Genomic DNA, 105489 nt, shown 5'->3' with positions numbered 1-105489 from the left:
ACTACAAAAGTCATCATTTCAAGTTCCGTGTAAGTTTGTAACGTTGCGCAATGAATGTTCATATTTCATGTTCATACAAAATCGCTTTATCAAATCCCTTTTATTTTTTGATAAGTAACCAAATCCCCAAGGTTATTGTTTAATTTGTAGTGGCTCTTTTTACCTTTGAAAAGTGAATTTGTTGCCCTACCACTTCTAGCTATGCCTCGTGTGAATTTAATTATTTTCTTCGTTTTATGTGTTTTGTTTATTTTTTCTGAATTTTTGTTATCGATTTGAGTTTTTTTTTTTGAATTAATCGTCCGTCTCGAAGAGAATAGTCTACAAAGTACGTACAAAATTATGACCGAAAGCAAAAAAAAAAAATCGCTAAACACGAAAAAAATAATCAAACAGTTGTTTTATTTGTCTAAAGTGCCGTATGTCTTATTTGAATTTTTTCAACACAGGTCCATATTTTTATACTTTTTTGATTTGTCTCGTTGAGACAAACGATTGATCCCAAAAAAATTATGACTAAAAGCTAAACAAAAAGTTATGAAAAGTAAAAAATATCGAAACAAGTTTGACTTATAAGTTTACAAGAACACAGAACACATAACAGGCAATATGGGATGGAGGAAATATATAATTCTAGTGTGATGCATGTCTCCTTAAAAAATTTAGCTAGATTTCTAAGGTTACTCTTTATTCTCTTCATTAAAAACTAATTCTAAAATAATTTAGGAAGGGTAGTTTGTGAAAATTTACACACCTTTTAATTTTAATTTTTTTAAAAGGACAAACCTTTTAGAACTTCCCAAGATGAAATACAGAATATAAGCAATATGAGACGAAGAAAGTACATATTTGCTATTTATTGTCCTTCTCTTAAACACTTCTTGTATTCACGAATATAGACTTGATGTTCCATGTGGTAAGTCCTAGCTTGTATCCTTTGGTAAGCTATGTTTCACACATATAACATTCTTGCATTTCTTTCCTAGCTTGTAATCACACTACAAGCTGTAAGGCGGGGGTGTCTTACAGAATCTCCAAATTCCCTACAAACAAGGGTGGTGCAAAGAATATTTCAATTTGAAAGGTGTAAAATCCTGTAAAAAAAACTTTTTATTTTCTACTCATAATAAATTGTAAAATTCAAAAATTTTAGTAATTAATCATCCAAATTAATCAAAACGGATTTTGTGTATTTGAATCCCTATGTGAGAGATAGTACAAATCAAATGACAGCACAAATAAGACTTTTCTTTCTTATACCATACTATAAATACATATACATATGTGCATAGTGGTAGGGCCAGGGCCCGCCGTTCTATGACAGCACAAACAAGCCTTACAAAAATTCTACGCTGCACGTTGTGTGTGGGGCCCCCGAATTAATGCGATGGTTTGCATATTTTGTTTGTGCAAGCGTTTGTGGTCATAAAGAGTTATAATAAGGTTCATGTACATTTATAGGGGGATTTTTGTGTAAGATTAAATTGTACACGGAGGATCCGTGTAGAATGGAATCTCCGCCGTTCTATGACAACACAAACAAGCCTTACAAAAATTCTACGCTGCACCTTGTGTGTGGGGCCCCCGATTTAATGCGATGGTTTGCATATTTTGTTTGTGCAAGCGTTTGTGGTCATAGAGAGTTCTAGTAAGGTTCATGTACATTTATAGGGGGATTTTTGTGTAAGATTAAATTGTACACGGAGGATCCGTGTAGAATGGAATCTCCGCCAAACTATTGAAACCAATGAAAACATGATAACTCTGCCTTCTCTCCACACCCCACACCTGCCGTTCATTGCAAAAGATTATTTATGACCCTATGGAGCAAAAACTTGATTATGAGAGCTTTAGAGGCAAAATTTAATTATGACCATTTAGAATAAAATGATCAAAAAATAAGATTTTCAGACCGATTCAAACAGATTGAAAATTGGAGCACTTAATTTTTTTTAGATGATTTATATATTAAAAAATATGGTTAAAAAAATAAGTGTTCAAATTTTCAATCAAACATTAAAAAATATGGTTAAAAAATAAGTGCTCTAATTTTTAATCCGTTTGAACCGATACGAAAATCTTATTTTTGATCATTTTGTCTAAAGATCTTTGTATACATACATGTGCATCTAGGGTGAAATAAAGACTTGTGTGGCATTTTGATATTTCCAATTTGACATCAAATTCTCCCTCTCCAACCCTCTTGTGTCAAAAAAATAGAGCTCAAACTTAAAAGGGAAAAAAGAAAAAGAAATCCTCAAACAGCTGATTTTTTTTTTGAACTTCCAAATGTAGTTTTTGAAATTTGGCATGGAGAGGTAGATGTCAAAATTGACATGAGAGTGAGAGATGTCAAAACCATGTCAGCTTTGGCATGAGTGAAGGTAGATGGGTTGGATTGAAAGTTAATGTAAAAAATGATCGTTAACTTGTCCACCTCAGTTTTGACATCTCCCATTAGAGATGCTCACTGTTCCTCTCATAATTTCTTTACTTCCCCACCTACCAATCCCAAAGGAGATAGAAAAGGAAGAAACCAAAAATCACAAAAATTATCCAAATTTAAAAGACATATCAGCTAGTTTGATATAATATTGGGATGATTTGGTTTGCTCAAAAAGACGTATCAGCAAAAGACTAGAAACAGAAGAGAGCTACACTATTTCAATCTTGTTTTCTCTCTCGTTGATTTTGCTCTTCATCCAGTAGTGAAAAATTTATAGACTTTTTATTTGTGGTTGAGAAGTTGTTATGTGTTTTCGGTAGTGAATAAGTTATTGAGAAATGTCAAATTGTTTCCGGTAGTGAATAAGTTATTGATAGGTTTGTAAGTAGAGTTACTATAATAAAATACAGTTTTTGTTGACAATTTTTTTGTTAGTGAAAACGAAATGATAAAATACTGATACTTTTTTGTTGATGGAAACGAGATGATAAAATGCTTTAAGTTTTTAGTGTTTTTTATTAGTGGAAATGGAGCTTTAATAACTCTTCCATATTCAATGTAAGACATTTCATATTGGACAAGTACAACAATAATAACAGAACTCATCTCGTCTCTAACTATTGGGGGTATGGACGGGGGAGGGGAGGATTGGAAAATAAAGAAAATAATCTTTTAGAGTGCACTTGTTCTGAACTTCTAATGGCTCTTCAACTTGAGCAAACTCTCTAGGTTGATATCAGTAAATTTTACATCCTAAGGGAAAGCTCTAATAACACCATCTTCTTAACTAACCGCAGAAGGATAGATTTTTGCTATGTTTGGATTTGGATTTGAAATTTTTTTTGAAAAATAGTAGATGTAATAAGTGGCGAGAAATAGAGAGAGAAATGTTGAAAGTATGGAGAATTTAGAGAGAATTTTTTGAAAAATGCTTTTTGAGAAATAAAGAGAACAAGGCTAAATTATTATCATTTTTTTTTTTTTTTGGGTGGATGCCTTGTGCTCAAGGCGTCGTTGATAATCTTTTAGCTTACGCGTCATTCTTCTTAACTTTTTGGTCTCATACTTCCTTCGACATTTTTTACTTTTCATAATTTTTGGTTTAGCTATTCTTTGTAATTTTTATGATTATTCATCTTGACAAGAGGAATCAGAAAAGTATAAAAGCGTAGAAAGCTAAAAAAAAGTTCATATAAAACGACACTACAGACAATTAAACCTTTTATCTTCGGTAAACTTTTTTTTTTTTTTTGCTTTTGGTCATATTACTTTTTATACTCCTCTCGTTGAGACAGACAATTAATCTAAAAAAATATAACAAGAATCTAATGACAATTCAGAAAAAACAAACGAATATTAGTACTTGACATTTGAAGCTCCAAAATGATTGTAGATAATTTAAATTCTGTTTTGCAGGATTGGTCCAAGGTATATCATGTTACCAGAAACATTTTGTACAAGAACAGGAGAGCATTTGGCACGTAGTTTTGAAATACACGAGGGGGTACAGTTACTATTGCTGGAAATGACACTCATAATTTCTTTTTACACAGCACAAATATGCAGATAGGCTACTCTACATATTCGTCAAGGAACAATATTCATAGATTCGTCAAGGAACGATATTCACAGTATCAAATATCATTGCACCTACGTCACCATATGTTCTGAATCTTGAAGTGTAAGCCCAACCTCACAGGGAGAGTTTAACCAAAGCAAGCAAGGAAATCCAAGTAATTAGCTATTGACCAATTCTAACATACCATTATTGACTCTCCCTTGTTTTGCCTGGCCAGCAATAGGCCTCTCCTCCTCCTGTTTTTCTTCTTCTTCTTCTTCTTTGCAAAACTGCAGCATGGTTTAAAGATCAAACTTGATTTATAAGGACAGTAGTGTGACCCCAAAGTCAAAAATTGGGATCTTAGAAAGGCTCTTGATCCGAAGATATATTAGTATGGTAAGATTGTGGAACAGGCTTATTACTCCAGCGACAAAAGAATCAAGCTACTACTAACAAACAATAAAACTATCACCCACTTCACCCGCTGGGAAAACATTTTCTCGTGTGACTGATATTAAGAAAAATTCATCCATCATGCTCTCTCCCTCTCTTCTTCTCCTTCTCAAGTATTAAATTACGTAGGGTGGATCAATGAAGACCCATTCAAACACTTGTTCGTATTTAACGGCAGCCTTGTCCCACGTGCAATCCCTCTCCATTCCTCTCTTCATTAACCCCTCCCAAGATGACTTGTGTTCTCTGTAAGTTTGGATTGCTATCTTTAGTGCCTGTCAAAAAAATCAGCAAGAGAGGGTCAAGGAATTTTGTAAGAACAAACTACAAAGTGACCGGAAAACAAAATATCAACTTATTCTGATCCAATCACTAAGTTCACTTTCTGGTCTATTGTAACACCCCGTCCCACATCGGAAGTCTACATGAATGTGTTGGGTATATAACAAACCATGTGGGCTACTACTAGTACCTTGAGCTTAAGCATTTTGGGTATGGTGTGGCTTGTGGATATATAATCAAGGTATTGGGCCAGTGGTCTGCTTGGGGTGTTACATGTGGTATCAGAGTAATCCGCGTACACAATGATGTGGGCCCTGGACTTTGGACTTGGTTTGGTTTGGTGATTCTAGTGCTTAACCCCTCAAGAGGGTGCGGGGCAATAAAGGTGGGGAGATTGTAATTTGTAACACCTCATCCCACATCGAAAGTCTACATGAATGATCTTGGGTATATAACAAACCATGTGAGCTACTACTACTAGTATCTTAGGCATGAGCATTTTGGGCCATGTGGTGTGGCTTGTGATCAACATCAAGGTACTAGACCAGTAGTCTAGTAGTCTGTTTGGGGCGTTACATCTATTAACCATACATTTACATCTATTAACCATACATTAACATGATAGTAATGATACTCATATTCAAAGAGAGGAAAACGATGCACGAATGCATTTATTTCGAAAACTCTCAGTCAACCAAATGTATCTATCAGACCAAAGGGGAGTTGACGTTGCTGCAATATACTATGAATTAAGGTAGATACGTAGATACTGTCACAAGAATTTAACGTACCGCCAACAGATTCTCTCGTGATAAAGGAGAAAAAGTCCACCTGTCGAAAACGTTCCACAAACAATGTTAACTCAAATGGATGAAGTATAGGTCTTTTGGTACGTGTGAAAGGCAAATGACAATGCCAAAGACTAATTTGTTGCTTCCATACCATACTAAAAGAAAATTGCACAAGTATTGTGTGGCTTTGGCATTATCATCTCCCCATGCAAGAATAGGACAGAAAAAAGATGAATCTTCGACAATTGTTTGGATTTCACTATTTGGATGAACAACTCTAAAGTAATTAAGTGGCTTCGGCATTATCTGCTCTCAGTGTGAATTATATGGACCAAGAAGGTGACTCTTCAATATTTCATTTGAAAGGCCAGATTTTAATCATGTTGTCACTGTTGAGAGTCTTGAGACTTGTAATAGGGAAGAAAAGCAGAATAGAGAGGGAAACACATGCAAAAAGACATCTTGTGCATGGTAGATTTGAATTATCCATGTCCATAAACTTATGTGAGCAGTAACATTAGTCTTCTCATCTGGTGCAAAAAGTCACTGAGATAATTTGGGAGAACTGCTTACGGACAAAACACATTCTATTCACACAACACTACTTCCCACAAGCAGCCTCAGACATGAAGCACACTAGATAGCTGCTACACGTTTGGTGGTCTGCCATCTGTGATTTGAACACCAGCTAATGGTTGAAGTTACATATAGAAGTTCCATATGCTATTTTTCTATATTTCTCTACCATTAAACAAGTACTACATATTCATTGATCTATTAGGCGTGAATATTTTCTATTTGACACGGCCATGTCAGACATAACTGAAGAATTCCCACACATCAGTGCAAAAGATGAATACGTACCCAGTGCCTTCACCAAGGCCTTCTCGAGCGTATGGATTGAAATTCTCTACTGTATCCTACGACATGGATTGAAAGGGAAGCTTTAATAGGTGGGAAGTATTGTGAACCAAAACACAGCTTTCAATAGTGTGGAAGTAAACTCACTTGAAGTCCTCCGGTGCCATGAACCAAAGGTACGGTTCCGTATCTCATCGCGTACAACTGGTTTAGACCACAAGGTTCAAATCTTGAAGGCATCAATAGTATGTCACAGCTGCACATGTTCAAACATAAAAAATCAACTTCAAAGAAGTATTCATTTGATTATTCAAAACAACAAATCTGGAGACTTGGATTACCCTGCTGTTATTCTATGAGAAATGGGAACATCAAATCCAACCCAACCCCTGTATTTGTCTCTATAATGTGCCTCTGTTACTCTCATCCAATCTTCATATTGTCTTTCCCCAGATCCAAGCATCACCTGAAACAAATTCGATCCAATGAATCAGACTTGTGGAAGATTTACCATTTTAACTAAGATTCCTGCGTTGTAATTGACCATAGACCACCAATGGACAGTGGCACAGTGCGCTTAATCCTCATTGAGGACTGGAGATCATCTTGATTCTTGAATCTTGACACAAAACTAATAAACTTATATAAACATCATAGGCCACTTAACACTACATTTCAAGCCCACCAACTTAAGTTCCAACACTTTAGCCAATGTGGATGCTTAATAGCTCGTACAACAGAAAGCTAATCCAGTTCGGGCCTTTCCCTTGGAAGAGAAATGCTAAGTACAACGAAAATGGACAAAGAATTGACACTTAAAGTGTACATGAACGGCTCAGATGCACTGCACACTGAATCTGAGCCGTTCATGTATACTTTAAGGGTCAATTCTTTGCTTATTCTCTTTGTCCCTAGCACTCCTCCCCTTGGAAATGATCAGGTTTCCAATGTTGATGGCATTAAGTACATGTGTAACATATCTCTAACAGCTTCAGTTTCTTGAGCAATCAGTTGCTAATATTCAAGAACTTACACAAGGCCAGACACAACATGCCCCATGTATAGATAATGCCTCATTGTAGGGATGAAATTGGAGTTAAAATCGTACTTCCGAAGAGGGAAAAACTTTTAACTGAAAAATCATTTGTTGACCCAACAGTGATATAGATGATAGTATTAGTTTAGATGTTGGCCTTTGTTCGTACTAAGACAAGATAGATATTATGTTAGACAGAAAACTTACAAACTGGACATCCTCTTCCATGAGTTCTGGAGTTGCTGATAGAATTATATCAATTCCTTTTTGATAATCCAATCTCCCAATAAATCCAATCTATACAAAGTCATTCCCAAATCAGGAACACGACAAAGGTGTAAATAGCAATTATATTAGTACGACTTTCTCTCACCAACGGGCAATCAGGCCTAATGGGAAGGCCTAATTCCTTTTGCAAAGCAATCTTGCATTCGACCTGCAATTATAAGTTATCAGGGTAAGAAGGCAGTAATTCCCCTAAAAAACAGTATAGAAATAGGCGGCCACCTTTCCAGAGAGGTCATGAATTGTGTAATTTGAAGGAATATGCTCATCCAGAGATGGGTTCCATTCAGCGGCATCAACGCCATTTGTGATCCCTGTTTACAACGCCAGTATTAGTTTGAAAAACTGATATTGGTCCATCTAACATGTAGCACTAAGAGATACTGGGATTATATGCTGTAGTACCTGGAAAAAAAGTCCCCAAAAAATCAGACACACATGAACCAATATATCTATGACAGTCTGACAGATAGACCATTAAAGTTCCAAAGCACTTGAAAGGTTCGTGTTGAGTATTTTTTTGGCCGATTAGAAATTAGAAAATATCAGGACCTCCCTACAACTGAACTCGTTGCCAAGACCATGTCCATTAACGCACTTGAAATGTGAACAAAATTTTAAAACCTTGTCTAGTTAGTTAAAGACCTGGTATGGACACGGAAACCATCAAAAAGTCGGCACTAACATGATTCTCTCTCAACTATTCATCTTCCTAATAGAGAAAATGCTCAATAGAAGTAGCACCCAATGTAAGGAACAAAACACATACCGTTCAGAACACTCTTTCGACTACTTAAGAGTTCATCTAGACCATTGCCACCTTCAGCAGTTGTAATTTCCCAAGCATAACCCTGCCACCAGATTACAAAGTTTGGAAGTTAAGGAAACAATCCAATGAGGCAGGAAAATTATCCAAATAGTGACACACAGCATCGCATGAGACGTTTTCAAGAAGAAATGGGATGCGCAGTATCTATAACCTGGCTAACTGTCAGAATGCGATCAGCTGTCACAATCGCACCTTTCAAGACATTTACAGCCTTCCCAGTGTCAAGGGCATGGGTTCTTGCCCATGTTGGAAATACCCATTCAACTGCTCCATACCACTCAAGAGGCAGACCCAAATTATTGTAGGTTACTGCAGGCTCCACCCCCTTGCATATAACAAGGAACTTATGTTAAAAATCGCAGTGGCAATATACTTGTTAAATCTCAATATCTAGTTCTAATTATTACAACTTCTAACCAAAGGCATTTTAAAATTGTTAATGCCAAAGCTATAGCCCTCTTCACTAGGATAATTGCAACAAAATTAACGCCTGTCAAAAGCAAGTCTGTTAAAGGCCACCATGGCCTTCAGAAGTCTTGCTTATGCTTCCCACATGCAATGTTGATGCATAATCGGAATTTAACTCTCCACACCTTTCACTTACTTTTAGACGTAACATAGTTAAGCCGAGAATATCTACACGCCTGGCATTGTTACTTTTTCCTATTTGCAACTAAATGACTTAAATACATCATGAAAGTATCTGTGTATGATATAATTCTCAAGGCATTTTTCTTTAACCTGATGTGCAAGGTTGTGGATTACAAGAATACTTCGAGAATCCTTATAGACTCCATAGGGACGATACTTGGCTGCCAAAAGCCTGAAAAAAAATTGCATGTGATATCAATTCTCAAACTTGTTACTTCAGATAATAAATAAATTAAAAATTCCCAGACACCCCCACCAGAGAAACAAAACAAGAATGCCCATTCTCCCAGATTTCCGAAATGATCCTCATTCTCACTGCAAAATGTTACATATATCCAACTGAATACATACTAAAGGGTCATTTACAGAGAAGCTAACATAAAATTCATTTAAACATAAGGGACCAGACAAACATCTCAATGAAGTAGCAATTACTTCATGTCAAACCAACGGGGAACTACCTAGTATGACATTGACAATGGACTACCTAGCATTTGCCTATCTTGGTGAGACATTTGGGAAGCAGGAAAGGAGGAAGCATAAGTCTTGATCCTGATTTCAAGCATAGACCCCTCGGAGTTTCTTGAATCCATGAGTAATAAAGAAGATAAATGCTCAAATATTTTATCAATCCAAAATCAACCTCCTTTGCAATAGGCTATTACTGCACTTTTTGAAATTAGAATGAACACCAGATAAAGACAAGGAAAGACTATGCCATGTAGCAAATCTAGGCTTTATCCATTCCTTGAGTATTTTTCATGAGATAAACCTCTGCTCTGTAATGTCAAAGGGTATAAATAAGCTAGATAGGAGAAGACTGGGACCACTCAAAAAGGACAAGATGTAGAATCAAGAAAATAACCTTAAGAATCCACATCTAGGGAAGAATTTGTATACAAACTGCCATTCATTCTTCCAATCACCATTCCTTAAGAGTCCTTTAAATAGGCTCATACAAACAATACTATCAACATAGTGATAAGATAACCAACCACTACCCTGAGAATTGGAAACAAGATAAATCTAAAAATAACAACTTAACCTAATTGATAGATCATAACCTAATTGATCCCAAAATAACCAGCCACCATTGCTTTCAAAAATTAGCTCATAATAGTATCCTTGAAACATCTAAGTTTGACTATTGGGACCTAACATACATTTTACTCTTACAGAGGTCATACAGATAAGAGACAACTAACCGACAAATGACTGGCTATCACATCCACAACGATTCCAGTTTTCTTTAGAACCACGAGTCTCCCGAAAAACCAAAGAATAGCAAGTATTCCAGGTGAAAATAAGAGTAAAGGGTGGATCAAAATTCAGCAGAGAAAAATATGATGGAGCATGCGATAAATTTATAAACAAGAGAATTTTAGACCATGTGCAAGGCTCAATCCAGCAACACTCATATGCATGAGGGGAAGAAATACACAGAAAATATACTATGGAGAAACAACTGAACATACGATCAACAGAAATGAAACAAATAGACAAACGGTGGAGAATTAGAATAACTGGCAAGCAAATCACATACACTGGTACAAGGCCTGCATGCCAATCGTTGACAATGAACAAACATTTCTCTCCATAAGTGAACCCTCCCAGTGGAAGCACCAAGGGAGCTTCGCATGCTGCGTGACAAAGTAAAGTGAACCGAAACTGCTTAACCAAAAAAAGGAAGGAATGAAAAAGGTGAGAAGAAGAAAACAATGTCCTGTCAATAAATAGAATAACTTCACTAATAACTCATTCAGTTCATACAATACTGAAATAATTAAACATCATACCTGATTATCACCAAAAGCACCAAATTTATCTCCATATGGATTTCCCGGACGGTGGTATGAAGGGTGGTCCACGAATACCTAAAAGCAAGAAAAGGGAGACGTTATGACAATCTATATGTATAAATATCCAAATAATTGAATATACATGTATATTGAGCTCTGGACAGAAAATACTAGGAAGCAATGGGAATCTTAAAATTTTAACCCGTGCGATTATCCGATACAGCATGAAAAAGTTCCCTTACCCAATCAACACCTGCCCTGAACTCATGGAAGAACCCAACCTCCTGCTCCCCTCCAAAGCAATAGATCTTGGTGGGGGAACCAACTTCAGAAGCACCAGCAAATTTCTTATCTGATGGCCCACCATGCAAATATCTAGGAGAGACAACCATTACACGATGTCCACGAGCAGCAAGTGCTATAGGTAAAGAACCACAAACATCTCCTAAGCCTCCTGTCTTTGAATAAGGTGCTGCTTCAGCAGTAACAAAAACAATACTATGGGTTACTCTAGTCAGGACTTTCCCTTCTCCTCCAATGACCTCAGCCACTTCTTCTCTATCTGTAGCTAGCTTGTCCTTCGAGTCAATGACTTTGCTGTCACCTGCATTTTGAAACTTTTACATCAAGGCAACAAAACTACAGTAATCACAAATCTAAGTAGGCGAGTCTCAAAACCAGTGTTTGATTTGAATTGGTAAAAAAATCGGAGGAACATTCAGAAATTGGGCTGAGAATGCTCGAGTTAACAAGATTCAGCATATAAGTTCGCATTATAGAAGTGGAAAATAGCAATAGGGATGAAAGATTAGTAGCAATAACAAAAATGTAGATAGTAGCCCCGCGGCCCACCATGAATCATATTTAGCTCCACAATCCGTATAACCATCATAAGGTCAAGCTGACATCAACACCGAGTACTTTTTCATTCACAGACAACAACTAAGACATAATGGTCCATAGTCTTGAGATCCATAGAACACAATAACGAAACTTGCAGCTATTATGGAAATATAGCTGAGATAACTAAGTCAGAAAAACCATAAGACAACTACTACGATGCAGTTGTGCAACCCAATGCTGATGGAATATGGCAGCACCCGATAAAAGGCTATAAAAAAACGTGGATTGGATGGTTCTAAGGCCCAAGCCTTAATTTGGCATATGTTGGATGATGTGGGCCCTTTCTGGGATATTAATTAGGCAAAACAACATGTCAGTGGTTGAATATATGCAGAAATTCAAGTGACAGAAGATTCAAGTCAAACTCTTGCCCGGTTCAAGGCTGGTTTGAGGCCAGACATAAGGAGGGAGCTGCTTCGCCAACCCCTTGTACGGTCTCGAACATGCCTTCCAGGTTGCTTTGGATATGGAGGAGTATTTGAAATACCCAATTCCTAAAAGTTTGGGTCTCAAGTTGGGGAAACTGCAGCTAAAGGGTACAATGATGCAAGTCGTTTCCGGCCTAGTGTTTCTAAGCAAACTTCAGCCAATACGGCTGATCCAAAAGGCAAGAATCACGCGGCCAACAAAGGGGGAGGAAAGGACAACAGGTGCTTTAAATATGGTGAAACTGGTCATATGGCCTATTGTTAGATGATGGATCTATTTGTATCTAGTGTAATTATATGTCTTATCATGTAATTAGTTTAAGTATCTAGGACCGTAGTGCAATTATTTTACAGCTTGTATATATATTTTCTACGTTGAATGAAATTAACCCTAATGGGTTTTCTCCCTATTATGATTACCCTAAAACTGAACATGGTATCAAAGCGATAGAACCTGGCGACCTACGACGTTCTTCTCGTCGCCGCGTGAACAGTACTTTCGGGTGAACAGTGATCGTGAACAGTGCCGCGTGAACAGTGGCGTGAATAGTGATCGTGAACAGTTATCGCGTGAACAGTGGTCGCGTGAACAGTGGTCGTGAACAGTGATTGCATGAACAGTTATCGCGTGAACAGTGCTTTGTGAACAGTACTTCGATCAGTCGGGGTTTGCCGTCACCGTCGATCAGATCTGTTCTCGCCGATCAAATCTATTTTTTTTTCTTTTTCAACACTGTTTCAGTCAAATCCGAAGGTATTCAGTTGATTTTTTTTGAGGTTCTAGGGTTTTTGGAACCTTTATTTATTATTTTTTGAAGTTCTAAAGTTGCTGGGAACATTGTTTATTGTTTATTTGGCATTATTGTTCTGCTTTCAAGATGTCAGAAGAGAAAAAACAGGCTTCCGCTAGTGGCAAGGATGAGTTGAGTCGTGTAGGGACTCTGGATAACTCTCCACTAGATATTTGTCCCATCAAACTCGATGGCACAAATTATTTACTTTGGTCTCGTACTTTTACATTAGCCATTGAAGCTAAAGGGATGTCTGAGTTCATTGAAGGCCCTGTTACTGAGCCTACTACTGATGTTGAACTCAAGACGTTTAAGTCTCGTCGATCTTTAGCCATGACTTGGTTGTTTAATTCTATGAAGGCTGATATTCGTAGTCCTTTCTTGCTTCTTAACACTCCATATCAGATTTGGACTATTGCCACACAGACTTATTCTCAGCAGGGCAATGATGCTCAGTGTTTTGAGTTGCGAAAGCGACTTCGTACTATGGATCAACACAATCGATCTGTTGCTGTTTACTTTGCTGATCTTAGTGGGGCCTGGCAAGAATTTGATTATTATCAGGGGTTTCAAGCAGTCTGTTCCGTTGATGCTGGTGCTTGGTTAAAAAGAATAGAGAAAGAGCGTGTGTATGACTTTCTTGCTGGTCTTGATGTGGAGTATGATCCAATTAGAGTGCAGGTGTTGGGTCGTGTTCCGTTTTCATCTTTAGGCAAGGCCTATGCCATTGTTCAACAGAAGGAGAGCAGAAGGGGTGCTATGTTACAAGCTCCTACTTCTGATCGTTCTGCATTGGTTGCTATTCCGCAGGGACAGTTTGGTCTGGCAGTGGAAAGTCTCAGTCTGGTACTACCAGTGGGATCATAGACCGTATGTCACTCCAGTGTGATTATTGCCACAACACTGGACATACCAAGGATTTCTGTTGGAAGTTACATGGTCGTCCTTCTCGTGGGCGAGGCAGTGGACGTGGAGGTCGAGGTCGTGGTCCCAGGCGTTCTCAGGCTCAGGCACATGTTTCAGAGTTTGCTACCTTGTCTGATTCTGGGTTCAATACAGGAGTTCAGTCACCTTCTGATTCTGTTGGCGGTTTCTCTCAGAGGGAGATGCAAGCTCTCAGGCGTCTTATGGCTCAGGCTGATTCTTCCTCTACTATAGCTCCTACTTCCACAGCAGCTCCTACTGCATCCTATTTTGCTCATTCAGGTATTCCAGCTAGTGCATTTACTGCCTCCTCTGGTATTCCTTGGATTATCGATTCTGGTGCTTCAGATCATATGACAGGTTGTTCCTCTGTTTTTTATTTTTATTCCACTTGTTCTGGTAAGGATAAGGTTCGAATTGCCGATGGATCGTTCTCTGCTATTTCAGGGAAAGGTTCCGTTCGCTATTCTCCCTCTATCTCTCTCTCTTCAGTCCTCCATATTTCAAACTTTGCCACTAACCTTCTTTCAGTTAGTAGTTTTACACATTCTGCAAACTGTTCTGTGACATTTTTTCCTACTCACTGTATCTTTCAGGAATTGGAAACGGGGAAGGTGATTGGCAGTGGTAAAGCACATGGTGGTATCTATTATCTGGAGCATGCACCTCATCCATCTCAGCCATCTTTATCATGTGGACAAGCTCTACGGGCAGATATGAGTTCCACTCTTTCTTTGTTACATCGGTGGCACCGTAGATTGGGTCATCCCTCTTTTGGGATATTAGAGAAACTTTTTCCTACTTTAGTTAAACATTGTCCTAGGGATCAGTTTTTTTGTGAAGCCTGTGAGTTTGGAAAACATAAACGCTCTTTTTATGCACCTATTAATAAACGAAGTGATTCTCCATTTATGGTTATCCATTCTGATGTTTGGGGTCCTTCTCCTGTTACTTCTTTAAAGGGCTATCGATGGTTTGTTACTTTTATTGATTGTTATTCTCGTGCCACATGGGTGTACTTACTCCAGTCAAAAAATGAAGTATTTTTCTGCTTCAAATCTTTTCATAAGATGGTGAGCACTCAATTTGATACACATATTAAAATTCTTCGGAGTGATAATGGGACTGAGTATATTGATAAGATTTTTCGGACATATCTAGATGATAATGGTATTATTTTTCAGACGACTTGCGTTGACACTCCGCAACAAAATGGAGTCGCTGAGCGTAAAAATCGTCATCTTGCTGAGGTCGCTCGATCTCTTTTGTTCACTATGAATGTTCCCAAATATTTATGGGGAGAAGCTATTTTAACTGCTACATATCTTATCAACCGTATGCCATCAAGTGTCCTTAATTTTAAAACACCTATTGAGTGCCTGCCAAGCAGTTGTCGAGTTACGACTCTTCCACCTAGGGTGTTTGGTTGTGTGTGTTTTGTTCATGCCCCAAAACCTTCTGGGGGCAAGCTAGGACATAAAGCCCATAAGTGTATTTTTGTTGGGTACTCTCCTACCCAAAAAGGCTATAAGTGTTACGATCCTTATTCAAGGAAGATGTTTGTCTCTATGGATGTTACCTTTTGGGAAACAGAGGTTTTTTATTCCCCTAAACCATCTCTTCAGGGGGAGCATCAACAGGAGGAAGAGATGTTTACCTTTTATAATCATAGTGAGGGGGAGAAATTTTTCTATGATCATAGTGAAGGGGAGAAGGAAAACACTGGAGAGGAACCAGTATTTGTTGAAAGGGAAACACATGATATTGGTGGTGACATTGAGGAACAACTACCTGCACGACAACGACTGCAGGGAGCTGGCTTACAGAGGTATGCTAGACGGAAAAATGAAAAGTCTTCATGTACGTTACCACTTTGTCAATCACAATCACCCAATCCAGTTCCAAATTCCTCAGCTGACTCTTCTGGTAATGATTCTTCTCTTATTGAACCTCCTCCTATGGATCCTGACAATCTTCCTATTGCTATTTGAAAAGGTGTTAGATCTTGTACTCAACATCCTATTTCACAGTTTGTTTCTTATGACCGTTTGTCTCCTTCGTACCATGCATTTGTCTCTTCTCTTTCTTCTATATCTATTCCACAAAATTGGCAGGATGCATTCAAGATACCTAAGTGGAAAGGAGCTATGGTAGAAGAGATGACGGCTTTGAAAAAGAATGGCACCTGGGATCTAGTGTCACTTCCAGGAGGGAAGAAACCAGTGGGCTGCAAGTGGGTGTTCACTATTAAGCAAAAGGCTGATGGTACAGTTGAGAGATACAAGGCAAGGCTTGTTGCCAGAGGTTTTACTCAAACTTATGGTATTGACTATGAGGAGACGTTTGCTCCGGTAGCGAAGATAAATTCTGTGCGAGCTCTTCTCTCGTGTGCTGCCCACTTGAATTGGCCTCTTCAACAGTTTGATGTGAAAAATGCATTTCTCCATGGTGATTTAGAGGAGGAAGTTTATATGGATATTCCACCAAGTTTCTCTTCTCTTGCAAGTGAAGGAAAGGTGTGTAGATTAAAGAAGGCACTTTATGGGCTGAAGCAGTCACCTAGAGCCTGGTTTGGCAGGTTTTCTAAGGCTATGCTGAGTTTTGGTTACAAGCAGAGCCATGCAGATCATACAATGTTTATCCGGCGAAGTAATGGTAAGATTGCTGTCATTGTTTATGTTGATGACATAATAATGACAGGCAACGATGTGAGTGAGATTCATAACCTTAAGTCTCGTCTAGCTCAAGAGTTCGAGATTAAGGACTTGAGATCATTGAGATACTTCCTTGGAATGGAAGTAGCGAGGTCTGATAGAGGTATCTTTATTTCCCAACGCAAGTATATACTTGATTTTTTGGAAGAGACAGGCATGTTGGGCTGTAGACCTGCAGATTCTCCTATTGAGGCGAATCATCATCTTAGTGGAGATGTGGGGGAGCGTACTGATAAAGAGAGGTATCAGCGACTTGTGGGTCGACTAATATACTTGGCCCACACTCGACCAGATATTACTTATGCAGTAGGTGTTGTTAGTCAGTTTATGCATGATCCTCGTATTTCACATCTAGATGCAGTTTATCGTATTTTGAGGTATCTAAAATCAGCTCCAGGAAAAGGAATTTTGTTCTCTAATCATGGCCATTTGCGATTGGAGGCATTCACTGATGCTGACTGGGCTGGTTCTGTGGATGATAGGCGCTCTACTTTTAGCTATTGCACTTTCCTTGGGGGTAATCTGATTACCTGGCGAAGTAAGAAGCAATCGGTAGTCGCTAGGTCTAGCGCAGAAGCTGAATATAGAGCTATGGCTAATGGTGTTTGTGAGCTCTTGTGGCTCCAAACTTTGTTACTTGATTTGGGGTTTGCTGATAGTGTTCCAATGAAACTTTACTGCGACAATAAAGCTGCCATTAACATTGCTCATAATCTCGTTCAGCATGACAGAACGAAGCACATAGAGATTGATCGACACTTCATCAAGGAAAAATTGAACGATGGTTTGATATGTATGCCGTTTATGAGATCTGAAGATCAGTTAGCTGATATATTCACAAAAGGGCTGGGTAGCAAGAGTTTTCATCCTATTGTGTTCAAGTTGGGCTTGATTGATATCTTTGCACCAACTTGAGGGGGAGTGTTAGATGATGGATCTATTTGTATCTAGTGTAATTATATGTCTTATCATGTAATTAGTTTAAGTATCTAGGACCGTAGTGCAATTATTTTACAGCTTGTATATATATTTTCTACGTTGAATGAAATTAACCCTAATGGGTTTTCTCCCTATTATGATTACCCTAAAACTGAACACCTATCAATGCCTGAAGAGTAACTTACACATGGGAATGGAACAAGAAGCTGAATTTGACCAACAACATAATGATGACAATGATGATTCTTTTGACGTTGGGGTTCTAAATACAGATGACTTAGAAGAAGAGGAGGTGGACAATTCATTGATCTCTGTTGTTAGACGTATCCTTACAGCCCCTAAAGTTGAAGAGGACTAGAGGCATACTACTATATTTCAGATGCTGGTCCGCTGTGGAAACCAAGCCCGAAAGCTTATTATTGATGGTGGGAGTTGCATGAATGTTGTATCTGCTGCCACAGTGGAGCATCTTAAGCTTCCTGTTCAACCACATCCTCATCCGTATAAGGTAGCTTGGATCGACAACACTTCCATTCCGGTAACTCAGCACTGCCTAGTTTCTTTCTCGTATGGTAATGATTCCATTTGGTGTGACGTAATTCCCATGAATGTCACACATATCCTTCTTGGGAGACTAGGGCTTTATGATAGAGATGTGCAACATTGTGGGAAAGAGAACACATATGCTTTCTCATTCAAGAACAAGGAGATCATTTTGAAGCCAATGAATACAGCTGAAATTTAAAGACACAAGGCTCATGAAAAGTCACAGGCTTTAGTGTTCCAGCCAATGCCTGATTAATATCCCAGGTAGGGCCCACATCATCCAACATATGCCAAATTAAGGCTTGGGCCTTAGAACCATCCAATCCACATTTTTTATAGCCCCTTATCTTTGTGTTTGATTATACTTAGCCCTATTTCAATCTGTTCACATCCGTGATATCCACGACGATGTGCGGCGAAAGATTGCCATCAGCAATGAGAGCTACAAACAACATGCTGATTTGATGCGGAGGTTTGCTGAATTTGATGAAGGTGACATGGTTATGGTTTGAGTCAAACTAGAATGGTATCCTAAAGGGGTTTATAAGAAACTTCATTCAAAGAGTGCTGGTCCATTTAAAGTTCTCAAGAAAATCAGCTCTAATGCCTATGTGCTTGAATTACCTGATGATATGCGCATAAGTAACGTGTTCAATATTGAGGATTTGAATCGATATTCTGGGCATATTGAGGATAGTAACCGGGCAGACCCTGTGGCATCTCTCTAAGCATCCAAACGTTTCGAGGATGAAATCGAAGATGTGGTCGATCATCAAATTATTTCGACTCGACATGGAAGTTATCAAAAGTATCTCATTAAGTGGAAGGGGCATTCACTTTCAGATTGTACTTGGATTACTGAAGAGGAATTTCACTGCCTCAACCCAGACCTTCATGAACAGTTCCATGCTTTTAACTCGTCGGGGTCGAGTTCTCTCAAGCCGGGGAGAGTTGATGGAAAATGGCAGCACCCGATAAAAGGCTATAAAAAACGTGGATTGGATGGTTCCAAGGCCCAAGACTTAATTTGGCATATGTTGGATGGTGTGGGCCCTATCTGGGATATTAATTAGGCATTGGCTGGAACATTAAAGGCTGTGACTTTTCATGAGCCTTGTGTCTTTTCATTTAGGGAAGTTTGACCACATATTTAATGCATTCAACCTTTATGTATACATTCATCACATCCAGCCATCTAGGGAATATGAATAATTATTTGCATTCACACATTCATTCTACCTAGACCTATTGGGAATAGGAGTAGTTATTTGCATTCAAGTATTATGGAGTCTATATAAGTCATGTAATCTCAAGAGCTTGAATTATGATTGAATGAATGAAAAATTGAGTAGCTTTCAAGCTATTAGATTGTGTGATGCAATCTTTTCTTTGGTGTGATGCTAAAAAGCCCCTAGGGGTGATGCCTTGGGTTTTCTAGGTGTGATGCCTAGACCTATCCTTCTCTAACCCTTCATCTCGTTTTTCTTACAAATTACTATTCATGTCCACTGTTCACAGCCCCAAAAAACAGCCCCTTATCTTTGTGTTTGATTATACTTGGCCCTATTTCAATCTGTCCTACATCACATGCCAACTCAGTTACTAATAATAGAGCTTCAATTTGGCCCAAATAAGCTCCATAATATTTAATTGAATGGCCAAAATAAGCTCCATCATATTTACAGTTGCTCTACGGTGGGCAGTAGACGCAAGACACCAATTAGAGAACTCCTGTTTGAACAAAAAACTACAAAACCATAAAAGAAGACAATCCCAAAAAGCATAGAATACACTACCCTTATATATTGGTCACGTATAACAGACAGCATTTAGACTTATTTGATAAGTCAAAAGGCAATGATACTTAAAAAAGTATAAAAACTTGCCTCATGCTGTCCAAAAAGCATAGAATGCAATGTACTTATATATTGGTCATAAGAGGAATCGAGAAAACAAAAGGACAACTACTCGAAGCCCTAGCATTGGTCTTCCACTGATAGCTTCATATGCAGCACATATATCTCTCTCTTAAAGACATACAAAAACAACGAGTGTAGAAGATCACAATTCGACATCGATCCCAATTACTCGAATACGAAACAATTACTACAATTTACAAACAAGGAGGAATACAGTGGTATAGATATACCAGGGGGAGGAATTAAGTGGAACCCAACAACGGAGCCAGAGACTGCATCCCTCTCCGCGCCCAAGAGAAAACCCTCAGCCTTCTTCCCGCCTTCTATGATCGAAGACCCGTCTTGCGAGCTTCGAACCCCGCCCTTGTTCTTATTCCCATCGGTAAGTGATCTACGAAGCGCCAGGTAGCCGATTTTGGTCTTCCTCTGTCTCAGAAACGAAGCAGCGCACGACTTGGGAGTGGTTTCGGGGGAGTTGAGGAAGGATGTGCAGGGGTGGAGGGGAGGAGGGGCGCGCAGAGTCCCCATGGCCATGAGAGAGAGAGAGAGAGAGAGAGAGAGAGAGAGAGAGAGAGCTGGAGAGAGGAGATAGAGAGAGCCGGATGGGGACGTAAGGGATCGTGAGTGGAGACAAAAAGATCAAAGGAAATCTGTGAGAAAAAAAGAAAAGTAGATTGAGAGAGAAAGGGGATAGAGTTCTTGAGAGATTTTATAGGAGAGAGAAAGGGAGATAGTGCTCGATAGCAAGGGTGGCGTATCCACAGGAAGTTATGGTTATGGAAGCGCGAAACTCGAAAAGAGATCTAAAAACGATGATGATGTTTTCTTGTTACGGTCAATTGGGTGTGTGTCGGTCAATCGATGAGATACACACATTCATGCGGAGGTTTTTTTCTTTTCTTTTTTTCCTAAGCTTTTAATTTTAAAATATTTATTTTTTCTTTGTACGAAAATAGGTCATATTTTCATAATATCTAAAAATTAAATACTTATTTTAATTAGTAAAACGCATTTTTAGTATCAAGCTCCACATAAATGTCTATCACAATAAAAGTTTGAAACACCACGTGACAATGACCCAGGGATATTAAATAACGAATACTAGAAAATCGACATGGCGGTGATATGTACGACTTCATTTTAAGCTTACCAAACTATCATATACAAAAATGATACTCACACAATAATTCAAACACAACTTCTCACATACATGTGGGCTCCACACACACTACTATGTGTGGGCCCTACACGTATGTGAGAAGTTGTGTAAGTTGTTGTGTTTGAATCGTTGTGTGAGTAGCATTGTTGTATCGTATATGGGTTCAGCTCAATGCAAGATTGTACTTGTGGACATCCAACTCAGCACGTGACTAGCTCTAGGATTCCAGCTAGCGCTCGACGGTGCTTGTGGATATCCACACACGCTACACATCGAGTATGTGTGGGTCCTGCTAAAAGATATGAATATATATTTGTAAAGGGTTTGTGGTTATAATAATTGGTACTCTTGCAGCTTGTGGACTTTCAGCTCAGCACGTCACTGGATTTAGGCTTCCAGCTCAGTGTTTGACTGTCTTACGAGGATATCCAGCTCATAGCCCTTCTGTGCCCTTCTGTCTCAGTATAACGGTTTTTGTGCCTCCAGAGCGATACAAGGGGGCAATCACCGCCGAAATGCTACTGGTACATACAATTTGTGCATAGATTGTGCACAGATTTTATGGTGGAACTCATCATGAGTTTCACATAAATGATCCAAGTCGTTCATTAAATGTAAAACATTTTTTCAAAGGTTTCTGTAAAAAATTAGCTCAATTCAATACCTATAAGTGCTTGATCTAATCATCTAACTTTTCATTACCCGAAAATCTGAATGAAAATTTAGATGATTGGATCGAGCACTTATAGATATTACATTGAGTTGATTTTTTATTGGGACTTTTGAAAAAATATTTTACATTTAATGAACGGCTCGGATCATTTGTGTGGGGACCCGTGGTAAGCTCCACTACAAAATCTGTGCAGAATCTGTGCACAGATTATATGTCACTGCCGCACACTATACAATGCTTCCCTAATTCAATGTTCACACTTAACGGCTCTCTCTCTCTCTCTCTCTCTCCCTCAGAGGAAAACGAAACCTATAAATACTTGATCTAATCATCTAATTTTTTATTATTCGAAAATCTAAATGAAAATTTAAATGATTGAATCGAGCACTTATAGATATTACGTTGAGCTGATTTTTTACAAGGACTTTCGAAAAAATATTTTACATTTAATGAACGGCTCGAATCATTTGTGTGGGACCCGTGGTGGGCCCCACTACAAAATCTGTGCAGAATCTGTGCACAGATTGTATGTCACTGCCGCAATGCTTCCCTAATTCAAAGTTCACACACAGAACTGTGCTACACACAGTAATCTGTGCACAGATTGTGCACAGATTTTTTTGTGGGGCCCACCACGGGTCCCACACAAATCATCCGAGCCATTCATTAAATGTAAAACATTTTTTCAAGGGTTTCCGTAAAAAATAAACTCAATCCAATACCTATAGATACTTCATCCAATCATCTAACTTTTCATTCAGATTTCAAGATAATGAAAAGCTATATGATTGGATCGAGCATCTATAGGTATCGGATTAAGATTATTTTTTACAGAGATCTTTAAAAAAATGTTTTACATTTAATGAACGATTCGCATGATTTGTTTGGGACCAGTGATGGCCCCACAACAAAATCTGTGCACAGATTGTATGTGTGTGTAGACTTTCTGTCACACTTAACGGCTCTCTCTCTCTCTCTCTCTCTCAGAGGAAGACGAAACCCTAGGTCGACTATGTCAAGGGCGAGAATCAGCAGGCGATGCGGCAAAGTAAAGATTTGCATTGTGCGGACGCTTTTAATAACGTGATGAAGAGAAGCATCACATTCTAGGACTTGACCCATGAAGAGAAGCATCCTATTCTAGAGGGCTTTACCCTTCACCGTTTGACGTGAGCCTCGGGAGTTTGTGGTTTGCCGTAATGACTTGGGAAAGGAATTAGGAATTTGGAATCGATGGCTGGCTTACCAATGAAACGATAAATCACCAAAACTGTTTGTTGACTGAGGATTCTATTCGTCATGCACATAGTGTTAGGTTTTAGTTAACTCAATGTTAGAATGATCATTCCAAGGACGGACCATACGATTTCAGATTCATTCTAGCGAACAAAACCCTGCCTTAATGCTTTGGTTTACATGGGTTTGGCTTGTTTACGAGCTTAGTCGTGTACCTTGGTCCATATAATGTATTGTTGAGTAGGGCATTAAACACAGTTATTTGATTGATTACATGCACCATTCCCTTTTTTTTGCTGTTATGCGTTTGTAGAATATGTCGGATCCAACTCCAGAAACTGACTTGCAGGTGAACATGCCAGAAGAATGCGCCTTTGAGACTGCTCTTGCGGGGACCGCATTGTAATTTTGGGTTAGGTATATGGTTTTAATTTGGTTGTGTTGTTGGCATTACCTTTTCTGTTAATAACTTCTTTTTTATTTTTTCACCTGTATAATTCGTTGAAGCAGTGTAGACCAATGGTGTAAAGGAGAGGAGATTAGTTAGGTGAGTGCGTTGATCTTACTGAATTTTAATACGCCTGTGCTTCTATCCTGGTACACCATGGACTAGGCAAATAGGTGGGGTCAATCCGGTTACGTGTGAGAAACAGATGATACTGTAAACCTGCTTCATGGTAAATCTAAACCGTTTTTCCGAAGTACCAAAAAGAAGGTAATTCTAAACCACCTCCAAAGGGGAACAAAAAAGTGGGGGTTCTCTGAGACTACTTCACTTTATGTTTGGACGGGAGTTGAAGCTGAACTTACATAGCTGCTCTAGTCTTGACAATTTATTCTCTAAATTCGGAAGATAGGATTTATTTTTTTGATCCGCGGAAGATAGGAGTTTATTGTTATGAATTATGACTGAAACAATTTGAATTAGAAATAAAACTCTATATGTTTCTTATGTCTTCCATGGGTACCAGGGTAGATCTGATGGCACCTTAGCATCTTTTTAGCAGCTAATTTTTCATTGTCATATCTTTAAATGGAACGGGTTTATCTTGTACCAAATTTGCAATATGTTTGTTTTTAGCTCACGAATCACCAGATGTGTTTGTGTGCTCTTCTGCGTACTGTCCCGGTGATGCTCTTAGTAGGTTTGATTATTCAGCTCAGTTGGTTGTGTTTTAGATGCTACCATTCAGTATTGTTTCCCTTGTTGGATATGAGGTAAACAATTTATTCTTTGCAGTGTCGAAGTTGACAAGGACAGAATCACTATTTTGAGCTTGAAACGGATGGTAGTGCAGAGAACTCCATAGGAAAGTGGTATGATGCAACATGTTTTTCTTATTCATTATTGTGGTCTCAAGTTATGAATTGGATGATGCTTTTCTATTGACCAAAATTTGTAATCCGAATGGGGATCTCTAACTTCTGTTCAAATTTGTTCGATGACACTGACCTGTTTCCTTAGGCACAAAACTCAGTGCATCCTTTTTCAAAAACTTAGAATCCACTTCAAACTCTAGCTCAGAATTATTCGTCAGTAGGAAACAAGTGTGCCCCACCAAACAATATAGAAGAGGGAAGTTAATCACAATTGTCATTTCTGGTGTAAGTCTAGTTAAACATAAGTTACTTTTTCTCAAAATCAATCTCACAGTACCTATTGCATAAGGTTTCTATTCACTAAACTTATGTTATCTTGGAAAATTGGCCAAGTGCAACTGAGCTGACACACAGAAATTGAAGGCGAAGTCGTACTACTGAAATCTTAGTTTGCCATGGTCAAAGGGTTTTGCTGGAAAATACTGGTTTGCTTGCCATGTAATAGCTGTTTCTTGTGAGTGTTTTGTTTCAGTTGCCAGAAAATGGGTGTAGTCAAACGATATGTTTGTGTATAAGTTTTATCTTGGCACTGTTTTGAATTCTTTTGTTATTACTACAAGTGGCCTGTGCTACGATTGTTTGTGTTGGTGCAGAAAATCTATTCATGAAGGTATCTCACATAGGGAGGGTTTTCTGAGAATATAGATTTATTATGGTACTCATTCAACATTCATTGAAATGTTTGTTATGTCTTGTAATTTTAGGGGAAAGATGGGGGCCTCTCTGGACAGGTCGTCTAGAGGGCATGGATTAAGGGGCAAACCTCCATATTTAATGGTAAAATAGGTTTAAAAAGCTTCCGCAAATGTGTGCATTTTTTTAGCGTGTCTTACCGTTAGAATTCATGTTCAGATCCAATAACTCTTCAATTTGTGACTCACAGCTTGAAAAGTTGAAACAATTGGCATTTATCTGGTAAAGCCTTTTGTTTTCACATGTTTTTGAGAACTTAGTGTGGTATAGGAAACCTAATGTGAACTATGAAGGGAGCTTGAATTCGATTACGGGATTCTCTCAATGTCTGAAATCTAACATAGTTGAATGGTAATATTACTCATCATAACCATTAGGTACTATGTGTCAAGTCTATATATCTTGCGCGCTTATTTTTTTGCATTTGATGCTTTAAGCATGGCTGATTTTTGTGTGCTCTGTGATTCTTTATTTGTAGCCCATGGCCATGTAATGGCTATATGAAAAGATTTCGCTCCTATGCATTTTATATAAGACCATCTCATATCAGCTTTTTAAAAAATTTTGAAGCTAAAGTTACCTAAACGCAAGAGGAAATACAAGGAGGAGTGAAAGGGAAAAAAAAGAAAAGAAAAAAGAAGCAGTTGAAAGCAATGAATTTGGAAGCTTTCCAGAGGGCAAGGATTGGTGTGGTGTAGCTGGCTCTTGTACGAGTTAGGTACTTATGGTGGAACTGCATGTGGAAGATGAGTGGTATGGACTCTATAGAGGGGTTCTCAGTTCATGGCTATGTTGATTATCCTCCTACCTACAGGCATATCGAAAGTCATGGACCCAAAATGCAAGTTGGTTCAGTTTTACGTTTTGGAATCTGGACAAACTGCTTACAACTTTACATGTTATATTAACAATCTGCAAGAGCAAAGAAGGGGCCTACACGTGTACTTGAACTCTTGCCTATGTAAAATTTGATCAATTCCTGGAATTAGCCCTAGAAAGTGTACAACATTCAAAGCATCTCCGTTCAATGGGATTGGAAGGCGGTGTGACACTCACACTCACAGTTACAGCTTTAGCTCCGTTTCACTTGTCTGTTTCTTCTTGCTTTTAATTTGGCGGGATGCTTGTCCCCCTTATCATGTTTTTTGTTCCTCTCATACTGTTGTCTGTTGCCAACCAAAAAAAAAACCCATCTCCTATTCAATGGCATAGGGTCGAGGTATGAGTCTTGGAGAAGTGTCCATGCTAAAACAGTTAAGGCTCCTCGCCAAGTATTCAAGCGAGCATGCCACACAGGATGCCTTTGTATGTTACTAAAAATTGATAAGCTCCATGCCATGGTTCTAAAAAAAAGTGTTTCTGTTGATGATAATTCATGATTCAACTTGTTTTACCAATATTTTAATTGCAGCTGCAAAATGCCTAATCATGTATTGTAGCCTTAGGTCCTAAATACATGTTCGTAATTCCGCTCTCTATATTGTGGTCTCTAGAAATCAGATGTAATTTTTTAAACAATCTTAGGCAATGGCAGCAGTTAAGCTAGAAGTATGTTTTGTTTGGGTTTGTAATAAACTTTTTTTCCATCTTTTATTTCATATTTGATTGGTCGAGATTTTTTAGCCTAAAATGAAGGACTTGGACATAGTGCAACTCCAGTGCAAGTTGAAGGACATCTATTTTCCATATATTCAGGTTTGTTTCCATATTTGCACTTGTATTGTCAAGGTACATATGTGATTCCTATATGTGTACATTAGAATATTACAGGTAATGTTACCCACAATCTCGAACTGTATGTTGTGCTTGTTGAATAGACATGGACGGTAGAACTTGTACTGGTTTGGATTGTGTTAAGTCTGTGTCCCTTTAGTATCAAGGGCTATTGGTTTTTAGGGTTGGTATTTTTACTACTAATCATCTAGTCATGTTTTCTCTTCATGCATAGAAAAACTTTTTGCAAAGTTGGGACCTGCGATCTATGCGGTGCCTTTTCTCATACACGCATATATAAACACTACTTAGCCTGACACACTAACTGCTACTAGTAGTTGATTGGCACTATTAGAAGTTTCGAATCATTGGGTCATCTGAAACGACGTACTTTTGAAGATGCAATTCTTGAACCTCGAAACAATAGGGTATTCTCTAATTTTATCCAAATAAAGAGGTCATGGATTTGGATTACCTACGGCATTTTGGGGGGTGGGGGATAATGTATATGAATCATCCTTACATCCTGGCCTTCCAAGAAGGGGAGTTTAGAGGAGGTTGCGGATTTCCTTGAACGTTGACAATGCCCATACGTGTGTATATATATGATGTATCCGCTTATGCAAGGATAAGTGTGGGTTAGAAAGAAAAGTCAGGGAGATGTATACAGTTACCCAATCACAAGGATCACATCCATGAGACTTAAGACTAAGCACTAACCCAAGAAGTGATGTCCAAAACCAGCACTGTGTTCAGTGTGTTTATTTGTTACATGTGAAGTTTGGTTCAAGGGGTCAAATTCAAGAGATAGTTCATTCTTGCTATTCAAGTGGAAACTGCTAACACTAAGTGTGGTTCCATGTCCCGAAGTCACCTTCTCCTATTGGCAATACTCCTTTTGCGTTTATATGTACTTATTATTGTGTTCTTTTCCCAATCAAAATTTTTCTTAAAAAGCAAAAAACTATGTATTTGCATAACTACTTTGACCACGTTAGGAGTTTGAAGTATTATTGCTTACTTGCAGAAAAGCTTTTTTTATGGACTAGGAAAAATGGGTAGAAATAAGGCTCAATATTTGATGAGATGTTGCTCAAGAGTAAAATGCTTTACAGTTAAAGGTGATTTTATTAGATAAAACATACTCCATCTTTTCGAGCTTATATGTTGGACAGTAAAAAAAGTAAGGGGGCCCTAATTTTTACACCTTTTTCAGGAGCCCAAGGAGTCACCTCTTGGGCCCTTAGTCTAGGGCTAGCTCTGATGCTTCAGCAAGCTCTTTTCTGCATGCAGACAATGTAACCCTACTTCATTGAAGTTGGAGAAGACAAGCATGCCTTTATGAAGTGGCCCATCCAGTTAAAATACAAACACATGCCCGCACATTTACACAGTCCGTTATGTACCAGCTTATACAAGGATGCTCATATCCCAAAGAATTATGACAGGATCCTTAGCAAGATGAAATCTTTATGATCAAGTACTGCCTTGATTCCTTTCTTATTCCTTGGATTTATTTATGAATCCTTTTTCTTCTTCTTTTTTTGAGTTTACTTTCTTTGAGGTGGGATAGCTATATCTTCATCCTATTCTTTCCTTATTTGCTGCAGTACTTACTTTGGTATTCATGGTCGTTACGCTCTTTTTTTTTTTGGGTAATTACCCATTTCACTCTACTTTCCTTTTATTAAAGGCCTTTTTATTGTCTCGTTGCTAATACGTTATGTACAAAGACCAGGACACCTTCAGTTGAGTTGCACATTTAAATGTTGTTTTGAGTAGAAGAGCTGTAGCACATCAATGTGGTTTTTCTGCCTCATTAATTTAGTGGCGATGACTTGTTTTGTTATGTTTTAAACCGATTTAGCTCATCTCCATCCTTATACTTACGGTTTTGAGGAACTTCGATGACAGGCCTCCAGAGAAAGACAAAGTTGAAATATTCTAATTTATTTCAATCTTAATGAATGGTTAACCATGTGATTGTGAGGTCTGTAGTTGAATCTTGGAAAACAAACAATTTTGATATATACTTGTAGGTAAAACTCAAAATATCTCAAGATGGGATACAAGTGAAAAGTGAAGAATGGATCTTTCAGATGCATAACCGATATGTTGAGGTCATTGAGCGTGGTAAGCATCAACCTCTTCTTGTAGTCAGCCCCTTAAATAAGAAGAAGCTTGGCATTTCTTCTGATAGTAAGTTTTTTTTTGTTTATCAACAATCTTCTGACGGTAAGGTTGCGAAGAGAACAACATATTTTCGATTACTCATTAACTCCGATGGCCTTATCTTTTCTAAGATGAAGTTTTTTGGTTTTTGGTCCTGTGGAGCTTGTCACTTGTCGAGTTGTGCTATGAGTAACTATTTTGTTTATTGCTTTCATTACATTCCTCTAGTTCTGACTTCTGAGGGTTCACAAAGAGATCCAATGGAAAGGAGCATCTTGGAAAATCAGGGGAGAAAATTGAAGTGTTGAACTGAGCATGTGCAGGTTGCCACAGTAACAATACGTATGCTACATTAGAATTGCATTCTGCTTGAAGGATTTCAATGGGATTCAGGTGGTAACCTATTCATCTTGTGTAACTATTTGCCTCATATGTGATTTGCATTCAACTCCATCCAGATTGGTGAACTTAACCTAGGTGATTATACCATTATTTGTTGAGTGTCATGGAAGACCTTCATTGTTTGAAACTGGAGTTGTTAAGGTGATTATACTATTATTTGTTGAGTGTCATGAAAGACCTTGACTGTTTGAAACTGGAGTTGAAATACGACAAACAAACCATTTTCTTGGTCATTTTTTAAGTTTATTTCATGAGATGTTGGCCTTTTGCATAGTGACTGTTTGGCAATTCTTCTGTTTACAACACAAGTTTGTCTTCTTAGCACCTGTTTTTTCTTTCCTTCTTTATAGGGGAAGCTCAGGTCATTTGGTGGTACACTTATCTGCAAATTTGTGTTTTAGAAGAGATTTCGCACCCCCTTCACTCAATATTACTAGTTGTTATCGCTCTTTGTATTGGTAGACCAATTGGTCTCCCAAATGTATTGGTAGACCAATTGGTCTCCCAAATGAGAATGGCCGCTTACTCTCAATGCCAGATGATGGGAATACCGGTATTGACATCTGTGGGTCTGTCTCCTTATCCATTAGTGTGATTGATTCGAAAAGCTCAGGTCATGACTCAAAATTTGGATTTTGCTCTGTTATATTAAATCCTGGGCTGTACATTCTTGCTTATGGCCATTGAAACTGCTGAGTGGGAATAGGTTCAGAAGCATCGTCAGAAAATGATCCACAATTGATCTATTGAGGGACATTGTCGAGAGTTGGACGTCAATGGGGTTAGTTAATCCAACCCAGTCTTGCTTTCTAAATCGTAACAGAATAGCTCTCTCTGATGATTGAAAAAGAAGGATTCAAAAATTCCGGTAAATCTGATGATTCCATGCTTTCAACGATCTGTAAATAAGTAAGACCCCTGGGCAAGCATTTTAAACTAACTACCAATCATCTGCATAACAATGCTTTCTGTTTCAGGCTTTACCAACTGAGTCTACAGTTTATGTAGGACATGTTCCTCCCAAGGAAATTGTAGTCGTCGTTCATCCTGCCTCTTTAAGCTCATCAAGTGCCACTAAGAACTTGAATCAAAAGCACATTTCAGAGGGATGATTCAGATATGGGCATGCAAATGAAATTCATTACCGATTCTGGAGAACTCGATCCTGATTTTCTGATATTTTACCATCATCTCTCGATCTCAGGACCAACTCCATTTCACATCTCAAGTGGAAAACTCTGCTTCCTGTATTTTCCAAATCTGCAATTACCAAACTGATGGAAATGGAGACTAGTACTGGTCTCAAAATCCTCCCACTGCTCGTTATTTTCCACTTTCAACCCTCCCCTTTCACTCCCACTCTTCTCCCTCATGAGTCACGGCCACTTTCCAATCTCTGCAATTCCAGCCATTCTTCCCACTCGTAACAAATCGAAACCCTAACTGCCAAACTCAAAGACTTTGCAACTTTCCTCCCTCTTGAAGACCTCAGATTTTCCCAAACTCCCATGGATGGAAACACTTGGCTCATGAGCTCCTTAACCGACACATTCGAAGAAATTAGAACCAGAATATCTCTATTTTCTTTCCTAAAAATTCATCGCAACGGCGGATCCTCTGCATCAAGGGGCGGCGCACAAGTGACGGAACAACCAAGTCCTTTGCCTTGGTAAGAGTGTCAAAGACATTCGTCACATTATTCTGGATATTCAAAACCATCATCCCCAAAAAGGTTTCTGGGTTTACGTATACTATTTCCTAGGGGATCAAACTTCCCTGGTTTGCTTAAGAAAGCTGGTGAAATTTCTGTAGAAAATTGTTTCGGAGATTATTGTACGAAAACTCAGGCCAGTGGCAGCGGCTCCAAAAATTTGTGATAAGGTGTTCAAAAATTGCCTTAACTCTACTAGCTGATATATCAATCAATAACATATGTGCAAAACCTCATGTAAACATGACTTTTATTTTAAGAAAATTAACTACGAGGCAAACTAAGAACTTAAAATATGTACCATATTTTTTATAAAAAAAATCAATTTTTTTTAAAGTTGTATTTCGTAGTCAATAGTGTTTCAAGAATGGAGGGACAGAGAGTTATTCTAGATGAGTTATCATATTTTTTGCCAACATTTAATCAATATATTAATCTACTAATTCATTTTGAATGAAATTGTAGAGAGTATGTTGAGGCCGATCTTTTTCAAAAATATATTGTCCATTAGGATGCCATGATGAGATTTTCTATCTTAATCTTAAATTCAAAAGAATATTATTCAAGCTAACGGGAAATGTATGTTATTAAATTTTTTAAAGCTTTGTCTTTAATTCTATAAGCTAACTAAATAAATAATAATAATAAAGTAGTTATTGTTACGAATGCAAAATTAACACATTAAGACCATTGACAATAGGGAGGGAGAGAGAACACATGCATAATACTTAATCCACTAGATTCTTCTTTTTCTCTTTCTTTTTTTCAATTAGGATTGTGAGTTTTATTTGAGATAATGTGTTAGGTGTTCAACTATGGTTTTTTTGGATTGATGGAATGTAATTGGGTTGTGATTGAGTGTTCAATTGCTTGAGTTAGGTGTTCAAGACTATGATTATTAATATTGGGTGTTCATTGATATTTGAATTGGGTGTTTAAAGAGAGGTTAGCCCATAATTTTTACATATATTATGAGAAAAAAAAATTGTTTGGATGTTCATGTGACCATAGGATGGTGAATGTAAAGCCGCCTCTGACTCAAGCGTGTTTGAGAGCCTATTTTTTGGCTTTTCATTTTCAGTTTTTTGGCTTTTTGAATTATAGCCAGAATGTATTTTGAATATGGTAGAGTGTTTGGGAGATTTGTGCAGAATGTATTTTGAAATTATAATAGTGTTTGGTAGATGATTGTTGAAAATGAATTATGGGTTGCATTTTTACCATATTGTCCTTTGTCCAATAGGTGTAAACATGCCACTGCCACTTGTGTTTTTTTTTTTTTATTATTTTAATTTTATTATTCAATAGTTTAGAATACGTTTTTTTATTAAATTTTTATTTTGATACTTTTTTTTTTGCCTCTGGCCATTATTTTGAACAGATAAGGAATAAGAGGAGGGAGGGGCAAAATAAGTAAAATGAAGGGAGGAATGTCGGTATTTTGGTAATTGACCACAAAATGGGAAAAGCCAATAATCCGAAAAACTCCTCCAGGCCTGATTTTGGTTTTTTTGCTTCTAAACCCAAAGACCCAAAATTCATTCTCCCACAATCCATTCTCAAAATGGGATGCCAAACACCCAAAATGGGAAAATGAGAATCCGAAAATGCAAAAATCAAGTTGCCAAACACCCCCTATAAGTCCTTCTCTCTCTCCCTCTCTTTCTAATACACGTGTTTCCATTATGGAATTATCTTTGTTTAGAGATTTTTCAGTGCCGAGTTGGTATATCCTACATGGTATCTGTTCAGAGCATTCAAACCGTCCGATACACTTTTAAACGGCTCGGATTAATACTCTCTCTCTCCTTTTATCCCAACACTTTTTCTCTCCTTTTCTCTCTTCAAATTTGAGCCGTTCAAAAAAACAAAATGAACTGCTCGAATGCGCGAACAGACACCACGTGATACTCGCTCGACACTAAAATATTTTTCATCTTTGTCAGATAGAGTTGAGTGAGTATTGGGAATTGTGACATAAGAGTTCACCTCGAGGCTTTATATGAAGCATGGAGTTGGAGACAACCATGTGATGGACACTGATAAAAATAAAAAAATAAAAATTCATATGATAGACATAACTCCACCCGATAAAGGCTAGGTAAAGCACCTCATACTTGAGCCAACAGGGATGTAAATCCAAATAATTTGAGTTCGAAACTTGTCAATCTCTTGAGGTCAGACCGTGAGAAATCTCTTTTAAAACTCTAATCTCGGCGTGAATAATCTGCTTTTAACCGAATCAAAAAGAAAATAACTGAGGTGCACATAAACTGCCCGGATACTCTGACAGTCGGAAAAAAAAAGAGTAACTCGTTGATTGTACATGCACCAAAATCTGCTCTGCTCTGCTCTGCTCAGGTACTCATGTTTGATAATGCTTTTCTCGGAGCAGGCTTTTGATTTATGGTTGCTATTTGAAGTGTTTGTGGAATTGGTATTCAACTGCCTAAAATTTATTGAGTTGACAGAGCAGTCCTAATTTGTTGGAGAAGAAAATTAACAAAAATATAATAATATTTTCCTTTCCGTTAAGATTTTTATTTTTTTCAAATAATTATTTTTCATTTTTCGAGATGGCACATGTAATATCCAAAAAAATTTAATAAATAAAATTTTTGTGATATTATTTCAGAAAAATTATTTTCGTTATTATCCGATTTTTGATTAATTAATTTAATTAAATAGTTGATATACTTTTAAATTCGATTTGGGTAGGGTTGTCCACAAAAAACCGAGAACTGTAAAATCGGTCTGGACCGAACAGATCCGTGCCTTTTGAATTTTGTCCATAGATTAATAGTCCGGATACGGATTCGAAAATTAAAAAACTGTGAGATACAGATTAAGATTGAATTTTCATTTCAAAACCGTAGATTAACCTAACCGGACTGTGAGATATTTAAAATATATATATATATATATATATATATATAATATACATGTGTGTGTAATATTTATAAATAATTTTAACTTTACTAATTGTTATGAATTTTTTTAACAATTTTACATTAATGTGACGTTATATAAAACTTAAGGGGTGATAAGTGTAATGTCATAACTAATAAGTGTTTGCACTTTGCATTTGTAGTTGGCAGTAGCATCATTTTATTTTTATGGAAGGAAATTCGTGAATAAAACCGGGACCGAACCATGAGACTTTTAAATTAGGATTGGATTGCATTTTCTAAAAATCGTGAGATACGAATTATGATTGGATTCATAAAAATCCAATCCAATCCGGACCGTAAACAGCCCTAAATTTGGATGTATTATTATTCGTGTAAATATTTCTTTCAATCAACAAGGATTTTTCTCCGTAAACTAGCCCGCAATTAGTTCCGGAACATTTCGTTAGCATTGGTAATATTTTTAAACTTTTTCGAAACCGAAAACCGGACTTCCGATCACCACAGGGAACATTTTTACGTACGCGCATTATTTTGTTTTTTCCCTCTGTTTTCTTCCACGTCGCCGGTCGCCAGGCCCTCTCCCTTTCCTCTTTTTTTTTCTTCCTCTTTTTACTTTCCCTTGTCCCCTCCTCCTTTCCCTTTCTTTTTCTTTCTTTTCCTTCTTTTTTTCCCCGCTCCCTCCCTTTTCTTTTTTTCTCTCTTTCTTTCTTTACTCTCTCTTTTCCTCCCTTATCTCCTACTATCTTTCTCTTCCTCTACCGAATATCTCTCTCTCCTCTCTCCTCTCTATCATCACACTCACTCTCTCCCACACTTGTCCTCCCTCCCTCTCTCACGGGACCACCACCCAACTCCACCACTGTCTGCCTCCTCCTCTCACCACGCCATAACCACCACCAAAAGCTCCTCATCCAGCCGCCGCCAGCTCACCTCCAGCCGTGACCACCTCGTCCACCTCCATAACTGCTGCCACCGAGCTCCGCCGTTTTCCGAAAAGAAAAAAAAACCACTCCATACACAAAACCGAAGGTAAATAACTCTTCTCTCATTCTCCCTAAGTATAATAGAGTAGTTTTGAGTAGTTATTAGGGCTTGAAATGAGCCCGAACAAAAAACATATTTCCTCTGTCCTGATTTGTTTATCCCCTTTTTGACTTTGCATTATCTCAATTTATTTGTTCATTTAACTTTTAAATAGATAAAATTCATTTTTTGCCCTTACTTTTTTGAAATAAAGCAACTTTTCAAAAAAAATTGAATTGTAAATATTGAAAAGTAAACTACTTTTAGGTATAATCATTATGCTCCTTATATAAGTTGGATTCCTAATATTAGACAAACAAATTAGGACGGGGAGTAGCTTACTGTGCGTTTCTGGCAGATTAGCCATTTTGATATTATACTTGAGTCCAACACCCTATTGGATATATTTAGGTAGAAGATGATCCTTCTATTATTATGTTTACAATCTGTCGGATATTATTGTTCCAAAAAATGTCTGACTTGATATTATTTTGCTGACTGTATAATATATCGATTTAGCATGAAATACAACAGTTATATCAGTTAATTTATCTGGTAAATTAAGTTGATAATTGGTGATATTTTTGTAAAAAGTTTAGATTATATGTGTGCTCAAATTGCTCTTATTACTTGATAATTACATATAATATCTTAAGATCGAGAAATGGAAAAAAAGTTTTTAAATTAATAATACTTTTTATTTAGTATTTTTAGAAAGGAAATTAGTGGATAAAAGGTATTAATAATATTAACTTAATATTACAAGTGGTAATAAAATATTCTCCTAAAATTTCATAAATGGTAAAAACAATAGATTTGATGGTATATAAACTTTGTTAACTAATAAATAGAATTTTTAAGTAAAAATTATAAGTAAATAGAGGATAGCAAAAAGGATAATAATAATATAGTATTAATAATAAGATTTCCAATTTTCTATAAAAACATATTAATTTTTTATTAGATTTAAATCCTGGTATTTTTAGTTTAGTTAAATTCTGTTCCATTTGATAATTATATTTGTTTCAGTTACAAGTTAGTGTAATTGATTATTATGGGTTAAATTCGAGGATTTAATTGTTTAGTATTGTGATGTGGTGATATGGAGATGTGTTGATATTGTGGTTTGGAGACAAGAAAAGAAGAGAGATAAACTAGTAGTTGAGGTAATAATTCTATAAAAAAAACCCCATGATTTTCTTAAGCAATGCATAGTTATAATATTAATAATATTAGTTCTAATAGAAAATGTATTTATTACAAATAAAGAAGAAGAAGGATTTCTTAAAAAAAAAAAAAATCTCTATCTATGGAAATTGTTGTAAAGAAACGTATTTTGATAAAGTAAAAAATCGTTAGTAATAAGAGATTTTCCAATTGTAGTATTACTAATTTATCACCATTCGTTAATAGGCTAGTAGTATATTTATATAATAAAAAAAGTAGTTTCTTAAGTAACAATTTTTATTATTTTAAAATAGTAAAGTTAATATATTATCGCTGTATTTATTATAATCAGTTATTTGGCTAGAAAGCGGTTATTAATAGCATTCACGAGATTGTGATAAATGGATTGTAATTTTTGATTCATTATTATTTGGTGTGCTACGTGAAAGTAGAAATGTGGACTTAGGTATCTTGGGCGGTGTTCGTATTTTGGAATAATCAATTAGACATTTAAACTCTAGATTAAGTGAAATGATGATAGTCACTATTGTTACGGTTACAGTCAGGAGATAGCCAAAGTGGCTGAGAACCGTTGATTACTGAAAGAATGGATAACAGCATTGACACTTGTGGTTTAAGACCAGTGGATTTGGATATTTACGAACCCTAAATATGACACTACTGGATTTATCTTCCGGAATTTCTGGAGGTGGATTTATTGGATGGAACCGGAGTATGGGTATCATTTCTCACGGTTGGTTGGTTTATCATTCTCCCCTTGTGATGGTACAGCTGAGATTCAACCTGACATGTAGTTTGGTCTTATTTGTCTGGTACCCCAGGCTGGGCAAGCAAGGAAAGAGTAAATCGATAGAGTTGCCATAGTTCAGAGATTATTTGGGAGGAAAATTTCTCGTGGTAGAGAAATCTAGAAATCACCTAAAAAATAAGAAAAATTCATAAAATGCTACGTGTTGCTGCAAACTTTATTAAATGCATCTTTTTGTTCCTTTAACAAGCTATTGCTTGTATATTATGGGTTAATGAGTTAGGGATATCTACTGGGTGATATTATCACTCAAGGATACGTTTGTATCTTGGTAAATTGGTTGTTTCGGCAATCAATTTGCCAAAGGGTGCATGAATAGGATCCCGTAACTGATCCGTATTTCACAGAAGTGAGACCCCAGGGCAGAGACTGGGCCAGCGTTACTTGGAATTCATGTCAGAACTAGAGCCACTCTGAAGTTGTTTTCAATAAATGTTAGACTTTTGTATTTTCTTGAAAATGTAAATTTTGTATAAGGACAAATAGGGGTCTAGAAGTTTGTAAAATTTAGTGTATTTTTAGAATAATGCTTTCGAAATTCCTTGAAAAATCGAGGCGTTACAACACATTCTTTTTACAATACATTCCCTTTAATTCAAAGTATAAATACTTATTTGAAAAATAAGTTCTTATTCTATTTGAGTTGGTGGAACATTACAAAGAATGGCAAAAACCAAGCAATGCCAGGATTGGTCGAGTCCTGGATATCTCTCTTTAAGGAGATATATTATAAGCCATTTGAGGTGGGCAAGGTCTAATTGATCGTTGTGTGGCTTCCACATGTAAGAAATATTTTTAAAGCCCACTTAGTCACATGGGTGATTAAGGGATTGCCCACTTACAGTATGTTTGTAGTTGTGGTTTCAAAGCTCTTGGCTTTCCACTATCCCTATTATTTGTAAGTTTAAGTTTCCATGATGGAGGGAAACTATAAGGTTTCTTGAGGAAGATTAAGGGTCCCTAACCTAGCATCTATATAAGCCTATGATCTCCATCAAATCTAGGTGCTCAAGTCATGCATAGGTTAGAAAGACACCTAAATCTAGAGTGTGTTACACTTGAACAACAATGGTTAGAGGTTAGTACGATCATATTTCCGCTGCGTATACTGGTATGTGTATTATTTGTCTTACATGTGGTATCAGAGCAACCCTCTAATTCATGTTGTTCAGTACGGAGACATTAGAATTCATGCATAAAGATTATAGATCATGATCGAGTGAAAACATGTTTCGCATCTTTGATCGGTAAAACGTCTCATGAGCCCGTGATCATTTGATCGGGTGAAAACAAGTTTCGCATCTTTGATCGGTAAAACGTCTCACGAGCCCGTGATCATTTTGGTTGGGAGTATTATTTTTGCTTTATACATAAAATGCTTGGATCATCATCTGTGTTGATCACATGTAGTATTGCACATAAAGAATCTGATGAGTACGCACGTGGTATAGTTCGGGCATAGTGGACAACCAGAAGTTTGATCTTATGCATACATGTCATAGATCAAAGATTTTAGTGCATTTTATTCACCATAGTATGAAGAGTTTGATCATTTATTACTTCTCTGGTATATATGTGCTATATACACAGTTGATTGCATGAATTTACTAATGATCGACTTCATTGAGACACAATAGTGCTCTTGTTCTTGGTGAATATATTAGTATATGCACTGATTTAGGTGTTAGAACGAGAAAAAAGAATATGAACATAAGGTTAAGTATGACTGCAGTGTTTGCCATGTTTCTGTAAATTATGTGAAGGCTAATTTAGAAATGATTCTGGGCTATTGGAATTATTGTGAGTAATGTTAAGCCTTTTTCTGTACGCAACGTGCATGACTATTTGCAGAAACACTGGATAATATTATGGAATATGTGAGTTTATCCCATTAAAGTTTGGTTGATGCTTTTTGAGATGACTTGGATGTCATAATATTTTGAGATTAGCCACAGCATCTTAAATTATTATGGTGTTCATATTAAGAGTGACCGAATAGGCACCATTAGACTTTTTATGTTGGTGTTATATGGCATCTACCATTAAGCTTGAATTGGTAAGATTAATTATTTTTACCCACAGGAGAATAATTAATTTTATTAATTTGTTTGGGACAAATGGAAAATTCCATATAAAAGCAGAAATTTCTCCTGTTATTATGCATTTTGTGTTGAAGTTCGAAGTTTGCTATCATGTTGTTGCAGGGAAGTAGATTCAGTGCGTGTTGCAGCCTTTGCCCACAGGGAGGTTTGAATTTACTTTATTTAAGATAAAGATTAGCATAAAAGTTGAAGTTAATTAATTCATGAAAATAACTCTTGCGAGGAGGTTGTTATTTTTGTGATTTAAGTTGAGTAAGATAATCATTTGAAAGTCGAGAATAAGCTTTTCCTATGCCCATAGGTATGGAGAATTCGTTCTCATTATTTTGATTATTTATCTTATTCATAAAGTGATGTAAATTTATGTGTGATGCACCTTTACCCACAGGAAGGTTAGAATTTACGTATAAGTTGAAAATCATTATTTCTTGGTTGTTGTAGCCATTCATACTGCTTATAAAGTTGCTTCTCGTATTCTGCTATAAAATTGCGGGAATTATATTGACTATCTAGAAATTCACTTTTCTTCGATGCAGGGTTATGATTTTGCGCTATGTGAATGAAGCGTCTATAGTCACATAATCAAATGCGCAAAATAAAATTAGAACATTAATAGTGGGAGAAGTTTTAACCCTTTAGGATTAATGTTCAAAGTAATATCCATTTGGAGTTCTTTCTCTATACTAGTGGTTTAAGGACCATTTGAAGATCCAATATAGTTTTGGCTTGGATAGCATCGTGAAAAGAGTTCAGCCCAAAAAGAAAAAAGAAAAAAGTAGTAATAGTAGTAGTAGTCATTTTGCTTATAAATAGAGAAAACGTATACTCCATAAGGTTAAGTGGGAGCATGCATATACATTTTTCTGGGCTATATGGATATTGGTCAAGGGTTTACTAGATCGATATCCAAGTGAGCATGATATGAAGTACTAGAAGGCTACAAATAAAAGTTATGAGGTACTTATAAAGAATCGAGAATTTTTTAAGTTGATTTACATGCATCTCGATCGTGTCTTATACAAGTTGCTATTTTCTATAAATTTAGAAATTAGTGGGAGCTATGCATGAAATTAGATAGCATGTAATTAAGGGTCTCAGGTTATCGATATTATATTGAGACCATTACTAAGTTTTTTCGGCTATAGTTTCTTCTCTAAGATAAAGATAAAGGCCGAATAAAGAATATCGATGCAAAGTGCCTCGTAAGGAGAGAGACAGTTCTTACACACAATCTGTGTCCATTGAGCATAAAGTCTAGAGCTAATTCTTGCCGGCAAAACAGTATATGTCATGTTGTGAATATATGACATGTTAGCTCATTTTATAATGTTTTCTCTCATTTGTTGCTCAATTATGATTTGGACACACTATGAGTGTTCTTAGAGAATAGAGACGTATATGTGCACATAAGGTAAGAAGTACGTATAAAGTTTATCCGTTGGGATAAATAAAGAGGACCCTAAATGACTACTAGTTAGTCATTTATCAAGTTTATCTTATTCGGTCTTAACCGGTACTCGTTGGAAAGTGTCACACATTGTAATACATGGAAGGGAATGTCTGTAGTTACGGCACTACCGCTATGATTCATGTTTGATATTTTGCAATGAGTAGGAGGTTTTCTAAACTTTAAAGTAATGGGCAGTTTCAGTTGTATGGCCATATAAAGTATTTATCACCTTAAAATGTAAACATGTGTCTCGTGGGCCAGTGGGAGAATGTAAGAAATATTTTTAAAGCCCACTTAGTCACATGGGTGATTAAGGGATTGCCCACTTACAGTATGTTTGTAGTTGTGGTTTCAAAGCTCTTGGCTTTCCACTATCCCTATTATTTGTAAGTTTAAGTTTCCATGATGGAGGGAAACTATAAGGTTTCTTGAGGAAGATTAAGGGTCCCTAACCTAGCATCTATATAAGCCTATGATCTCCATCAAATCTAGGTGCTCAAGTCATGCATAGATTAGAAGACACCTAAATCTAGAGTGTGTTACACTTGAACAACAATGGTTAGAGGTTAGTACGATCCTATTTCCGCTGCATATACTGGTATGTGTATTATTTGTCTTACACCACAAACTATGCACAAGTTGTAGAGTCCGAAGATTCACTAATAAAAACAAGTGTAGTGAAGGGAATTATACTTTCCGTTTAACCAAAAAGAAAAAAGAAAAAGAAAATAGAGAATGGAATTATGGCTCTGTTTGTTTTGATGTAAAATGTTTTTTAGTAAAATATTTTCCTTATTTTCTCTTTTTTGGTTAGACAAAAGAAAGTAAAACATTTTCCATCATATATATGAGCACAAATAATTTTATTCCAAATTATCGGCAAGTCATTTTACCTGATGAGCCGGACTGCCGGAGTGCATGTCTTCCCTGTTATCAAATCCCAACATGAGAGGAGAGAGGGGTTCAATTACCAATTGCATGTTGGACTTTTCTAAATACTCCAAATCACTCTCTCTCGGGGTTCAATTACCAATCGGTCTTGCTATTGTCAGTCCATGGGCTGACGATAAACACACTAAAATACAAAAAAAATATGTATTTCTGTGCACTTTTTACATCTTTTAATACACATTCACACACCTACTATCGTCAGCCCATTGGGCTGATTTAAGAATTTTCCATTACCAATTGCATGTTGGACTTTTCTAAATACTCCAAATCTCTCACACTCTCTCTCTCTCTCTCTCTCACACACACACACTCTCTCTTATATACATATGCATACAGCCTACTGTAATGTATTGGGTATGTATATTTTGAAACATTGTACTCCTCGCTAAGTCAACTCAAATTGTGTCGGGGAAAATACCTTTCCAACTGCTACCAAACACAGGAAAATTAAAACAGAAAGATTATTTGTTGCAAAAGTATTTTACATGAAAAATATTTTACGATGTAGAATATTTTACTTCGAAACAAACGGAGCCTATGTGTTGAATTGCGTTGAGTTGGGTTATAGTTTCGGAGAAAGGACGATGGATCAATAAGTGTTTATTTGTTTGCACCGTATGAGTATCCACAATAATGTACAAATAATTGTATTTAGGGAAAAAAACCAATATGGTCCCTATAGTTAAGTGTTTGTGTCAACTTGGTTCCTGTAGTTGTAATTGGCTCGATTTACACTCTGTACTTTCTATTTTGTTCCAATTTGGTCCAATTGCTAACTGCCGTTAGTCCTTTTAACAGCAAAATCAAATAGCCTCCTTTTTTTGGAGTTAAAATAGTAATTCTCCCATTCTCCTATTACCCTAATTTGTTTCCCGTTGGATTTGGACTTCTCATTTTGAAGCAGACGATTTTGGAGGCAGAAGAACATCCAACACCTTGGCTAACTTCAAGAGATAGAAGAACCAGATATGGCTTGCTACAGATTCGATGGAAACATGCCAGAATATGGTGAGTTTTTTCGACAAATAGACAATGGAAAAATGTTCTGCTCAAATACTTTGTTTTTCAATGGAAACATGGCAGAATATGGTGAGTTTTTGGACTAATAAACAATGGAAAAATGTTCTGATCAAAAACTTTGTTTTGCTTTTGTGGCACAAAATTTCAGTGGTTCTATTTTATTATGTCCACGTCTTTAGTAACTATCAATATTATATGCATAGAATATGTATATTAATGGTCAATATCATGTCGTGACTTTTGGGTTAATATCATTTTGTGACTTTTGAATCTATATCATGTTGTGACTTTTAGACATGATTCTATTTGCATTTTTAGTACTATGCAGAAAAATTAAGCACCTCAGTATTTGTCCACAAGTTGAACAGGTAGACAATACCAGTGGTTATGTTGCCTCATGGTTGATAATAAAAATGCTGAATTGGTGGGCAACTTTTTTCAGAAAACTATAACCAAATTCCTTCTTAAGTGTCTCATTATCAATGGAGAATAGAAGAATGAGCTGTGTTTTAGTTCAAAGGTATATTAGGGCAAGAGGGGAATGAGAGAATTACTGTTTTAACACTAAAAAGGAGGCCATTTGATTTTTCTGTTAAAAAGACTAACGGCAGTTAGTAATTGGACCAAGTTGGAACAAAATGGAAAGTACAGAGTGTAAATCGAGCCAATTACAACTACAGAGACCAATTTGACACAAACACTTAACTACAGGGACCATTTGAGTTTTTTTCCCTTGTATTTATCTAATTATGAAGATTGTGGAAGATTGGATTCTGCCTTCTTCTTTTTTAAATCTTTTTCGAACTTTTGTTAATTTTGCGTCAAATATTTTTATCTATTCAGACTATTCCCTACGGGAATAACCTAGAAAATGAAAAAAGTTATGGATCCTTGAAAAGGTTTAGACTTTTTCTCTCTAGTTGTATGCATAAAAAATAAAAGTTGTGTTTAAGGAAGAAAAATAATTTTGGATAATTAAAACTATATAACGAACAATAAAATTTAGATTATTATTTTATTTAGTGAACTCTTTTGAATTTCTTGTCATGATTTTTTTTGCTTTTAAATTCTTCTTGTCAAGATGAATAATTTTTTTTTGAATTGACTTAAAATTTGAAAAAAAAAAAAAAAACAAAGGAAAGCCCACAGGAGGGATCTAACTTGTTCATTTTGGCTTTTTAAGTCTTTTTTGATACTTTTTAAATTTTGCATTGTACTCTTTTAAATTTTTTACTTAGCTTGATGAGAGGAAGTAAAAAATAAAATCTAAGAAAAACTAAAAAAGACTTATTAGTATAAATACTTAATAAATTTTGTAAAGCTAAAAACAAATAAAGTTTACCCAAAGGCTCCGTTCTAGAACTGCATACTTATTTTTTAAGAAGGTAATTTCAAGCTAAAAATACTGTGTTTACGCAAATAATTTTCTTAGCAATATGGATCTTGTTTGATAGATCTTATCAAGATCTTTTATACAGTGCAAAAAAAATTTTAAAAAAAAATTCGTTTACATTATTTTTGAATTTGAAAATGTGAAATAAGTACTTATTTTGTAAAAATGTGTTCTGGAACGAGGCCTTAACCTACATAAGTTGGGACAATATTGGAAGATTCTCCAATAAATAGTTGTAATCCATATTTGCCTTCCTTTTTGGGTCATTATTACCCCAAGATCTGGGTCTCACAAACGTCACCCTCAAAAATATCGCCCCAGATTCTATTCTTGGGGCTCAAGTCTAACGAGAACAGGGGTGCAAAATACGCTCCTCCAGCTCACCGCCGACTGTCATACTTGGGCCTCCAACTCATCACCACGTGTTTCTAATTTCCAGCTCAGCGCTCCACTGTCCCTCGTGGACGTCCAGCTCAGCACCAAGCTTTTGGGTATCCGTTGGAAATCTTCACTGGCGCGGAGACCAAGAGACGTGCCCTGTACTCACCCCGCTCACTGTAGCATGCCTCTCGTCCGTTTCCTCTTCCCACTCCTCTACAAGAGGAAACCTGGGCTAACGGGCGCCGTATGCGCAAGACGCCAAAGGAATCAGAACCCCACGATTCCTCAACAGGGGACACGCGTCAAGAGATAGAGCCTCGCCAAGTGCGCACTGCGCACTCCTTTCCCTTTTGCCAACTCTGCTCATGCAGTACTCTGGCCCTCCATAATTGCCTATTTGCCTTCACTTGGCACTCACCACTGAGAACTCTCTCTCTCTCTCTCTCTCTACTCTGTCCATCCGTCTCTCTCTCTTTCTACTCTGTCCATCCGTCTCCCCTCTCCCCTGTAGTGTACATATATCTATCACGCATACAGAGACGTGAACCCTAAATTCTTCGTTATCCAGAGAGCAGCTTCAACTGGCTGCGAAAAGTAAGAAATTTCTTTCGTTTTAGGAAATAGTCTGTACTACTACTTATCTCTCTCTGCAGACATGTGTATACGATTTCTTTTGATGAGATACAAACGTGGTAGAACAATTATACACATGTATCACTGTTTCTCTGTGTTCACACCACTCGCATTTTATACGCCATTATATTATATATTATATGTATAATAATAACGTGTATACATGTCTGTGACTTGAGGGGGTGAGCAGAGCAACACTTTCACAGAATCACACAATCAGCGTTTCTATTTACCGTCCATATATCTATCTCGCACACAGAGACGGAAACCCTAAATCGACCTGAACTTTCTGTGGAAGTTATAAAGCCTTTCGTTTTAGGAAATACCCATATTTCTCTCTAAGTATATCTACATGTTACGACTGTGTATAAGCGTGTCTATATCTTGATATGATACGCGCGCACACACGGAATCACCCTTTTCAGTTTAAAGGTGATTGTATTGAATTCAGGCGTCTTGTCTAGTTGCAGAGTGATGGAAGCGAAGAAGCAAGAACAGAGGGTGGCCAAGAGGCCGTACAGTATTGCATTCGAGAGCAAGGAAAGGCCGAATAAGAGGCCGTTAGGCCAATGTGTGAAAATCGAGGATGGTGCTGAAAAGATATTCAAATTCCGGGTGTTGTTTCCCAACGGTATGAGTTTGGGGCTGAAGATTCGGGGCCTGGAAGCGGAGTGGCCTATGGAAGAGTTTGTGGACTTTGTAAAGGACGAGTATTTTAGGGCGATGCGCCAGACGGAGTCTGAAAAGCCGAGGAGGAGGATTGATTGGAAAAGCAAAGACTTGCATTTCGTGGATGCTTTTGATAATGTGATGAGAAGAAGAATCACTTTCAAGAACTTTAAGCCCAACAAAATCCATATCCTAAGGCTTAATGTGAGTCTCTGTAAACCCTTGTCTGTGGTTTAGGTAGTGTTTGGTTTACTGTAATGACTATGGCAGACAATGGAATGGAGATTTCTTGGATTTCTAATGGGATGATAAATCGCCAAAATTAGTGACTGTTGACTATTAATATTGTACATTTTGTTGGTTTCTAGCGAACCAAATTTTAGAAGAAGCATTTGAGATCCTTTAATTATAAATTCATTCTATCAAACCAAACTTATTTTCAGATTTCTAATTGTGAATATGGTTTCTGATTTCACGGATTTCATGTTGATTACAAAACAGGACGGATCAAAGGCAGCAGAGACTTATGAGGTCAGTGGAGTACCTTGTGTGAACATACTGTTTTGTTGAGTGGGGCATTAAACAATTTCTTTGATTGATTACGTGCATCTTTCCTTTACTTCCGTTCTTGGTTTGTAGAATATGTGGGATCTGACACCAGATACCGACTTGCTAATGGAGCTGCCAGAAGAGTACAACTTTGAGACTGCCCTTGCAGACCTCATTGTAAGTTCCGGTGATATGTTTATGGTTTCAATTTGCTTGCGGTGTTGATATTAATTTTGTGTCAGTAACTTCAGTTTATTTTCTGACCAGGATAACTCGTTGCAAGCAGTATGGTCCAACGGTGTAAATGACAGGAGATTGGTTAGGTACATATGTAGATATTGCTGAATGTTAATAAATCATTTGCTTCTGCTTAAGGGATTTTGTTCAAAGTCCACAAGACAAAACATTGCACTAGGCCAATATTTGGGTCAACCTGGTGATATGTGAAGCGTAGAAGTGAGCAATCCCTTTCATTATTTTGGGTCTCTTGCCAAGAAAAGGATACTGAAAAACTTTCTTTATTATGTAGACTCTAAACCATCTTCGAAGGGGAATACATAAGTGGGATTTCTGCCCGTACGTATCGAGGCAAAATCTTTTTTGGATGTAGCCGAACTTAAGTAACTGCTCCATTCTTGACTTGATTTATTCTCTAAAATGGTGCTTAATAATTGAAAAGGTAGATGGAGGGTTATCATGTGAGTTACAACTGGCACACTTCTAATTGAAACTGAAACTCTATATGATTCACATGTTTTTCATGGCTACCGGCGTAGATTAGATGACATGTTGACATCTTTTTAGTTGCTGTTTAGTTTTTCCGGGTCATATGTTCGTATGGAATGATTTTTTCTCAGGGTGAGTTGTAGTAGGTTTATTTTTTGTTTTGTTTCTAATTATCATGTGTTTGTGTACGCTGCATACTATGCCTATGCTGCACTTATTAGTTTTGATTATTCAGATTCATTTGTTGTGTTTCACCTGCTACTATCTCGTTATAGTTTTCCCTTCCTTACTAAGCGATAAAAGTTCATTCTTTGCAGTGTGGAAGTTAACAAGGACAGAATCACAATTTTTGACACTGGCCCCGGAATGGATGGTAGCGATGAGAACTCTATAGTAAAGTGGTATGGTGCAGGATCTTTTCTTATTCATCTTTGTGGTCCCCAGTGATGAATTGGATGATGCTCCTCTATTGGATTAAAATTTGTAATCCTGATGACGGCCGTCTAACTTCTGTTAATTTTCTTTGATGACTCTTGACCTTTCTCCTTTAGTACAAACGTCACTGCATCCTTTCTGTAAAACTTAGAGTGTCCACTTCAAACTCAAGCTGAAGAATGATTAGTCAGTAGGGAACAACGTTGTGTCCAACCAACAAGTAAGGGGAAAATGAAGTCTAAGAAGTTAATAAAATGATAGTAATTTATGGTGTAAGTTATGGAACCATATAAGCTACTCTTGCACATAGTTGGTCTCACAGTTGTGTCTATGTCATAAGGTTTCTATGGAATAATCAAACTTATGCTGCCTTTTATAATTGGCTCGAGCTGTTGAGTTGACGTACAGAAGTCGGAAATTCGAGTTGAAATCGTACTGCTGACATTAGTTGACCATGGTCGAAGGGATTTCCTAGAAAAATCTGCCTAGCTACATAATAGCTGTTTCCTGGAAGTTCAGTTTCCAGAAAATGGTAGGCAAATCATATGTTTACTTATAAGTCTCATCTTGTCACCATTTTGAATTCATTTGTTACTCCTACGTACGGCCTGTGCTACATGGTTTGTGTTGGTACTTCTATTCGTGCACATACCTCACTTGTGGACGGTTTGCTCATGATTTTTTTGAGGTTTATTCTAGTACTAGTTCATTGATACTGTTGTCATTACTTTTAGGGGAAAGATGGGGGCTTCTCTCCACAGGTCATCTAGAGGGCGTGGAATAGGGGGCAAACCTCCATATTTAATGGTAAATAAGTTGCAAGAAACTTACTGAATGTATGTATTTTGTTGTTGTCTTACCATATTAGAATGGGCATGCTTTCGACACAATATGTTCAGATCCACTAAATCTTCAAGTTTTTACTCATAGCTGTAAACTTTAAAACGTTTCGCGTTTAATTGGTAAAACCTTTTATTTTCCAATGCTTTTTGGGAACATAGAACATAATGTGAAGGAAGGCTGAAATCAGTATTGGAACCGTTGAACCGTTGTATTCTTACATATTTGAACTGTTTATCATTCATCATGACCTTCAGATATTGGACATTCAAAAGTCTATGTATCATGAATGCCCATTTTTGTGCTTTTGATATTCTAAGCGTGGCTAATTTTTGTGTGCTCTAGGATCCTCTATTGCTTCTGCTTGTGTAAAGGCTATATAAAATGCTTCCCCATGCGGCCCCAAGTCATGTCTTATATAAGGACCACCTTACATCAGTGTCTTTATTTTGTACATCTTGCAAAATGTTGAAGCAAAAGTTAGTGGAACGTAAGTTGGAAAAAAGCAGTTGCAGCAATTAATTTGGAAGCTTTACAGAAAGCTTGGAGGGCAAGCCTTTGTTCTGGATTGCTGACCCTTGTAGAAGATTGGTATTTATGGTGGAACTGCTGGTGGAAGATGATTGATGTAGAGGGGTCTCTGGTTCATGGCTATGCATTTTATCTTCTTACCCATGGGTATATTGGAAGTCAATGACAAAAAATTGCAAGTCGGTTCAATACTATATTCTGGACAATTCCTCCCCCTCCCTGCTCCCTCTCCATTTTCAAATTAGACGAAGACTTTACATGTTATATCGACAATCGTAAGAGCAAATAAGCTGCCTACACGTTTACTGAAACTCGTACCTTTGGACAATCTGATCTATCCAAATCAGTTGTTCTGCATATTTGCTACTTCTTTTATTCTTGACACTACGATCCATGTGATCGAGAACCGCTGGGGCCTAACGAGATTTTCAAAAATTACCCCCATGCCTTGACTGAACTTTAAGCAAGATGCAAATAATGGGCGACTGACTTCATCCACTATTTGTTGTGTCTCCAATAGTCCAATGTGAATTTCTTAGACAGTTATAGTTGTGGCATAGGAACCATTAAGTATCATAAGATCATCCATCAATTTCTTTGTGGCTGCTTGACATCTTCTTTGTTCTTTTTCTTTTGGTGTTAAGAGCTGTTTTGATTTAACTGCAGCCTGTTTTTGGGATGTTTGGGTATGGAGGACCAATAGCTTCAATGCATCTGGGCAGGTATGGTTTTATGGTAGAAAATTATCATAATTTTTATTATATAATCTTGTACAGGCATTGTATTGTCTTGGATACAACTTATTTTTTAGCCATTTTACTTCCTCTTCGAAGGCGTGCTTTGGTTTCTTCGAAGACCAAAGAATCTAAGATGGTCTATACTCTGCACCTTGAGAGAGAGGCTTTGCTACGCCGTTCTGGTTCGGAAAAGACATGGAGGGTAACTAAGCTTCCTTTTTCATTTCACTCTTGCTATTGGTCTTCTCTCCCCTTCTTAAACGGATTATTTTGAAATCTGCATGTTTATTTTTATTTCAGACTGATGGTGGCATTAGGCATCCCACAGAAGATGAAATAAGCTGGAGCTCACCCCAGGGTTCCTTTACCAAGGTAACTTTTATAGCATAGTTTTTCTTCTCATCTTTTCTCTCTACTAGTTGACCTCCCATGGAATTCGCCATGTGGGTCTGGTTGCTGTTACAACTTACAACACTTCTGTTGTGTATGGCATCGTATGGCATTCGAAGAATCATAAACTGTGCGCAAAAGGCATGATGCTGATTTGACATCAACCGATAGTCTTACTCTCTTAACTTAACTATATCAATTCCTGAAATTAGCCCTCAAAAGTGAATGGCATTCGAAGCATCTCCTGTTCAATGGGATTTGAAGGCAGTATGTGTTTAATAGTTACAGGTTTTTCTTTGTTTCACTTCTTTCTGGTGTTGTATTTTCTTTGGCAAACTGCTTTTGCCTCTTCTCCTATACCTTTTATCCCCTTTCTAATAATAAATTTGGTTGCTGCCAACCAAAAAAAAAACATAGCATCTCCTGTCCCATGGCATAGGTGAGACTTCCGTCTCTTTCAAGTTTTGAACTTCGTAGCAACAAGTTCTAGCTGTTTTAGTAGCGTAGGAGGCAGACTTTCACAACAGGAGTCTGGGAGAAGTGTCCATGGTAAAACAGACAAGGTTCCTCACTAAAGTTTTCATACCACATGGGATGAGCGCATATGTTAATGATACTTGATAAGTTTTATGATCTTTCATGATTCGAATTGTTTTATCTAGATTTTTACAACATATGTAAGAGGCTTATGTATACTCCCTCCGTCCCAAATTCGTCCGGTCCGCAAAACGGAGTGTTAAAAATAATACAATTTTTGCAAGAAAGAATCAAAAGTTATTCAACAACTTACTAGATATCAATGAGTATTTTTAATTTGTGAAAAAAGTTTGAATTTTTTCAAGATTGCATTATTTTTAACACTCCGTTTTGCGGACCGGACAAAGAATTTGGGACGGAGGGAGTATATTGCAGCTGTAGGCTCTAACTGCATCTTTATACCTCCAGCTCTTTATTTGACGGGCTCTAGAAAATCAGATGTATTTTTCTTTATCATCTTAGGCATTGGCAGCAAAGAGTATGTTTTGGTTGGTTTTGTAATGGGCATATTTTTACCATATGTTGTTACTAATGTCATAGGTTGAGATTTTTAAGCCTAAAATGAAGGACTTGGACATATTGCAACTCCAGTGCAAGTTGAAGGACATATATTTTCCATATATTCAGGTTTGTTTGCACCAAACATTAGATGCTTTTGTGCAGTTATTTTTGCAGTCGTATTGTCAAGGTAAAAATACGATTTCCACATCAGTACAATAGAATAATACTTATATTGAAAATGCTCATTGAAAAGTTAATTTGTGACCACACAAATTCAATTGTTATGCTTCGCGTGACGAATAGACATGGATGGTAATATCTGTACTAGTTTGGATTGTATTTAATCTTGACCCCTTTAGTGCCAAGGGCTACTGTTTTTGACGGTTCATAGTTTTCCAAGTCATCAGTTAGTGTTATCTTTTTTTTTCATAAACAATTTTGTAAAGGTGAGGACATCTTGATCTATTTTTCTGCGGACTTCTTGAAATTTATTTTCCATATTTTCAGGTTTGTCTGCACCAAACACTGATGCTTTTGTAAAGTTATATTTACAGTCGTATTGTCAAGGTTAAAAAATGATTTCCACATCAGTACAGGAGAATATTACTTATATTGAGATTCTCATTGAAAAGTTAACATGTGATCTCACAAATTTAAATTTTATGCTTTGTGTAACGAATAGACATGGATGGTAATATCCGTACCAGTTTGGATTGTATTTAATCTTGTCCCTTTAGTGCCAAGGGCTACTGGTTTTGAGGGATGATAGTTTTTCAAGTCATCAGTTAGTGTTATCTCGTTTTTCATAGACAACTTCGTAGAGGTGGGAACATCTTTTTCTATTTTTTTGGGCATTTCTTGAAATTTTTGTCTTTGTGTGTTAGTGCCATTGCTCTTTCTTCTTGTTAGATTAATAGTACCATTGCTCTTTCTTCTTTTTAGATTAATAGTACCATTGCTATTGGAGATTTTATTCATTTAGGATCCACTGTATTGTCTTGTTTTGTTTTATTGCATTGTGCAGTGCGATGAAGTGTCCAAAACACGCAGAACAATTATGCCAGTTGAGTTCCAGGTTTGATATTCTGCTGCTCTCCATGTTCTCTATGTTTGATGTATTCTGTTTGGTTTATTTGATGATGGGCCTTGTCAAGGCCTACATTCTTAGTACGACAGGTCTGCACTGGAATCAATTGTATCTAAAACAAGAGAGAGAGAGAGAGAGAGAGAGAGAGAGAGAGAGAGAGAGAGAGAGAGAGAGAGAGAGAGAGAGAGAGAGGTTCTTTTTACGCCTCCATTGTATACAAAGGAGATTTGGAGAGAGAGGTGGCTTTCAACAATGAGGTTCTTTTTACGCCTCCGTTGTATACAAAGGAGATTTGGACTAGAGTCGTTTAGTTGAATTCTCTTTAATGATAGCAACACATGACGAGATTCTTACAATTGGTATGAAGAAAGCTAATTAATACATAACTAGCATTTTACGTAGGTAGGTGAGATAAGTTGGAACTCAGTCGGCTTTGCTTTTATGTTGACTATTTGAGCAGATAGAATCACTGATCAATAAGGGACCCTGTTCCATAGTAGACAGAAAATTTTGAGGTTAATAATTAACTTCTCTCTTGACAAAATTTTCGCTTCTTGGAGAATCCAGATCCTGTATTATACTGCTATCGTGTCTACTTCTGTTCCACACTTTAGCTTGTTTACCATATACGTTGGTGATTCTCCCCTATACTTCCAGTCTAATGGATGTCTTCTTTTCAATTTCATGAAGAAGCTAATCTTTTGTTAATTAGCTTTTGAAGACGAATACAATTTATTGCTTCGCTCTCTTTTTGTTTGAGTCCCAGACTGTTGGAAAACTATGCCATACTGAACTTCAAACTTCAAATTCAAGTTGATGCATATACCATGAGAGCAACTCAAATTTGGTTATGTTGTCTGTCAGCATTCTCCTTCTATGTGCTCTTCACATTTGGTTATGTTGTCTGTCAGCGTTCTCCTTCTATGTGTTCTTGTTCTGTAACCTAAAATAGCTTACTCCTCCTTACATGGTGGTTATATTTCCATGTGGGGAGAATCTATATTATTTGGAAATCAAACCCTTTCACTTTATCTTTGTTTTAATGAAAAGCTTTCCTTTTTCCTTTCGTCTTATTTTCTTTCAGTTTTAAGGTATTTCTATATATGAACCTGTAATTTTAAGTTGGGCAGGAAGTATCTGTTAATTCTTGTACTACAGAGATTGGGAAACATTACCAAGAACTATAAGTCCTTTTGTAGGTCAATGGCACTGACTTGGCAGAGATACAGGGCGGGGAGGTTGCTATCACAAACTTGCATTCCTGCAATGGTCCAGAGTTTGTGCTACAACTTTGCTTTAGTCAGGATGCAACCAGTGGTCCAGGTAAGTGACCCATAAATAATAATCAACATGTTCTATCCATTGGTTGTGACTTCTAGTTTTATTACATTTTACTGGGCTGCTCTTCCCTCTTCCTTGACCTGTGTGAGACAAGTAGTCAGCATTTGTTGCATTTGTTGGCCAGATGTGAGCCTATTTGTATGCTTTTAGCTTCTAAGATTTTAACTTCTGCAGGAGTAAGAGTATCTCAAGAAGCAAACGCACGTCTGAGATTCGTTTATTTTCCAGTTGTTGAGGTCTATCTTTCCTTTGCGAATTCCTTTCTTGTTAGTTTTTAAAATAGTCCTGTTTTAGTGTAATGTCAATGTATGCCTGCTTAACCCTTTCCTTTTATTTTTCTTTTGCATGTATGTATGAAACACAAAGGGTAAGGAGAATATTGAGAGGATATTGGAAAATGTGAAAGCAGGAGGATGTGAAATTAAAGAGAACTTTGAAAGCTTTAGTCGTGTATCCATCTGGCGGCTGGGTCGTCTGCTTCCTGATGCTCGTTGGGTGAGTTTAATGATTATTTATTAGTTTATCTGGAGTGACAGTTTGTAAGATTCTTGCTTTCAACCTTTCTTCACATGATTATGAGAAAGGCGAATGGTGAACATGGACAACACACTGAATTGTGAATTTAGTCGTAGCATTCGCTGTCAGACATCATTCTTATGGACCCTTAATTCCACCTTCATAAGTACTGGAAAACATGCTTTCCCTTATTTGCTTATATCTTTACTTTGCTGCAGTCTCTGAGGAAATTTTTTGTATTTTTCTCACCTTTCAGGATTATTAGGATTTTTACTTTTCTCTTCGCATTTGACCCTTAAGACTTGGGCATTGGGGAAAACCACCTATAGTTTTGTTTTGAGCACCCATGATGTATGGCTGTAGTTGGGAGGAATATTGAACTATATGTGCAGAGGAAAATGGGACATACCAAAATGAATGCAGCTTGAGATAGTAAGGAAGTTCAAATGAGTTTAAAGCATTTAACAGACAGGGTGGTAAATACTGGATCCCAGCCTTGTTGAGTCGAGAACCTTTCCATCAAGCCTATCAATGGATATTAAATGCAATGGATGCCTCTCTGATTCACTTTAATACAAACGTGAAGGGTGTAAATGTGTTTTACGCAAAAGGGATACAGAGAGAACCAACCAACAGAAGATAAAGCAAATCATGATATAAGTTTTTATGGAAGAATAGAGCCCCTCTAACTGCTAGCTGTCTAGAATCTAGATCAGCTGGTGTGTCCTCTGTGCCGGCGCAACACTTATGTAGTTGTGGTGGGGGTGAAAGGTGCGGGGCTCAATTTCCAATACTGAAGGTTTATGGAATGGAGAGACCAAAACTGCAGATTTAGTACCTAGCTTATACCGTTGGTGAGAATCTATGTAAGAAGGAACTCGACCAATTACCATAACAGGGTAACCCAGCTGTTTAAGAACCCGGAGGTTTGGTGTTCTCCTGGTGGCACCGTCTTGACTTATCCGACAGCTGTGGCTTGTTGGTGGTTGCCAGTATCCTTGATTTACCCTGTAGCTTGCATGGTGGGTCCATAGTGGCCTTGCCCTGGAGGGATTCGTCATTAAAAAGGAAAGAAAGAGCATACACTACAACTTCAGAACTCCAAATTCAGAGGTCAGGTTGATAAGGACTTTCCTCCTGTTAACGTAAACTATGCAGACGTGCTATGTTCAGTCTGAATAATACCACTAATAACCAATTGCCAAGACTATTTGTTTGATTCACCTAGGGAGTAGAAATGCAACAGTTCTTGGTTCTCTTGCAATATTCTGGATCAACCTGTCTTGTGGCCTTGAGTATCTCTCTTCCTATTCAGTGGATTGATGTACGACTTTATGAGTATTGTGGTTTTTATTGGTTAATTGCAGAAAAGGCTTCCTTTTATGGAGCCTAGGAAAAAAATTGGAGATAAAGGCCAAACTTTGAAGATATGTTGCTCGAGAGTAAAATGCTTTATAGGTAAAAGTGATTTTAATAGTTTTCGCATATCCCTTCTTTTTCTATTTTCAGTTTGCCAGTGTGATGCTTCAACAAACTCTTATCTGCTTGCAGACACTGATGCTGGCTTTAACCCTACACCATCGAAGGTATGGATTTACTTTTGACCTGAAGACATTCATGCATTTATGAAGCGGCCCATTCAATTAAACACATGGCCACGCATTCACACAGTCCGGCATGCAGAAGCCTAGACTAGGATGCTCATATCCCAAAGAATTATGACAGGATGCTAAGCCAGATGATACCTTTATAAGCAACTAAATACTGCCTTTGTTCCTTTCTTATTTCTTGGATTTATTGTGCATCCTTTTTGGGTCATGCCACTATTTCCTTAGAGGTGGGATGACTAGCTTTATCCTATTCTTTCTGTATTTGCTGCGGTTCTTACTCATGATGGTTTCACTCTACTTTCCACTTGTTAATTGCCTCTTTTATAGAACAGGTGTATTTTTCTTTATATGTTTTTTCTTATATTCTCTTTGGTACATTCAAAGCCCAGGACACCTTCCATTGAGTTGCACATTTAAATGTCATCTTCAGTAGAAGAGCTGAACACATTGACAACGGTTTATTCTGCCTCTTTGATTTAATGATGGTGACTGGTTGTATCATGTTTCAGACTGATTTAGCTCATCACCATCCTTATACAACTGTTTTGAGGAACTTTGGGGACAAGCGTCCAGAAACAGACAAAGGTGACGTATTCTAACTTAGTTCGAGCTATGAACGGTTAGCCATTTTTATTATGTTGATTTTGAGATTAGTAATCAAATTTTGAGACCAAACAATTGATATATGTATTTGCAGAGGTAAAACTTGAAATATCTAAAGATGGGAAGCAAGTGACACTTCCGCAACTGGAGAAGCAATATGACGAATGGATCTTTCAGATGCATGATCATTATGATGAGGTTATCGAGCGTGGTGAAGATCAACCCCTTCTAGTTGTCAGTCCCTCAAACAAGAAGAAACTTGGCATTTCTTCTGACAGTAAGATTGCGATGACCCCAACATTTTTTTAATATTAGTCAAGTCAGATCGCCTCGTCTTTTCTAAGATGAAGTTTCTTATTTAGCTTATTGTTTTCCACATGGAGCTATTCTCGTCAAGTTTTGCTTGTATTTATTTATTGCATTCTTTACCTTTCTCTAGTTTTGAGGGTTCACAAAGAGATTCAACGTAAAGGAGCATCTTGGAAATCAGGGCAGAAAATTAAAGTGCTGAAGGGAGCATGCGCAGGATGCCACAAGAACAATATGTATGCTACTTTAGAATATATTGTGCTTGAAGGATTTCAAGGCGATTCAGGTGGTAAGTACCTATTCATAGTATTTAAATTATGGCATATCTATTTGCCTCAAATGTTATTTGCATTCAACTCCATTTCAGGTTAGCGAAAATAACCTAGGTGATTAGCTGATAATGCAATCATTAGTTGAGTATTATGGAAAACCTTGATTGTTTGAAGCTAATGTCGTTGGTGATTTTTTGAAGTTTATTTTAAGCAATGTGGACCTTTGCATTGTTACTGTTTTGAACTTCTACTTACAATACGAGTTATTCTCTTCGATAAATACATCTAACCTGTTCTTTCTTTCTTCTTCATAGGGGAAGCTCGGGTTATTTGCAGGTACAATATCTGCAAATTTGCATTTGAAGAAAATAATTTCGCAAATCTTTGCTCAGTTTTTTCCCCCATTCAAAAGTAGTCTTAATATTTCACTATTATCACTGGAAGCCCACTTGGTCTCCCAAGTGAGAATGGCTGCGTACTCTCAGTCCATGATGATGGGAATGCCGGTATTGATATCCGCAGCTCTATCTCCCTACCAATTAGTGTGATTGATTCTGGAAAGGTTAGGCCTTTAGTCTCATTTTCCTCAATGTTTAGGTTTTTTTTTATGTAATTTAGTAATCTATTAAATCTTGAGCTATACATTCTAGTGTATGGCCATGGAAGCTGCTGAGTGGGAATACCAAGTTCAGAAGCAACGTCAAAAGATGCCATCCACAATTGAACTTTTGAGTGCAAGACATTGTCAAGAGTTGGAGGTCGACGAGGTAAGTTGCTCTGAGCATTTCATGTTTTCTAATGATTCTAAAATGTGACCAAGTAGATCTCTCTTGCCTTATCTCCTTTTTGAATTTTGCTTCAGAAGGATTCCAGAAATTCACAAATTATGATGATTCTGCGCTTTCAACAATCTATAGACTACTAAGGCCGAGGCATGCTTTTTAAACTACTAATCATCTGCGAAACAATGCTGTGTGTTTCAGCCTTTACCCACTACAGTTTATGCTGGATATGCTCCTCCCAGTGAAATTGTAGCTGTTCTTCGTCCTGCCTCTTTTAATTCCGCGAGTGCTAGTAAGAACTTGGATCAAAAGCATATCGTGATTTCAAAGGAGGATTTAGAGATGTGCATGCAAATAAAACTGAGAGCTGCTGACAAGAGCATCAAGGACATTCGTCATATTTATTCTGGACGTATCAAACCATCACCCCGTAAAGGTTTTCAGGGTTTATATATATTTCCTGTGGGACGGAAGCTCCCAGGTCTATTTGAAAAAGCTGGCGTCTATACTTTTTCATTCTCTCTTGTAAGTCATTTGCTGGAATTCATTAGAAACAGTTCTAGTTTCATAGCCTTATCGTACGAAAACTCTTGTTATTTATGTTTCACTAATGCATATGTTTCTATTATGGAATATTCTTTGTTAGAGAGAGTTGAATATTGGGAGTTGTGAAAGAAGAGTTCAGGTTAAGCCTTTGTCTGAAGTAGGAGGTTGGAGACAATCATGTGATGGACAAACTCGACCATATAAAGTAAGGTAAAGCACCTCATACTTGGATGTATAAAACTCATTTATATGTACCAAATTCTGGTCCGCTCAGGTATCTAGATGTTTTATTATGCATTTCGTGGAGCAGGCTTTTCTAATTGCTGTTGAAAGGTCTTTATTCCTATTGGTGTTTTGTTTTGTTTTTGTTGTAAATCATTTTGGTCAATCTTCTTCTGATTTACAGCTTTTTTTAGTTTTTATTCCTTTGCAAGCTTCAAGCACTTGTTGAATATGCTTGATGTCAATGACATGATTCATGTCATTCTGGATGGATGAGGAACAAGACATTATATGCATTTGGATATGTATCAGTCATCTCTTGGAATTGCTTGTGCTGCACGTGACTTAGAACAGCCTTCTTACTTTTTTGTTATTACAGCCAATGCATGTCTACAAAGTGAATGAATTTCAAGAGTACAAGTTTTGTTGTACTTGGTCAGCAATTTCGTCGAGCTATAATTTCTAATTTAGTAATATGAATTGGCAGTTGATTAAATTGTAGTTTCCATGGACAGGGTGGGTTTGTGTTTTCCACCAATTTCCATTGGATGCTATGATATACATGGAAATCGCATACCTTTTGCATCTGTTCCAGAAGTGAGTATCAGAATTGTCTCAGGAGGTGGGGTTTTGGCTAGTGTCAATACAATGAAATTGGATCTTTCATTGGATCAATTGACTTTGAGAATAAAGGTATGGCTGACATAATACCATATTAGCATGTCTAATCATAATTCCCCTCACATTCACATGTTCTTTGATGTTTTGGTGCCTCAGTTGAGTATTTTAATCTCTGCAGGATACATTGATAGAATGTTATAAGTTGGACAAGATTAAGCCTAACTATGAAGCCACTTTAGTTGTTTCTGGACAAGATGAGTTGTCATCTGTTTCCATTCCATGTCAAGGTCCTCCAACTTATATCTCATCTGCACTTTATAGTCTGTTTTTAGGAATCATTTGTAACAGAAGAGTTGAATCCTTTCAACATCATGTTTTCAGTTCTTTTTTCGAACTTTGATGTTTCTTGTATCAGTTCTTCCCGGAACCTTCCATTCTGTTAGGACACTACCAAGAAATTTGGACAAGCAATTACTTCCTGGGCATGCAATTAAGGAGCTTATATTAGAGGTAAATGGAACTCTTGTACCATTTTGAATTCCATGGTTGTGCACCTGTTAGGGGCTCACTGATCAGTTAAGGTTTGACCTGTCATGTTGTTTTCTTGTAGAATTTTGCTTACCTTCTTGTTAGAAAGTATCTACGATTGTCAATAGAAAAAGTAAGTGCGAGTTACTGGTGTAGTAGCTATAGCATTGTTAGAATGCTAAAAACTGCACCAAATTTTTCTCCAATTTACCTAAGTTCAAAGTCCGCTTCATTTATCACCTGATCTCTTTTGTATTTTTGGCATGTAATCCAAGTATCTAACTAGTTTTCAGTTGACGTTATCTTTTCACCAATTTCCAAGCAAGACTGGATATTTTGCCTAGAATGAATCATGTCAAAGATGATATAAGCTGTGATGAGAGGACAAAGCCAAACATGGTCGTTGTATTCAACTCTTGTTGCAATCATTAGCTTTGGTTGTGCATTTTAGAGAGGGGTCTATTGCTCCCTAAAATAATCCTACCCATTTTTCTTAGGTGAAAAGCTTTGTATTCTCGAGTAACTTACCATTTTTGTGTCTATGCTTGCCAAAACTAGGCAAGACTTCTGACAAAATTGAGACCTTGTAATAAGTGGTTACTTGAGGATTTTTATGCCATGGGGTCATCCTAATGCATGCTCTCCATGAGCAGAAGAAAGTTAAGCTAACCTCTATTAAATGAAATTATACACTTAATTGAATGTGTTTAATTAATAAAAAAACCTTGTCCCTAACTAGAATTTATGGTTCGTTTGCTGAATTATCTCCGAACTGGTAAACAAAAGGATAGTTTAGACTCAAATGGTATACAGAAAGTCTAGAATAACCCCAATATCCTATTTCACATACTTTTTTTTGCTTATTTTAGTCTGCTCAAATGAATATTTTATCCAAAATTTTGTAAATATTACAGGTGGTTTGTAGAATTTGACGGGTTCAATTGACTCCATAAACTTGTATATTTGCGGCACCACTGCTTGTAATGTACATTTAGGAATCATCATATAAATAGTATCAGAGGATAGATCTAATGGGCATGAAGGGAGAAGTAATGGAGATATTAAGGAGCATGTGTAAACCAGATGAGGGATTCAATGAGGATAGTTGAAGATCTAAACTTTAGTATAGGAACTTATACTGTTTTAAAAGTTGGTTTTGTTAAACAGTTTGTATTTGGTATTTTGGTTTGGAAATAGCCTGGAAGTTGCTTTTTTAATATGTGATCCCTGTAATGAGTTAAAGGATACTTGATGATTTGAATATTGATGAGTGATGGATTTGGGATTGTTATACTTGATGATTGATTTGTAATTATGAAATGATACATACACCAAAGGGGGTTTTAGACTTATAGAGAGAAAATATGAAAAGTATTTCTATTTTGGATTTCACGATAAGATATGACTTTATGATAGAGAATACGTGTATAAAATCCTGGAGGAGCACATAGCTGCAATAAATTGTGGACCAAATGTTTAGGCTTCTTGTTTGAAGAATTGACAGAGGAAAAACTATTGGGTAGCAAGTGTGGGGAATGGGCTAACTACATAACACAGGTTAATGGCATTAGATGTACTTATTAGGTGATAAAAAAGAACATATAGCAAAGTAGGCACATAATAATTATCTTACAGCCACTCTCCAAAGAATTCTAGTTTTGGAATAATGAGGTTGGAAAAGAAATAAAAGAATGTACTAAAACTTTATTTTCATGTATGTAAGAGAAATGAAAATTTGAAAACCTACAAATTAGAAGAAACTGAAGGCTAAACTTGTGTTATATTATCTTTAAATGGAGTAGAATGAAACAGATGAAGTGAAATTATAGAATTGCTTGGACAAGATTAAAAAATGGAAACCATGCCGTGGTTTTTCTCAACCAATTTCTTTTATGAGAGATTCTGATTAGGGAGAATATGATTTAGGAAAGGAGTAATATGGTTACATCGGTCTTTCAATACATATTCACGGATTTCATTACCAATTTACAGGTTTTCATACAGACACACACCCTTCACAGATATGAATGCACTTTATAAACATTATCAGCTGTAGATAGCATTTTCCTTATAAAAATGCTACCTAATACAAACTGTTTAAGAAAATTAAGGTTAGTTAAACTTAAGTACTCCAATAGTGATGTTTTAAGTAGTTTCTTTTCAGAATCCTAGTTGGATGCGAATGGAATTAAAATGGGAACCTGTACGACCAGATTGAAATCTTGTCGAGTTTTGAGCCTTATGAGTTTTGACTGAAGAAAGTGCAATTTACTTTGTTAGTGCTTGTCCCACATTGGTTAATTATAACCTCCAAAACTAGTATATGAGCTTGGGCGTCCTCTCCATTCATTGCCAATTGGTTTTGAGTTGGATGCTTTAACATAGTATCAAAGCTAGGTCTTGGATGGCCTCACCACACGTGGTCGAGTCTCCGTCACCCGAGTCAAATTTTCGCTCCTGGTTTCCTTACCTCCACGTGGATCCGGCCTGCCTGCACGTGAGGGGCAATGTTAGACTTTATCCCACATCGCTTATGTAAGCCACACAAGCTTGGTTAATATATTCTATTGGGTACTCCACGTATCGCCAATTGGTATTGAGTGGATTCTTTAACATGGTATCGAGCTAGGCTTTCGGAGGCTTTTGGACAAGACTCTCTTGATTGATTATCCTGTTATTTGTGCCTTAAGCGCACATTGTTTCGTTGTTCGTTGTGATATTCCTATGTTAAGGATCTGTTGTTTACCTCTCCACGTGTGGGTCAAGGTCGCACGTGCGGGGGAGTGTTAGAGCTTGTCCCACATTGCTTAATTATAACCTCCAAAACTAGTATATGAGCTTGTGCAGCATTTCCATTCATTGCCAATTGTTTTGAGTTGGGTGCTTTAACATCCTTGACCAGTTTGTTGACTTTGTTCAACAAGATTCAGTTGAATGGTGAATAACATAGGTTCTTTATGAATCTTTAAAGTGAGTTGAAATTATACCAGTTGTCATGACATTGAACTTGTAAGTCAAACAAGGAAACTTGTGTGGGTAATTAAGCTAAGATCAAGAGTTGGGGACAATTTTAGAAATCAGTTTGGTTTTGTTGCTTGAGTGATTTGCTAGTTGCTATCTAGCTACTTTCCAACTCAAGTGAATGGTCGAAAACATAAATAAAAAGAAAATTCCTAAATCTGGATTTTAAGATGTAAAGGAACATCTGTATAGGCTCAAATTCTTCTCAATTTCCATGGTGGGATATTTGCTTTAGTGAACAAGGGAGAAAAGGAAGAATATGGTTCAGTGCTACTTTTGGTGCTTCTCTCGTGTATCCTTCATCAGTTCAGTTGCATAAATACTTGGGTGGAAGTAATACTTTCAGTATTGATAGCACCTAATATTTATTTGCAATATGCTTCCTTAGATGTTCGATGCCTATGGTAACCATGTCGATGAGGGCTTGGAAGTTCAGTTGAATGTGGATGGATTTTCTTTCCAAGACCAGATAGGTGCTACCCGTAAGGTGAGTGCTATTCCACAACTTTTAACATTTTGGCTCAATGTAATCATTCTTTATGATAAGTACTCTGTTTGGTATGTTTTTCAGCTTTTCTTCTTCTTTTTGGCTTATTTCCGTAAGCAAATACCAATAAAGGTTCAAAGCACTCCTTGTTTTCAATATTCCTGATAGTTTTTTGCAAAATAGTTTTGAAAATTTACAAATATCTTTTTGGTGTATTATAGATGGTGGTTGCTTTCAAAAAGTAATTAAATTCCGAGTACACTTCTTACAATTGGTTGCCCACAAAAGTTTACCTACTAGGAATTACCTCTCTTGGTCAAAATTTAAATCTCCATTGCAATATGATTTGAATATTACACATGATGACTGGCCCCGTTCCAGAAACCTTCTTAAAAAATAAGCAGCTTATTTCACATTTTCAAACTCAAACATAAAGTAAATGAAAAATAATTTTCCAATTTTTTTTGCATCGTATTGCATATTTTTAGATTTCAATAAACCCATAATTTTTGAGCTTGAAATTGCCTTCTTAAAAAATAAGGACTTATTTTTGGTTCCGGAACGGAGCCTAACTACTAGCTTTTTTATGCTTTTTCTTTTATTCGTTTCCTTTTTATGTTAATGCATGGATCCCTGACAAGAAGTTTATTTATTTGATTTGTGGTCATTCATCTTGAGTATATTTATGGGTTCTGAAAATTGAATTTTCTCAATAGCATCTTTCTCCAATGTAGGTAGATCAGTGTGGTTATGTTGATCTAAGCAGAGTTTTGAAAGTAACAGGGGGCTATGGAAGAAGATGTAAGGACCTTGGACCTTTTTCATTAAGTGTTCTCTCTTTCCATAGTAATCTTTTGGACAGCTTTGTGTTTCCATATAAATGTAGGGCTGCAAACGAGCCGAGCCGAGTCGAGCTTCGGAGTGTTCAAGGTTGGCTCGCTAGAAAGGAGTTCGGCTCAAGCTTGGTTCGAGCTGTAAATGTTAGTCTTGAGCTCGACTCGAGAAGTGTCCAATCAGCTCGAGCTCGGCTCGATGAACTTAGAAGGAGTCTCATGCACAATGGCGCATGTGGCATGAATCAAAGAGATTGCTTGGGCTCTTGTTATCAAGGAAAGGTGGCTTGATTATGTGGGGAAAACTTCCGATGTGGGACTAAAGCCTAAAGGGGAAGAGGAAAAACACCTTTGTCCCACATCGGTAATGGAAGAGTAGAGAGGCATCCCTTTCCTTTATAAATAACCTTCTTGCTCTATCGTTCCAAACTGGTGGAATGAGCCAAAGTACTTCATTCCTAAATTAAATAACCCCTGTTAGTAATATATATGTTACTAATAGTAATGAAAAAGTTCAAAACCTAGTCTTGGCTTGCGCTCGCGAGCCAACTCAAGCCGAGCTTCTATTGGCTCGGGCTCGGCTCATTTATGAGTCGAGCTATAAGTTTTGGCTCGAGCTTGTTCAATAAGGTCACGAGCCAAGCGCGAACGAGCTTTTTTCGAGCCAAGCCTCGAGCGGCTCTGTTCATTTGCAGCCCTATATAACTGGCAGATTTTATCATGATTTCCTATGACGACTAAGAAATTAAGATTTTCAAAGAGCTTCTGTCATGCCTTTGACATGTTATATTACCGATTTACCCTGGATTATTTTCGCTGGAAGTTTGGATCTTAACCTTTCTTCTATAGTGTCTTTTTCAGTTTTAACCAGTGAGAAAACTATATTCAAGAAAGAGTTTGAAACTGAAAAAAGGGAGCTAAGAATTTTATCCGAGGTTTGTGTTTCTTTGTTTCTTTGTTTATTTTTCTTTATCTCGTTCAACTTTGGTATATACGTGTGTATCCCTAACCTAAATGCTTCTTTTATTCCACTTCCATTAGGTACCTAAATTTTGCATGGCAGGATCTATACTCGAAGACATGGTCTTTGAAGTCATTAACACAGAAGGTGACGTGGATGAAACCATCCATGATGACGAATCATGTGGTCAATCCCACATGCTCATGATAAAGTCAGAGCCACTAGATACTGGTGATTCAGTGAAATACAGTTTCCACCGTGGGTGCTGCATAGTTCGTGCTATTTCCCTCCGACAAAAGGAAGGAATAGTTCGACTTCTAGCTGCTCATTCACGATACCCTGAGCTCCATTTGACCATGGAGGTATCAAATATTTTTGCTACAATTTTAAATTTTTGTTGAGTTCAGTCGTGATAAGTTGCTTACATGTAGGTGCATATTATGCAAGCTCCAAAAGTGGCGCCCGAACCTATTCAAACTCAATATACAGATGGAAAGGTGTTTCTCCTTCAGGACTCATCTGCTCTTGTGTCTTCAAAGGTGGGGCATGATTGTCAATTTTCAGATGGGAAGTTATTGCCACTTCAGGACTCATCAGCTCCTAAAGATGTAAAAGAGTTTGTGGTTGCCTTCATGGATGATCAGAAGGTACCGGAGATCTATATGTTTTACATTACTGCTCAGATGGAATTTTCAAATAGAGTTTTCTACAAGTGCCTCAAATGAACCATTTTTGTTAATGTACTTATATTAACAGTTGATTTCGGTTAATGATGTTGGGAGAAACTTTCTTAGTTATAAATTTCTGGCAAATTTTTCATACTCAAAGCCCTAGCTAAGACTTGAATAGCTACCGGGGGACATAAAAGAAGAAGCTGCTTCCGAGCGTAATTGGTCAGGTCCTTTGTTGATCATACGGCAAGATTGGATTGATTAGGGGCATGAAGCAGTGTCTTCATCTTCTACTTCTGCAACTACTGACATGTAAACTCCATTTGTCTGCAAGGAAAAACGAGAAACTATAAGGCATATTTATTGTATTTGTGTGCTCGTATTGATGATGAAAGGCTACCCTCTCCAACATTGATGCCAACTTTGTACTCTGCCAAATGTTGATATTATTAACAGGTGGTACTTATTTTGTGTCAGAACTTTTTTCTGTGTCTTAGGCATGCTTCGTTCTTGCAGGAACTTGAGAAGGCTGTGATTGAACATGGTTTGCAAGTTGGAGACTGTGAGATGGTTTTGAAAGATCTCAATGCTCATCAGGTGGAACTAAAGGAAGAACTTTCTATCTTGCAAGGTTTTTATCTCCTCAAAGTCTTACTCTTTCTTTCTTTGAGTAAATGTTGAAGATTTTGATGCTAATAAGCACTCCTGTTTTTGTGAATCATTTTTCTCTCAGCTTATAGTCCTCATGAGACTAGTAAGCATTGGTTGTTTCACCTTCTTTAGCTTCAGCCATGATAAGTACTTGACCAATTTCTTTAGGTCGGGTTGTATTTCCAAACTTGAGGGTACAAATCTTCGTTTAAAAGTTAAATAGAGTGATTTACAACAATTTTTTATTCTATTGAACCCTTAGAAGGATTTTCAGAGTCCATTATGATTCTACCTGCTAGTAGCAGAAACTGAAGCTCAGAACCATGGGGGCTCGTCTGAAGCTACTTAGATGCGCATTGTGATGCCTTTTATCCGAGACAAATAAGATGTCCTGGGCACAAGCTGAGTAAAACCGAGTAACTTATTCAACTTCTCTGAGTTTTTCAACAGACCTCAAGCTTGACATGGCATTCACCTTAAGCATTACTGTAATCAGCAAAAGAGAGATCTTATCTTCATTTCATCACCAGAGGGTTTAACTTCAGTGAAGTTGAATAAAAGGATATAACACTGCAATTTTGAGTTCCTACAATTGCATGTCACCAGAAGGATAAAAATATTGGTTGTTTCAAAGTAACGGTCTTTTCCATCCCCATGTGCTTAAAAAGCAACTGCAGAAACTATAGGCGCGCTCCTATTGTGACGAGTGTCTTAGTAAAACAGTTACTCGGTGCTTATGTTTGCTTGTTAATTTACAGCTTCATTGGGACTTGATTCCTCCAACCATTCTGGAAATGCAACTGGGAAAGAGGCAGTAATGAAACAGATTGAAAGCAAGGGAGATTCTGCAGCTGCTGTAGTCTGCAGACTCTTAAGAGAAGTCCCATCTTCTGAGCAACACAATAATGTAATTGAGAACACGCTTGGCGTGGTTGCACTTCTTGGAACAGTTCAAACCATTGAGCTTAGCAGGTTGTCTGCCATTCAAACCCGTGTTTGACCTTTGTACACACTTCGTTATGAGTAACCTGGATTACGATCTTCCTACACTTTTTTTCATATGCAGGGTACTGGCAGAATATCTGGGTGAGGACCAGATGCTTGCTATTGTTTGCAAATCCTATGCAGCTGTAGATGCTCTGGAGAACTATGAACAAAATGGAAATATGGATCATGCACACAATCCACATCCAGAGGCAATGAAATTTGCACAATCCATAAATGGCCGTTATGTTGTTATATGCCTTGAAGATACTAGGTACTAAAAAGTGCTTTAAAATTGCAGGTCCAAACCATCAGTAGGAATTGACCATTTATCATTACATCGACGGGGCAGTGATTTTTAAGAGAATGATTTTTCTTTTTCAATTTAATGTCTGAAAGGGAAAGATGGACGTTTGTTGGGAGTCAGTTAGGTAATAAGTGAATTGTTGGTTTTAATGATCTTACTATACAAGTTGTATTGCAGGTCGTACACAGGCAAGTTGGGCAGTGATCCTGATAGGAAACTTGCGCTGCCAGATCCTACCTTATCAGATGGAAATCTTCCATCAGGTTATCTTGGGTATGCAGTTAACCTCGTAAATCTGGAATCTCATCATTTGCAAGCATGGACGAATGCAGGACACAGTCTTCGGGAGACCTTGTTCTATGGTCTTTTTGGTGAAATTCAAGTTTATGAGACTAGGGAACACATGAAAAGGGCAAAGCCCGTCATAAAACAAGGTGCAGTTTCCTTGGATGGAGGGATCATGAGAGGAAATGGGGTTCTTTCTTTTGGACATCGGTATGTGCATTATGGTCGATACATTTGTGTTTGTGTTCTTTGCGTTGGATTGAATTGAACAGTTTTAGTTCTAACTAAACTTCAGAGACAGTGTGGTACATTTTTTGCAATTTGTTATGACCAAGACAGACTCCATATCATGTACTCTGCTTCTCTAAAGGAATAAACTGAGTATATAAATGGGTTAATCGCAGAAATAGAAGTCCATCCAATACTCTTCACTGTGGATATGTAGCCAGGAGCCATGTGGTTTCTGTACCCTGAAATGTATCAGGAACTTTAGGAACAAGTAGTTAATTATACTTCCCAAGGATTGATTGGGTTGCATCCACATACATTGTTTCTACTTGTGCATCTTTATCATGCTACCTTCAATATGGCTATATTAATGAAAATAAGAAGGTGATAATTCAGCTGAAGTTTTGACATCATTTTGGTGTGTGTTTTTGTGTAGTCACTTCAGTGTAATTAGCTAATAGCTAAACCAATTCAGAATGGTGATCTGATGGCCAAACAAACTACTAAACCCTAAGAAGGTGATAAATCAGCTGAAGTTTTGACATCATTTTGGTGTGTGTTTTTGTGTAGTCATATTGCCCATTAATTGAATTTCTGTGTGATTTTCTGACATGTAAGCAGCCTTCTAAAATCTTATGTTCTCGTCTCTTATTTGGATGTGGGGTTTTCAACTTAATGATTACTTTGGTATTGTTAAATCCTTCTACTCTATGTTACTCCAAACTCAGCTGATTTTTTTTCTTTTTCCGGTCTCTCAGGGAACCCAAGATTTGTTATGCAGTTATTGCACCGGGAAGCCAAAGTTATTCATCGCCACACAACATTGAGATACTGAGGCAGATTGAAGAGAAAAAGTTGAAGATAAAAGAAACACTTGGTCAAATAAAAAAAGGGACAAAGTTACATAAGAAAGCCCTTAAAAGATTCCAGAAGGCAAGCGACAGATATAAGTTGTTCTTGGACCGAAAGGGACCCTTGCTTGCAGGGTTTGGAGATCCTGATGTGAACCAATTATAGTGGTGCTTCTTCTGGCTGATCCAACGGCTCCTACTTTGGTCGGTAAATGTTGTTTGCAGGAAACCTCAGGAAAATCTTTTTGTATATATGGTCATATAGCATATTGTGCTAAATCAGTGTAGAAAATACAAGTGTTGATATTTTACGGATACTCGCCACCGAGAAGTGAGAAGATTGGTGGGAATGCAACAGAGGAGGGGAGACCAGTAATATATATTATATATTCGCCAGAAACAATACACCTATACGTTGTCAAGCGACAGTGTGGCGTTTTTATTGAATCATCCTTTTGGTTTTGTACATTGTAGATGGAAAAGCATGATGGAGTTGGAGAAGATTAGTATGTATGAGCTTGAAGCATGATAAGTTAAACTGTCTTGAGTGTTGTTTATCGTCAAACTGTCTATTTTTGTAGCCTCTTCCCCGGCTTTTTTCGGTTGTGTTTCGAAGGTATTCTAAATGCAACACTTGGTTTACCTATTCTTTTCCTGTACAACTTCAATTTTCTTTTGATTTTTGAGCTGTAGCGTTTTAAACTGTCCCGGGTTCAGGGTTTGTCGCCAGCAAGAACTGGGTTGGCCGTCTCCTCCTCAACTGAGTGAGAAACGAAAAAGTGGTGCTTGTGGGCAGAAGAGGTTTTTACGAAATCCAGGGGCATCATCGTTATTAGTATTATGGAATAAGAGGTTTTCTTTGATTTTTCTCCTTAAAAGTTTGTGATCATATTTTTTTTTAAAGTATAGTTGCGAAACATTTTTAAAATTTTTAAACTAAGTTTTGAAACCAATTTACTCAAATGTCTTTCTTTAAAGTCATATATGCTCAACTCAATAAGCTGGTAAACTCGAACATGGCATCCAAACTTTCAAACAAAGCCTAAAGCCTGGAGCAAAACAAACTACTAAAACCCTAATTAAACATGTACAGAGTCTTTTATAAATTCGAAATACTGAAAATACTTTTGAACTGATGGGATGCCGCAATACACCTTTGTAGTACTACAAGTCCGGGTACATGTCTATTAGACCTACATTGTAAAATAAAACTATGGGTACACCGTTTGGTGTACACCAAATGCACACCGCGTTGTTTGAGATTTATCTCGAGGTTTCACACAAATAATCAGAGCCATTCAATTTATCTAAAAATGTATTTTTTAGGATCACTTTAAACAATCAGCTAGTCGGCTATTGGTAAGAGCTCGATCAGTTTTTTGCTCAAATTTCTTACACTAAATTGAGCAAATAATCTATCAAGCTCCAACCGATATTCGACTGAGCTAATTTTTTTATAAAATTATTAAAAATACATTTTAAACAAATTGAACATTTCTAATAATTCGTATTGGTATGGAACCTCAAATTGACATTTCTAATGGGATTGGAAGAACTGAAGTCTATATTTAAGCTAAAAAAGTCAAAATAAAAATTGATTTTTTTGGCTTAAAAGTGGATACTTCCCAAAATATTTAGGTAAAAATAATTTTTTTTTTATGATTCCTCTCATTAATACAAATCAATGATCCAAAAAAATATTGTTCAAAATTAACAAACACAAAATTTTTTTGAATAAGAACTAAAAGTGCTAAACTTTTGCTTATCTGTACCTAAATTTGTAAAACTTTCTCCCCCCGTTTTATTTTAAATGTCTCCTACGGGGATTCATGCATTTTCAAACTAAAAAAAACATATTTCTACATATTATTATTTTTATTTTTTTATACCAAATTAAAGTTCTTATTGAATATTTTAATTTGGTGAAAGAAATTTTAAAAAAATAATGTGTAGAAATATTTTTTTGTTGTTTGAGATTGTATGAATTTTCACAAGGGACATTTTAAAGTGGGACGGAGAGTACTCAACTCAAATTCGAGTAAATGTACGTCCAAGGGCTGGAGATTCTCTCTATGCCCTAATTAGACATACACTCTAACACGTGGTCTTGTGATGTGTGTCGTGCTTGCTTACATCGAACGTAGTCATTTTACTGGCGTAGTCTCCTCTGTATTATGAGCGAGATACTCCCGTGAGAGTGAACATCTAGAGAGACAGAGAGAGAGAGAGATTTGATCGGGAGCTCGCCTTCCCCTTCCACCATGTTCCCATCGAATCAACAGGCATGTCTATTTTTTTTTTTCCGCATTTATCAAATTTCAAAGGAATGCAGGTCTCATTTGCTTCACATTTGTCAATTTTCAAAGAATGCATGACCCTTTGCATTAATTTCGCTCTTAGAAAATTTGCATGCAAAAGATGTATCTCATTTAGCTGTACTCCTCTGCATTTTAGTTTTAGTTCCTGATTCTGCTTTTTAGGAGTGGTGTTATATTGGGCCCCTGATGTTTGAAGTTTACTTAATACTAGCAGACTAGTATTTTTCTTGTCTCTTTTGTATTTTGAAACGCGGTACTATAGATTCAAAACTATAAGAAAAAACTGGTTCTGTTTCAATTTGTTTTACTTATTTTTGTATTTTTTTTTGGAGGGTGTGGAATTAGTGCTGTAGTGGGTTTACTGGGATTGTTGGGACTGAAGGCTATAGAAGCGTATGTATATAGCATATGAAGCTTTGGAAATGGGATTTGGTGATGAAAAAATTAGCACTTAAAAAAGGGTACAAGCAGTCTACAAGGAGTAATAGTTAACGGCTTAACGTGGTTTGTTCAATATCAATGCTCCTCTTGAAATTCAAGATTGTGGTACCATGGATTTAAAAGAAAATCCGCGAAACGATCCCGATTGTCAAAATCCAGTGAATGAGAAACAGTCTAGCTCTGATAGTGAATTGCTTAACTGGCACTTAAACTGGATGTCTGTGCCTAATGGCTTTTGTCAGTTTACCAGAACAAATATAAACCAAACCAAACAGGGCCTTTAAGTCACAATCAATTGAGGCGACATTATTTGTGCTTTGCCATTCATGGCAGTTTGAATGTGTAATGGGAAGAGTGGATGCTGGTTTGGATTGCATCAGTCATTGTTGTTTATATCATGGAGAGCAGAGTTAACACAATATGAGAAAACCATCAAAATTCTTGTTAGCAACATGTGCATGCTCATCCCCAACGCTGACCCCCTACCCCTCTGTGGAATTAAATGTATAAATACAAATTAGAAATACAACAATAGCTACTATCACTTGAAGCCAAATGCCTTGACAAATGCCTGACAATACAATGTCCTATTTGCACTGTATTGTAGTATATGCCATTGTCTTGGAGTTCTCTGAAAAAGTTCATTGTACCACTTTAAGGGAGGAAATCATTTTCCCCTTTGAAAATGGTTCTCTCTTAGTTCATATCACATAGCTATTATGTCCAGCCTTGGCTGAGTGGCATGAGACAACAACTAAAGGGCTAGCCCCCCGAGAGGTCGCAAGGTCAAATCTCACGAAGGCCAAAAGTTCCAAACCTTGGGGCCACTGGAGCCTAGAGGTTTGCATCGTCGTTTACTTTAGGGCATCAGGATTAATCGAGTTACATGCAAGTTGGCCCGAACACCCAGTTATCAAAAGAAGTTGTGTCGAGTGATCTGCTATTGACTTTCTACAACCTAGTTTGAATAGACTCAAATGTGGGTGGTGTAGTTTCATGTCTAATCATCTGGTCTCTAAAATTATGTTTCTGAGTACACGGGAACACGAAAAAGTATCCATATTTTTGTATTACCTAAATAGTGTTTACAAGGTGTCATGCATGCAGGCATGTCATGAATATTATGATAGTCTTAAACACAAGTACATGTTGAACTGAAATTCTTATACATACTTTAACGGGACAAATGTCATATATACATGTTGGCTAATAAACGGTACTCTTGTTCAAGTGGCAATCACACGGGTAGTTACAGACATTGAGAAGAGTTCATGCAACAATGGCTACCATATGAACAATTCTCCATCATGGTTCATTTACTTTGCATATGTCCACTTCCAATTCTCTAGGTTGCCATGAAAAGTAGTTGATGCCTTTTTGAGGGAAACTCAGAAATTGTCTCATTGGGTGTAGCAAGGTACATAAAAGATGAAATTAACTTGACATAACCATCACCACAGGGTGAGGCATTGGTATTGTACTAGGAGGAATTTCCTCATCAATGCTTGTAGGAATCAAATGGAGGAGAAGGAAATACGGCTGGAACTGGAGTATCTGAATTTGATCTCATTATTATTATTATTATTTTGGCTCAGTTAATGATTGGGTTCTTTTCATAAACTGTTTCTCCCTTTATGAAATGTTTATTTGGACTTTGGAGGATACTTGTTGCAAAAGGGTTCTTCATATCAACATGTAGGGTATTGCTTCGTTAGGAAACAGGAAAAAACCACGTATTTTTGGAAAGCCTTGCGTATTGCATAATTGGCTGACAGTTTACGGTCTATCAGGTCTTGACTCAGTATTCAGAATCAGTACCATTGTCTATTAGGTCGTTACTCACTGTTAAGTATGCAATTGATTCACGTTGATATTTCTAAGCAAGATATTGTTCTTTGCTTTAGGAAAAGAGTCTCTTTCAGTGTCCAGTAGATCCATATTTGCTCGTTTAATGCATCAATGTAAAGATAAGAAGAAGAAAAAAAGGTGCACTATATTCACAGGATGTGTGTGTTGGCTTGTCATACTGTATTGACTTGGAAAGGATAATTATGGTCTATGAACACCTGATGATTTGTTTCTTTCTGATTTTTGTTATACAAAGGCTTCATCCAACCAAGATCCATCAGTACTGAAGCATGTGGGCCACAGTGATTCCTGTTCGAATGCTATGGATGGAATGCCAAATGGAGCACCTTATCAGGCGGAAAGAGTTCTGTGTACTGCTAAGGTTGTTGAGGATTTTTTTGGGAATTGCAGGGTTGTGACATAGTATTTTGATGAATGATATTTTGTGTCTTGGTTCTTATGCTGGTTATGATGTAGTTGGCACATAGATCTTGTTAAACAGTTCATTTTCATTAACAAGGGAACTCGTCAACTGGAGTAATTTTTTGTTTCCTTAATCCCACCAGAAATACGAGAAGGATATACAAATGCTAGGTCTACGAATAAAAAAGCATGAAGAGAACATCAAATTTCTGAAGGCGCAGAAAAACAGTTTGGATGACACCATTCTAGACATGCAAGGTATGTTGTCCTTAATTTTCAGTTAAAAGTAGTGGAATTACTGAAAATAAACAAGGGTAACAAAAGTCACCGTCCTCTGAAGTTTTACTCTCTCATTTTCCAATGTAATGTTCTTAAAATATCATATTTTGCAAAAAGTTGCTAATGCCAGACATCGAAATAGATTGGCACCCATTGCTCTCCATGAGAGTGATTGGCGTTTTCAATTATGAAAATAGAGTGAACATGACGAGTGAATTGCATCATCTAATGTCCTACCACTTTCTACATATCAAAGACGAACATACTTCTCTGAGATTACTGTACATTGTTTTATGTTGTGAAGTTGATCAGATATACACTCAAAACTTGATTTTGTGGATTATTTTGATCATTTGAAATCTATTGGAACCACTTTGGAAGCGAAATAGTTGAGTTTGATGAAGTTTAAGAGCTCGATTTTCTTGCTATCATGTACAGTTTGCTTTAATCATTCTCTTACATTTCGTTTTCCTTACAATATTGTCTCAGTTAGTCTTGGGAATTACCATTCTTCAAGCTCGCCTGTGATCAAAGACGAGGATCATACTCGTATGAAAAGTGAGGAGGAAACATTAGAAGATATAATAAGGCATGAAAAATCGGCAGCTAGCATTTTGTGCTTGCTGAAAACTCGTCATGCCAGTCAGACTCCTCATCTTGCATTAAGCAAGGATGTGTTGGGTGTTGTTGCTCAACTTGGGAAACTGGATGATGACAATCTCAGCAGGTTTGTTTGAAGTTGCGATCTTTCGTGTTTTTAGTTGTTTACTTTGTGGGTGGGCTATTGGTATGGCTTGGTAGCTTTTTTGGATGTTTTTTCAGCTGTTTTATATGGATATGCAAAGCATTACTTGTCACATGTTAGTGATAGAAGGCTACAGATTGAATGGCTCAGTAGACCTATATGTTTGGGTCCCACTTTAGTTTTGGCTCAAAGTTGCCCAAAAACCATTTTTACCTAACCATTTTCCTTCAGCATATAATATATTTGACATGGTGTTTTGTCTACCTCTGGAGCCAGGCTTCTCTCAGAGTACCTTGGGATAGAAACTATGTTGGCAGTTGTCTGCAAGACTAATGAAGGTGTTAAAGCTCTAGAAACATATGAAAAAGATGGTTCTATAACTAAAAATTCCGGTATTCACGAGCTTGGAATTTCTATTGGGAGGCAACTAGATGGCCGTTTTCTCGTCATTTGTCTTGAAAATCTACGGTATGTGGCCCTCTTACCATATTCTTCTTGTGTACTCTGGAGTTCTAAGTTGAGGATTCTAAAACATATACTTTTTGGTTCTCAGACAGTATAGTGGCGAGTTTGTTGCCAATGACCCCCAGATGAGGCTTGATCTTCTGAAGCCAAGTTTACCAAATGGGGGATCTCCACCTGGCTTTCTTGGGTTTGCTGTGAATATGATTAATATAGATACTGACAACTTATCACGTCTCACAGCCACTGGGAATGGCCTAAGGGAGACTCTTTTCTATAATCTCTTCTCCCGTCTTCAAGTGTACAATAAAAGGGAAGACATGTTACAGGCTCTTCCTTGCATAAAAGATGGAGCTATATCTTTAGATGGTGGGATAATAAAGCCAACAGGCATCTTTTATCTGGGCTGTAGGTAAGAGTCTCAGATTGATATGGCATTTCACTTGCATACAATGATAAAATTCCTCCATATTTCCTCCGCAAAATATTATGAGTTGTTGCAACTCTTTTTTTCCCCCTTTTTTTCCTTTTGTGTTGTGGTTTAGTTTAATCCAGGTGTCTTTTTATTTATTGGATAGTACTGGTGTCTTTGGTAGTACCCTTTTTAGAAGCTCTGTTGTGTGCCTTTGTGATGTATAGAATAGCCATGATCCGTCTGCAAAATTTGTTCTGGTCAAAAGTTAGCTAATGATTCTATTCAGCCTCAGATGTTCAATCTGTTGTATGTGAAAGGTTAACATTTTACGGGCCAATGGGTGTTGCCCAAAGAAATACTTTTTCTCGTTCCCAAGTTCCTTTTCAAATAGCAAGGAAAGATCTCAATTATTCCTGATGAATATTGGCGGCAGATTTTCGTTTGCCTGTTCAAAGGTGATAGGATTTTGTGCACACTTGGGGGTAGAGTTCATAGCAATGCTTACGTGTGATTGTAAGAGATCACTTTTAAGTTTGAACCTTTTCCTTACATCGTTCACCTGCCTTTTTTTTTTTTTTTTTTGGTACTTCGGAATATTGTTCACCTGTCTTCTGGCTAGATATATATCAGCTTTGTCCTTCATCCAGTCAAGTTTGTCCTTCCTGGCGTAACTGCCAAATCTAATAAAAATGCTGTTCGACCTTTCATATCTAATTACAATATTGTTCTTTGCTCTCTCTGCTTTATTGTTCCTTTAAATCTCTCTGATTTAAGGGCCAGCATAAATGTGAAATTCCCCAAAGGCTGTGGGACATCAACTCTACCCGCGAACTATTTGGAAACTGAAAAACTGATAAAGGAGATGAAATGGAAAGGAGAGAAAATTCAGGAAGATATGCAGAGAGAACAAGCATTACTGAACCACGCAATGTTCAGTTTTGAAGTGAAGAAAAAGGAGTTTGTCAAGTACCTGGCAGAAAGCTCATCACACGTGACCCAGGTAATGATGGCCTTTTTGGCAAGTATGAAATACTTCAACTTGGAAGTTGTGATTCTTGTTTGAATGCATTAGCCGACCCAAATTGATTGAGACAAGATGCTCGGTGTGGCTTAGTTTGGTTTGGATTATTAAGTGGCTGCCAAGCAGATAAATAAAAGTTAATTTTCTGGAGGTTGGCATGGAGTTATACATGTGATTTAAAATTGGTGATTATAATTTTCCTGTTGGGCAAATATATTTTGTCATCTTAAACCACTTCAATCTAAGTTAGGTTGAGCTGCTTTTTCGACAACTTACAATCAATTGTAGATCCAGTGAAGCACTGTTCTGTGGTTGACCAAACAAATGTATAGAAAGGAATGAAACTGGGTAATGATGTTCACTTTTGACTTGATAATTTCCCTCCCCGGGTCCTATTGATTTGAAAGGCCAAATAAGCGAAGCCTTTAGCTCTTAAACTGCAACTTTACAAATCTTTGATCTTTTTACGGAGTATAACATATGGTCTTAATGCAATCCGCAGCATCAGACAAGGCAGGGCGGGACAGATTGATTCAGACATGATATTTCCCATGAAGAGCTGTCAATCTTTGCTGGGACCTTCAATTGTTGGCGCAAAATGAAATTCCATCTCGATGGAGAGACGGGAAATGTGTTCTCTTAGTTTGGTCAGAGGAATTGTCTCATCCACTTTGGTTCCGGTCAATTCTGCATGTTGTAAAGTAGAGGTGGTAAGTTTGCATTGTTTTTCTGATGCATGTGCTTCTGTAATACCATGTAACATTGATTGCATTTACATCTAATCTAATCAAGCTTGCAACAAATCATGACTCTCTCAGTTTTCAGATGTCATTCAAGTAAGTACTCCACTAGAGTCGAAGCGTGTTCACAGTTTGATCTGTGTTCACAGTTTGATCTCGTTTCACCGGGGAATGTACTGCCTCCGGCTCCAACCACTGGGTATAGGCATCAGTTGATTCTCATTTTGGAGGCTTTAAAAGCAGTCATTTTATCTAATTCAAACACTAATGCAGTTCTCCATTTACCATGCACAATTTATGGAACCAAATGCGCCTCAAGTTGGACACAAAAAGGATTTTCTAATTAGTCTACGATACTATTTCAACTCAATGAAGCCTTCTCTTTTTCTTTTTCTTTTTTTGCCGAATTTTTGGGATATATTGGAATCCAATATGCTTAAAATTGCAATAAACCCATTCTTATGATTCCCAACATGCTTCAAGTGATTGAAAGGCTTCCAAATTTGTCCGCCTCCATCCTACAATATCTTCAAGTGGTTTAAAAATAGAGATAATAGGGGTAGTTTCTCAAATGTGCTAGATGTACTAAAAGATAGATTTTTCACTTTTAGCCGGGAAACTAGCCCGTATTTGCAAATAAGGACAGACAGATTCTCTTGAAATCCAATATGCATCAAGTGATTACAATGCTGCCAAAATCTGTCGGGCCTATAAAATCTATCAAGTGTTCTATTTGGAATTTGGTTAAGGATTGAGCTCGTTTGGGGTTAATGGTTGTGTGAAGAAGAACAAAAGAACTGCATGCACAAATTTAGGAGAAGGATCCTGGTTGGACTGTCCTGTTGAGCTTATTGTTGGCTTCTTTCATAGTACTATTCTTTTTGCAGTCGAAATGGGTTATTTTTAAAATTTCATCAAGAACGTTGGCTATATGTTTTGAACACATCTCTATATTAAGAAAGTAGGCTCGATAAAGTTCCACAAAAGAATCCAATAATTCGGTCCAATCCCTAAAACTAATTGAATAGGAGTTGTCCTTTTTTTTAAAATCGTGTTTATTAATTTTACCTGGTTTTGTGGGCTTTATTTTCGATATTTTAAAAAATGTGTAAAAGTCAATTTTTTTACTTTTTCGATTTGTCCTGGCGAGACGAATCAATAATCCACAAAAATTAGACGCAAAATTAACAAACGCAAAATATTTTTTATAAGAACAAAAACAAAAAAAAATTCAAAAATCTTAAAATCATCAAATTTACGTGAGCGGAAAAGAAGACAGTAGGTAGTAGTACTATACCATGGAGATCTTTTTCGTGTGTGAATGGAATTGTCACCCATGGTTTTGCTATGCAATGGGTATAGAGTTTTACTCCCACTTCAACCGCGTGTTTCTAGATTCCTCCGGCCTGATATTTCATGATGGGCCGGACTATTTGCAACTGTGAATTTGTTATACGTAGCTAATTCATAAGAAAGAATCCAAAATTTTATTTTTATGAATTGGCTACATGAAGCAAATTCGCATGAAGCAAATTCACAGTTGTATTTAGCAGTCCCACCTCTTACGATTTGTTTCTTTCAGTCTCTCTCTCTCTCCTCTTTTCTTTCTTGTAGCTCTCTCTCTCTCTCTCCTTTCATCTAGAAATCCATTCACACCCGTGGTTTTGCTATGCAAAACTGGATATAGAGTTTTACTCCCACTTCAACGGCGTCGTTTCTAGATTCCTCCAGCCTGATATTCCACGATTTGTTTCTTTCATTCTCTCTCTCCTCTTTTCTTTCTTGTAGCTCTCTCTCTCTCTCTCTCCATTCATCTAGAAATCCTCCCAGACCAAACACGATAATCCTCAATTACCAAAGACCCACTTAAATTCACCTCGAATCCTTCCAAACCCATTTCCTATTTTCCCTTCACATCCCTACATGAACATCAAAATTCAATCTTTCAACTAAAAGCCCCACCGTTCATCTTCTCTCTCTCTCTTCAACCCCTGCACACCCTCAAACATGGCCGCTGCACTACGGTCAAAATCATCAAGAGACAGCCTTTCCTCCACAGTATCACAGTTCAGGTACTTCATTCTCAACCACATGCACGATGGCCGCATGCTCGGTTCCTATCCAAACACTTACAAAACCAAATGGGATGATTACTTCTCCAACACACCCTACCATTTCACCTCATTCAAACCCGTTTCGCTACGTGGCGAATTCGTAGACAATTTCATCAGGAACAGGAGGAAAGTAGGGTATGGGTATGTTTGTAATATCTTGAATTCCTATGGGGAGCCACCTGAGGTTTGGCAGCAGCCTCCTGTGGATGGAATTGCTGTCAGGCCTGGTGTGAAGTTGGTTAGGGTGACCGAAGGTGGTGGCGGCGGTGGTGGGACCGGGGGTTCGGGTGGTGGTGGGTACGGGTCGAATTCGAAGGATGGGTGTTGGGGAGGATCGAATTTGGGTAGTGAGTTTCCTACCCCTAAGGAGATTTGTAGAGGGCTTGATAAGTTTGTAATTGGGCAGGAGAGAGCAAAGAAGGTGATTCTCAATTTTAAGTGCTTCACATTTTATTGCTATATACATGCTGAACTTCGACTCAGTTTACATTTGATGCAAACTTCTGTTTGAAAGGAATGTGCTTTTGGGATGACATGATTTGGTGTCTTCTGAAAGAGGTCTTTATGAGTAGATATGTGCTTATATTCACTTTATTCAATCATTGCTGGTTTTCGCAATGTCTAACCGAAGATATGCTATTTTCTATGATGGGCTTTTTTGCCACTGCCTTTTGTTGGTGGTGTAATATTGGATAGCTCACTGGATACAAGGACACTTTTGCAGTTTGTGGAATTAAAATGGAAAAGAAAAGAGGAAATGGAATAGTAATTGCAGCATATTTGTATGCGGGACGGGCCTGTTTTGTATGCATGATGTATAGTTTCTTGAGTTCTGCCTGTTTATGGTGTCATTGATGAGAAACTTTTGTTTGGATGAAGTTTGTCTTACATGCTCTCTGTATTATATACTGGCTACAGGTGCTTTCAGTGGCAGTTTACAATCACTATAAGAGGATCTCTAATGACCCTTCACAGAAGTGGTTAGTTCTATAACTTTGGTTGCTACCATTATCTTTTCCTTGACTATAGGTATTAATATCAATGTAAAAATATAGCTACCTGCTGGACGGATACAAGTAGTGTGCACGTGTAATGTTGTGTACTGGATTGTGGGAATTTTTGACATCAAAGTTTAGGGTTTTGATCTGTTGAACACCCTAATGCAGTGCTCAATAACACAATTTGAGGCTTGACCAATCTTATGTTTGTTGATTGTATGTTTGCTTTCCAAACGTATTTACTTTTGAGTGCTAACGTTTATCACTACAACTTGGAAAGTTAGGCCTGTGGGAGACTCAGTCAATGACAAAACAGATGCTGCAGATGATGAGTCGGTGGAACTTGAGAAAAGTAACATTCTTCTGATGGGTCCAACTGGTTCAGGTAATTTATTTTTGTATTTACCATGAATATCCGGTGATGTTTGTTCTCTTGGAGTGTGGTAAAATATCTTCAGCGGAACTCAAATTTTTAGGAAGGCATGTGGTTTGAATTTAGTTTGATAACTGTAATTGTCAAGACTCGTGTTTGGTGTTTCGAGATACTTTTAACTTATCTACTAATCTATAGTCTCTTATCTGTTATTACTGCTTCCATGTTGAACAAAACAGAAATTTCAATCATAGTAGTGGCCTTTGCCTCTTTCGCTAAACATCTACATGGATGCTCAAATTCAATATTAGTCTAGAGTTTTCTTTTATTACGTGTGTTATGAAAGTTTAAAGATTGGTAGTTTCTTTGTTTAAATTTTGGTGTAAAAGGGAGTAAAACAAAGTTTTAGCTGATATAATTTCCCTTTTCTGATACATAATCTATAATTACTGGTTCTCACTCTTATGCTTCTAATGCTGTTTCAAGGACAGGGAAGACATTACTTGCCAAAACGTTGGCACGGTTGGTGAATGTTCCCTTTGTTATTGCAGATGCCACTACACTTACTCAGGCAAGTTGGTAGCACTTTATAACTGGTAGCCCTGATTTTGTCCTGTGCTCCTTATGAAAACAATTCTTTATGCTTGGAAGAAATACAAAAATCTCTAACCGGTAGACAAGTTGCTTGTCCATAACTTTGGATATTTAGAATCATGCTTCCTCGTAAGTTTCAAATTGGTCTTTCTTTGGTGGTTGTTGTCAAGTGGAAGTTCAAATTTTTCGTAGAATGGTTTCAATCTATAATAGTCTGACCAAAATGATCAGCTTGGTTCTCTCTCTCAAGTTCAACTTTTGATTACCTTTGAACAACCTAAAGAAAAGATAGCGATCCACCTAGTTAGTGTATTTAGTTTATAGTTTTCTCCCCTTTCCATGTACGAAATACATTGTCTGAAAAATAGAAGTCGAAGTATGTACTTTGAATGTACTCTCCCCTATGGAGGTTTTATTGTTTTCTTGATATAATGGAATAGCGAGTTTGGTGCCAAAAGTTCTGACTTTGCTTAGCCCATGACAGCTTGTTATTTTTGCAGGCAGGATATGTTGGGGAAGATGTGGAGTCCATATTGTACAAGCTCCTTATGGTAAAGATCTATGTCTATGACCCTCCCCACACCCCACAGTACACACAGAGAGAGAGAGAGAGAGAGAGAGAGAGAGAAGATTCAGATAACACAATGTACTAATGGCATGGATTTTGCCTTGATATTGTTTCGAGTTCAGCAATTCTGTACAATTTTATAGCATCTATGAATTCTACCTTGTGTACTTAGTAGCATTTCTGCTTCTAGAATAGATGATCAAGTGATTGTTCATTACACGTCAATTTGAAACCTTTTAATATATTCGGAGTGGGTATCTCTGCCGCTACATGTGGAACCAATTTTATTTTTTTGCTTCAAACGATGAGACTATAGCTTATGTCTGGATGTAAGTGACTCTTTCCAATTAAGTGCATGGAAGAACCTTGGTTGTAATGACGTAGGGTGCTATTTGATGACTGGGCAGCTAGGCATTTTCTAAATTCCTCTTGGATTTTAGGCGGTAGATGATGGCTGCCGGACTTTGGGAGCATTTAGTTACCGTGACGTGATTCCACATCCTATTTCGTGTAAAAGAGAGATCCTCTCAACCCATACTGTCTTTTGTAGACTTGTCCAACTGAGGGCAACTCCCAAGATCGAGACATGTTACTTTAGTGGTGGATTTGATTTTTACCCCAATTATTTCTGGTTCAATGAAAAATGAATCAGAGTCCAAATTTTGGTTCTCGGTCACTTTTCATCCTTGTCTTCCAAATCTTTGCCCCTACAACTCTCTATACAACATCCTTGCATGTTGTTGTACTGTTTATGTGTAGCCTCTATAGTTTTGCCTGATATTTGCTTGTTAGCCACTCGAGGTTCATGCTGAATATTGAACCCTTTCTAGTGCTGTCTTTGCATTCATCTAGAAAGCCCTCATATGAAAAAGCATCTCTCTTGGAAGTAGTACATGTATTTTCCTTGACAATCCTTATCATACTAATTGCCTGTTCATTGGTCGTGAACCGAGGTGAGTTTCACACTAACTATTTTACTTACTCGGCTACTGCCTTGTCACCTTTCAAATTTCATCTTTTAACATCTTCATTCCACAGAGTTTTTGCTGAATTTTGCTCTTATCAGTTATCATGGCCTTCTTTACTCAGGTTGCTGACTACAATGTGGCAGCTGCCCAGCAAGGCATCGTGTATATTGATGAAGTTGACAAGATCACAAAAAAGGTTTCTCTAAAACTGTCTCACGGTTGAGCATTATCTTTTGTTTATTCACCAAAACGGGCATGGCTTTCTTTTTGCATTATTTTTACTCATTTTCACTCTCACAATGCAGGCTGAGAGCCTTAATATAAGCAGAGATGTATCGGGTGAGGGCGTCCAGCAGGCATTACTAAAAATGCTGGAAGGAACGGTAAATGCATCTTCTATTTTGTGCGCTCTGAATTTAGTTAAATGAGGGCTTGTCAGATCTTGGGGAAAGTGATCTTGGGGCAGCCTTATGATCCATGTGTTGGAACTTGTGCCATTTTTGTTTATATAAATGGACTGGATTTTCCATATCGGCAGTGATAGCTGAATAAAGTACAGCTGTGACCCTTAATCCCATGTTCAAAACAAAAGCGAGAAGATTGTCACCTCGAGAGATAAATAAGTGGGAAAAACTAAAAACCAAGATAAATGAATATATTAAATGATATTTTACTCGAATTTATTATCCTATCTTAACTTCTGAGTAGAGCTCACTTGCTAGAGAATCACCATCTTGTACGAGCTGTTTGTTTGTTGGTCTTATTCTGCAAGCATAAAATTGAGACTAAAGAGGGAAACAAAATTCTGCAAAAATTAATTCACACTTATTTTAGCTATTGCATTGCATTGGCATTGGAGACTCTCTTGACTCAGCTTTTCTTTGAGTTTGAAATTGGTGGGAACTGGAAAGGAATCTTGTTTTGCACTTGAGAGTTGCTATAATGATGAAGGTAGTTAATTTGTTTGTAATCTGATTTGTGGAGCTCTCTACATCCAGGTAGTTAATGTTCCGGAAAAAGGAGCTCGAAAGCATCCTAGAGGCGACAATATTCAGGTACACTGATACTAGTTTAGGTAAATATGAAAAAGAATGATGATCTGGAAGGACGCAGAGTGGTAGTGTTGGAATTTGAACCCATCTAAACCTGAAAATTGTCAGAGAAACTCTAATATTTAAAAAGCAGCAATGAATTACGTCTGTCAAAAAAACAGTAAAGATGACATTTGTCATCTTTCTTTAGCCATATCGTTCACAAGCTTTTTAGCTCAATGATCTGAGACAGCAACAAATCTGTAACAGAGGATATGGGAATCTACTGAGCAGAATTTACGACTTTCCAATTAGAGTTCCTTAGAACTAACAATGTAGTACGATACTTCGTTGCTTGTTGATTTTGTGTTGTTTCATGTTGAATTTTCTCAGGAGACACTTAGAATTAGGAATGTCACCTTCGTTCAGTTTTTAGTTTTGTATCAGTTGTTTTGTTTGAGTACGCCATCTTTCTTGATTTATCACGCCTCTCATTCCATCTTTCTTGGAACGGTTGGACATACAGGCGGCAATTTTTTCTGTTGGTAATTCCATTTTGCTAATAGAAGTTGCTTTAGTTCTCTTCTTCAGCAATACTTCTATCTTTCATCTCTTTGAAACCTGATTAAGGGTACATCACGTTTCAGAATAAGTTCTAATTTGTTTGCTTTGCTTTGATGGATACTCTCTCATTGTGTTCAAGCTCCTAAATCAGTTCAGATGTTGATGCTGTATATATTTTTCACAGATCGACACTAAAGATATTCTCTTCATCTGCGGAGGTGCTTTTATCGACTTGGAGAAAACTATCTCAGAAAGGTAATTCCCGTAAGAAAAATAGCTACGTTTTCTCCTCTTGGCCGAATTAACACTCTGGGCTCTTTTTGCATCTTTGAACTGCTCTACCTCCAATTCCAGGCGCCAAGATTCATCTATTGGGTTTGGCGCACCAGTCCGTGCAAACATGAGGAGCAGTGGTGTTACGAGCTCTGTCGTGGCATCATCCCTATTGGAAACTGTAAGCTTGCTCCAACATGTAATGCATTTTGCAAGTTCAGTCTTTTATTTCTAACACTTAGCTGTCATGTTTGGCAGGCTGAAAGTAGTGACCTTATAGCATATGGTTTGATACCTGAATTTGTTGGACGATTTCCTATCCTTGTTAGTTTGTCGGCTCTGACTGAGGACCAACTCGTTCAGGTATAGCTGTAGAGAGATGTGCACTATCAAGTTTTCTTTGATTCATTGGCAGATTGTCTACCTAGTCTTTTTCTTATTACTCCCTCCGTCCCAAAATGGATGACAATTTTTGAAATTTGTGCCATTTTTTATTGCTTATATCTTTCAATTTATAATGTTTTTCATGAGTTTATAAACTTTGTATAATAGAACTAATCGAAAACTATCAAACAAGATCCATATTGCATATTTTTTGAGATTCGTGTTAAAAGATATGAGGAATTGAAATTGGCACAGATATCAAAAATTGTCATCCAAGTTGGGACGGAGGGAGTATTATTTTTATTTTTTCCAATCAAGGTGTTCACAAGCGTAAATAAATGACGCTCTTAATGCACCTTCTTATGTGGCGAACTCTTACTAGTGGCATTGATTGTAGGTGCTAACAGAGCCAAAGAATGCCCTTGGGAAGCAGTACAAAAAGATGTTTAAAATGAACGAAGTAAGTTTTCCTTACAGTCCCATTTTCTATGGGGTCCATTCCAAAATCTACAGCAATCTAAGTTTAAACTTTTAGCCGATACATTCGTGGATGTGTGGCAATGGATAATCCAGTCTTTTTGTTTCTTACTTTCTATGCATCTGAACCAGGGTTATGCTTTTATGATCTGGTCATCTGGTGAAAGTGTGTTTTCCACATATGACCTAATTGTACTTGGATTTATCAGGTAAAGCTTCACTTCACAGAAAATGCATTGAGATTAATTGCTAGGAAAGCAATAACAAAGAATACTGGAGCCCGGGGCTTAAGATCCATCTTGGAAAGTATTTTGATGGATGCCATGTATGAGGTATGCAGTATGCCACATCTTCTTTGATCATTAATCTTGATATATTTGATATCTCTCCTGGCTAGTGTTGACATAACAAGAAGGTTGTACTTGACAAAAGAACACAATAAATTTGTAATGCTAAGCATCGCTTAGCTTCCATGTTTCTCCCTTCAGAAAGAAGGGGAAAAAAAAAGCATCACTTAGCTTCGAATAGAATGATCTTAGCTTAGCATTTTTAGAGACTCGGTACGTAGTGGATTGTTTTTGAATCGTAGGTGTTGCGAAAGTGATTGCAACATTTTCAGGTGTCCTTATACCCTAGACATTAAATTCTTGCTAATTTCTTTCTGTCTGAACTTGATCACCGTTCTGCTGCTCAAAACACTTTTAATTGATTGATTTATTAGTTGGGGTGGGAGACCAAGTTTATGAAAATGCTACTGCTAGACATATACCAGCAAGCAGCCACCGTGTAGTGGATGTTCTATTTCTGCACAGTTAGTCTTTTGTTTATTAGTATTGCATATTAATTCTTTGTTTTTGTGATTCTATGTTTGAATTGTTTGCAGATTCCAGATGTTAGAACAGGCGACGATATAATAGATGCTGTTGTAGTTGATGAAGAAGCTGTTGGATCGGAGGGACGTGGGTGCGGAGCAAAAATCCTTTACGGCAAGGATGCATATGACCGCTACCTTTCTCAACACAAATTAAAGGATTTACAGGTGAATTTTGACTACTTTAATGTCTACCTTTTTGTCAAATTAGTGTTTGGATTTCCGTTAACTTTTTTGGCGCGCTTTCGCATCTTTTCTGTTCAGACATGTGCAGAAGTGTCCGATGCAGAGTCCGAGGTGGAACCGGAGCTTCCTTCTATTGTGGCTTTGTAACTCTTCTCCTTTAGGTTCATTTTCTGGTCTCAATCATGTACACTAAATAAATTTTTTATAGCAACTCTAAAATTATTAATAGTAGATCAAATATGCCAGTATGTATCTTCCTCTGTATTCTGACTCCATTGTGCAGAAACCCAGTTCCATCTGATAACTTAACATTCAAATTTGTCCTTTTCGAGCCATTAAAGAAGAAATTAGGTATCTGTATGATTTAATTACTGCAATGGTTCCTTTGACCAGCGAATGCTCTCTCTCTCTCTCTCTCTCTCTCTCTCTCTGGAATTGGTTGCATCTGAATTTTATATGCCTTTTGGCCTGTGCTTTCGATTGCTGCTAGTTCATAGCATTGCAGATGGAATTTGATGAGGTTCGCCTTTATCATTTGTTTAATTGGTGAGGTTTTCATCAGTGTAGCAACTTTATATAGTCAAATGTAGACTTTCATTAACATCCTCGCTCGCTGGTCAATGTCTCAGACTTAGGGTTTTCATCTTTACCTATTCGTTTTGGGATTTGGATTTGGATTTGTAGGTAATGAGTGTAGAAAAAAATAGAATAATGATTAAAAATATGAGTAATAATTGGAGAGAGTTAGAGAGAAAAATTAGAGTAATGATTAGAGAGAAATAGGATAATGATTAGAATCCAAAATTCTAAACCGAAAAAGGTCGGGGGTTTGAAACATTTTTGGTGCTATATCAACTCCGGTGTGGGTTTTTGGGAATGAGTTTTGTCCCGATTTCACTTGGGCTCCTTGCTAGTGAACGGTTAAGCTGGTTCTGTGGTGATTCCATTTTGAGTTGGTTGAGACATGCCATTGCCAAGTTATCCAATGGAGATTTGTGTTGTACACAGCAATATGCAGGACCCAAATGCAGATAATACTAACAATCATCCTGAAAATGGAACGGTTATTTGTAATGCTTCTTTCACATAGTGTGAAACTTACACATACATGGAGCCTACATCATGTGAGAAGGCGTTACAAATGACCGTTGCATTGATATTTTTTTCCTGAAAATCAAACCAAACCAAACCGAGCCTTATATCCCAATCACTTGGTATCAATTACATAAATCCGTTTCCTCCTGAAAATGATGTGTGAAAATTCATGGAAATGGTTCTTCCCATCATTTGACTCTCCACAATAGTTGCAAATATTCTTTCCCAAAATTTGGGTCTACTCAAAGTGGAAAAGAACGTTGATGCTTCAGTCATGTCGACAGTGTGACTTGATTTTCTTTTTTTAGAAAACGCCTTGATTTTCTTTTTCAGTGCTGAGTGAGTACCAAATGGTGCCCGCTCGTTGCATTCGAGCCGTCTATTGTGTTCTTAAACGGCTCGGATTTGGAGAGAGAAAAAGAGAGAAAGTGTTGGAATGAGAGAAGAGAGAGATATACCTATCGCATGAGATATACCCATTCGGCACCAAAAAATTTCTCCGTAACAGTAGAAGATTGCGAGCAACATGCTTTGTATATTTTGCACAAATCATTAGAGTTCAACTTACCAAAACCCCAATAGATTAGAGCCAATTTTTTAGACCAAATCCCCGGAGACCCCAAAAAAAATGCTATTTTATTTTTAAATAAATTATTATTCCGTCACTGCACTATTTTGTACACACTTTAAAATTAAAGATGTACACAATGCAATGTGCAATTTTAACATAAATGCAAATTGCTGTATTATAAAAGTATATTTGTAATCAAGTGGACGCCAAAAAAACATTTCCCGAACGTTGTCGAAAGAATTACATACCAAATACTTTAACTCCAACCGTTCCCCAAAATGATGTTCAAAATTACTATTCACACCTTTCAAAAAAAATTCTGTATTTTGTAAATACCTTTAACTACTCATTTTAGAAATACTTATTTTCAAATAAATACTCTTTTGTAATTTTCAAGCTTAAAAATAATGAGCTTACCGAAATCTAAAAATATGCAATATGGATCTTGTTTTTTAAACGATACAAAAAAAATTGAAAAAATTATTTTCGTAAGCACGTTATTTTTAAGCTTGAAAATTACAAATTAAGTACTTATTTTTTTAAAAGATTAGTGGAATGGGGATCTATCAAATAAGACCTTTATTGCATATAAAAAATATTATAGTTTAATAAAAATAGATTATATTATGAGAGGTGTGAATAATTTTTTTGGATGGAATGGATAGAGTATTTTTTAAGACCTGTTCCCTATTATTTTTTGCAGTAAAAAGAACTCTTTTTTTTTTTTTTTTGGGAAACGTAAAAAGAACTCTTTGATTTCCTGTTCTCTGTACAAATTAAAGAGAGTGACAACCGTTGGATTTCGATCTTTTTTTAAAATTTCGACGGTCACCCTTCTCTTCTATCTCCTCTCTCAAATAGAGAGAGAAGAAAAGAACCTCCGCCTTTTTCTGAAGGGGTTGTTTGGTTCTTCGGAATCTCTCTCTCTCTCTCTCTCTCTCTCTCTTATTTTCTTTCCGTTTCTTCTGAATTAGAAATGAAAGAAAGGGAAAGAAAATTATCCAAAACCAAAAACAAGCCCTAGGAAAAAATCGATCGAAACCATCAAATTTCAAGATCTCAAAAAGATTTGAAATTTGAAAAATTCTTTGGTTTTTCCGAAGTGGGTTTCCGAGGTTCGTGCTGGAAACGATGGAGTTTGACAACATTGAGTGCATAACTTCTTCGGACGGGGTGGAAGACGACGAGATCTCGTCTCACAATAATCATCTCCATCGTCCCCACCATTTCTCGTCCAAACTCGCGCCTGCCACGAGCGTCCACGAGTTGCTCGAGTGTCCCGTTTGCACCAATTCTATGTACCCACCGATACATCAGGTTCCTCTTCTCTCTCATGCGTAACTATTTATGAAAATTTCCTGGGTTTGGTTGGAATTTGGATCGAATTCTGATTTAGTGGAACAAGATTAGGTTTTGTTCTAATTACGTGGAGATTAGGAGGTATAGCATGTGTCTGGATATAATTTTGTATGTGTTAGTATCTTGGTTTTGTTAGGAATTTCAATTGGATACAGATTTAGTGGAACAGGATTAGATTTTGGTCTGATTGCGTGACGATTAGGGGGTTATGTAATTTTGTAGGTACTATTTGGGTTTCGCTGGAATTTGGATTAAATTCTGATTTAGTGGAACAAGATTAGGTTTTGTTCTAATTCCATGGAGATTAGGGTGAAATGATCAATAATTGTCTTCTTCTTCTTTTTGTCAATCGATAGGAGAAATCATTTGCATCATGTATGAATTACAAAATACAAACCACGGGACACTAAATCAATTGTAGGAGTCCACGAGATAACCAAGTTCAACAACTCAACCAATGCAAGATTTAAGCCTCATCATAGGGAAGAAACAAAGAAAGAAAGGAAAAGCCTCGCTAAGGGAAGACCACCCACACGCAGGTGCGGAGATTCGAACTCCTGACCTCCTAGTGAGAAGCAAGAGTCCTCCCAGTTGGCAGGACATGTTGTCATTGTGGATCTTGTTGATATAAATGCTCTAATATGGATTACCAGGTGCATGAGTTGTTTTGTTTTGGCAGGACATGATGTCTTGCGGATCCTGTTGATATAAATGCTGTAATATGGTTTACTAGGCGCATGACCCATAAAACTATCCGTAAAACTGATGAAAATCAGCAGTATCAGAAAGGGAGAAAATGCCTTCTTTTTCTGGCCTAATAATGTAATCTACGGTAGCGCATACTGTTACGATCGTTGCCAACCTCTGCGTTCACTCCCATGGTGGAATTGAGAAATGGATATAATTTGACCCAGAATTGGGAAATGGATTTTCTTGTGAGTGGTGGCCAGTTGTTTTGGCGAAGTCGCGCTATTGAGTCCAGCTTTCTTTCTTTCTTTGTAATGAATGTTGTTAAGGGTAAGGGCCTCTATTCTGTCTTCTGTAGATACAGTGGAACGTGTAACCCGCGGTCGCCTGCTGTTTCATTCAACTACATTTGTTCCTATAATCCATAGCCTAACAAAATGCAGCAGTGAGCGACAACGCACCCATCCCTTGACAAATGTAACCCTATTTAGTGAAAGGAATTACTAATTATTGTGGGAAGAGGAGTAAGACAAGGGCGTTAGCAGGGTTTTGACTCTGTCTTTTTCCTTTTTGATCTGGGGGTTTTGACTCAATATCAGTTATGCCTATCCAGTATCCACTGACAGTAGAGACAGCCCTTCATAATGGCCTCTTAAAAGATTACCTCTTGATGGGTAGGAGATCCTCATGTAAATGACGGTACCCTAATGCCGAGAAAATCACCCTCCAAATTTGATAAACTGGTGACTCAAGATATATTGATACTGTGATCCTTATTTGGCAAAAAGATGTGGTTATTTGGCAAAAAGAGGTAACCACTTCTTGTCCAGAAAAGAAAAGAGAGAAAGTCACTTCTTTTTGAACCATTAAACTGGATGTTGCGCCGCTAGTGTATTGGCATCCAGATGATTATGTCATCATTTTAACGTCAAAGTAGGCAATCTCTTCAGGTCTTGTTGTATAATGTCGTAGGATTTTCTTGTGGCAATCCATAATTCTAGTAAGCAGGGGCCGTGCGTTGGCCAACTTATCATTTCGACAAGAGGGTGAACCCTAAGGATCTTTTGTTATACTTTCATGTTCCTTCCTGCTCTCATGTGTTTTACCTTGGCTATTTCCTAGTTCTAAAATGCAGGTTGGACTATACATGTGCCCATCATTGAGTTTTGAGTTCTAACTTACTGTTGTGGGTTTTAATCACCGTGTCAAAATGCTTTACTGATAACTGCAAGAAGGTTCCTATTGTCCATTTTATCCTTGTGATGCTATTATGCACCTGCTTTTAAAGGATAATAATTTGTCAGCTACTAGTTTCTGACGAATTTGTTTCTATGCAGTGTCACAATGGACATACATTGTGTTCCACCTGTAAAACAAGGGTGCACAATCGCTGCCCGACTTGCCGGCAGGAGCTTGGTGATATTAGGTGCCTAGCGCTGGAGAAGGTAGCAGAATCGCTTGAACTGCCATGCAGGTATTATTCTTTGGGATGCCCAGAGATTTTTCCATATTACAGCAAGCTCAAACATGAAGGGGCGTGTAACTTCAGACCATACAACTGCCCATATGCTGGATCAGAATGCTCTGTCACTGGCGATATTCCGTTTCTTGTTACACATCTGAGAGATGACCACAAGGTGGATATGCACACAGGATGCACATTCAATCATCGCTATGTAAAGTCCAATCCCCGTGAAGTAGAAAACGCCACTTGGATGCTAACTGTAAGTGATTTCTGCATGTTGATTTCAAAGGTTTTTCCCCTATGGGAAAATGGTCGTAGAAACAAAATGAGGTGCCTTTTCTTGAGGGAAATTATTTCCACATTACCCTTTTGCACCAATGCGCATCTTTTTGTTCTCATTATTGATTGTGATGAACTACTTATTCATTTGAATCATTCTCCCAAGTCTGAATACTGTTTTCTCAGATAAAGGATAGGGAAAATTTCAAAAAAGCCCCCGAACTTTTAGGAACTTTAAAAAAAAACACTTGGACTTTAACTAATGACAAAAGTGACAAAAAGACGCCTGAACCATTCCGTTAACAAAAATGCCTCCGCCGTCCAATTCCATCAATTTGTAACGGATGGAGTTAACGGAAGGCGTAAACCTCCCATTTTTTTTACTTTTTACTTTTAAAAATTACTGTTAACTCTTTCTTTTTTAGTAGTAAATAAATAAGCAATAAAGTTATTTTTTTCTTACTATTTATAAAAAAAATTACTTTAACCTCATTTTTTACTATTTACTAAAATAGCTTTGATCCTCCCTTTTTTTTTTTTACTTTAACCCTCATTTTTTTTAGAAATTCAACCCCACCCCACCAATCAACCCCACAACCAACCGCCAAAGCCCTAGCCCCAATTTCATAAATAGTTTTAAAAAAACGGTGGTGAAAGTAATTTTTAAAAAATAGTAAGAAAAAAAACTTTATTGCATATTTATTTATTACTAAAAAAGAAAGAGGTAAAAGTAATTTTTGAAAGTAAAAAATAAAATGAAGGTTAAAAAAAGGGGGTTGATTTTCACACTCCCCTTTTGATAGACACTCTTTCTTTTTTTTTTGTTTTTTAGTATTGAAAGTGTATGAATTTTTTTTTGCTAAAAAACAAAAAGGGAGTGTGGTTATCAAAAAGGGGAGTCTGAAAATCATCTCCCCAAAAAAAAGTAATTTCAAAATTCTGAATTTGGGGCTAGAGCTTTGGCGGCTGGTTGTGAGGTTGATTGGTGGTGTGAGGTCGAATTTATGGGAAAGGGTTGATTGGTGGTGTGAGGTCGAATTTATGGGGAAAAAAGAAGGTAAAATTTGAAAGTAAAAAAAAGGGTTATTTTTGTAAATAGTAAAAAATGAGGTTTAAATTATTTTTGATAAATATTAAGAAAAAAAAAAGAATTTTGTTGAATATTTATTTATTACTTAAAAAAAGTTAAAAGTAATTTTTTGAAGTAAAAAGTAAAAAAAAAAAGGGAAGGTTAACGTCTTCCGTTAGCTTCATCTGTTACAAATTGACGAAATTGGACGGCGGGGGCTTTTTTTGTTAATGGAATGGTAAGTTCAAGCGTCTTTTTGTCATTAGTTAAAGTTCAGGTATTTTTTTGTAAAGTTCTTGAAAGTTCAGGGGGGGGTTTTGAAATTTTCCCTAAAGGATATTATTTAGGTTTGCATAATAAGGACAAGAAAACGAGTGTAGTTGTACCATAGATGAAAATCAGTTCCTTTTTCAAGTAGAATTACATCTTAAAACACGCATCTAGTTCCAAACCAAGCCACGTTTACCACAGAAGACTTCATGACTTATGGTTGTGCCATCTAGTTTGTGGGTAACTGTGAACTTATTATTTCTTCATAGGACCAGGAGCATTATCTGTTACAATCTCAGACTTAATGTTTAATATCTGTTGGTCAGGTTTTCCATTGTTTTGGGCAATATTTTTGTCTTCACTTTGAAGCATTCCAGCTTGGCATGGCTCCAGTGTACATGGCATTCCTTCGTTTTATGGGTGACGAGACGGATGCCCGCAATTACAGCTACAGCCTTGAGGTTGGTGCAAATGGCAGGAAGCTTATATGGGAAGGGACACCGCGGAGTATCCGTGATAGCCACCGGAAGGTGAGGGACAGCCATGATGGGCTCATAATCCAGCGGAGCATGGCACTTTTCTTCTCCGGTGGAGACAGGAAGGAGCTGAAGCTCAGAGTTACTGGGAGGATATGGAAAGAACAACCAAACCCGGAGGGTGGTGTGTGCATACCCAATGTCTGTAGTTGAGTGAGGCATTTTCTTCATGTGTGTTAGCAAACACTGTGTGTCTGTCATGTTGTACCTGTGCCTATCTTTCTTGTGTTGTACCGGAAAGCTTGATATGTACACTGTTCGGAAGGTTTAGCTTCTACAATTGTTTACTAATAAACAGTTTTTCAACACTTGCATTAGCCTGTGCTTTTTTACTTGGCCACCGGGTGCTGGTGTTGCACAAGAGATATAGGTGCAACTTATAATCAAGTGTTGGGTGCAGGGGTACTTAGTCAGGCCTCAAATGAGCATATTGTTGCATCAAAAGTTGGTTATATGTTGTAGCATTCGCAATTGTCCAGTGCAGAATACAGCAAAATGTGGCAAGCAAAAGTGTACAAGAGTAACCTTGAATCGGGAACGGAGCTGTCAATTACGGCTAGCAAGAAGAAAAAGTTTATGGAACACCAAGATGCTGCTGGGACCATATACATTGAAATTGGAAATGATGCTTTCTGTGGGCAAGCTGAATTCAAATAACTGTGTCATGAAGCCAGCATTCTAGAGACAGCAACAAACCAAGCTCGGGGCAGATCAAAAAAAAAAAACAAGCCAAGCTCGGGGCAGATACAAAAAAATAAACAAGCCTAGCTCGGGTGTGATGGTCTCAAAATATATTGCTTTATCAGGAAAACATCATTGCCTCAATCACACATTCAAAATGAGAAAGCACACATTAGGACATTGTGATCACCTGGGTCCAGCTCCCAAAACGATAGAGCCCTGGCATAGCAAATTAGCAATGTATACACAGTTCAATTTATATCCAGCATTCATCTTTCTAGCTCTGTAGTCTAACAACAATATAGCTTTATCAATGAAAAGCAAACTTAGCGGAAACAGTTGAAAAGTTCAAATCATGACAGTTCTCTTTGAACGTCCATCCTTCCCAATGGAGAGAGAAAATTTATGAGATGCATGCCTGGTGCGCTGCTGAGTTGCTTCAACCGGAAACACCATGCCTATCGTCATTGATAAGTTCGTTGCAAAGTTCCATGGTCAACTACGGCAATGCCACAATGGTGAATGGCTTTGGGTCAGTACCCACAGATCCAGATACAGCCAATGCCCAGTGTTGATGCCCTGATCAGTCGATTAAGTGCAAAAGGCGCTAAAATATCTCAAACTTCACAAGGTCATGAACTTGTTCGTCAAGAAATAATTCTCCTGTTCACCGTTTCTTCCTTTGAAAGTAACCATTAAGCAACACCATAACTACAACTGATTACCAGAGATTCAATACCCCAGGTCCCCAACAACGTTAAAATTTAGGTACTTGCTCTCACAACAGGAGTCTGCTATTCTAATATTGTGAGAGAATTCGGACAAGTTCAAGAGGCTTCATCTCACAAACCAATAAATATCACAAACAAAAAAATCATCAAGATCATTATCATTTCCACCCTAATTACATCGAATCTGACAAAGGAAGCAAATATTTTTTGGTTCATACATTAGAATCATCGAAAGATATTTGGTTCATACATTAGAATCCTCTCAAGGAGAAAGGCACAGAAAAAGGCAACCATTCTCTCCATCAGCAATTTCAAATGAACCACTTCATGAAGCGCTTACCTGCTCACTCGTGGCCTCACTCCTATTCTCACCTACCGTTGCTTCTTCCACCGGAACTGCATCAACAGAATCAGTCTCTGAAGCAGTTTCTGCAACACTCTCTTCTTCCTCTGCTTTCTCCTCTTCCTTATTCCCAAACAACTTAGATGGTAGCAAAGAAGAAACAGCCGCTCTTGCACTCGCCTTGGCCTTTTCCGCAGCCTCAGCCTCTTTAGCTGCAGCTTCTGCCTTCTCCCTTTCTACATCCTCCAAAAGCTTCACCAAATCCTCCTCTCTCCCTTCCTTCCCCAATTCTCCTTTAACAAACTCTTGCAACTCTGCACTAAATTCAAGTCCCTCATCCCTCAACAACCCACCAACCATTGCAAGCACCTCGTCCGCCTTCCCAATGCCAAACAAAGCCTTCATCATAAGCTCATAGCTTGCATCATCCATCTTAAGCTTCCCCACCATCAACTCGTAAAATGACTTTGCCTCATCAACTTTTCCCACCTTAACCAATCCCTCAATTAATCTATTGTAAACCCCCAAGTTTGGCCTCAGCTTGGAATCAACCATCGTCTTAAAATACCCGGCAGCATCATCCGGTCGGCCATCTCTAAAGCAAGAATCCATCAACAAAACAAAAGTGAACTCGTCCGGACTCACCCCTTTTTCACCCATCCCTTTATACAACTCCTCTGCTTCAGCCAACATGCCATTGTTACACAACTGTTCAATCAAGTTATTGTAAGACAAAGTATCGGGTCTACACCTCATCTCACCCATGCTATTAAAAACCCGAATTGCATCCTGAAACCTACCTCCCGCGCAATACCCATCCACCATCACATTGAAGCTCCCCAAATTCACACTAAGCTTCATAGGCGGATCATGCTTCGCCATCATTCTCCCAAACAGATTAACCGCCTCATCAAACTTCCCGTTCTTGCTCAACGCATCCAACACTGAATTGTACGCGACCGCACTCATCCTATACTTCAAAACTTGCCCCGCCGCCTCATCGCACGCCTCATTGTACACCTCCATCGCCTCCTTCTCCATTCCCCTCAAGAAATACCCTTTCATCAAATCCCCACAGACCACCCCGTCCGAAACAACCCCTCCCATTTTCTCCTTCAACTCCTCAAACAGACCGAAAACACCGTCCCCGTTCCCAACCCTAGCCTGACCCAACATCAGATAATGGTAAACAATCGGGTCCGCATCCAAACCCTTAACCAACATCTCGTCCTTCAACTCAATTGCCCTATCAAGCTTACTGTTATCAACCAACCCTTTGATCAAAATGCGGTAAGTGGTGGGCGAAGGGTTGAAGGGGGCGTCGTTAATTAACTGCTTGTAGTGCTCCAAGGCGGTGTCGGTTTTGCGGCAGTCGACGTAGGCGTTGATGAGGAGGTTGTGGGTAACGACGTTGGCGGCGATGCCGGCCTGGTTGACGAAGCGGTGGAGGGAGAGGAGGTCGGAGTACCTGGACTGGCGGAGTAGGGCGGCCATGACGGCGTTGCAGGTGAAGACGGTGGGGCGGCAGTTGGAGTAGACGGAGTGGCGGGTGAGGAGGGCGGCCTCGTCGAGGTCGTTCTGGCGGATTAGGGTTAGGATCTTGTTGTGGAGGACGAGGCGGTTACCGGTCAGGGCGGTGACCGGTTCCGGGAGCTTGGGGGCGTTAGGGTTTTTGGGAGGGGAGGAGTGATGGGGCTGTTGTTGCGGGTGGGACTGGGAGCGGAGGGAGTTGAGAGGGGGTTCGATGCGGAGGCGGCGCTTGCGGCGGCGGCGCTCGGCCGCGGCTTCTTCGGGGGTGGCGAAGGAGAGGGAGCGGAGGGAGACGAAGGAGGAGGGGGGTGGGCGGTGGGGTTTCGTGAGGAGTTTGAGGTGCGTGAGGAAGATGAGCTTGGATAGAGCCATGGAGATAGAGAGAGAGAGAGAGGGGGGGGGTTTAGGTAGAAATGGAAGAGTTTTTGTGCGAGGGGTTTAAGGCTGTCTATTGATCCAGTTGTTGAAAAATGAGGGGAAGATAGGGGGCAAATTCGTAATTCCAGATGGTAGATTAGCTCATGGGCTTAGCAAACCCAATTCAGGTTTGGGCCTTGGGCGTACCAGAATTGAAGGCTATTGTTCCGGTTGATTTCGGCCCAGTTTTTTATTTTCCCTTAAACAAGTTAGAGAAAATGACGGCCAATGACGTGTTTTGATAATTAATACCCGCTAATGACATTTTCAGTATTAAAAAATGTTCTTAGCTTGTCCTTGGCGGGTATTAATTATCAAAATACGTCATGGGCCATCATTTTCCCAACAAGTTAACCACCGGGTTCGGGAAAAAATTGAACCGGACCCCAACGGTTTTGGTTACGGATTAGATGCGGAGTAAAAAGAAACCCGCCGATTTTGGTTACGGATTAGATAAAAAGGAATCCGACAGTTTTTGGTTACGGTTTCGTTTGTAGTTATGAATTTCGGGTTATGTTTTGGTTCGGAGGAAAAGTTGAAACTTGTTTTTGAAATCTTCGTTAAAGTTAAAGTTAAAGTCATAAGTTGGTAAGATTTCTCCACTGACGAAGGCTCCATACAATTGTCGGGAATATTGTGTGACAATTTGATTTTTAGGAAGAGTGAAATGTGTTGGGTTCAGAGTGATTCTATGAATTTGGTTACACAATGTCACTTATTGCGACCGCTCTAAAAACAGATTTGCGAGTACGATGTCGAATATCATAAAAGACTTAACTGAAACCCTCCCTAACACTAATTGGTTTTAGAAAAGATGATGAAAAAACGGTCCGACAAAATGAGTTGAAGTAAATGAAAATGAAATTGATTTTTCTGTATGTGTTCTCTGGACAAATTTTTTTTGCTCCGTACATTTGTCGGGAATATTGTGTGAGAATTTGATTTTTAGGAAGAGTGAAATGTGTTGGGTTCAGAGTGATCCTATGGATTTGGTTACATAATGTCACTTCTTGCGACCGCTCTAAAAACAGATTTGCGAGTGCAATGTCGAATATTATAAAAGACTTAATTGAACCCTCCCTAACACTAATTGGTTTTAGAAAATATGATAGAAAAGTGGTCCGACAAAATGAGTTGAAGTAAATGAAAATGAAATTGATTTTTCTGTATGTGTTCTCTTGACAAATTTTTTTTGCAGGAAAACAATAATTCTTTTATTTTGATAAAAACCTATTTTGCAAAAAGGTATTTTCTAGTGGAAAAGTTGAAGCTATGAATCCTTGACATATGAAGGGAGAGTTGTGTTTTATCTTGCATCGCTTATCTAAGTCACCCCAACTTAATAATTAATACTATTATAATTTAGAGATTACTCCACCTATCACCAATTGGTTTTAAATTAGAATCCTCTAAGAAATTTAATATGGTATCGAAGCTACGCCTTGGAGTGACCTCACCTCATATGGTCGAGTCTCCACCCGAGTCAATTCCTCACCTCGTCAATCCGTACCCCCACTTGCTACCAGGCTGCACGTTAGAGGATTGTTAGGCTTTGTTCTAGATCGCTCACCTATGTCATCCAACAAGTAGTAGTACTCTATACGAACGCGATCGAAGCTAGGCCTTGGAGTGACCTCACCTCATATGGTCGAGTCTCCACCCGAGTCAATTCCTCACCTCGTCAATCCGTACCCCCACTTGCTACCAGGCTGCACGTTAGAGGATTGTTAGGCTTTATTCTAGATCGCTCACCTATGTCATCCAACAAGTAGTAGTACTCTATACGAACGCGAACATTTCAACATAGATTCGAACACGTATACACATATCTATCTGTAGCCGTTCGATCCTTGTGGCTGCGAGTTCCACACGATACTCGTGAAACACAGAGAAGTGCCCCGCATAAATCTGCAACTAATCTTTGCCCGGATATTTATGTTAAAATCATGCCCATTTTTTATCGTTTTCTCATCTACACTTTCCTTTCGACACAACTTTTTTGGTAAAACCTTCTTGAAGGCAGGGGTCTGAGACGCAGGATCTCTGGTACCGAAAAATCTCGTACTTCTGTCCTGAGGAGTTTTTTGACCGTTGAAATAAAAACATAAAAAAAATACACAATTCAACGGGTGGAAAACCCCTCGATGCAGAGGCTCGGAGGTTTTCGGAGGTTTTCAGGACAGAGGTTACCGGACCCGGGGTTCTCATGTGCACAGCAGCCTCTCGAGGTCAGATATACGTGGCCCATTATGGGCCCCGTTTAATTCAGCTGAGACTTTTTGCTCTTGGGTTTGCCGATTTAATCATTTCAAAAAATCAGACGATAATGAACTGAATGATTAATATATGATTCAAATAAAATGATTAACATATGATTCAAATAAAATCATGAGATGAATGATTAATACATGATTAAAATAAAATCATGAGATAAATGAACTTGAATTACACAGGTATTAATTATTGTTCAGTAGAATATTTTTCGCATTAAGCAGGAACTGAACGAGACGGAAAAATTAATGGTTCTTATCAAAAAATTGAGAGTTTAGTAAAGTGTCCGAAGAATAGTTACAGCAACAACAGTAGATTCTAAGAATGCAATTGTTAAAAGCCACAGAGAAGGCACATGATAAAGTAACAGGTGGGTGGACTCCTAAAAACCGTGACATGATGTTTAACAAATTGTGGGAGTGTAACGCCCCGATTTTTCAAGAAATTTTAGAAGCATTAACCCTAAAATACATTGAATTTTACAAACTATTAGGTCCTTATTTATCCTTATACAAAAATTACAATTTCAAAATAATACAAAAATCTATGCACATTTATTTAACAAAAGCAACTCCAGAGCGACTCTAGTTTTGACACAAATTCTAAGCAACATTCGCCCAAACTCCGTTCCAGGGGGTCCCACCTGTATCAACTGCTCCACTGTGGAATCCTGCACACTCTGGCAAATTGAACGCCGAAGCAAACGATTTGTCAGGATACAAACGTGTCCTGAGTGATAATTCACTAAGTAGAAATCCTAAAACCCAATACCACAATATGCAGATCAACAATATAATAATTCATAATACACCGAAGGTGCAAAATAATAACACATCGCCTTTTTCTTTACTATCCATCATCTTACATGTAATTTAAGGATTTTCTCCGCGAGATCATTTCCTTCCACATCCACTAACTACAATCGTCTCATGGGTCCATCATTCCTCTTGCTTATCCTGCACCAGGGTCCTAGGTGAGCTCACCTAAGTTATGTACCGAACATGTTCTCACTTAAGACTATAACAGGAAGATCGAGTCATCCCACGACGTATCGTATATTAGGGTCGGACATCCACTACCCCACGCTAACTATAACCGTCTCATGGGACTCATTCTCTTCCTCAAAGAGAAACTTTCCATGACGTATCATACATTAACGTCTCACTAACTATAACCGTCTCATGTGACCCATTCTCTTCCTCGAAGAGAAACTTCCCCTGACGTATCATACGTTAGCGTCTCACTAACTATAACCGTCTCATGGGACCCATTCTCTTCTTTGAAGAGAAACTTTCCCATGACGTATCATACGTTAGTGTCACAACACCGGGCTCCGCAAGTAATCCATTTCAACACAGGGCCCCATAGGTTACCCTTGCCATCGTCATGGCTCAATTCACAATCCACACAGTACTCACACTTTCAACACTTTATCATTTTCCATTTATTTATCATCGTCTACATGATTCACTACTCGTAACCATCCCGAGAACCTATTTGTCTAATCTACAGCCATAGCAAAATATCACACGGTTCAACATTTCAACTAAAAGTACTAATAACACATAAACATGCGATAAAATTAATCATGTCATAGAATTTATCATGCGAGTAACAAAATAATATTCAGTCAAACAATTAATTACTACACTTAAAATTAAGTCTATTTCTCTCATTTAGAAATTTTATAAAATATTTCTACTATTTAAACATTTTCTTTAACTCTCATATTATTTATAGATTTTACAACTAATTTTTATTGAAAAATACTTATTGCTAAATTTAGTATTTACTAACTATATTAAATATTAATATGAGATTTTTATAACAACAAAATTATGCGAGGCTATTTTAGTCAATATTTATTAGAGTTAAAGATTAACTAATATATAATCTAAAATATTTCTTGTTTACAATCTAAATAAATTTTTACTAGTAAGATATTCTTGTGAATATTTCAAAAACATTTATCTACCCCAATAATTTATTAAACACGTAAACGTCCACTCAAATACAAATCAACAATGCATCATCAATAGTAATTTCGCAATCAAACACTTGTTAAACGATAATAAATTTTCACAAGGTATAACACTAATCATTCCAGCACAACCGGACTAAATTTTAATATAAACATGATTAAAAATAAATTGGCAATTTAACAGTAGGTCATCATCTTCAATAAATTTTAAATCTAAGTAACTCCATTAGAATGCAGATAAAGGTTTCGGATTTCCGAAAAACTATTTCAAACGCGATTCTAAGTCCGAATAAGTGTTATACGGTGTCCGTAGATCGCTGTTGTGGTTTTGAAATCTCGAGGCAGCATCCGGCGGCACTCCGACAAGGCCCGCAGCAGCAGTGTACCCATGAAACTCATGGTGTGCACACACCTACGGCCACAACTCTCTCTCTCTCTCTCTCTCTCTCTCTCTCTATTTTAGACTCAACAATAGAATTGGGAGTGAAATAATATACTGGTGTTCAATTTTCGAATTTATGTGGGTATGTATAATAAGAGAGAATAAGATAGCAAGAAGGTGAGAGGATAAGTGTAAAAGTGGTAGAATGAGGAATGGAGTGATACTGATAACGATAAAAAGATAGGAAACAAGTGCCACATTTGGGGGGGGGGGGGTTTCAATTATAATGTATGTGAACGCATGTATGTACATGGTGAGAATGTATCTGGACGTTTTTATGTATAGGATGAGAGAGAGAAGTGGAAAGCTAGTTTGAATAGAGTTCTACTTAGAATTTAGATAGGAAAGATAAGAGATAAATATGAATCACTATTTCCTTGTATATCTAAAGTTTAAATACATATCTTATTCAATAGTGCAAATAATATCAATTGTACACATAATAATATATTTTAATTATTCAATCTAATTAATTATTAAATTAAAAATTTAACAATATAAATTTGTATTAAAAAAAATTGGGTCAAAAATCCGGGTCGTTACAGGGAGGGCCGATTTGGCAAATAAGCCAAATGACTTCTTTCTCTTTTTTTGGGTCTTTATTAAAGAAAATTTACTCGGTTTCGAGTTAATCTTTTATAAATTATTGGTTCGTCTCTCATGATACATTAATTTTAATTTAAAAAATAAATACATATTTTATGGCCCAAGTATACTTACGTTAAAAATTCTAGGTCAGTCAACTCAGACGCCACTGCTTTTAAATACTAACACTTTCGTCCTCCTTTTGCACTGTATTTCCTTTTCCAGTCCCCTTTTTGCCTTTTCCATGGGGTGACAGATCATACAAATGGCAAACATCCAAATTCGTTGGTCTAAAGTTTTCATTAGAAGCCAAACATGTCTTTGTCTTCTTGTATCTTCTCCATTTTGCAGTTTGATTTTTCCTTGGTTAAAGAGGACTATACGCACCCTAAAACTCAATGTAATTAAGAATAATACTAATCAACCAATCGCACCCTAAAACAAAAATGTAATTAAGAATAATACTAATCAATCAATTGAATAATACAAATCAACCAAGCCCACTGCTTAGCTAAGAGGGTTCTAACGACGTTCATGTTTCTTTTAGTTAAAGGGAACCAACATTTTTTGAATAGAGTTAGTCAGATTTTTCTATTCCTGTGTAGCTTTATTTGTTCTGTTATTTATTCTCCGAATTAACTGACCTACCAAGCATGGAGACTAAAAAAAAAGAGATATAGCTGACCCATTTCGCCAACACTTAAATTGTTCATTTACATATTTAAATTCTTGCTCTTGATAATAAAAAAAAACAAAAACTATACAAATAGTTTTGTTATACATACCAATAATATGTCTCATCTCATCATTGTACAAATTTTTTTTTTTTGGGGTAATGTATGTTTTCTTTTATCCACGTGAACCATTAGCGATATACAAAAGATATAAAGGCCAATAGTATCGTTTCGTATAAATAATGAGGCTCATTTATTGTACGGAGATTTTCTCTCTTTGCAAAGGGTGATTTTAATGGTTAAGGGGACAATTAGCTCCATAATAACAATATAATTGTAGCATAGAATGTGATACGAAATAGATAACTTATACAAATGTGCTCACCGTATTTATGTAGTCATAAAAAATAGCCCACTACATGAATTCATAACTTGAAATTTGCGGTAAATCTGTCCACACAGATAATCTGTGCATAGATTTTATTGTGGAGCCCACCACGGATCCCACACAAATGATTCGAGCTGTTCATTAAATGTAAAATATTTTTTCAAGGGTTCTTGTAAAAAATCATCTCAATACAATATCTATACGTGCTTGATCGAATCATCAAATTTTTCATTATCCAAAAATTTGAATGAAAATTTAGATGATTGGATCGAGCACCTATAGTAATTAGATTGAGCTTATTTTTTACGGGGACCCTTGAAAAAATATTTTATATCTAATGAACGACTCGGATCATTTGTGTTGGACCCGTGGTGGGTCCCACTACAAAATCTGTGCACAGATGTATGTGTGGTTAGCCGGATTCTGAAATTTGTCACCATCACGCGAACCTTTGCGAGGATTTTTTTGGTGTGCAATTTCTTGAAATTTATGCAAATATTTTTCATGCTTATCTTTTTTTCGAGAAACTATTCAATGCCCTTAGATACCGTGAAGCCACATGTCTCTCCTTAACCAATATTTTTGTGGGGGCCGAGATAAAGTATGAGGATCCCGTAACAATGTGCAGTGGGGAAAGCCGCAAAGGCACTGAATAATCTCTCATTTTTCCCACCCATTTCTCGTCAAAATCAGAACCATGGTAGTACACCTGTGAATTATGAGTCCAGACTTTGTGCTAGTTATCCAAGCCAGGGGAGAATTTCCGGGGCCAGATGGGTACCACATGGTGCCCACTTGGCGCATCTGAGTCGTTCAATTCATTTTCGGACGGTTTGAATTTGAAGAGAGAAAAAGTATAGAAAAAGTGTTGGAATGAAAAAAAAGATAGAGTTTAATCCGAACAACCCAAAAATATATTGGACGATCCGAGCGTGCCAAACGGATATTATGTCGGATATAGCCAACCCGCACCCCGGAAACTTCTCACAAAGGATAAAGGCAAATGCTAAAATCAGCCTAGAGGGTGGAGGATAGTGAGATACACGTGCCCACTTTTCCATAAAATTTGTCGTCAGCTCAGTACACATGTCAAGTGGTACTGAAATGATGATCTTTCAGACCACTACTCCCCTCCCCTAGCAAAAGATAGTACTGCTATTTGGAGACCCATCCTCGTAGAATTCATAAGTTAACCCACTCCACTTCGACGTTCCCTTCCACATTTGTTCTCAG

At 37.5% G+C, this 105489-nt stretch overlaps 7 protein-coding genes and 1 long non-coding RNA gene across 17 annotated transcripts; 6 read left to right on the top strand and 2 right to left on the bottom strand.

Annotated features, from left to right (window-relative positions):
- Positions 1-4253: 4253 nt before the first annotated feature.
- LOC131319812 (soluble starch synthase 1, chloroplastic/amyloplastic) lies at positions 4254-20923 on the bottom strand. The gene is made up of 15 exons (XM_058350218.1): positions 20389-20923; positions 11237-11598; positions 10992-11069; positions 10739-10863; positions 9286-9367; positions 8696-8869; positions 8485-8566; positions 7938-8029; positions 7804-7866; positions 7638-7727; positions 6736-6860; positions 6542-6650; positions 6398-6453; positions 5534-5573; positions 4254-4735 (listed from the first exon to the last, which is right to left on the bottom strand). The coding sequence occupies exons 1-15, from the start codon at positions 20690-20692 to the stop codon at positions 4577-4579; spliced, it is 1941 nt and encodes a 646-aa protein (XP_058206201.1). The 5' UTR covers positions 20693-20923; the 3' UTR covers positions 4254-4576.
- Positions 13296-14773, top strand: LOC131319813 (uncharacterized). Its single transcript, XM_058350219.1, has 2 exons — positions 13296-14322; positions 14637-14773. The coding sequence occupies exons 1-2, from the start codon at positions 13989-13991 to the stop codon at positions 14669-14671; spliced, it is 369 nt and encodes a 122-aa protein (XP_058206202.1). The 5' UTR covers positions 13296-13988; the 3' UTR covers positions 14672-14773.
- Positions 20924-22945: 2022 nt separating the features above from the next.
- On the top strand, positions 22946-30068 carry LOC131319811 (uncharacterized). 4 transcript variants are annotated; one of them, XR_009198051.1, is made up of 8 exons: positions 22946-23773; positions 24467-24543; positions 26923-26994; positions 28040-28133; positions 28229-28492; positions 29052-29145; positions 29413-29577; positions 29937-30068. It is a non-coding gene; the product is annotated as an uncharacterized LOC131319811 (long non-coding RNA). The 4 variants fall into 4 exon arrangements; XR_009198050.1 differs by having other exon boundaries at positions 22946-24371; XR_009198049.1 differs by having other exon boundaries at positions 24467-26994.
- A 5149-nt stretch (positions 30069-35217) lies between these two features.
- LOC131319808 (structural maintenance of chromosomes flexible hinge domain-containing protein GMI1) lies at positions 35218-69354 on the top strand. 7 transcript variants are annotated; one of them, XM_058350214.1, is made up of 38 exons: positions 44982-45119; positions 45629-46031; positions 46329-46358; positions 46467-46553; positions 46644-46699; positions 47420-47503; positions 48272-48344; positions 49575-49630; positions 49742-49847; positions 49946-50017; positions 51113-51199; positions 52098-52148; positions 53360-53483; positions 53676-53737; positions 53868-53996; positions 55385-55475; positions 55569-55603; positions 56137-56212; positions 56325-56507; positions 56670-56828; positions 57126-57147; positions 57256-57373; positions 57462-57578; positions 57795-58118; positions 58240-58349; positions 58877-59054; positions 59161-59269; positions 59398-59492; positions 62920-63018; positions 63753-63819; positions 64701-64786; positions 64893-65174; positions 65244-65459; positions 66000-66114; positions 66893-67106; positions 67201-67392; positions 67603-67920; positions 68697-69354. In XM_058350214.1, the coding sequence occupies exons 2-38, from the start codon at positions 45633-45635 to the stop codon at positions 68953-68955; spliced, it is 4881 nt and encodes a 1626-aa protein (XP_058206197.1). In that variant the 5' UTR covers positions 44982-45119; positions 45629-45632; the 3' UTR covers positions 68956-69354. The 7 variants fall into 7 exon arrangements, with proteins under 7 accessions (XP_058206195.1, XP_058206194.1, XP_058206193.1 ...); XM_058350212.1 differs by lacking the exon at positions 44982-45119 and adding an exon at positions 35218-35238 and having other exon boundaries at positions 49575-49847; XM_058350211.1 differs by lacking the exon at positions 44982-45119 and adding an exon at positions 35223-35238 and having other exon boundaries at positions 45623-46031; positions 49575-49847.
- A 4159-nt stretch (positions 69355-73513) lies between these two features.
- LOC131319810 (protein DEFECTIVE IN MERISTEM SILENCING 3-like) lies at positions 73514-77544 on the top strand. Its single transcript, XM_058350216.1, has 8 exons — positions 73514-73534; positions 73653-73778; positions 73963-74077; positions 74588-74825; positions 75120-75311; positions 75397-75717; positions 76495-76720; positions 77244-77544. The coding sequence occupies exons 2-8, from the start codon at positions 73719-73721 to the stop codon at positions 77271-77273; spliced, it is 1182 nt and encodes a 393-aa protein (XP_058206199.1). The 5' UTR covers positions 73514-73534; positions 73653-73718; the 3' UTR covers positions 77274-77544.
- A 1552-nt stretch (positions 77545-79096) lies between these two features.
- On the top strand, positions 79097-87279 carry LOC131319807 (CLP protease regulatory subunit CLPX1, mitochondrial). Its single transcript, XM_058350208.1, has 15 exons — positions 79097-80016; positions 80514-80575; positions 80878-80978; positions 81458-81541; positions 82065-82111; positions 83218-83292; positions 83402-83479; positions 84095-84151; positions 84876-84946; positions 85046-85145; positions 85223-85327; positions 85746-85808; positions 86035-86157; positions 86709-86864; positions 86961-87279. The coding sequence occupies exons 1-15, from the start codon at positions 79489-79491 to the stop codon at positions 87027-87029; spliced, it is 1719 nt and encodes a 572-aa protein (XP_058206191.1). The 5' UTR covers positions 79097-79488; the 3' UTR covers positions 87030-87279.
- Positions 87280-89424: 2145 nt separating this feature from the next.
- On the top strand, positions 89425-94521 carry LOC131319806 (E3 ubiquitin-protein ligase SINAT5-like). Its single transcript, XM_058350207.1, has 3 exons — positions 89425-89865; positions 91932-92318; positions 94004-94521. Exons 1-3 carry the CDS (start codon positions 89680-89682, stop codon positions 94364-94366), a joined length of 936 nt encoding a protein of 311 aa, XP_058206190.1. The 5' UTR covers positions 89425-89679; the 3' UTR covers positions 94367-94521.
- Positions 94522-95751: 1230 nt separating this feature from the next.
- On the bottom strand, positions 95752-97933 carry LOC131319805 (pentatricopeptide repeat-containing protein At3g49240, mitochondrial). Its single transcript, XM_058350206.1, has one exon. It carries the CDS (start codon positions 97868-97870, stop codon positions 95951-95953), a length of 1920 nt encoding a protein of 639 aa, XP_058206189.1. The 5' UTR covers positions 97871-97933; the 3' UTR covers positions 95752-95950.
- Positions 97934-105489: the final 7556 nt, after the last annotated feature.

Source organism: Rhododendron vialii, chromosome 3a (genome assembly GCF_030253575.1).
Source record: "Rhododendron vialii isolate Sample 1 chromosome 3a, ASM3025357v1".
NCBI lineage: Eukaryota > Viridiplantae > Streptophyta > Magnoliopsida > Ericales > Ericaceae > Rhododendron > Rhododendron vialii.
Note: the sequence above shows the minus strand (reverse complement) of the source record. Positions and strands in the feature narration are given on the sequence as shown.

Bases quoted from the DNA above. Each gene is read 5' to 3' on its own strand.
- LOC131319805 (XM_058350206.1), bottom strand. From the start codon at position 97,870: ATGGCTCTATCCAAGCTCATCTTCCTCACGCACCTCAAACTCCTCACG.
- LOC131319808 (XM_058350212.1), top strand. From the start codon at position 45,633: ATGGAAGCGAAGAAGCAAGAACAGAGGGTGGCCAAGAGGCCGTACAGT. The intron at 46,359-46,466 runs GTCAGTGGAGTA...CTTGGTTTGTAG, and splicing joins AGGCAGCAGAGACTTATGAG to AATATGTGGGATCTGACACC. The intron at 57,148-57,255 runs GTACAATATCTG...TATCACTGGAAG, and splicing joins GAAGCTCGGGTTATTTGCAG to CCCACTTGGTCTCCCAAGTG.
- LOC131319812 (XM_058350218.1), bottom strand. From the start codon at position 20,692: ATGGCCATGGGGACTCTGCGCGCCCCTCCTCCCCTCCACCCCTGCACA. The intron at 10,864-10,991 runs GTATGATGTTTA...TTGGTTAAGCAG, and splicing joins GTGCTTTTGGTGATAATCAG to TTTCGGTTCACTTTACTTTG. The intron at 5,574-6,397 runs GTACGTATTCAT...CGTTTTCGACAG, and splicing joins GGCCTTGGTGAAGGCACTGG to GTGGACTTTTTCTCCTTTAT.
- LOC131319807 (XM_058350208.1), top strand. From the start codon at position 79,489: ATGGCCGCTGCACTACGGTCAAAATCATCAAGAGACAGCCTTTCCTCC. The intron at 85,146-85,222 runs GTAAGCTTGCTC...CATGTTTGGCAG, and splicing joins CATCATCCCTATTGGAAACT to GCTGAAAGTAGTGACCTTAT. The intron at 86,158-86,708 runs GTATGCAGTATG...AATTGTTTGCAG, and splicing joins TGATGGATGCCATGTATGAG to ATTCCAGATGTTAGAACAGG.
- LOC131319813 (XM_058350219.1), top strand. From the start codon at position 13,989: ATGTCACTCCAGTGTGATTATTGCCACAACACTGGACATACCAAGGAT. The intron at 14,323-14,636 runs GTATTCCAGCTA...TGTATCTTTCAG, and splicing joins ATCCTATTTTGCTCATTCAG to GAATTGGAAACGGGGAAGGT.
- LOC131319810 (XM_058350216.1), top strand. From the start codon at position 73,719: ATGGATGGAATGCCAAATGGAGCACCTTATCAGGCGGAAAGAGTTCTG. The intron at 73,779-73,962 runs GTTGTTGAGGAT...TAATCCCACCAG, and splicing joins GAGTTCTGTGTACTGCTAAG to AAATACGAGAAGGATATACA. The intron at 74,826-75,119 runs GTTTGTTTGAAG...CTCTGGAGCCAG, and splicing joins GATGATGACAATCTCAGCAG to GCTTCTCTCAGAGTACCTTG.
- LOC131319806 (XM_058350207.1), top strand. From the start codon at position 89,680: ATGGAGTTTGACAACATTGAGTGCATAACTTCTTCGGACGGGGTGGAA. The intron at 89,866-91,931 runs GTTCCTCTTCTC...GTTTCTATGCAG, and splicing joins TGTACCCACCGATACATCAG to TGTCACAATGGACATACATT. The intron at 92,319-94,003 runs GTAAGTGATTTC...TCTGTTGGTCAG, and splicing joins ACGCCACTTGGATGCTAACT to GTTTTCCATTGTTTTGGGCA.